We start from the raw sequence: 144179 nt of genomic DNA on the forward strand, positions 1-144179 counted from the left end.
GATTGATGACCCAATTACTCCTTTAAAACTGTAACAATTTTGCCCCAACCTCCACCCTAAAAATACACACCCTACCAGTCCTCTTCATCTGTTATTTGTTATGTATATTATATATATGCATAAGTGGGTGACACAGTGGCACAGTGGTTGGCATTGCTGCCTCACAGGATTGGATCCCTGGGTACAGTTTCTGGGGTGCTACTGTATCTGCTTGGAGTCTGTATGTTCTCCCCATGGTCGCCTGGGTTTCTTCCAGGTGCTCTGGTTTCCTCCCACAGTCCTAAAACATACTGGTAGGTTAAGTGGGTTCTGGGGAAATTTACCAGGGTATATGTATGTGTTTATTTGTGTCTGTGTGCGCCCTGCAATGGACTGGCATACCCTGCCTTGTGCCTGTTGCTTGCTGGGATAGGCTCCAGCGCCCCGTGTCCCTAAACTGGAAGACGCAGTTGGGAAATAGATGGAGGGAAATGTATGTGCCTATAAAACTGAAAATAAAAGGCTATCTGTAGCATTATCTCAGTTTTAAAACATCTGATGGCAGGGGGGGGAATTGTTTTCAGGGTCACTAGGCACACGTTTATAAGACCTTGGAGCAATGGAGTTAAAATAATATAAAGGGAGGTTTTCAGTGCAAGGATTCACTGAATTACATTAACTAGACTAATCTGTCTCTATATTTGTACATCAGTTTGGTTAGATCCAAATAAATGCATCAAGTTCAGAATCGAACCCCAAGATCAAAGAGCAGTGAGGAAGCAGCAGTCGCCTTCTATGCCTGCCGTATGCCTCTATGACACCCCAAAACCTTAAGATTGGGTCTCGTATTCATGGGATTCAGAAGTATGGTCAGATCCTAATAAATGTGATATTGAGATGAAATGTATTAGATGAACTGGACAGAACCTTCTTCACTTTCAGAAGGAATGAGCCAGGGAGCTGCTGCAGGGGTGGATGGGGTAATAGAGAATGTGTGAAGGTAAGCTCAGGAAGTGAAATATATACAGAACAGAAATGCGTGAGATTAGGATCCAAACTTATGTTAGAAACTTCATGCATATTTCACAAATGTTTGTCCTTGTATGGTAAACACTGCCTAGTAACAATGTATCACTAGTGTGGGCGAGGACCTCTCTCCTGCTTCTCCGTACCTGCATCTGAACCATGATGGAATGGTAATCTGGGATGAGCCAATCCGAGCCGTGACCTCTTGCAACCTGGATATTTTCTACTTTCCTTTTGACACACACAGCTGTATCCTTACATTTGGACCCTACCTACACACAGGTAAAAATTAATTTCTGTTTCATGGAGAACTCTCCAAAAATATGAATAGGCTCATGAACAGTACATGAGCTTGAACAAGGTTGAACTACTGTACATACCCTTCCTTTGTCTGAAACCTCCACAGATCACAGTCCTATTGAAAAGTGCTGGAATGTGCCATTTAATCCGATGCATCACTACCCTCATCACAGTCTGGAAGAATGGGATGGAACTGGGCTGAAAATGTAACAAAACCTTATGGAATATGGGCTTGTTCCTGCTAAGTGAAGCCCATGTTATTGGTTGGCTTAGGGAAGCGTCCTAATATTTTGGCCAGTGGAGGCATAGAGACAAAATAAGATTAATAAATTACGTCAGACTTTATAAGACACTATTAAACAAGGGATGATTATTTCATCCATTTCAATAGTCTTATATAAAAAAGATGTAAAAACATTCTACATTTTCAGGCCTGTTATATGAAGACTGGGTTTCAGTACAATGTGATTGTACCTTGGCTGTTTTCATTTGAGCATTTTGACCTTGGTTTCAACTGAAGTCAAGGTCAGGCCATTCCATTGCACAGACATAGCTTTCTAACCTTGTTCTTGCCTTTGGCTGGTACTGCACACATGGATCTGTATTTATAATACAATCTATTAATACTGTATACTATATATAATAAAGGGTGTAAATCACACCTTTTCTGATTCTGGGGTCCACGCAACCTAAACTTAGTTATTTACTTTTAGAAAAATAGGAAATTTATGTATTATCAAATATTGGAATAAATACATATTCAGTTTTTTGAATAAATAATCCTTATTTCTAAGTATACAGCAGTCGATTCTGTCAACATACAGAGGTAATATGATATATAAATATGATTTCTAGAGGGTAAAGGATATCTCACTTCTGATTCATGCAACACAACCAGTGACCTGCCTTGGTCTAATTGCGTAGATATTCTTTCTGAATGCTGCAAAAAAAACTATAAAAAAGCTACGACAAACTAGGTTTCCACTATGTTGCTGTTTTATTACTAAATACTTGAAATAACTTGGATTGCAGTTAAAAAGTGCAGGACTGCTGCAGTCCCTTCCTTATTTTCTCTTCGAGCAGACAGTTTGTAGCCCATGAACTCTTTGTGGACTCCAATCCCATACCGACTCAGACATCTCTTTTTTAATTATCTTGGAGCACGTACGCACGTACGCACAAACAAGGTTTACTGACACAGCATCCAACACCCACAAATCAGGGAGTCAAAGGTTTAAAAAGAACTGCCTAAAGGTGACTTGACTGCCTCCTTATCTCCACCCCAAACGGCGGAGGGCAGATCCATACAGTAGATAATGAACACAATCGCAGGTGAGATGGACTGCCACCATCCATCACTTGCTGTCTACTGGGCTGAAGAACTTGTTTACCAAGTTTATATGTGAAATACTTTTATACTTTAGACATATCAACAGTGACTGAGTGAAATTAGCTTAATGGGAATCATATACTAATGTATATCTTTATGTTTTCTATGTAAACAATGTTCCAGTTTTAGAGGCAGTGCTTTGTAAACCTACTGGTTTATTAGAATTGCACTCTGTTCATTTCATACACCCCATGAACTCTAGATATTTTAAATTCTTTCTCAACTTGCAAAGTACTGTACAACTTGCTCAAGCCCTGCAGTACCCAGAAATAGTGTTCAGGGTTCATGAGACCAGTAGCTATATCCATGCTTGTGCACTACATCAATTCTGTCATGTTAAAATAAAATATGCAGAGCGTTTATGTGGTTACGGCACAAAAAATGTCAGAAAGTGACACAAAGACTCAAAGAACAGAAGCTGTCAGAAAAATGTGAGTATCTCTGTCCCTACCACTGTGGCATTGTGGTTAGCACTGCTGCTTTGTAGTGCGGGGGCCTTGGGTTCAATTCCAAACTTGGAGTGCTCTGTGTGGAGTTTGTATGTTTTCCCCATGTTTGTGTGGGATTCCTCTGGGTGCTGGTTTCCTCCCAAAGTGCAAAGACATACTGGTAGGTTAATTGGCTTCTGGAAAAACTAACCCTGTTGTTAGTGTGTGCATATCTGTGTTTGAGTGCTCTGCGATGGACTGGCATCCTGTCCAGGGTGCTCCTGTCTTGCGTCTGTTGCTTGTCCAGATAGGCTTCTGCTCCCCTTCAGCCCTGAGCTGGAAAAAGAGCTTAGAAGATGAGCATGGAGCCTTTGAGAATTAAAGTGACTTCTTTAACTGCTTCTGCTAAGCCTACCTAAGGGGAACTGGTAGCTAACCTCAGTAAAGACAGAAAGTCAAGATCCCCCAAAAAAGTGATCCACAGTGTGCACATGGATCAGAGATTTTTCTGGTTCAAACTCTGCCTTAATCCAGCTATGCTAAGGATTCCCAAAGCAGAGGAGAACAAATGTCCCTTTGTAACCAAGGTTACATGATCCTCAGGCAGCCAGGCTTGAATCATTTCTTCAGGATACACAGCACTTCCTCGGAGCTTGAAGGAGTGCTTGCGACCTCATAGTGTCATCAGTGGGAGATGCTCTGCTCCTACAGCTGGTGTTAGCAGTCCTGCGTGCCAAAAAAAGTAGGGTTCTGAGAGGTGAGGAGCACACAGGTTCCTCTAATAAGTATCACTTTACTGAGGGAACAGAAGAATCTAGTTTAACCTGCTGCTGGTTTGACATTTAGTTACAAACCTGAAGGAAAGACTTGACATTGACTCCCACAGGCCATGTCAGGAAATTAAATTAGACTTGGCTCACAGTTTTTGCAATTACAGGGCTCACTTATTTTGCTTGAGGGTAGCAGTTTATTGCTCTTTCATCCCAAACTTGTAAGTGTGAGGAAAAAATTAATTGTACTGTATGAGCGTACTGTATTTGCTGTCTGTAAAATGGTGTCTTTACTGAAAAGCTGGGATGAATGTCCTATATGTAATTGTATTGTATGTATTTAATGTTTTTTCTACAGTGTCTGACATTGTGATGGGGCTTCATCTTCCATCAGAAGAAATGTTTAAAGATTCTCTTCAAAGTCTTCAAGACAGGGGAGAGTGGGAACTGTTGGACATCAATGGGACATCATCCTTGTTTTTCTATCAAAATGCTGTCTGGCCTATGTGTTTCTTCACTGTGAGTAATTCTGGCCCAAACCAAGCATTTCATAATTGGAGCTGAAGGTGCTTTTAGTGTTTGGTTCTTTGATGCATTGTGAATTGGAAGAGTTAAGTTACTCCAGCGATGTTCTTAATGTTTAAGTTATATCCTAATAGATGACTAACAAAAGACGTAAACTGAAATTTAAAGGTAAGACAATTCACCATTATATTATGGGTTAATATGCAAGATAAAAGTAACCAAGAGGCTCTATTGCCTTCAGTGTGAACAGCTTATTGGTTTATTATCTTCCCCTCTTTTGTCTCTATTCCTGGGCATTTGTTTTGAGTTTCTGGTACACAGTTAAGAGTACCAGCTCCCGTTCCACCAATATGTTTTCATTTACCCAGTATTGATCAACTCCATCTTTCCTTACATACAGAATTTTGTTGAGATCAGACTACTGTACCATATAATAGCAACATAGAGTCTGTGGAAACCATGTGGACAGACAACACACAGGAACAAACTGTGAATTTTGTGTCACTAAACAATAATAGACATTTATTTCTTATAAAAACTGTAGGTAACAATCAGAAGGAAACCGATACGGTATGTGGTCAACCTCCTTATTCCCAGTGCATTCCTGTTGCTGCTGGATGTCCTTAGTTTCTATCTCCCACTCCACTCTGTCAACAGACCACTGTTTAAAGTGACTCTCCTGTTGGGATACAATGTTTTTCTGCTCATGACGAACAGCATTCTCCCAAACAATTCAGGAGGGACACCCCTTATTGGTAAGTGTTGATTGTATCCTACATACTCAATCACTTATTAAACAGAGCCATGTGAAAACTCCAGAACAGTGCCAATCAGAAGCATTTGACATTACCTGTATCTTTCTCAAGGATGATCAAAACAAATCAAATAGGATGTCATGAAATATTCTTGATGTCATTGTGTGATGGCAAAATGTTGGTTCACCTTGGAAAACTGTGCTTGTTTGTTTTTTTAAATTGGTCAATTCAGTAGCTGCTGGATTTGCGAGCAAAGACTTTAGGGGGAACAGAAAAATATTTCTTCAAAAAGTTTTAAAGGAACACCTCTGGACCCTCAGTGCTCTTACACATCCCTAGCAGCTATAAGCATAGAAACTAGGATTTGTGCAAGATAAATATTTCACTGCTTTTCCATGGGGAGCTGTTCAAAGTGGATTTTCGGACATGCATGCAAATAAAACAGAACATTACATTTACTGTAACTGTTTATTGGAATGTGAGTGTGTTGATTCCAGGCATGGATCAAATAAAAAAATCTGATGTTACTTTGTTTCTGTTTCAATTTGCAGGGGGGTATTTTTTAGTCTGGCAGGCACTCCTGGTTTTCAGCTTGTTAGAAAGCATGTTTGTTGTTTACGTTCTACATGGAAAGTATCAGACCCAAATGAAGGTTCCATCCTGGGTCAGAACACTGGCCATGTGTTATCTGGCCAAACTCATAAATTACAAAGTGGACTGGTCCTGTCAGCATGAGAATGAAGAGAGGATCTTCACCATAAAACTACATAAATCCAGAGATGGTATGATGCATTAAAATTATTCTGTAAGAATTATTTTATGCCCAGGTTTCACCTTGCCATCTGTGTATCAAGGTTTACAAATAAAAATGTAATTCTAACATTAGAAGAGAAAGAACAGGTCTTTTAAAATAGAATTTCTCATCATTGATTTTTGTGTCTCCAGCAATTTTTTTCAGTATTAAGACATTTGATCAAAATAAATTAGACTACCTGGACACCTGATCCCACCTTTAACAGGTGAATTGTTGGCAGAGACTGACCGGAGAGAAAGTTTTCTTCATGTCCTACTCTGCAAACCTCACTTTAATGTTGAGGTAGCCTGAGTCTGCCATCCTGCCTTTTGCTCATCTAATCAACAAAAATCACCTGTTTACTTTCCCCACAAATTCCACAGATGTGGGCAAACATCTACAAATATTGGTTTGTTAAAGAAGGCAGCTTTACGTGGATAAGAAGATGAACAAGTGTCTGAAAACATTAATGCTGTTGTATAGGGAATTTACACTTTTGTACCTTGTAAGCTTGTCACAATTTTGTTGCTTATTGTTCTAGACACCTCCTGTTTAGAACCCGACAGAAAGACGTTAAACTCAGAAGACACCATGAGAGTTCTTTGCAAGATTTGTAATGATGTGGAAGCAATATGCAGCAGCCTGAAAAAGCACCATAAGAAGGAGAAAGGGCGCCAGGACTGGACTGAGGTCACCTGCATTTTAGACAGATTTCTTTTCCATGTTTATATTGTGTTTGTAGCTGTATGTGTACTCTGCCTCTGCGTTCTGTGGAACCAGTGGTATATCAGATAAGGAATGGAAATAGATAAGTCTACTCTGCCTCTACATTCTCTGGAACCACTGGTATATCAGATAAGGAATGGAAACAGACAATAACGGTATGTCCTTCTGGGTCATAGGCAGAAAATAGAGTACAATAGGAAGGTTATACTTTGTAATGCCACGTTCATGTAACTCCTACGCTATATTTAGTAGGTTTTGCTGTCTGGTCAACTTTGAAATTGGTTACGTACATACTGTACATTAAATAAAACCTCACTTCTTCATATCCTGTTACAAGAGGGCATGTTGTTCGTTTAATGGTTTAAAACAGAAAAAAATAAAACTTTGAATGTACAGAATGCTATGCCTGCTTTGTTGCATTATGTAATTTTTAAAAAGTATGATTTCCGGCAAAGGCCTTTCTTTAGCACTGTTAGAAGCAGTCAAAAGGAGATGATGTTTTCCAGAAACATACCTTAGTTAATAGAAAACAATATTTTTTGCCATGCCTTTGAAAGAGAGGCACTGTTTAAACTACAGTATACAGTATAAGCTGAGTCCTTCAAGTGAATAAGCATTCAGAATAGATATAAACATTTCCAACACCACTTTCATCATACAATCACCTAATGTTCAGTATTGGTGTAATACTAGGGCAACATGGGGACACAATGGTTAGCATTGCTGCCCTACTACTACACCAGTACTGAAAAAGAGGTCATCATCTGATGAAAGTGATAAAATATGTTAAAAACCAAAGCAAGAATTCAGTGGTCCATTGTCTAAAGTATGGTAGGGCAGTGTTGCCTTGCAGCGCCGGGACTGTGTTCAATTGCTGGGGTTCTATCTGCATGGAGTTTGTAGGGTCTCCTCCCTGTGCTCTTGTCTCCTCCGGGTGCTCCGGATTCCTCCCACAGTCCAAAAACATACTGGTACAGTAGGTTAATTGGCTTCTGAGACAATTGGCCCTGGTGTGGGTTTTTGTGTCTGTGTGTCTCCCCTGCTATTGACTGGTGTCCTATCCAGGGTGTACCCTGCCTTGAGCCCATTGTTTGCAGGGATACTGTAGCTTCAGGCTAACCCATAACCCTGAATTTGAAGAAGCAGTCCGAAAATGGATGGATCAATTTTCTAAAGTGACCTTTCATAATGGAGGCCTGAGAAGAAACCACTCGTGCTGCAACCTACTGTATAGTGTGTTTCTGTGAGTTTCAGATACAGTTCTTTGATTCATGTGCAAGCAACATTCTTCAATGTCTCTCGCTCATCCAGAATGAGTCCTGCTGTCATGTCATGGACTCCCAACAGGCTAAAGTAGCTACAATAATTATTTTTTTAAATATGATTTTGGGGATCTGGCATTTCATTTGCTTATTCTGACTCTGGCTGTGGGATTCCCATTTCAATTAATTAATCTAAAACTGCACATCTCCCTTCCAAGCAAAATTTTGTGAAAATCCCCATGTCATAAGCAATTTTCTTTTAATTCAAACAAAGACTTTCTTTGTGTTTTCACATGGCCTGCCTTACGCATATCTGCCATGCGACTCCAGGATTGGGTGCAGGAGGTGATATTTCAGAAGCCAGGTTTGTTCTTGGATTAAGAACATGCAGAATCCTGGGTTTCATTGCAGATGTTTACACCAGGAGAACAGTATGTTCTGTGGTGGTCAGTGCAGGATGTTATGCTGGACAGCTCACCCTTTTAAGCCCACTGTGTTTCATATACTACACAGATGGGAAGAGAATTAACAACACCTGCAAATCTGCATGAAGAAACATTTTATCTTACCATCTCAGTAAAAAGTCCAGTGAACTTGTTTTTTTTTATTATCGTCTATTTATCACGAGGAGCCAGTGGGTAAACTGCCACAGCTTAATGGGTCTCAGGGTGGCATGATTTATAATGAGTTGATTTTAAAAAGGATTTATTAACAGTTATTATCAATTTAATAGTGTGGTTGAAAAATGCTGTCATACTTTCACCAGGATACATTTTCTTCTAATGCTCCTCAATGTAAATTTTCAGAATTTGTATAATGATTGCTTTTTGATTCTCTAAAAGGTTGACAACTTTTTGCTCCTGTCATGGGAAAAATCTTTTCCTTGCATTTCCTTTCACTTTAAAAAGAGAAAAAGTGAAAGTTTTCAGTTCCCATTGCCACGGGGGGTGTTATTATTACTGTGCCAGCAATTTAAGAGATGTGATTAAAAAAAACTTAAAACACTTCACCTCTTTTTCCTCCAGAGGGAGAAAGTTCTCTTGGCTCATGTGGCCTGTAGCATATAAGCATTTAATTGCACTTGTGCCTAACACTCTGAGCTCTACATCTCATGCCGACAGTCTAGAGTCTATGTTGATCTGGGGAAGGACATGAGGTGGAAAGCTGTGACTGTGAAAATGGTATTGTGTTACACTTTTAACATACAAAAGAGCCAAAATGAGTGAGGAAGAAAGACTGAAAGTCAAAAGGTCTACACAGAACTGCATAACAAAAATGATTCTCTAAAAACAGTTGCTTTGTATTCAAAGCCATTCATTGCAGTGGCTTAAAGACTACAGAGTGACCCTTGGGCAGCACCTGCACCTGCAGCCGATGAGAAGAAAACATGTGTGAATATTCACATGCCAGTCAATCAAATAATTAAGCAGAGAACGGAAGCTGGCACAGCAGCCACATGTTCTAAGATCATGGTAGCTCCTGATTGCCACACCTGTTTATTGAAAACCCTGGGTGACAGATGACATTTATAATCCTAAACTCCATGACACCATGTAGCAATATGTTCCTGTTAATATGTTAGGTGTGTCAGCAATATGCTAACTGTTAATTAAATCATTAATTGACATAATAGTTTGTATTCATTTTAAGCTGCCAAAATTATATACTTTATATTTAAAAAATATATAAAGCTAAATGATACAATAGTTATATAAAAAAAAAACAATCATCCATTCAAAAAAGGACTCAAGTAGACCCTGGAATTACCAAGATGAGAATTGGGAATCCTGGTGGCACAGTGATTGACTTTCCTGCCTTGCGGCTCTGGGTCTTGATTTCAGTTCTTGGAGTGCTGTCTGCATGGAGTTTGTATGTTCTCCCAGTGTTTGTGTGGGAGTTGCTGTCTGGGAGTTGTTGTGTGTTTTCACCAGGTGTTCTGGTTTCAGGTCACAGTCTAATGAAGTACTGGTATGTTACTGTAATTGGCTTCTGTGAAAACTGGCTCTGGTGTGAGCGTATGCATGTCTATCTCTGTGTGTGCCTGATGTGTATGTCTGATGGACTGGTATCACATCCAGGGTATATCCTGCCTTTCTCCAGTTGCTTGCTGGGTTAAGCTCCAGCCGTGTTCATGACCCAGTATTGAATCAAATGTTTTGAAAATGGAATAATGGATGAAAAGACCAGAAAGCCTAGATATGGAGAATATAGTTAATAAAAAGGCAACAGGAATGAAATTAAAAGTAAAAGAACATAATTTTGTTACTTAAATAGATGTGACAATATGTGGAAAGAAAACCATCTGTTTTGTCGAGCTCTGCCTTTTGTCCTCAGAGAAAAAAACTAATTTTGTTCCCTGTGCCTTTATATTATTCTTTAGTAAGCACTTTCACATTTCCTAAGCGTAAACACATGCATTGCCTCTTCTTGGCACTTGAATTAAAATGGCTTTATGAGTCTCCTCATGGTTAATTATATTATTGAAAAATACAAAATCCAATTAAGGTTTTGCAATGGGAATATTTTTCAGCCACTGATTTGTCTAAAAATGTATGCCTGCCTTAGGGAAGAAAATAAGAATCACTAACACACCAAGGTTCCTCTTGAGAAACTGGACAAAACAAAACTAACCTCATGGGATCTACTGTATTTGGTCAGAGAAAAACAACAGATTAACTCTAAAGAGCCTGGTACTTTTTTGCACTTCATTTGAAACCATTTTTTAAAAATAAAAATGACATAACATTGCCATGTTTTGACATGCTCAATATCTAAGATACACCCAGAATCAACATACAGGCAGTCATATAATAGTAACTAACTCTGTAAACACTTGTATATTCATCATTTACCAAAGGCTGTTAGCCAATTATTTACCTTTATTATGAAATGCAATTCTTTTCTAAACACTAACTACCCTAATAACTCAACAGACACCCATCTCTGTCTTCCTCACCCACCACAGTTTGTTCACACTGTAATTAGATTCCATCCCAAGAGATGTCTTTATGAGCTGTCCTTCAGTATTCCACACTTAAAGGGGGGTATTTTCTCTTGGTTTACACTAATAAAGGTAGACAACAAAGGAAATCTGCTTCAGTTACTGTAGGTCAATAAATCTCCTTGTACTTCACAATGGTAGGGCCAACGTTGATTTTAATATCATGGTGTATGATTTCTAAAGGTAGGATTCATTTTAACATTTTTTCAAATTAAATATTCAATAGTTTTAATGTACACGTATTTCTTAAAATATATACATTTTACGGTAAACGATGTGCTCATTTTAATATTGGAAAACCAGCTGATGAAATGTGATTGAAGTTTGCAGCGTTTTTAAGGAATTAAATTGGGTCAACTAGTAGTAGTTATTTCAAATTTAGCCTTGTTGCAGTGAAAAACATTATAAATATGACGGATAGACTGAGATCTGATTGAAGGACAGATTGAGATTAAAAATCTCAGTAACAGACTGTTAAGACAGGTGCTAGGATCTCTTAAGTCTATGTCTAAGGGTAAGATATAATGAGATAGAGTAATAGATAATCAGCACAAGTGAATAGGTTGAATTGCCTTTTTGTATAATTAATGTTTAAAATAGTTAATATATACATGCATGTATCATTATTATTTGCATTAAAACCATTATAACTTTGAATTTTTGTAACAGAGATGGATACTACTTGGATTCTGGTAGGTTCTCTACATGTGTGTCACGTTATAGTTTGTTTAATGTTTCTGATATTGACCTTCTCTCAGACACAGAAGCCATCTCTTTAGTTTTCAAAGTTTAGTACGTAATCATTCAGATGTCTTAAAATATTAGATTCTTGGGTTTTTCTGTTATCCACAAGGCTCATGGAGAGGCCAAACCAACAAATCACATCAGATAACAACCACCTTTTTCAGAGAAAGTGAATGTTAAGAAAACTTACAGCTGTAAATATTAAACTAATATCGTCTGTTTTTTCTGCCTAAAGTTTTAGAAACGCAGAGTGACCCTGATGTGAACTTCAGCAACTACGAGTATGTTCGCTTTTTTCAGACCTTCAAAGACATAATCAACAACAAGTTTTTGAAACCTGTGAGGAACTGGACGACACCTGTGCAGCTTAACATCACCTTGACCCTGTATGAGATTATAGGTGTGGTATGTTATCAGTTTCACTGTTCTTTATAAAATCCAAATTAATTTTGAATAAATCGCAATTTAAACATTAAGATAAGCTTAAGAAGTGTATTTTAAACTATACATTCAAAATAAAAAAACATGTTTGATGTACAGTAGTTGACTTTATAACAAATCTAAACACTTTGCTGCCTTTGCCTTATCTTTTTTGTTAAGCTTTTGAATACATATTATTTAGCACTATACCATTCTAAACATTAATATCAGAACAGGTACATAGGTGATACTCCAAGCACCCCTATTAATAGAAATCATGTCTGTCTTTGCAAAGTATTCAGCTGAAAAGTTAGTGAGCCGAGTTGCAATGCACTTTGAAGGTGCAATATTATGTTGTTACATTGTGTTTTGTTTCTTTTGACAGGATGAGAAAACGCACATTCTTCAAACCTATGTGTGGCTTAGACAGGTGAATCTTCAAAACACTGCTTCTTAAAGGAGACTTACTACATGATTTTTCAAAAGTTGGCTCGCTGTATATCTTGGCTACTGGAGAGATTTGCAAAGCACTGTTTTGATTAGAAATGTAAAAAAGCAGAAGCTATAAGTCAGTTTCTTCAAAATCAATGTGAGACAAGTGCTGGAAATAAGAACATGCTTCTCTTGTTATAGATTTGGTTTACTTATAAGTTTTTATCTGTAGTGTATTTCTTTTTCGTATGGCTCCGGTAGGTGCAGTATCAATGATTACACATGTATCTGTAGATTTCATAGCACATTGTCTGTGCAGTGATATGGTGAACATCCTTTAGACCCAATGGAAAAATTCAGTTTCAATAGGTCTCTCCAGGTGAGATAGAACCTTTACGATCATCATTATACTGTACAAGCATTTCGCATAGTACAGATTAATATCATAAGCCAAGCATTTTCTTATAACTAACTGGCATTGATCACTTTTTGCTTCACTGCAGGGCTGTGTAGGATATAACCTGAGTTGTTTTAAATACAACCTGACATATTATGTTTCATACAGTATGTGTCTATTTATGCACAAGAGAGATTGTAACAATGAACACAATATTTCATTGTTATTTTCTTCTAATCAAAATGAATAAAAAGATGCCCCATGTTCTACTTCTTGTTTAAGTTTTGGGACAATGAATTCTTGGTTTGGAACCCAGCAGATTTTAATGGACTGTCCAAGGTGTCGATTCCAGTAGACAACATCTGGCGACCTGACCTCTATGTATATGAATTGTAAGTCAGATTCTCTTGTGAGACAACTATCATGTTTGAACTTGCAACATTTTACAAATGATTATCTAAGATGAGAAAATTCTGGTATCTCCAATTATAAAGGCAGTCTTTGAATGTTTCTGTTAAGCATAGTGTGTCGTGGGCTGATACCAAACAAATAAATTGGTCTTCAATACAATTCTGAATGAAAGTTTTTCTTTGTCATCCCTTCTTTCCTTTTATATGATAATGTCTTAACCTTTCAGACATTCCACTACTACTAATGCAATTTTTTTGTTTCTATTCAGCAATGTATAGTTGTATTGTACGACGCTCCCCAGTTATTAATGTTACAGTAATCTTTCCTTTCCAACACATGCTCACTGTGATTCATAATGCACACTGAACACCTGGAGCTTGTAATGTCATTGGTAAGAGCTGCATGAGTTCTCTTTAAAACTTGCTACTACTCACACTGTATGGCCCACATTGTGAAAACAGATGGGCAGTGTGACATTGTAGATTGCAGAGAAAGTTGTGGATACTCCAACAAAAATTATAGCAATAACAAAAACACTGCTTTGTATGAATCTATTTCCAATAAACTGGCTTTTGAGACTAATATCACATTTTCTAGTGCCCTCTTTGCCAAAGGAATTGTCATTTCATTGGTTACTGTGTTCAAAGTATACTTAGATTTCTTAACTTTCTTTTTTCTGCAGTGTTGAGGAAGACTTGTCTCCACAGATTCCATACATGTATGTGAGGAACAACGGGAGAATCACCCATGACAAACCTTTAAGAATTGTAAGCTCCTGCAACCTGGACATCCTGTACTTTCCTTTTGACATTCAACACTGCACACTCTCATTGGGACCTTATTTACACACAGGTACAGTATACAGTTTAACAAGTAGGAGCGAAAGGAGAATGTTTGCTGTCAAAGAAAACCTTAACACCTTACTTATAGCGTCCATTTGATTTATTCATGCCCCTGAAGAAACAGGGACCAAAATAATAATAATAATAATAATAATAATAATAATAATAATCAACTTTATTTTATATAGTGCCGTTAAAGGTGGCTTCTCAAAGTGCTTTACAGGATGACAATAACAATAAATAAGAAGACTACAACAATAAATAAGAAGAGTTCACAAGATAGGACACAATTATAATTACAACAATACAACAATAACAATAGAGGAGACCGTGGAAGGTGGTATTAAGAAGAGCAGAGGGGTGAAGAATGGAACCAGTTAAGTAAAGGCTTTTCTGACGAAGGTTTTGAGTCTGGATTTGAAGGAGTTTAGAGAAGGTGACTCTCTAATATCCTTGGGCAAAGAGTTCCAGAGCTTGGGGGCATAGCAGGAGAAGGCCCTGTCGCCCATACAATGTAGACGGGCTTGGGGGACAGTAAGGAGGGCAGAATTTGAAGAGTGGAGGTTGCGAGGTGGGGAGTAGGGCGATAAAAGTTCAGACAGGTATTGAGGTGCCAAGCCATGTAAAGCCTTGTAGGTGAGCATGAGGATTTTAAAGTCTACGCGGAATTTGACCGGAAGCCAGTGCAAGGACTCCAGGATAGGAGTAATGTGAACACTTGCACTAGACCTGGTCAGGATTCTGGCTGCTGAATTTTGGACATACTGCAGCTTGTTCAGAGTAGATTTAGATACCCCAGGGAGTAGAGCATTGCAGTAGTCAATTCGAGAGAATACAAATATGTTGATCAACTTTTCAGCCACAGTTAATGATAGCATATGGCGTAGTCTTGCGATATTTCTAAGGTGAAAAAAATATGTTTTGACAGTATGCTGTACATGTGGGTCGAATGTTAAGCCAGAATCGAATACAACCCCAAGGTTTTTCAATTTTGATTGAAGCTCAAGTACAGAGCCATCTACAGACAGGGTTACAGGACTGGCTTTACGAAGTTGATGGGGGGTACCAATAAGCATGACTTCAGTCTTGTCACAGTTAAGATGAAGGAAGTTTTGAGTCATCCAAATTTTTATGTCAGAGATGCAATTAGATAGAATAGAGACAGACACATCAGTGTCGGGTTTGGTATGGATGTATATTTGAGTATCGTCAGCGTAAAAATGAAAGCTGAGGCCATGTGATCTTAAAAGCTGAACAAGTGGGAACATGTAAATGCTGAAGAGCAAGGGGCCCAGTATTGAGCCCTGGGGGACACCAGATTTGACAAGACCAATTTCAGACCTGTACCCATTGAGAGAGACAAAGTGACAGCGATCAGTGAGGTAAGACTTAAACCATTTGAGGGCAGTGTCAGAGACTCCAAACACAGTCTCGAGACGAGAAAGTAAGATGTTATGGTCAACATGTCAAAGGCAGCACTGAGATCAAGAAGGATGAGTATGGAAAGAGAACCAGAATCAGAAGCTATTAGGAGATTGTTGGTGACTTTGACCAGGGCCGTTTCTGTGCTGTGAAGTTGACGGAAGCCAGATTGGAGGGGTTCGAAAAGGTTGTTTGTCATGAGGTGGTTATGTAACTGAAGTGTGACAACACGTTCTAGAATTTTAGAGAGAAAGGGTAAGTTGGAGATGGGGCGAAAGTTGTTAAGATTGTCGAGAGCCATGTTAGGCTTCTTTGGCACGGGGGTAATAGCAGCAGTTTTGAGGACCGTTGGTACAATGCCGGTGCTCAAGGATTCATGTATTATATTGAGGACAATGGGACAGAGAGAAGAGAAACAGGACTGGAATAAAGTGGTGGGGATGGGATCTAAAATAGATGTGGTGGGTTTCATGCGCGTAACTAGTTTGTTTAGGGATGCTGAGTCAAGAAGAGAGAAGCTGGAGAGACGGGAACCAGAGAACTTGGATAAGGAGGGAGGAGGTATGGAAATTATATCCGTAGTGGAGAGAATGTGATGCCGGATGTTGTCAATCTTAGAACTAAAGAAATCTAAGAATGTGTTGCAAAGTTGTGATGAGGCAGGTAATGTGGTAGGGCAGTTTGGCTTGAGCAGTCTGTTGATGGTGGAGAAAAGATGTCTGGGATTGTTTTGGTGATTTTCAATGATGTGAGAGAAGTAGTTGGATCTAGCAGACTCAATTGTAACTTTATATCCTCATATAACAGAATGAGTTATGGATGGGATAGTGCTTTTCTTCAGAAAATCTAAATATGAATTCATAATAGCAGTGCCCTACACCTAGGCATTTCAAATCTAACCTTAATGTTTTCTGGGCTGTAGTATTGAACACAAAATTGACTATGCCCTGTGCAATCCTATTAAGATTACAGTACAACATGTAGACATTATTAAGATCTGTGACATGTTCTTTTATACGATTTCAATGAGTTAGGAATAATTCTTCGGGTCATATGTTTGATCCTCAATTTCCTTTTTTTGTGTATTCAGTTGCAAGAAATTGATTTCTTTGATTCCCTGTTTTCAAAGCAAAAGATTTAGTCCTGGGACTCCACCAGACCTCAGAGGAGATTACGAATGAATCAAAGGAGAACATCCAGAACAAAGGGGAGTGGGAACTCCTGAGAATCGATGCATACACAAGTTCTTGGAACAATCAGGGGGAGGAGTGGTCCAAAGTTGTTTTTACGGTACAGTAATGCCACAGTCCAGTCAGAAGAACTCAAGTGAGCAGCATTTATCCAGCACTGAATCTCTAAAATGCATTAATGGTGATTTGAAACAAAGGTTTGGGAGGTTGTCAATTTTCTAATCTCACCCACTTCCATTCTCCTACTCATAAATATCTCACCTCCTGAGCCCCCTTCTTTGCACATTTTCTTGATCCTCTCCCTCACTCTTGCAGTGGCTAATAATAATAATAATAATAATAATAATAATAATAATAATACACCTTAATCCATTTTAAACTTTCAATTATTTTCACTTCTATGTCACCTCTAGAATTAGAATTAGGCCGAACTACTACTGTAAATTGACCTTTAGTTGTATCTTTAATGATACCCTTGGAACGTTAGCTCTCCTGATTAATGGCCCACCCTTGCACTGCCACTCCCCTTGTCTGCCAGAGTCAAGAGAGCAAGCGGAGGCTGTGGAGGAGGGAGTAAATTCTAATACACAGCATGACTGGTCGTGAGATGTAGCTTTAAAATTCCTTTGCTCGTCATTCAATGCATCAACTTTTTAGTTTAGGAATTAACAGGTGGTCTTAGGTGAGAACTTATAATTTATGCAGGGAAAAGGGTGCTTTAGTGTTTTGTGTTGTACTGTATGTTAAGAAAGATAAGCATCTCCTGCCTGAACCATCACTTTGCTTGATTTCCTCAGAAACCTCATGTAACGGATAACCAAAGAGACAATGGCTAAATGGGCCAATGTTTCAGAAAAATATTTTCAGGTTCCTTGTTCAAGTCTTAAATATGATAGTGTGTAAGCTTGAGTAGATTATCTAAACTACTTGTACTCTGCCCTTTGGATCAGGGGTAAATTAAATTCCATGCACTCTGGGACTCTGTAGCTGCAGGCATTATTACATAGTCCAATCCCTTGACTCTATGTACATGTCCACTTTGGATATAATTAGTTTAAATTCCTTTGCCCTCTTCTGCTAATAATATTCTCCTTTATATCTTTTCCCATCAGGTTACCATCAAAAGGAGACCTTTGCTCTATTTGGTCAATCTCGTGATCCCAAGTGCCTTTTTGATGGGCATTGACCTTTTCAGTTTCTACCTGCCAGTGCACCAAGTTGACCGTGGGGCCTTCAAAATGACCCTGCTGTTGGGTTACACGGTCTTTCTTCTTATCATGAATGACCTGCTCCCCAACAATTCTGGTGGGACGCCGATAATAGGTAAGAGATTTACAGAAGCTGGAAAAGTATGTTTTTTAAAAGCAGGTTACCAGGAAAACTGTTATATAGAAAAGTATACAGAGCTCTATACAGGAGAATATTTCTTGTGAATATGAACATTGTTGAATTTGCCATGGATTTTTACACTTTTTATGGTTTAGCCATATTTAGGATATGGTTTTAACATGTTGATGCTACACTATCATATTGCAAGATCCCCAGCTGCTCCAGTCACAGGTGCCTCAAACTGGAAAGCTGAGAGACCCTGACTGACTATTCCCAGCTTCACTCCAGCGACACTCTGCAACCTGTGTGCTGCTGCTGCTGCTGTACAGATCCAAAACACGGCTGGTGGCATGAATCTGACACACAACAGAGAAATCTGTTATCCAGCTCAGCCTGTGCTCGATGCAAGCACTTCTACTTGTTGAGCAAAGTAATGTAGTATACATTGCTTATTTATCACAGTACATCTGTCATTCTTGGATGGAAGAGAAGTCAACAGTGCTGCCTTACAGCTCCAGGGATCTGTCCTTCATTATCAGGAATGTGGGAGTTTGGAAGGTTCTCCCTGTGGGTCTTGTAGAGTTCTACACCTTCCTCCACTGTCTTTCCACTCCTATCCAGCAAAGCCATAATAATAACAACAACAACAACAACACCACCACCACCACCATCAAATTTGATCAATTATACTGTAGATGGGGATTAATAGGAATCCATGACTGGTAAAGGTCAGGGGGAAATTTGGCCAGGATACAGGGGTAAAACTCCTACTCTTTTCAAGACACACTTGGAACTCTTGATAACCAAAGAGAGTCAGGACCTTGGTTTAACGTGTAATCTGAAGGATGGTGCCTTTTTAACAGTAAAAAGATCCCCATCACTATACTGGGGCATTAAGACCCACACAGACCACAGGGTGAGCACTACACTACTGGTCCCACTAACACCTCCTCCAGCAACAACCTTAGTTTTTCCCCACAGGGTTTTTCATCCAGGTAGTGGCCAAGCTGACAACTGCTTAACTTCAGCGTGTTGCTAGTTGTGAGTTGCAGGGTGATTGTTACATGTAACAATATCTAGGGGTGATTGACTTTCCTTTCTCGACGGCTCTACAGGGTACTGGCGTGCCATCCAGGGAAGGGCACTGTGCAGCCTCAGTCCCTCCTTGCTTCCAGGATATGTTCCAGCTTGCCACACCCTCAAAATGACTATGCGACTTTATGATAATGGCTGAATCATGACATTCATAGTGCAGTCCAGTAACGCCCAGTGAAGCCATGTTAAAACCACTCTAAATCTATGATTAATCCATGGAAAAAGTGGTAAAATCTTTTTTAAAATTTCCAGGCTAATACAGAAATAATTTACGCAATACAGAATGAAATGAATGATTTGTGCGAGTACACTGAGACAGCAGGATTACCAAAAGGACAGAGCCTATGTGAACATCACCCTATGTCTGTAACAGATAGAAAAGGCAAGACATTTAAAAACAAAGAGAGTTTTGTTTTATTTTTACTTCAAAATCTATTTATGAAAAGTCACATTTAATCTTTTTAAATCAGTGTAACAGTATTCATGAATGACAGGGCTGATCAGTTCTGGTTCTGTAGGGCAGTTGTGTCTATAGGTCATATCTCTCTAGGTCTCTTTAAACCAATAGTACTTGAAGAGCTGGGAGAAGCTGTCAAACTGGTCTAATTTAGTCAGTAACTAGCTAATTTAGCTCATTAAGAGCAGACTTACATTTAAAACCCACAGATACACCAGCCCTCCTTAGACTAGGACTGATCAGCCTAGGCATATGGGTTTTTTTTAATCACTGTCTGTTTATGTAGGTGTGTATTTTTCAGTATGTCTGGCTCTGATGGTGATAAGCCTTGTTGAGACTATTTTTATCACAAACATTCTGCACCAGACAAGATCAAAAAGCCCGCAAGTGCCGATGCTACTCAGGAGGGTAACATATAATATTATCAGCAGAGTTATCTGTTTTTCTCCTTCACATCGACAAGCTGTGTCATTCAAAAACAAAAGAAATACTGAAAAAAGTATCCAGAATGGTAAGGACCCCGTTTAATGTTCAGTGTTTTTATATGGCTCAGATAAAGTATGAACTGTACATTAAAACTGAATATGTTTCATACCAATATTTCTATAATGACTGGCAAAATGGGCCTTTTAAAGTGATATTTTGCCTTTTCAAGCAGTAAATTATCCATCTGTAGTCACCCCATCCTGTCCAGAGCTGTGGTGAGCTGATACTAACCCACCAGACAGAAGGCAGGAGGCAAGACACACCCCCGATAGGACCACAGGGTTGTCAATTACAGGGCAAACACAGGCAAATATACAATTTAGAGACACAATTTAATCTAGCTGACATGTCTTTAGAAGTTTAGCAGAAATCAGAGAACCTGGACAAAACAGAAGCCACCCAAGCTCATAGCTTTTATAAAGTTTTGGGAATTAATTTTCTAATTTAAATACACCACATTTGTAAAACGAAACTTCATGTAATGGCCTTTGACCATTTTGCATTAATGTGATGCAATAAATATTAATCTTACCACAACAATTCAGTTAAATCGGAAGATATGTATACACACAGAAGAAAAGCCTGTCCACTAAGACTTCTCCAAAAGGATAATTTTCAAAACAGCTTACTAATCTTGCTATCATTAACACTAAACATGACCATCAAAGCAGCTGTAGCCTATATTTGATCTCTCCTTTTTTCTTCTATACTCAGGATATTTTCAAGACAATCTAGAGTAAATCCTAAATGTATTCTTACAAATTAACATTGAACACACTTATTTTGAGAAAGCAAATCACTCTTAGTCTGTAGATTTTGTGGAACTGAGGCACAAGCTAATCTTAGGCTGTAGAAATATTCATTCAAAACCAATATCCCATCTTGTTGCTTTATTTTAACAGAACACAAAGATCCAAGTGTGATCCTGGAAGACCAATCAGGTGCCATGATTCACAACCTCCAAAAACTGTCCCAGGATGTGGAAGTCATCCGGGCTCACCTGGATTCCCAAAGCCAGTACCACAGCACACAGGGGGAATGGATCCAAATTGCCTACATCTGGGACTGCCTGCTCTTCAGACTCTATGTCCTTCTGCTCCTCATTTTCACTGTCATGATAATCGCCTCATGGTGCATGTGGTACAAAGCATAGACACAGTCAGTATTTACCAAAGCAAATTTAGAAGAAGACAAGCATTACAACTAAAGTGTGTATCCTTGTTACTGTTAATATTTTAAACAGGGCTTTTTAAAAACTTTTTTTTTAAAGGCCCTGGCATGTCTGTAGCACTCCTGAAAAGGAAATGACATTCTATATGCAGTATAAATGCTTGCGTTGTAGTACATTGCATTGGTTATACAGTGGGCAGATTCTATATTTGTTTCATTACCATGGGAAGCACACCCACATTTAAGACCATAGATTGCAGTTCCTTTCATGTACCCTCAAAAGATAAATAAAACCACAAAGATGCAATGGCTTTGTCTTTTACACGTGTAGAAAGCAGCAGGTCCAATCTTTCCACAATGGGAATGAAGATCCAGTTTTTCACTATGTTTATAAGGGTGGGATTTCCCTTCACTCTCCCCCAAAATATTACGTTTTCACACGAATTACGATTTTTCACAGGTAAATTAATCTTTGAGTTCCAGAACGTAAAACATTTCAAAGATCTAACTAGTAGATTATCTGTAAAATTTAGGGTTGGCCTAAATGATTGAGATCTTAGCTGATGCAAAAATTAGAGTTACAGAAACTAAAAAGTCCACTAACTCAATATAACATACACTGCTTTGCAATGAATTATAAGTTTGTATAATTACAAAATAATGCATAAACATTTTCTTTTAATTTGATATTTTATTCAAAACCTGAATATACTCAAACAGAAACAAGGTATATTGCAGTAAATAGAAATATGTTGATTTTTATAAGTATTCAGACCTGTGAGCTCTATATTTAGTGGAAACACCACAGACTGCGATAACAGCTGAAGGTTTGTGGGCCAGTCTTTACCAAATTAGAACACTGGTTTGGTGCAATTCTTCTCAACAGTCTCTCTCAAGTGACTTGAGAATTTTTCATGGACATCAGTGTTCAAGTCTTTCCATAGTTTCTCAACAGGCTTCTCGCCTGGCCCATACAAAGACATTTCTTATTCTTAAGCCACTCCACTGCAGCTTTGGTCTTGTGCTTTGGGTTACTGTCCTGATGAAAGGTGAATTGTTATCCTAGTGTTAGCTCTGAAGCATGTTTACCTTTAAGATCTGCCTGTACTTTGCTCCATCTACAGTATAATACGTTCCCACCCATCAGTCTGAAGCAACACCTCAGACCAACAGTGGAGCCAAACTTTTTTTAAAATGAATTAAAACTTTTGTAGACTTTTTCTAGAATTACTTTGAAACAGTAATTAATATTTGTTATTAATATTAAACTACTTACTCCACATATTCAAAGCAAACAACAAAAAGTGGTAAATGGATAATTAACATGAAAGAAAATGTAATTTCACAAATATCCAAATGCTTTGCTATGGCGAACCTAAAGTAATTGAGGTACATAAAATTTAAAATTAGCCACATAATAAGTAGAATTGCCTCTGTCTGTGTACGATAATAGTGGTTCACATGATGTCAGAATAAAAACACCTGTCTCTGTAAGGTCCTTCAGTCAGGTAGTAAATTAAAAGCAAAGATTCATGAAGATTCATTAATTACATGAAGATTGAGGACTTTTCAGAGCAACTCAGGGATAAAGTTGTACAAAAATTGTAAAAAAAAAACAATTTCAAAGACTGTTAATAGATCTGTGGGCCTGGGGAAGTCAGTCATTAAGGAAGCACCAGGACACTGCCAAGATCAGGCTGTCCCTACAAAGTGGGCAGCTGGGAAAGAAGCAGTTGCTCCACGATACTGCATATTGAACATATTGATAACTTTCTTTTGAATTGACATTCAACGGGTTACAGTCTGTGCCCAATCAGCTATTTCCCTAATTAAGTGATTAAGTGTATAACGGTCACTTATGAATGATCAAAAAATAAATTAAAACAATATGAAAAATATTTCTGCTTTGTTTTGTTTCTGAAAAAATACTGCACATGCATAAAGTTTCTAAAAGTAAGCATACACAGTATATTCTCAAAAAGTGCTGTGATGAAAGGGTTAAAAAGACAGCTGAATTTGCGTGTGCCCTCTGGTCAACTGTGGGAAAGCCAGATAAGAAATAAAATATTTGTATAAGTGACAAAATGTATCTGTGACCTTGGGCTATTGCGTAACTACAGACAATAAAACACAATGAGGGGTGGTTTAACAGGAAAGTGGATAAACGTGTTAGATGTAAGGTAAAGAAAAGATTATGGGTTACACTACATTATTTTCTAAAATATGTTAGTTTAATTACCCCTTTTGCCAAAAATTGAATTATTAAAGCCTTTTAAATTTAAAAACCTTCAGAGAAAATCAGTTGAAAGAGAAGGTTAATGTCAAATGGAAGCAATTCATGCTCTATTAAATATGTCTAAAAGGGATGTTCTAAACTGAGGCACTGCTTTTTGAAAGCTTAGAATTTATTTGCTAGAAACACAGGTCCTTCAGCACAAAGCTTAAGTGGCATTCTGTTTACAATACATCCTTAAAACCAGGCATCTTACAAAATCTACACCATAAATTAATCTGTAGACAGACGGCACCTGCCAGCTCTTCTTTTTCTTTCAGGCTATAGCTGACCTTTTATCACGTCATGACCCCATTACAATGGTCCTGATTGTGACCTGAACAAACATGCTTCACCTCCTATTTGCAGCGAAGCACATTCACGCATTCCTCCAGTTATCACCTCTTTGTCTTTCACCAAATTCTTCTCCCCATCCCCACGGGGGGGACTGACATGTGCCTTTTCAAGAAGGAGCAATTCAGTATCAACAGGTGTTTCTTAGACAACACAAGGGTCCTACCTACATACAGAATAAATACCTCCCGTGATAAGAAATGTATGGGTATGAACAGCACTTTCCATTAGTGTCCACTGATAAAACATTATAATTCATCTTCCATTACTAGCAAGCAACAGGCAGGATGCTAACAAGCAATAGACAGCCATCCATGTTCAAGTGTGCTAGAGGGGCATACAGACCCGATAACAGGATTGTCTCTCTCTGAAATTCAGTTCTGAGTTGATTTGAATTGAAGTAGTAATCAGTTTAAAAGAAAACCATTGCAAACACGGGGAGAACATACTGTACTATACAAATTCCACACAGATCGCACCCCAGGTCCAGAATTGAACCCAGGGCCTCAGTGCTGTCAGGTAGTAATACTAACTACAGCCCCACTATGCTGCCCCTATTTATAATATGCTGTATGTAAATGCAAATATATCTGTCAATTATTTATATAAAGATAATGACATTTTTATTTGTAGATCTTATTATACAATAAACTGGGGAAACTGTTCAAGACGTCCAATCATTAAAAGGTGTTTGGAATGCTTAGTACACTGTAATAATCATTTGCAATGCAAATTGTTCAATGTTGCAAAATTAAACAAGGAAATGCAGGCCTCTGCCATTTACTAGTGACGCAACTGCTGATTGTCCAATATCACGCATCACTGGTGCAGGAAACTGTGGTATCCCATCAAGGTCTCCCCACTTCACTGATGCTTAAATATCACCAACTCATCCAGAAAATGAGTTCTAACAACTAAATGGGATGCTGAAATGATTAATACCTCTGTAGCCTTTAACAAGACTCCATACATGAAGGAGATTGTGATCCATTCATTCATTTTTCTTCTGTTTTCTAAAACTACACTAGGATAGGGAAGATAAAATAACCATACCTGGTGTTTAGTTTTGAGCTGTTCTCATGATTGATAGTCTTAGTTGGCAACAGAACTGTCACAGGAATTGTTTCAAAATGTATTATGTATGGATAGCGCACTGTTTGTCTGTAACTCTCTTTTGAGTACTCCAGTTGTTTTCAACCTCTTCTGGTTGGGGTACCATTTTTCAAGCAATACTAAAGGACCCTCAATTTAAATGTAAAAACAAAGTGAAATATTAAATTAATGAAGATAATAATGATCAATTGAATTATTTACCAGAGGTTCTGAATGAGGTCAAATTCAAATGTCAAAATTCTGCTTTCCTATTAGAAATGCTTCATGGCTGCCCACAACATGGTGAACTTTTATAGCCCCTCCCTCCCTTCACCTCAACTTCGTCTTTGCAGCTGACTCCTGGGTTCATTCCTCACAAACAAGAGGGTTTGTGACATTATTGATCAACAACAATTGGGATGCAATGTTTCCTCTTGTTTCTGAGAGCCCTAGGAGTCTCTGAGATTGTAGCTTGTTAAAACAGGAAAAAAAATATTGAGTTACACCTATAATTGCACACATATAGTACATTAATGTATTGTTTCTAGGAAGATGTGATCGATCTCAGATTTCCATTGCAACATCACCTATCCTCCAAGTGTTATTAGAGTTTTGCTATTATAATGGTGCGTGAATTATTTAACATTATACAGTATATTTTACTTGTCTCCTCGAATTTGAACACCTTGTCTTATGGAATCTGGGATATGTTTTCAGCAGAAAAAGCATAAAGGAGCATGGCTTCAAGTATCTGCTGACATATTTTTATTTCTATTATCATCATGACCAACATTGTTCTCCATCTACTATCTTTATTAGTTTTTGAATGGAAAATCTATATCTATATCTATATCTATATTTTAAGTTTATTTTTCAGTCATTTTTCTTCCTTTATCCTTCTTGGAAAGCTTAGTCTCTGGGACAGGAATAAAAAAGTTGTTTATTGAGCACTTGATCTTTGGTTTGGCAAGAATATGATTACAAAGTGCATCTTGCAATTACATGCTTTGTTTGGTAAGGATGAAACCTCCTGAATGTGCTTTTAAAGAGTTGTGAAAAATATTTGACACACGCACCTTTAAGAGAAGAAAATCTAACATTTTAAAATGGTGCTGTGCGCATCATAAACAAAAGCATTAAAACTAAATGAACAAATCAAAACCAAAGAAATGGAAAAAAATACAAACTTGAAAGGGGTTTGAAAGGAGAGGGATGGTAAGCAGACAGGTGTTAATTTAGTACTAAAGTTAGTTGCACAGTAAAAACTCTTACAGAAATTATGACAAGACACACTGCCTGGGGTTTGACAGTACAAATATTCATCTGAATATCCAAGAGACTCTGTAGGATATAAGGAAAAAAAAGATCTGTAAGAGCCTCATTGATGTGAGAATCATATCCAGCAATTTTTGAATCAACCAAAATATCGTTACATAGCATGAAGCAGACATCTACAAGTTTCAGCAAAGAACTCCCACCTGTTTTTACTTCGTCAGCTCAGTTTGGTTCTGTTTATTTGTCATATGCACAAGTGCAATGAAATGCTTATTTTCATATACCCTCCAATACAAAGACATTAAACTCTTTATTTAAATAATTCCTTCCTAGTTTGGTGATTTTCATGCCTGTATCCAGGTTTTTTCTGGAGTTGATGGGATACAGAGCTTGCACTGATCAGTAAGTCACCACAACAATCTTTCTGGTGTAGCAGCAAAGAACAGCAACCTGACTACTTCCTGCTGTTAAAGGAATGTCACAGCCAACAAGCCTAAGATAAATAAAAACTAGCAACAGACAAGATTGTTTAGACTAGATTCAGGTATTCATAAACTCAATGTCTTGTTTAAGACCAATACTTATGTCTTTTTATCTTGTACTCCATTTTTTTAATAAAGTATATTATTAAAAAGACGCGTACTGTAGTGCTCCCTTTGTAACGGGAGCTGGTCCAGGCTCCCATGAAGCGTAGTTCAGGACCCTACGCAGATGGTATAATCCGGAAGTAAGTGGAGACGGACAAAAAAGTGCAGAACAGGTGGCAAGTGTGTATAATCAGCAAAATATGAAAGAGCCGGAGTGCCCTTAAGAGGAGGGATTATGATTGTGACACCCTTGTTTTGCATCTCTTTGAAAGGTGGGAGGAAATCACAAAATTCACAGTCTCAGACATAGACATTTATGTATGTAGAGACATACATGTACATACTGTAGACACAGAATAAGAATAGTCATCTTATACTTATATAACACCAGCATCAATGGTTGTCAGCAGCCAGCCAGGATGCTGGGGTAACATCCCTACTCTTAACTGCAGCACTTTTAACTGTCAGAACACCCCATGAATATTTATACCTCAGTGAAATAATAATTCAAATTCTAATAATAATAATAATAATAATAATAATAATAATTATTCAGTTCAATAAAATAGTTTCATTACAAAACTCTTTGGTTCTTACATTTGTGTTCTTTGCTATTCCACCAGTCTTCTGTACACCAGGACCAGGAAAGAGAAACTAAAAACAAAAACGACATATTAAATTGTCACCTGTAGCAATTATATGTACTAAATCGATTAAACTGAGGGTTACTGTACTAAATAAAGTACAATTTTCTCAAAAGCAACCAAATTACTTTCTCAGATGCTGACTGATTTAAATCATGCATCACATATTTTGAGGAGTAGTGAAGTGGGATTTGTGTATGACACATGATTCATATTTTCATATGCCAGTTTGGAAAATTAGTGACTCAGCTGTTGAAAATTGTCCTAGAAGAAGAAAAAGTCTCGAAAGTAGAGTGTTTAGCAATGAGTAATGTGTGATGCCAGTTATTAGGACTACATGCAATATGTTGCAATATTGCTTGAATGATTTTCTGAATCATGTCTTAGTTATCCTGTTCCAGTCTTGGACAAGAGGAGCTTCTAATTACCTACAATTCTGTGGCAAGTGGTCTTGCCAGTTACATCTGCACCAGAGGAGCTCAATAGAAGCTATTATATTAAATAGAGCTGCAAGTAACTGGCTAGGGAATTTGAAGTCAAACAAATTTTCTGAATTCAATTCAGAATGTTCAGAAGAACATAAAAATGTTATTTTTCACACAATGAACAAGAACACCAACATACTCTAGGGTGAATATAATGTTAGCTGCCCATTCAAACAAATGCATCATGGAAACTGTTGGAGAGTCTGTAACACATTTTGATGGAATGCAGTCCTATGGGTTATGGCATTATACACTAGAGGGTGCTATAAAAGTTGAGTATGACCACCGTTGTGTGTTTGATGGCAGCATGCATGAAAGAACATGGAAGACACATGTAAGAAGTTCAATGTAATGTTGTGGTCAAAGAGGATAATAAAAAAAAATGTTATTTATTCTATAGTTACAGTTATATGGACAGATACAGATAAAAATATACTGTATAAACTGTCTTGTGTTTAAGCTTGTATATTTCAAAATGAATGTCTATCAAATATATTTATCAATTGTGTGCCGCTAAAACCAGAATCTATATATTATCTTTTCGCAATAGTTCTTCAGTCTGTTACCTTCCAGTCCATATTTGCAAATAATCTAAGGCACGTCAATCTCACAAGAAACAATTGCATTTTATATCATAACTGCTATCCTAGACTTGGTTCCCTAAAATTGTAGTCTTTACTAAAGAGTGGAGTGCCATATCACTGCTCTTCTGCTAAGAATGCATGCAAAGCTGTCCAGCCACAGCCTGCCACATCACCCAATTTACCTTCCTACTCTTTAGACAAGGTCCTAACCAGCTTAAGGTTAAATGTGCAGTATAGACAGTCACTATCCATCTGGTCACCTGACATTTGGAGAGCACTGTGACTGGGATCACTGCTCTTAGGAAATACATATCTGGTCAGATGTTTTGAAAGGTTGAGTTCTAAATGAAACACTGGCTGGTCACCAGTCAGACTAAGGAGCCTGGAGTGCTGCTCCTTGCTAAATACATATTTTTGAATAAACTTGATGGCAGCCAGAAGTGCCTATGAGGCACCTGTATGTCTCAGACAGACTGTTCAGTGGCTCTGTAGCTGTTTCAGTAACATTGTTACTTGAGTCATACTAACCAGCACCTTAAATTTTTAAACAGCAGAGCTAGGCCACGATGAACCACAAACGAGAACCTGAGACAGGCTGAGGTGCTAAACTCAAGGCGGGAAGAAAGCAAAGGACCTGGGCTGATGTACTGTTTCTTTTTTGCTCCTGCTGCCCCCCACCCTCTTTTTTTTTTATTTGAGGAAATAAACAAAGAATGGCCCTGGGAGAAATTAAAATCTTGTCCAAATGGGAGAGTACTCGTACTATTCAACCTCCGGGGTATACTTCGATTGGCCTTCAACCCAGATAGATACATCACTTTCCCTTCTTTCAGAGTCTCCACTGACTCCTGGGTCAGCTAAGCCCAGAGGCGATGCAGCAACTTCTGCAAGCCTACAGCACACCTGTCAGCACCTCAGTCTTGGAGTGCTGGAATGTGTAGACTGTAATTCTGCAGCATAACTTGAGGCTCTGTAGACATGGCTAGAGAGGAGTACTATCATTGCATTAAGTGAGACAAATGTGTTTTGTGAACTTAACTGATTGTCTAGACTGTCTATACTATTTGAAATCTAAACACTCACATCTGAAAGAGATACCCATCATATAAGTCACACGTAGGCAATTGGAACCATGTTGAATTCGTGACCTATGGAGACTGGGGCTTTATCAGCTGCAGTTCAAGAAAGAGAAGGAAAAAGAACCAGGCAAGCCAGCTCACAGGAGAGTTAGTTCTGTCATTGCTTTGTGTGATCTTCCAAATTTTTAAACTCAATAAAGTAACAATTATGTTGTCAAGGCAGCTGTGTGGCACAAATTGCTATAGGCTACCATTCCAGCTTCATAGAAGAATGACAGGCTGGGTTTCTGTCACTGTTTGATCAGCTTTGTTTGAAGCACTTAGTTGAAAATAAAACACCCAGCTATTCATTTTAACTGTAAAGCAAAATCCTTATTTCAAACACCTCTTCAGAATAACTTTCTTTATAATTTCAGATCAAATTAATCAGATACTTGACCCTCACCTGAAAACATATGAGCTGCAGATGAGTTGAATCCCATTTTTTTAATTATCTGGTTGTGTTGTGATCCAACACTAATGTTGTTAAAAGGTTTTAATGTATGAGGTTGCACATTTGGATTTGATTGTGCTTTGTAACATTTTATAAACTCAGGTCTGGTCACATTTAGTTGTCACAAGCATAATTACTCTAAACCGTGTTATGTGTAATTCTTTCAGACATAAGCATTTTAGGTTTTAAATATTATGGATTTTGTTGGCCTTTCTGTAGAACATATTCCCAGGCTGTCACTGTTACTTGGCATTGGAACGAGTGAACTATTAAACCATTTTCAAACGAATTGGTTTGAAATGTCGCAAGCCATGTGTTGTGTACTTTTAAGGTATTGACAAAGAGAAGTCATTGAAACATACAAGGCATTTGTCAGCATTGTGAAAAACTACTGACCAAGAAATTAGATGTATGATTGGTGTCATTTTTTTAATCTCTAGAACCGTATACGTCTTCTTTTGGAACTGTGAATGAATGTGAGTCACACGTGTTTTGAAGTTGTGTGGAGAGATGTTTACAATCTTACTGAAACAATCTCAGGCTGAACAAACCTTTTTCTTACCAGGCCAATAACAAATACTGCTGCTATTGAGGCTAAGAGAACTAGCTATCTGGCATGGGTGTTGCCTTTTATGTAGGAAACCCCTCCCCTTGTAACCAACCAGAGTGATTCTTAAAGGGAAACTTCTTTTTCTCTCCACAAATACAATCAACAGTGAACACTACCTATAACCATCCTTCCACCCATTTCCTAAACACTTTACTCATCTGGACAAAACTGTTACTACAGTAGGTTATGTATCCACAAGCTGAAAAGTTTACACAACTGCCCAGCTTCTCAAGAGGTACACTACTGTACTGGAGCAGATTCAAAACAACTGGCAGGGAAAAAAATGAGTAGGTACAGTAATTGGATATAATCTTCTTTCTATCTGATTGCACAATCTAGTCAGGGAGTATGAAAAGCCTACGACTTACACTAGTAATGTACATTTATTGACAATGTATGTGTTATATGCTGATTAGTAATTAATTGTGAACATATATTGCAAAATATATTGTAAAGCAATGTACACAATTTAACCACCAATTGTAAACATCAGTTAAACCATTACTGTACGTGTTGAGACACAACCAGCACAAAAATGCCTACTGATAAAAATAATTATGATGACTAATAAAATCGAACAATTATGTTGTGCAGTTCATAAAAACATCTGAACCCACTGCAATGTTTTCTTAGAAAGTAAAGATGATATGTCTGCATGGACAGATAACATGTTGCTGACAAACATTTCTCAACTTCTGAAAAATTTTGTCTCAGTTTGCAGTTTCCAAACCGTGTCCGAGGCATCCTCATTTCAAGGTAAAGGGGAAAGATCACAACTGTTTTATCTCCATTGTAAAAATGTTCATTCTGCCTATTATTCTAATACAGCCAGTTAGCTAGTGATACCAATGTGCAAGCAGGTGTCTCATTTCAGACTTTATTGGTGACTTTATTGGTGACACTTTATAGTGTCAAAGAAAGGGAGAAAACACAACAATGTGTTGCAGAACTATTATGATATTATAGTGTTCTGCCCCCTAGAGCTGGACTGCTGTTACTGCTTCCCTTAGCCTTGTTTACACTCTGCACACATGCCGACCTTCTTCTCCCTTACTACTCCTTTTCTAGACATTACAATATACAAGTGCTCGTGTGGTGCAAGTATATGCTGTGGTCTGCAACTCTTTCTGTAACTCTAACCAGGAAGGCAAACTATGACAAATACAATATAGTAGCTTGTGTACCCAAGGTGAGCTGCAGTACAGTGCCTTGTCATTCCATAGTGATGTAGAGAGAGGCAACAGGGACATAGAAACATATTCTTAATGATGTCTTATAGTATTTCTCATGTGTTGAAAGGGCATTGGATTATACATTATCATGACTCTTTAACTGTTGTATTAGAAGAACACTTGTTGGCATACTTGTTTGACAATTCATCCATTTTCTAACCACTTCATCCAATTTATGGTCGTAGGTGAGCTGGAACCTGTTCTGGCAAGTGACGGAGGTAAGGTAAGGTATACCCTGGATGAGATACTAGTCCATTTCAGAGGACACACACACAAACACAGATATGGACACACACTCACACCAAACCCAATTTTCCCAGAAGCCAATTAACCTACCAGTATATCTTTGGACTGTGGCAGGAAACTGGAGCACCTAGAGAAAGCCCACACAAACACAGGGAGAATACAAAAACTACAAACAGATACTGTAGCTCCCCAGGCCCAGAATTGAACCCAGAGCTCCAGCACTGAGAGGCAGCGATGTGACCCACTGCGCCATTGTGCCACCCACAATACAATGTTTTGGTTTTTTTTTTACAGCAAAAACTAATTTATCTAAACCTATTGTCATTATAAGGTAATGTTTGAAGCTTCTTGATGTTTGGTTCAGTATAATAATAGCTCTTCTGTAACATGGTCCACTACTACACTGTGATGTTATGCACAGACCCGAGTCTGCAATCTAGATGGGCAAAGCCTGTTCTAGACACAGCTCTGTTTAATGAAGTGTACTGTATTCTATTTCCGTTTTAATCAGATTAATTTTATGTTTACAATAGTGACCTTGCTTCACTATTGAGTCTGAAATGGTGCCCAGGGCTGACCTTCTCTATATTGTTTAGGATTTTAAAAACTTGATTTAAAACTCATATATACTTTATGACAGACTGAAGATAGTTAATTTATAGTCCGATTATGATATTATTTTAGAGGTGTTTTGACCCAACCACAGCACAATATTATAAATATGGTTTTAGTAATGTGTTGTAAAACTTAAGCATAACTTCCTATGATTTAAATTCAAATTTTTCTTATATTTCCTAATGATTCTTCTTCTAATGCTTACCACATTATCCTGAGAAAGACAAAGAATAGAATACATACTGTAGTTTAACTTGTTCCTTTGTAGCCTATGCATGCTGATGCAGCTACCTACTTGTTCTGGTGTCTAGTTATGTTTTTGTGATGCCATGACTCTTCCTGTCTTTATACGTAATAAATGTGTAAAAAAAAATATAACATTTTACACAGCAGGAAAATACACATTGCCACAATACAGAAATTGCTTATTAAAAAGCATGATGTTTCTAGATCCTCTAATGGTTTCATTTCCATGACCATCTCTTCTACGAACAGTCAAATAAATGTACAAATCCTACTATACTGTAACTCTGTTCATTGTCATGGGTCACTGGCGTGATGAAGCTTGAAATTTGTAATAAGTATCTGCAGGGAATATTTGCCTTTATTTCGGTTTATTCTAAGGACATTTGTCTCAGATATTTTCAGTTCCCTAACCAAATTGCTCTCCGATTGTAGTTTCGTTATTAAGCTGACATGAATATGATTGTAAGTCCCGTTTTAGACAGGAGATCCAGACAGCAGCGAAACAGGAGATTTACATCTGTACAAAATGTTCTGCCAAAGATCTGACCTTTATTCCTCTAGGTATAAATCTTTCTTTAGGATCTATTTTATTTTCACATCCCTTCTCTCCTCTTAATTATGAGATGCTAATATTCTTCCACTATCACTTTCAGACCATAAGACAAAGCTGTCTATCCTTGCTTTGCTGGTATTGCACCATAACATAACATTCGTAATTCAATATTACCAATAATACAATTCAGAATTATGCTATAGTTCAATAAGTAAACTATTACAAGTTTAATTTCAAATGATTCCTAATTTCATGGTTTTCTCATTTTGAATTGTGGTTTGGTTGGTAGCCCCTGTTTCTTAATTTGGTAAAATAAATTACATTTGTTTATTCTAATCTTAATAACGATAAAGTTATTGTTTGTATGTTTTAAAAAAAGGAAACAAATTAACAGTGTGTGTTCAGCTGCACATACTGTAGAACAACCTTCTCTCTGAAACTGTTCAGTTGGAACTGAATATTACCAGTTCCTCATCCATTTAGTTAAAAGAAGCCTGCAGAATACGAAAAAAAAGGAGTTCAAGACCTTTCTCTTAGCTCTTCAGTATTGCATAAAGTTGAGGATCCCTCCCTCTGTCTCAGCAAGTGGTCTTTGTCTCTCTAACCACCAGCAAGTGGTCTTATGTTCTTGTGAATTAACCACAAACCACAAACAACCACTCTTCTCAAGTGGGACAACTAGCATTGGGATAGTAAATGGGTGAGGATTTGGGATTGCTTAGAGATGGAATACTTTTTAATTTTATAATTATTTGTTTGTAGTTCACTGCTGTGATACAACAAGTGCTATTGCCATAGTATTTTAACATGAAAAATAATTCGAAAATGCATATGAATTATATAAAATATTGCTGTTAAGTACTTTCTTACGCAAGATCATTGCACCAAGGGCCAGTTTCAAGTGAGCTCCAAAAGCAAAAACTTACAGGGCTGAGCAATTATTGAAGAGTTTTTTTTATCTATTTTTCCCCTCAAGCTACTGCACACATTTAGAGCATAAGGCTACTGAAAATGGTTTATAAGAATGTAGCAAATAGAATATTTAGTAAAACATATCACACTAATATATCAGAAAGTACACAGTTATTGGAACTAAATAGGCAAATATGCATATTTTACCTGATTACTAGTGTGGTGCCCAGTTTCCTAAATGAAGCTTGAGGGTAAAAATAACACCAGTTCTATCTGTAATTATATTTTACTTACATTTCAGTTAATAGAAGTACTGCAGCCAAAGTGAGCACAGAAGCGCTTTCTGGCAGTTACCTACAGTATATGACTTGCTCTAAGTAAAGTTTTTATTCTTTCCAGTGGCTGGTATAAAAACGGTCTTCCTTCCAAAAATGTCAAAAGCAAACAATTACCACCAAAAAGTGGAAAGTTTAGATAATTGTACATCTCACACCCACAGTGGAGAAAGTGATGTGGGACTTAACCATGAGCAGGTGTCGCTTACATCCCTTTTGAAAAAAAAATATCTCCACTGTCAGTCAGAACCATTTCAGATGAAGAGGCCAAAGTCAGCCAGTCTTCATACAACATGAACTTACAAGAAACCATCATTAGCAAACACATCGAACTGCCAGACTTGTGACTTCTTGGACTATAAGTAAATAGTTAAAAATGTACTGTAATTAGAAATGAAAATAGAAATTAATAAAAAAGATGGTGATCTTTCAGTACGAATACTGTGTATCCGATGAACAGCATAGAATGGAGAATTAGGGCCAGTTACATACTGTACACAAACGTTTTAAACACAGGTACAGTAACAATGTGCCAAACTGGATGGTGATTTTAATTCATGGCTTTTTGAAAATGTACTAGCTACTAGATGGCCAAGACAAGCTTAATTGCCTCCTCTTGCTTTTTTTGTAAAAACTCTATATTAGTTTTGGTTAATTCAAAAACTCCCTACTTTTCTCTGACTTTTTTTTTTTAATTGGAAATATGCAATACAAAAAATTGAAGACCGAACATATAACAGTAAATATTGGCATTTCTCATTAAATGAACTCAAAGTACAGTATGTGCTGCAGACCCAGCTGAGATTTACACTCTTAGTATGAGCTGTACATTTGACTTGCCATTTAACAAAAGGTAAAGATTTTCATTCTAAGGAAAAAAACAAAACAGGCTAAATTGTAGTTTTCTAACCACAAGGAGTAATTTTGACTACTTAACTGCATGGTTTTGTACAGTATGTTCTCCTCATGTTCACATGAATTTCCGGTGAGCGCTCTGGTTACCCCCGACAGCACAGTCCAAAAACATGCTGGTAGGTCAACTGGCTTCTGGGGAAACTAGTCCTGGTGCGAAAGTGTGCATTCTTTGCTGGGTTAGATTTCCAGTCCCCCCCCCAACCTTGAACTGGATGAAGTGGTTATAAAATGGATGGACGGATGGCAAATGCAAATGGGCAATAATACCAAAATAAAAGAATTCGCTACTTAGATGGAAAGATAAGCAAGTCTTTCCAAAAGCCCTCTCACTTTGTTGCCACCTTAGTGTAAGTAATGACAAGCAATAGCACTTCCTGCAAGTCCACATTTCATTTTGTAAATTAGTGAGCCATATTACTTTCTCCCCACATCCTTACCAGGATGTTGATCTGTTTGTTTTTTAAAACAAATCTTTTCATTTTCTATAGCCGCCTTATGCGACTGTTCTCCCAAAAATGGGAAATGGATGACTAACCAACATTCCACAAATAAAATAGACCAATCTCAGCCATGGCATTTAAGTCATGACAATTTAATCTCAACATGGATTTAGTAAATGGATTGACCTCACTGTACCTCATTAAAAAAAGTCCCAAAGGTGCAACACCTAATTATACATCTTTAATCAAGTTCTGGATAAAGCAAAACAGCTTGTTGTTTCATACATTCTTACATTTCAACCTTAAAAAAAATGTTTTATAAAATGCAATATTCTGTCAATAGCATGGGTACACTTGAGCAGAATATTGTGTATTGAATTTGCAAAATGGCTGCATCAAACTTTATCATTTATTAGTCCTTTGGAGCACTTCATGGGACAAATCACATTTCTAATAATAATTATATACCAATACATTAGGCTTTTTGTTTAAAGCATGTACTATAATGAGGGACACATTATACATTGTAAAGATGGTCTTTCCAGGCATAAACAGTGAATTATTTCCCCAATACTGTACCTCCTCTGCATTTATAATGCCAGGCACTACATGGAACATGGACAATGAAAGCGTTGTTCTGTGAAGGGAGTGACATTTTTGGTGACCTCGCATGCGGAATGACAAATGGTCATTTTCCTTTCACTCGCTGCCCAACTGGAGAACCTTTCAAACTCATGTGGAAATCAAGGAGACAACACACAAGTACATTTAATGAGACAACTGAGGAGTCTGGATCTGTACCATAGAAATAACCTGACAGCATGATTTTAAGGAAACCTCCTCTTGGTCTTGTGATATATTGCACAAACCGATAGCATGTTTGTTTAAACAATTCCACTGAGTTTTTCACCAAACTTGTCCTACTGTATCATTGCAGTGATTAATCTACTGTAAATCTTCTCATTACGCCCAGACCGGATACTTTTCAACTAGGCTTTTTATGAATCATAATGAATGCATTTAAACGTAAAAAAACACATCACATTGCCTAGGAAACAATCAGGGTAACACTTAAATAAGATGTATAGGACAGGCTACATAGCATGCAAGGCCCCTTCATTGAGGCTACATCAGCTTAGTGTGACCCAGAATACCCAGGGTGTGGTGCATTCACATCCAGGGAGCTTGGGAGAGTCTGCGGTTAGTTTACCTATCACTGTACAGCAGCCATCCAGTGACTCATCAGGTGCTTCTGAGCCTGTTGAACTAGTGTTTGAGCTGTGGCGTTTGCAGTGCAAAACAAAGCAAATGTTTAGGCTGCATCTCTCTACTTTGGACAGTAAAGCACCAAGTATTGCTAAGTGTATACAGTGCTGAGTTCTGAGCTTCTAGTAGGAGTGGCTGTGTCACTGCATAAGGATGCACATTCTATACAGTATATACTACAACACACAGTCTAATGCATTTACCAACTATCATCATACATGAACACATTTGCTTATCATTTTTTAATAAGGGCACAATATGATCTTTTAGGTTTTCAATACAAACAAGGCTATGAGTCTAAAGATTGCAGAAAATTGGATTTATACTGCACGGCTTGCAGTTGTTTTTATGTTTTTTGTGATTAATTACTTTAGCAATCATTTCTGTACATTCTATTGTTCTGACCGTTGTGAATTGCTTTCACTTGTTTATATTGTCAATATTTTAAAGTTGATTTACCGTCTTTGAATTTGTATTGCCTTTGGGGAAAAAAAGGCATCCGCTAAATAAAACTATAGAAAATAGGCTTAATTATATTGTTTCCACCTTTTCTGTTTATTAAAAAAATACGCTTATTATGCCTTGCTTACTACACAACTTATACACAAACGATACGCACTAAACTGCCCATACAATACAGAACAATCACATGTCAATAATAACGAAACATTAAAAATTAAAAAATACTGAATCTTTCATGCTAGCGTTTTCTTCTAAACTTTCATCTTAGCATCTTTTTTTATACTGGTGATGGTAAAACATTTTAAACTGTAATCTGAGATTAAGTAAAAAATGTCGATATATAAATTTATGCAAAAAAGATACGACACTTCATTAACCATCCAAATTAGCAGGTAGCGAGGTACTGTATTTAATCTCCGATTAATTTTGGACTGCAATTCCGAAAGCGTAACAAATATTACCCGTTATCAGAAAAGAGATTGAGGGTACCTGATTGTAGTTAAATACTAGAATGGCAATCCGCACATTTCGCATTGACATACTTTACGCTTTTAATTGCAGCGCAAAGGAATTCGGTAGTTCGCCGGGATTCGCTGCCAGGATGTTTTCTTGCCCGCTGTTGAAGATCGGTGGTGTGCGTGGAAGGTGCCGATATTTAAACTTTCATTTATTGTTCTTTAGCCCGCCTTAATAGCAACGACAAGTGTGACAAATGACATCATCAGCATAAAATGTCTTAAGTAAAGAAATTAGACTCGATTCCTGTGCTAGTAATTATTTTCCGATATTATTAAAGAATTAGATGTGTCATTATTAATGCAGGTGTGTTTTTCCAATGACCAAATTATTTTCTTTATTAATGGGCCCTGTCACAACTAATTGTTGAGGATCAGACAACCAGCTTCTTCCTTTTCTACCCTCTCTGGCTTTATTTTTAAACTAAACTAATAAACGTAGTGGATCAGGAAATGAGCTGCTTACATTATTTAATTACCATCATAGAAGTGCTAAAAGGTCAGGAGCCATTCATTTTTGGAGCAACTCTATCTCTTTGAATCTATTAAAAGCTCCCAGTGTCTAGTGTCTAGTAAGTAGTAAACAGGTGTGAGGCTCTGTCTCTAAGAAACTTGTTCTGGTTCAGGTTTATTTTATTTTGGTTTATTTTCTCCTGTAATAAAAGCAATGTTGTCTAAATGCAAATGTTCTACTTTCCAGAAAACTCTCATTGTGTTTCTTTAACAAACAGTTTGGTGAAGGTGAAGTGGCCCAGCAATCCACTGTTAGCAGCTAGAAAGGCTAAGTCATAATCATCAGTTCTAATAATATAATTGCCCAGGAACAAGATGGACAAAGTGGTTTAAATGCTGTCTGTCAAGATGACAGAGAAAGTGGTGGCAGACAAATATATTTCACTAAGAATACTCCTATGATTAAGTGCAGTACAGTATGTTACAGTATGTGTGGCGCTACAAGATGGTGCAGTGATTAGCATTGTGGCCCTGGGTTCAATTCTGGACCTGGAGTGCTATCTGTGTAGAGTCTGTATGTTCTTCCTGTGTTCACACATGGGATTTCGCCAGGTGCTCCGTTTAATGTGATTCTGGAAACATTGGCCCTGTTGTGAATCTGTGTGTCTGTGTGTGCCCTGTGATGGACTGGTGTCTCAATAGGGTGTAGCCCGCCTTGCATCTGTTAGCCTGCTGGGATAGCATCCATTTCACCTGCGACCCTCTATTGGATTAGAAAATAGACGGTCGGATTCTGTGAGGGATCACTCAAAATCCAGAAGACGTTTGAAAGAGCTGATGAAAGATTTATTAATCAAAGAAATTACTGGACAGGGTGCACACACACAGGGACCATCTGGACCAAGAAAGGAGGACAGCGGATACCAAGAAAAAATCCACTCGAGCCCAAGGATGAGAGGGCAAACTCCGCACAGAAGGTGTACTGGTCTGGCAGCCAGGATCAAAAAGCTGTGAAGCAGCAGCACTGACCACTATGCCACTGTACCACTGTGCCACATCCCTGTAAAAGATTACAGACATTCCTGAAGCACGGTGAAAGAATAAAGCAGCTGTTGTAAGGGCGTCAGGGAAAGCTTTAAACCTCACTTATGTTAAGGCATTGTTCTGAGCTACAAAAACAGAAGACGCAGTGGGAAATTTGGAAATCAACCTTTTTGAAGCCACACTCAGCTATGAGGCTTGTGTAACCAGGAATATACAGTAGGTACATGTAATTGTCACAGGAAAACGTCAAAGGATGCATCCATAGTTCCTCAATACAAGCGATACTCAGTACAGTTTGGCGTACATGACTCATAGATGTTTTTATGTCAATGTATGCTTTGTATGCAATGTCAGATGCTACAAGCAGACTGCTGCCACAAGATAAGAGAGAACGGGTGCTCAAATAGAATAGAAGCAAGAGTTTGAGGGCAGTGAGTGCAGCATGGCGGAAGTACAAAACGATGGATTTATTCCCAGAATATAACATTAGTAGCAGATCAGTGGTAGAATTACACCCAATAATGAAATTAAAAAACCTGGGCCGCCTGCCGGGTGGACCCATGTCAGAACAGAAATGCGCAGGAGGCGGGCCAGCTGAATGTTGTGGTCTGTAGAAGGAGTGAATGGACACCAGTGGATCAATGGCAGTTGCTTTCTGGAAGCAGGGTTAGCGGAGCTGGTTTATGGACAATACACAGGCAAAAACACAGGACAGGAAAAAAAGACACAAGCAGTAGATAAAAGGAAGGATGTGAGTTGGAGGGGAGAATGCCTGGTGCCTGGACTGTTTGCCAGATTCGTTTCGATACAGGTGCCCATGTGGAACTACACAGCCTCACGGACTGATGGCCAAGAGAAGAGGGAGCTGGAGCTTATACAGGGCATGAGGACGCGTTGCAGGGGATGGCACTTTGTCAGCTAAGATGCTGGCAGAAACAGACAGAAAGATACGAACAGAAAACATCTGGCAAAGGCCAGCAATCTTTGAGCTGGCAGGTTTATGGACATCGGTCACAGCCTTGGTAGTGGAATGCTGGGAGGGAAGGATCAAAGCACCTTTTTTTACAAAATATAAAGAAATTAGGACACCACCATGAAGTCTGTGTGGTCTCACTTCTGAGATTTCAAATGAGATATACTGTATATTCAAAGAATCAGTAAATTAATTGATTATAATAGTGTAGATCAGAAGCAAAGGAAACACCGACCTGCATCCAAAGTGACCAAGAATCATTGAAGAAGAAAATGCTAAAATGTTGGATAGGTCTTTACCCAGCAGTGAGTCAATAAAGGCAGAAGAGTTTACTGATGATGAGAAATGTATGTGTACCCTATATGGCATACTGTCTGTATCCATCCATCTAACCCCTTTGAACAGTACAGGGTCGTAGGGGAGCCAGAGCCTATCCCAGCAAGCGATGGGCACAAATCAGGATATACCCTGGAGAGGATGCCAAACCATCACATGGTGCACACAGACACGGACACGCACACACTCACAACAAGCCAACAAGCCTAGAAGCCAATAAACCTATCAGTATGTCTTTAGACTGTGGGAGAAAATCCAAACTGTGACAAATGGAGAACATGCAAACTCCACACAGATAGCACAGCACATCCGGAATTGAACCCAGGGGCCAAGGGCCGTGAGGCAGCAATGCTAACCACCTTCGCCACCTTCTTGGGATATTAAATATATATTTATACAGTAGATCATTCGTATAATTTGTTTGGGCATTTATGTGCTTTACTATAAGACTCTACTCTTCTGAAAATGTACCTCTCAATGAAAAATGTCCAGTCATCAAAATTCCAACATGCTGTGAGGCAACATACTGTAAGATATTTTAGTACAATAAAAAAAAGAAGGCTGACTGCTGGAGTCAAAAGTCAATTGTCAAAAAAAAAAGTATTCGAGAGGTTCCAAACCACTGATTTGGGATTGATGAAAACGATTTAGAGTGGAGTTTGGTTTCAGTTGTTCTGTTCCAAATCCTGTCATCTGTCTGTGTAGCTCTGGAATGCCAGTCCATTTCCCTGGCCATGGTGATGTCATTTTCTTCAGATATCACACACTCATAAGCCCTGTTCTGAGAGTGCTGCTGTGAAGCTGTGTGTGGTAGACAACTCAAAATTAAAACTAGAAGCCCTTCATTTAATCAGATTAGACAAGGCTTTTTTGTAACAGCAACACTCTATTGTTAATATTATTTCACATTTTAAAATTCCTTTAATTTAATAAAAGAAATAAATGATAAGTGAATTGAACACTTAAGGGAAACACTTTTAAACTCTGGATATCAGAACAAAAAAATAATTAAAGCAGGCAAAATAATCATGTTTAAAGTAATGAAGAAAGCAATTTAGATTTCATTCCTTAAAAATGATGAGCCTAAACAGACAGGGAAAACAATATTCAAGAATTTTAGATCACACAGTTATAGTGTTTTCAAAACCTACAGTATTAATAACAATAATCATTTAAAGGAAACAGACATTTAAATCTTTCAAATGCTTTCAAGAGTTCTTATTTGTTTTTGACAAAAGTCGTATTGATGGGTGTTTACAAATTCAAAATAAGTGAAGGCTGTGAAATGTGTAATATAAAACAGAGCATATGTGTCAACTATATATATTGTATTTGTGTATTTAAAAGTCAGTCATATTTTATATATGCATTCATAATCTCAAATAGATAACAACATGTGAATTCTATCACCAAGTGTGGTAATCTCTTGAAAGTTATGCACTGTATACAGTATACTGTATCCAAACACACATACAATACTTCTTGGTCCATGCTCTTGCAGATAAACATTTTCAAAGTCCCTTTCCATACATTACATCTATACATACTGTAGCTCCACAGTGCTACTTTATTCCCAAGAGCACTTTTACTTCTATGGTTTAACAAATAACAAATAATAGGGTGAAAAAAGATTAGTACTTTGTTTCTTATTATTTATCAAAGTACATTTACTTTAATTACTTCATGTATTTTAGTTTTCAAAAACGATTTTACTTTTAATTCTTTATATGATTGTAAAAGATACATAATTATGTATGTCCAATCTAAGACCTGTTTTGGGTAAAGGCTTAGCAAATGAGGCATTGGGTTGTTCTTCCTCAGAATCTTTTTGCTATCCAAATACTCCATGTTAGCAAACTGTACATTTTAACAACTTTTGACCTGAATAGTTCCTTGCGTCATTCCAAGTAGAACATAGAAAATCTAAATCTGGGGCAAAACACAGAGCAAAGTTTTATTAACATAGGAATTGTCGGGTCTCTATGCCTTTAAGGCTGTCAGTCTGTAACATGCTTCATCATTTCTGTGATGTGACCTTTAGTGGATTTTCTAGGACATTAACTTTGCTCTGTTGTTGGTAGCAACATTCAGAGCTGAAAAGTCATCTAATTCAAAAGGTGAAAAACATTTCCCTTTTACCCAGTCCAGCTGGTCTCCTCAAACTCCAGACACTTAATTAGCAGCTAATAACCCTGATCAGTGTAATAAATATTAAAATGTCTGAAGGAGAGAGGTTTAGGGCAAGGAGCAATGGAAAATGTTGAGAAATGATGTCAGAGGAACCGGGACCAGGGATTGGAGTGGAGATACCCGAGGAGAGACTATAAAAACCTCATAGTCAACACCAGGAACAAGCAAAGAGAGGGAAAACTTGAACTTGCAAAATTCCAGGAACTTTTGTGTGGTTCGTTTCAGGCTTCTGAAGAAAGGTAGGAGAGGATAATTGCATGTCAGAAACTGGTGTTTAATGTGATTTGCTGCTGTTGTTTTTTTTTCACAAAAGCTTAGGTCTGCTTTATAGTAGCAGAAGGTATGTATACTGAAACAGCCCCTGTAAATACCAAATATTTCCAAGGTAATGTGAAGAAGAAAATAAATAGTCAGGGGCACTGCCTTGAATTATCTGAATACAACATATGCCAGCAGCAGGAATATTTTTATGCAGCTGGAACCTAAAATGTATTAGTGATCAGCACCCCCTCTTTAAAGCCTATATATACTGTTACATTTAAAACTGTAACTGTTGGGGGTTATTTTTAGGACCTGTACATGCTAAAATGAGTGCATGTTGCTAGACAATGAATTTCACTTCCTACAGCTGAATTAAACCTGGCTATTTAAGTGTCAGATAAAAAAAACAATTTGGTTAAACAGGAATCTGAAGGAGAATACAAATAAGTGAGGAGTACAACATCAAATTTTCTGTAAATCAACAAGTACTTAATGTACGATAATGTTTCATTTGGAAAGTCCCATCTTATCAAGAAATTACATAATTCTTACACTCGCTGCAAATCTTATACTCATCGCAAAATCGTTTTAGAGTTAATTGGAACTGATTGTAGTTATGCAAGAAAACACATGTGAGACTATCATGAAAACAATTAGTGATGAAAACAGAAATGTTCATCTGAGGTGAGACAGGGGAACTACTGAGCAATATTTTTTAAAATTTCCAAGTAGTAAGATTCAGACTTTGAGTTCATTTAAAATATTTAAATCTTTCATAGTCGCATTTTGTTGAGAAAAATGGCATCACCCTTTAACTGAAATACAGATGAGAATTCTAGAAATGGTTTCTTAAGTTTTGGATTTTGCAATCTGGTAAACGTAAAGTGTATATGGCACATATGCTATCAATAACAACTTCAGATACAGTGCCACCATATTACTGGAGCACATGTGATAACGGGTGTTTGTTTTTATAAAGAGGCATAGGGTGAAAAGAAAATGCTGATGTACATGTTCTGACACTAAAGTGCAAAGCACACCACTAAATTTATGAGCCAAGAGGAGTATATCAATTTGCACATTATAAAAATCATAGTTTATATTGGATGGGTATGTGATTTATTGTTACTTCCACAAACACTGCTTTGTTGAAAGCAAATAGAGATATGCATCGTATTCTTCCAGGTTGTCATAAATTTGGTTTCACAGTAATTCTGGCTGAGGACGGAGCAAAAGCAGAGAAACGCAAGAACTGATGGGAGCATTCTATCATTCACTTAATTAAAGAGTCTGTACATTGCACGTTAAATACATTTGTCATTTCCGTGAGTTTGGTTTTATTAAATAAGAAGGGAAAGATATATAAAGATATATAAAGATATTTGTGAGATGATTGATTATATTATATAATAAATTGTACTGCATTTTCTATCTGTCCTGTTTTTTATAACTCATACAAGCTTATCAGAGAGCTGTTTCTTGCTAGACCTTCCACCCTGTTCCAGAGCTTGCCGTTGATACATTCAGCTGTTCAGTGATGTAACTGAGTTAATTAGTACTATTAGTAATTACACAAATAGAACTGGTTATGTAGAGATCCTGCATAGGAACAAACTGAAGGTCTAGTATGTGTCTGTCCCTGGCTTATGAGTATCATAAAAGGACACCACATTGTCAGAATTGGAATCAAGAAAAACCTCCTATGCACAGACTTGCAAGACATTTGCCTTTTCAAAAATAAAAGCTTAGTTTGATGTCACATTTCACTAAGATGAGCTGAAAAGATCCTCTTTAAAATTTCGCTTTTCCAAAATACTCATTTTAAAAGTTACATAGTGAGACTTCTGTATCATTCTGTCATATAAATATCCCTGCCTGATAAAGGTTTTTCAGTAAATCTTTTTTGTGTCATAGCTATTCTAACAATTCTAGTTTCAAATTATATACATCCACTGTGTAATTATTTCTGTTCTGCTTCATACTGTATACTGTACAATCTCATGCTTCAGCAGCACTAAATTTTAGCTTACAATGGACTGCTGAAATATTACGTAAACTCTGCCAAACATATACATTGACAAAAAGTGATTTCAAACAATCATATTAAAAGTGCAGAAACCAAAATGAAGGCTGTATTTTGAACATTTACAGTATAAAGAAATCAACAGTGAAGAGTTAATGTGAGCTGCTTTGCTTTTTAATGTATTGATTTCCAAGTGGTTATGTAGTATGGTGACTAGTGGTCAGCATTGCCTCACAGTGCTGGGATCCTGGGTTTAATTCCAGACTTGGGGTGCCGTCTGTGTGGAGTTTGTGTGTTCTCCTGTGTGTTTGCGTGGGGTTTCCTCCAGGTTCTCCGGTTTCCTCCCACAGTCCAAAAACATACTGGTAGGTTAATTGGCTTTTGAAAAAACTGGCCCTGGTATGAGAGCATCTGTATGTTTGTCTTTGTCTGCCCAGTGAGGGACTGGTGTCCCTTCCAGGTTGTATCCTGCCTCGTATCCATTGCTACCCTGTACTGGATAAACAGGTTAGAAAATGGATGGGTGAATGGACTTCCAAATGGATTTAGCTCTCTGCTTTGTTGCAGATTGTCTTAAGAAGGTCTGCTGCCAGAACCATCCACTTAATGAGTAAATGGTCTCCTCTCTTGTTTAAAAGAATGAATAATAAGGAGTGTTTGCTCTGTTCCAGATGCTGGGCTGCAGGTGCATTTTATTACCCTGCCTCTTCGCAGTGACTCTTCTCCATTGGAGCAAAGGGATTTTACAGCTAGCAGAGGGGGCACCAGAGGTAAGAATTACTTTGGTGCCATTTGGGCATGGAATTTCACACTTCAGATTCACTGCCCATGATTTGAATGAAGGAAAACTAACTCACAATTCATTTGCCAATTAAAATGATTTTCTTAAATAAATAATACCATGTTACTGATATGGTGGAAGTTTATCATTGGTCATTATGGGTCCCCACAAAATGCCAGCATTGTAATTAACTCAGCTGAGTTCAATACAGTTTTCTTTCGCCAAGATCATCTGTATTCGTATTATTATAAAGCAATTTAATTTTTTTCATTATTTAATAATAAATGGAAGTTCAAAAGGAATACTGACAACCAAGCAACTTTTTTTCAGCTGTAATTAATCATAATTATTCCCGAAATCTTTCCTCATTAGCTATATATATAATATGCAAACTCCTCTTATTCAAATTTTGATTAATGTATCCCTCCTTCTCCACACCTGCACCCTTGCAGTTACCACTTGGTATTCTCTGCATGGGTGTCCCAACCTTGTCTTCTTGTGGCCAAGGAGATGTCCCTGACTAGGTGGATTAAGTCGAATCTACCAAAACCAAATTACACAAGATACTGACCACATCTAATTCTTGAATGTTGTTTTGTATCTCATCAGTAAATTTTACTTTATTATTTGACTGTTTCCTTGGAAGTGCAGTAGTGTGAAGTTTGAGTTTCTTAGAGTGGAAAGTATTACATAGAAGGTATGATAATTTATAATAAAATCTGGTGCAATTATGTCTAATTTCTGTGAGAATAACCCAGTTTACTTCCCTCTGACACTCAATGGCAGCAAAAGGGTGGAGAGTGCTAAATTCAAACAGAACACCTCCCACAGGATTTATTATAAGAGAGTTATATTTAGATCTAGCATGACTAATAAAATGGAGTTAACAACAGATATTCTATATATATTTCCATTATGCCAGAAATCATTTTTAGCGCCTGCAAGTTCCACTCAGTATTTGGTATTCCCTAAAAACTGCTCTCAAATCATCATTGCAGTAAAGCAGACATGTTGTGTTGCAGGAAAATATATTTGTGCATAAAGGGATGGCCATTTTATTGATGCTGTGTTATTTAAATATTTATTTCTGCCTTAAAGTCTAGGTCACACGGGAAGCACAAATAGATATTAGAGATATTGCTGAATATGACAGAAAATAGCTTTCTTTTTGTTTCCACTATGAGTTTACTGCTGAGTGCTTTTTAATTGACTTTTGCAATACATATGGCAATTATAGCAATTAAGAACTGTGAGAAATACAGTAGTTTCTTGGGTGGCCCCAGAGCACACTAAAACCTGTGGTCAGATAGTAGGCTTGACTTATTATATTGAGTTCTATTGGCAGCTGTACAAAAAACGATCACAGCTTGACAGTGCTTGCTTTGGAGGATGTCTGTATGCAGTATCTGCTTTCCTTAGTCTGGTACAGGGGGTTCAACAGAGAATTATATCGTCTAATGACTTGCTATTTCAAATTAAGGGGGATAAAAGGGGAAAGAGAACAGGTGCTACCAAGTTTTGTTGTTCTGTTTTTTTTAGCACTTGGAGTCATTGCTAGTCATTCTTATTTGGTGTAGTTTTCATACAGTATAATTCTGACCTTCGTGTGAGTCTGTGGGACTAAAGACCTCCATAATGAAACTGGCTGTAATCCAGTTCAAATTCACCATTATTCGTTCGTTAATATATGTCTTTATTCAGGGGAAGGGGGGGCACTGTTATTCTTGGCTATGTTTCCTCAGACATTTAAACCAGTAGGAAAACTTTGACTTCCATAATGCTATTATTCAGTATAAGCGTGTAATTGCATGCTGTCATCAGCTTATGTGACTGAGTTAAAAATAAACATTGTCACTTTCCTTGTAGGAGGTAAGAAAATGCAGCATTAATTTCTAAAGAAAAATAAATGACCAGAAATAGAACAGTGCCTCCTGCTTAGTAAGACATCTTTCATGTGATTCGAGTTAGCTAATGAAGAGATTAAAAATAAAGCATCAAATTAAATATGTGAAATCTGAAACACAAACAAGAGACCTTTGTATGTCACTGTGGTCTGGATGAAAATTGAGCTCATAAAGAGTAACATCTATTTCTATGACTCAAAATTTGCGAAATTTGCGAAATTTGCGTTTGGCATGGTGGTGCACTGATTAGCATCACTACCTCAGAGCCTTTGGGCCCTGGGTTAAATTCCTGGAGTGCTACAGTATATGCGTGGAGTTTGTATGTTGTCCCCATATTGACGTGGGTTTCCTTAAGGTGCTTTTGCCTGCATTGTGATGGGCTGGCATCCTCTCAAGGGTGTACCCCAGTTGCTTATCAAGACCTACAACCCAGTATTGAATAAAATTGCTAGAACACCAATTGATGTTTGGATTAAGTATTTGTATTGTAATACAGATCGTTACTTCTACCTTGCTACCTAGCCATGTTGTTGAAGCCATCACCCTGTTTTCTTTCAAAAACACCTAGATGAAATCCTAAGATCAAGTCACTACTATCAAAAGGACTAGATGGTCTGAAAGTTCTCTTGTTTGTAACCTTTCTTATGTTCTTATGTTCTAACACGATCTTGTCAGATCTCATTAACTTAGGTCATGGGCTGGGCCTGGTCAGTACTGGGATGAGACACCTTTAAGGAATTGCTGTAGTGAGAGGTCTTGGTGGATCAGAAATTGAAGCTCCAACATTTCTTAATCCCCGTTATAGTGTCCATGGCTGTAGAAGATGCCAATCTTCAAATGAGATGTTTTACCCAAGTCCTGAAAACTTGGTCATTCAAGATTCCAGGGCACTGTTCATAAGAGCAGGGATATCTCTGCTAAATTCTATGTTGGGCTTGTAAAAAAATGGTCACCTCTCCACCTGATCTGCTGTGCAATGGGCTGTTGCTACAGAATGCCTACTGTGTGTCACTGCATTTCACTGGGAGATGAAGTGGGCCCTGTTCTTGATATAAGAGAACTTTGGGATATTTTGAATGAAATATAATAATTATTATAATACCACATACTGTAGATGATAAATGCCCTTAATTGTCTCTAATTACTGTAATTAAGAGGACTTTCATCTCTATTATTCTATTTTAAGCTATTGGACTCAGAACAAGTGGTTCTTTATCAATTGACTGACAATTCTGTCATTATCAAGGGGAATCTTTTAGTTATGGTCTCATTTGTAGCTTCAGTCAAGTCCATTGTTCCACAGTGCGATGGGAATCATACGTATGATTCTGTTATTAACTGGAATAACTTGCATACACAGCAACAGACAAATAAGAGAATAATGAATTATTTCCTAAGAATAATAAAAACAAAAGCAAGAAAGGACTCTATAAAACCCATCATCCTTGTGTCTCCCAGTTTCTGGACTCTTCTTTGGTTGAAGCGGCAGACTCAAGGTCTCTCTCCAGTGATGAGAAGTCTTCCAATGACCTAGCAGCCAAACTCCTGCTTCTGGATGAGCTGGTCAACCTAGAGAACGATGTCATCGAAACCAAGAAGAAGAGGAGCTTCCCCGGGTTTGGATCTCCTCTCGACAGACTGTCTGTGAACAACATGGAACTGAAAGGCAAGCAAAGGTAAGCACCACACCACGCTGGACTGTGTGTTCCTACTGTAGAGAGTTTAATTAACCTCTCTAGCCCCTTCTCTGTCTTGTCTCTTTCTAACTCAGATCTATATTTCTATTTTTTACTTAGAGATTGTAGTTAGTCAGTGCAAAACCTTTACATCAAAATCTAATTTATGGATGCGAAATACAGCTTCCATAACCTGCACTATGAGCAACAGGTATTAAAAGAAGATAAAATATCAAACAATAAAGTAAATAAAACTGAGAAGCAAAGGTTTCAGTCTAACATGATATTTCCTATTGCAGGATATATACAAACATGTGTTGACAGATGAAAACCATTGTAAATTTTGCAACCAATTCTTGTGTACTTATTAATTTTGCTTTGATCTGATTAATGTGTGTAAAAATGTTACAGAGCTGATTCTGTTCAATCACTTGAAAAAAAGCAAAAAAAAATGTTATTAAAAAGAGGAAATTATTAAACTATTGTAATGATAGTACCTATTGTATAGGTACAATTCTCCCTCTGCCATTGAACTCCTCCATCAAACCTCCTTACTAGAGATCTGGCATCTGGCACAAGATTAGAAACTTACTTCAGTTAAATGGGAGCTGTCTTCCAGGAGAACTAAACCCTTACAGCTTACACCTCAAGGCAATCATTCTCCATAACATTAGGGACAATAATGCAAAAATGACAGAATAGCCACAGCAGAACTGTAATAAAACTGTAATAAAAACAGCTGGACTGTATCTGAAGTTTTTTGCTCCTAAACAAATTATATTTCCATATCAATAGTGGGATTGCATTCTAATTAATGATGCTTAAAAATATGATGAAAAACTAAATTCAAGTTTAATTAAATTAAAGTAATACAATATCATTTCATATTTAAATTCATTACACTATAAGAGCATGCCACTTGAATGCTATTTTAAGTGTTAAGCCATACAATATATAATTACAGAGATCCCTTAAATGAAAACAGTTAATTAGATTAAATCATTGGAAACACATTGCCATTGACAGTGAAATGTATTTCTAAGCTGCATAAATAGAAATATTATTTTTAAAACATAATTTTGGTAACTTTGTTGGAGTATAATCCACCATCTCCACTCATTTGTAGCCAAAAGAAGCAAAGGCAGTCATTTTTGTATGTGAAGTAACCTCTGAGAAGTAACATGATATTTCAGTTTTTAGCTTAAAAATACAGAAGCGTGTCTAATCCTCTTAATATTAGGATAGACATATTTGGGCTTCCCAGGTTTAAGTGAAATCTTATCTTTGTTATTATAACCAAGCAGAACATTTTACAGGAGCTAACATAAATGTCAAGAACATCCAATTTGTTTGAAAATACATAGACAAAATCATATAACTTCATCCTCCTAATAGAAATTATCAAGAACAAGAATGAGCCTGTTTATTATTCTATTTCTATATTCTATAGATCCAATTATTCTAAAGATTAGTAAAAAAACAATATATGTTATCTATCTATCTTTAAGATGGGAACACATCACCCACTACATCCATCCATTTTCTAACCTCTTCATCCAGTTCTCATCTGCAAGGGAGTCAGAGCCTATCCCAGCAAGAAACAGCCTAGGGGCAGAATACACCCAGGATGAGACTCTAGTCCATCACAGGGCAGACAGCCACAAACAAAGACACATACATACTCACACCAGGGCCAATTTACCTACCAGTATGTCTTTGGACTGTGGGAGGATACCAGAGCACCTAGAGGAAACTCACATGAGTACAGGGAAACATACAAACTCCACACAGAAATCATCGCAGCTCCAGAGCTGAACCCAAGGCCCCAGCACTGCAAAGTAGCACTGCTAACCACTGTGCCACCTTGCTGCCTTCACCCACTCCCCTGAACTGTAAATCAGAACATACTTTGAAAGACGTCATTATTACTCTTTCTGCTACAATTATGGAAGGGCTAAATATACAGTAACTCATTCTTTCTCAATAGATTTACTCATTATTTTGCTGTTGTGTCCTTCATAAATAGGGTCGTTTCCTGTACATAAAGTGCTTGGGGATCCTTTGGAATGAAAAGTGATGTGTAAGTGCAATTATAGGTTTCTTCCATGCTGAAAAGAGAAGAAAGGAAACACAAATGTGGGTGTTCTTTTGATTACAGGAAAGTGGTTGACCTTCCCAGGAGAAGACTTAATGTGCCAATAGACCGGATTGCGATGAATCGCATTCCCAACAGCAGGGGCTAACCTGGTATGATCTGACATACAAAACAGTGTTTGACACATACTATGGTCCTCCATTTTTCAGGGAATTCTGGTTTTCATTGAAACCAAAAGAAAATTTTAAACGAATTTGAACTAAGAATCTACTTAATTAGACATATTTGGAGCTCTGAAATGGTTGGAGATTTCAAACTACAAAAAAAACCTGAAAGGAACTAGAAATGTGCCGATTTATTCTTCTTGTTCCATTGCTTGACCTGAGGAAGGAGTTATTCCTACTCCTCAGGATTAGCCAGTGCACCTATCCAGCACATTGTTGGGAAATGTGGGGAAACTCAAGTATCTGGAGGAAGCCCTAACATGCGGGCTCCACACAGACTAGCACCAAAGGCTAAGGAAAAATGTCCCCATGTCACCCCCAGGAGATAGAAGCAAAAAGGATTAGCACAGCGATTAAAGCTGTCCAATAAATCTTAACTGAAATGAAAATCAGAAGACACAAGGTCCCGTGAAGGCTAAAGATGGGTAACTCAATTTTCCCTTAGCTGGACACCATTCAACCATCTTGTTACAATTAAGTAATACACAGTTTGCTTGCTGACGTCTTTGTACTGCACACAGAATAAGCACTTAATCACTATAAGGGAATTTTTAGTTGCAGACAAGGTACAGTAGGGTGTATTACTCCAGAGCAGCCAGATACTGAAGTGTGTGAATGGCTAGCAATGAGAAAACAATGTCACTGTATCTCATTGATTCTTCCTTTTTATATTTGCTTACAGGATGATAATACTCAAACATGGTTTGAAGATGCATGGACAACGTTTTTCACCCTGAATCCACTGTAGTTTTCAATGTGACATAGCATTTGCCACTGTCTTATATTATAGTTTACCAGGTGGAGTCTGGACCCGCAGTATATGGTGTATAGACAGCAAAGAATTTAGTAAAAGTAGGGAAACTATTGAGCTAGGTCTGCACATATGTACATATCATTATCACACTGTATTATGTATTTAAGCTAACACCATTTGCATGTACTTGTACGAAATCCCCCTTTTAAAGTATAATATCTGGTTCTGACAAAATTTAAAGACTAGAGGGAGATGCATGTATTTTATTCTAAAATATTATATTTTCAACCCATTTAAGTGATACAGTTGCTGGTAATGACTGGCAAAAGAATCGACCATTTTATTATTGGCTCTGTAACTTAATGTTGCACCAAGCCACTAGAAATGCATCGTGAAACTGGGCAAGGCACAAGTCCACAGATGTAAGCTAGAAAACACAAAAAATAAACTGATTTCATTTAGTTTTTCTAAGAAGAAAACTATCTGGGTGTTTAATATTAACTGATAAGCCTTCCTCAATTGTATCAACAGTTGCTATAATGGGGACGGCATGCTTCATTTTAAACATTTAAATCTAACAAGGTGAAAAGAATGTTAAATATACAAGTACACTTTCTTCTAAATTAAAAAACTTTTAAGATTCTAAAATTTATATTTGGAGCCCCAGATTCAAGGGTTTCAATAAGACATTCTGTAATGTATACATTGACGTTGTACTTCATTTCAAAGCACATATTCTACAGATCACTGTGGCCTGGTGTATTTTAAAATATGTCCTGTATATTAATCATTTGTAAATGGGGAAAAAAAAAAACATGGAAAGCAAGCTCTCTATGAACAAAAAGCTGTGCTCAAAAAGTCCAAAAGACATACCCTAACAGTAGAAAAAGTAAACACTTTTTTCTAAATAAGTAACTTAAAAAAAACAAATTCTCCATAAATAGTATTCTTTTAAACAGAAATAAAAGGCTGAATGAATGGTAGCAGTAGTCCATACTCAAACCTAGAGGTTGGATGGGAATGAGACAGTGAGCCTTCCCCAGACTCAAGCGATCAGGCTGAAGTTCCTTGCTCAAACAGGAGAATGGTAGAGTTCTTGTAAATCACTGCTGCCCTTGCTCTCAAAAACCCTATACTGAACTCCTACAATGCTACTGTATGTATGATCCTTAAATGGCTCATTTTATTGTTACTGGCCACCCAGTTTGTACTGAGAACTGAAATGCTGTTTATATAAAGGGTTATTTTGCAGTAAGTTTATAACACCGAGCAGCATTAGTTTTAATTTCTTTTTGTAGTACACTGTTGCAGGTGATCTGTAGTTGTTAAATGTTTTCCCATTGCCTTTTTAAAGATGAACTGTAAAACAAAGTCTTTCAACTCGTACCACATTGACCATGGCTTTTCTGCAAAGTGAAGGCATTTGTTTTTCTTTGCTAACTGTATTAGATGTACAGAGGGTGATTTAATTTGGGGGATGGAATGAGCAGTGAAATTATCCATTAATATAAATAAAGTGTGTAACTGTTGGCAAGTTTTTTTGTTTTCTTTTCATATGAACAGTTCTAATTCTCTGTACAGCAACACCCTGAGGTGTAAAAATTGTGTGCTTGTCATTTTCCTACTGGAAAACAATATAGGGGAGAAAAGCTTTAAAGATTTGGTTAAGATGATAATCATATTGTATGGACATTTCTTATGAAGACAATTTTAAGATTATTAAAAATATGTATTTGTGGGTGACATGGTGGCACAGTGGTTAGCATTTCTCCCTCGCAACACTGGGGCCCTGGGTTTAATTCCCGACCTGGGGTGCTATCTGCTTGGAGTTTGTATGCTCTCATCATGTTCGTATGTGTTTCCCCCCTCAGACTAAAGACATCCCGGTAGGATCATTGACTTCTGTAAAACTTGCCCTGGTGTGAGTGTCTGTATGTATGTGCCCTGCGGTGGACTGTCATCCTGTCCAGGGTGTATCCTGCCTTGCGCCTAATGCTTCCTGGGATAGGCTCCAGGCCACCGTGACCATGAACTAAATAAGCAGTTGAAAGTGATGTGATGACGTTATGTATTTGTGTTATGAATCCAGAAAGAAGATCCTGGATAGTGCTTTGTACTTATTAGAGAACATTAAATCCATAGTTGAACCTAGTGTCTCTTCAGAGTAGAGTTAATTTTGGTTTCTATAGCAGAAAACAGACTGAGTGTTCATGACAACTCCCTGAATGGGGAACAGGAGGCTTGTTACCTTCAGGAACAATGGTTACCATTTATACTATATTGCTGAGTGGATTGGACCAATCTGGGTAAGGTAATGCAGTGTAAGCAGTGAACACAGAACACTGCAGCTAAAAGCACAGGGACCGAACTACCAAACAAACTGAAGAGTAATTAGAAAGTAGCTGCATAGCTGCAAAAATATCTCCCTCCAAATCAAGAGGGAGTATATACAAAGTTACCATCCTGAGTTAACCGTAGAAATTGTCCTCAAACATTATTTCAACAACACAAGAAGACAATAAAAGTCCCTAATATGAAAGGGTTGACTGGGAGAGCTTATACAGTACATGGCTCAACAAAGTAAACTGAGGCTAACCAGTTTGGATAAGAAATTATGAATTGCTCTGTAAAGTACATTGTAACTTAGTCAGATGGGAGGCACCAAACTTTCACAGGAAAAAAAGGATGCAGAAACTATTGGGTTATTTAGTGAAAAAGCACAATCTCTGAATGAAGGAAATTAGTGTTATACGATGCACTAGTGAGACATCTTTTAGAATTGCAAACTGAGAACGCATGGTGCATTCAGCAAAGATGATGGGTCCTCTCAGTGCTGTGCTCAGCTGAGTTAGTGTGAGTTATTATTTGAGCAGCACAAGTTATAGCCTGCAGTAAATAGTAATAATAATTAATGATAATAATTGCTTACACTTATATAGCGCTTTTCTGGACACTCCACTCAAAGCGCTTTACAGGTAATGGGGACTCCCTTCCACCACCACCAATGTGCAGCATCCACCTGGGAGGAGAGCAGAGTAATGAAGCCAATTTATAGAGGGGGATTGTTAGGAGGCCATGATTGATAAAGGCTGAAATAAGAAGTAAAAAAAAACTGAATCGAAGAGCTTTCTTCTGCAATCTTTTTTTTGTTAAACTCCACACGGCATACCTTATATGTGTTTTAAAAAATAAATAAATACAGTGATTTAAAACATAATTAATCTGTGGAAACGAAGCCCTAGCCATTGTTTGATAGCACAAACACATGATTCCCATGGTTACCACTGTCTTGATATTGGAAATTGTGTGCGGTGTTTCGATTTTCAGTGCCGCTTGTTGTGAAAACAGACTGTGTGATGCCAAGGAAATACACAGATTACTGAGGTATTTCCAAGTGCCCTGGTAAATAAAAGGGGATGCCAATTTCTTTCAGCTTGTCTTGAATGTTTTAATGGTTCTGAAACACACAGCCGAAAAACAACAAAACATCCTGTTTTGATCTGTACATGTTAATATGTTCAGAGTCACGATAGTGTAAGACAGATCTCCTGACTTCGCCTTGGGGAATTAATCAAAGCAATGCTATACATTTTTTACAAAAATTACATATTTATTTATATTCGAATGCTTGAGAAAAGAACAACTCTAGAATTTTATCTGTAGGTCCCAAACTGTGATGCTATATTACACTTTTCTAATTACACTTCATTTTTTTATCATCAGTTTCAATCTTTTATTGAGCAAGAGTACCACAATAGTGCATGCCCATGATTAGAAAAAGAAGCAAAAGTTTGGGCTGGAGGGATGAGTCTCTCAACATATGTGATCTTTCCTATACATAAGTTGCTACTTTACGTGTGGAGATGTAATTAAAGGCAGACAACTCACAGCAGATGGAAGCAATTAATTTCTAATTGAGAACTTTGTGAAGCAAAGGTATGCAGTACAAGCAGGGGTTTACACACCCAAACACATTTTTCTGGGCTCCCAGGGTACGTAAGCCTATGTGATGAACCTCAGCAGTAACCTTTTAAATTTATTTTTTTTATAAACTGTTGCAATGTACTGTACGCATTTAATTTCATCACAGCGGAAAGTTACAGTGGGCCTCAGTGGAATATGTCCCTGCAACAGAGATAAAACCTACAACCTTACAAGGGTGTCCTAAGGTAGTCCCTTCTTTCGTGCAAGCTACCAAAGACATTTCTAGTTCAATTTGTCCCTCTTTTTTTCATTACACCTCATACTGAATTATTTTAGTAACTGGCACCAGAATGCACAATAACACTACTCTTGTCAACAACCTGTATAAAGCCAAAGTATTTATGACTTAAGGCGCAACTTAAAATAGCATGAAGAAGCAGTCATCCGCTCCTTTTGACACCAGAGCCTTCCCTATCTTATTTCTGCACAATTGGTGTTTATTTGCCTAGGTAAATTTCCATATGCAATAAGTTAGTGCACTGACTTGGTTTTTTTTCTGACAAAGGTTTCTTGTTTAGAGACATAAGGAAAAATGTCTCTCAGCTGACTGCTTTAAATTCTTTGCAACATGACGGATTTGTTCTTAAAACAGACAAAGCCAGGGAAATCTTTATTTTGTCAGGAGATACATATGGATTGCTAGACTATTTAATCTTTTTTATAGGAAATGCTCGGTTTTAGCTTCCCTCTATTGACACATTTTATTAAGAAATCTGCCACAGTTGCTAGAGAATAATGTTGCTAGAGAATTGACAAGCTTATTTACATACAGTACCACATATTAAAAATGTGTTTAGAAATAAGTTTAGCCAATCATGAAAATACCGTTTTCACTTTTTAAAAAGTTCTTACCTTAAGTGTCCATAAACTCAAGAGTTTGAAATGCAATATAAAGTTTAGATGAAAGTATATTTGATACAAATATACTTTTATCAGAAATTATAATGGTATATTATGAAAGATATAAGATATCTGAAATTCATGTTTGGAAAACAATGTATGTTTTTTTGTAATTCTATGCTCCATGTATGGAATTTTGTAGTACAATGGCTGTCCTACCAGGGAATGTACACTTTTCAGAGTTACTGTATTTCGCATTTTACAGCGTGAGAGCCTAAAGTATCTACAGCTGGCAAAACTTAGAGGAGTGGTGCAGCTCTTGGTGACAGACCATGCTTCCAGCAAGACACTGGAACTGCTATTGTTATGACTCAAGTCCCCCAGTCCTGGCAGCACTTACTCAATTGCACATAGCTTCATGGGAAATGCTGGTCACAGTAAATGAAAGTGCAAATTCAAACCAGCCACGTTTGAACTATAAGGATCATGCTGTCCTCGAAAGGAGTGACTTTGACCTCTAGTACACAGAATCCAACAATATATTCCAGTCCATCTCACAACACCCATGACCTTAGAACTCAATCGAACCTAAGGAGGCGATAAAAGCCAACACACAAATGAAGAGCAACAAAACAGAAGGAAAACATAGCTTTGACTCTCATTATACAGATCTAGAGTGACGGACTAGGACTATGACATTCTTCAAAACTCAGGACAAATCCAGAGGTGGAAATTAGAGCTGAATCTCTCTGGTGTTCATCATGGACAAAGTAATTACAAACATTGTCCTGAATTGTCTCATGCCTCTTGCTGAAGACCATCTCCCAGAATTCCAAGGTTAAGACCTTCAAGAGGCATGGCTGACATGATTATTACAGTTCATCATATTACAGGAAACATATCTGGTGCCAACGTCTCCACAAAGCTTTCTTTGACTTTGACAGATGTGTTCATCTCTAGAAGTACGCATGTTCTCCAAAATACGTCAATATCCGTTTCCTGCTTCAAGATGATATGCATGCAGTAATTCTCTCTAATGAACCTATTACACATTCCTGTGAAGTCTGGACAGGGGTAAAACAAGAGTGTGTCATCGACAAAACTCTATTTTCAGTATTTCTGAGTGTCATGGTCCAATTTGATAATAAACAAGTTCCCAGCTGGAGTGCAGCTGACTTATAAAATGGACAGCAAATTATCACTTTGATGCAAAGCTAAAACCACTGCAACTTCAGTCCTCAAAATGCAGCAGAATTTCTTGACAGAAATAGAACCAGTAGCAATACATTGCTGATATTTTCGATGAGTAAGGTGTCAGATGGACTAGCTGTGAGAGATGAGTATGGTCTAGTGGGGATAGGGAAGTTTGAAACAGATTTGAGGTAACGAAGGAATGGACAGTTTGGGGTGAGAATCCATGGAGAAGAGTGATCAAAGATGTTGAAAAAGCAAACAGAGGAAGAGATACTGGAATAGAAAATTCGAAAAGGCAGAGAACTGGCTCTGGAAGTGCTGAATTTCTAAAAGGGAGACAGCAAACTGGATTGCCTAATAGGAAAAACAAGCAGCATTTATTAAAAATAATGAGATACAGTACAGGTAGAAAGCCAAGTGAGACATCTGGGAAGGTTCATGATATACTGTACTGAGATTAAAAGCACTCAAATTTATAAAATACACTAAAAAAATATGCCTGGATGAAGGCAGATTTTGGCTCCAAGTGGAACCTCTACGAAAAATGGGATACAGTTCACAAAATGTTTCAAAGGGAACCAAGACATTCTGTGGGGCCAGGGGACTCATGAAAGATATTCCTCTGTAAAGACACTAAGCCTAAATGATGGTGAGACGGTGGTGAGAAGTTGGAGGACTTTAGGAAGCAGAAGGTGACCATTATAGAAAGTGATTTATTGCTCCAGGAGCAGGTGCCACTTCCTGTAGTTCCGCTGTGTGGTTGGTGCCCAGATTAACACAGCAGTACAGACATATTAGAGATGTTGTACATACAGCAGCTTACAGGTAAGTAAATGCGAAAGGATGAGGGCATGCACTGAAGTGCAAGAGCCGAGACACATGGCGAGAACTGTCAAAGAGCATTTTTCCTTAAAATGGGGCTTTACAATTGTTACAGCTTTAGGTGACTTAGAAGTGTCTCTTAGATTTTAGATAAAGTTTGTGACAATTGGAAGAGTGAAAGGAGAGAGGATGTTTGCTGAGGTCTGGGGGGGGCCCTTAAGCAGAAACAATTGTACAGTTTACCTTAGTATACAGTACCTCTGGAAGTTGTGGATTGATGATTGGAAAGTACAGAGCAGTACAGAGTATAGAGCAGTACAGAGACACACAATATTAGAGGAGTTGGGACTTGTAGCTTGCGCAGGCGAGAGCCCCTTCTTCTTGATCATCCAAATCAAACCTGACTGGAACTAAGTATTTGAACCTTGTTAGAGAGGGCATGCTTTTCTATGTTTTTAGGAAACTTGGGTTTCCTGGGTAAAAGATACTTCAGTTAGAAAGTTAGAAGTTTTTCCTGCTTAGGGTGCATTTTTACGGATAGGGATATAGGCTCTTTAATTTGGATTTTAACAAAGAATCCTAAAGAGAAAGAAAAACTCTTTAGTGTTCGGCAGGTTTCTCCATAGGCCATCAGGGCTTGCAGCCATCAGCGCCCCAGCAGCTATTCCAGGCTTCTTTACTGGCTCACCGACAGAGCACTGGTGGTGCCTCTCGCTCAGCTTCCACCCCTACTCAAGAGAACAGCTGTGCTTCTATAGGGAGAATCACAGCTGTCACCGTCGTCATGGCAACAACTGGCAGCAGCTGTGGGTCTCCCAGGTGAGAAATAGCTGCCGCTATGTCACATATCGCTTTTGTGGATAGTTATTTTATTAGAGCAGTGTTTTCCATGAATCAGCGTGGCGGGATATTGTGTTTATCAGAGAGACTACAGGCATCCAACTATACAGAAGGGCTCAAACATAATGGCATCCTTCCACTCAGAGCACCCCGGAGTTCAGAGAACTCTGGTTCAAAAACTGGGTTGTTAGTGGACTACAACTAGAATTGCACTAAAAGCACTGCACATCTGGTAAAGTGTGGGGTGGGTCTCAATTCAGCTAGGATTTCCTTAGTTTGCTATATAACAATGTGGATTGAGATATTAGGGGAGAGAGGTTTAAGATTCCTTCATCCAATCCTAAATTCTGCTGTTCACACTCTGCCACTTTCCATGTGGAGAGAGGGGTCAGAAAGTGTGCACTTGGAGGGACACATACAGTACGGTGTGGAGTTCACACCTGCCGCTTGCTGGCTCTCATGTGATAGCAGTGAGATGAATTTACAGATTGTACTTACAACATTGGGGGATACAATGGATTATTTGTTGAATACCTGAGATATGTGGAATGTGTTGCATTTTAGTATATTTCCAGCAAGTAATTTAGTTTTCTCCTTAATAATTACAGTACTATACATATATTTTAATGTAACAATATTTAATTTAATTCAGATAGCATTATTCTAGTTTTTTTTTTTTACCATAAGGTGCAAGACAAAAGATTTAGAAATATTATATTAATGTTATGGAAACACAGGGATATGCCTCCTTAACATTATTTTTTCCAGGTCCAAGTATTATGTTCCTTTAGCGGTCAAAATAATTAAGATAAAAACGACTGAGGTAACAAAAAATGATTTATTGTTTGTGAGGTACTGAAAAAGCTCAAATGTTCTCTACTCCTGTAATATTTCTAATCCAAGCTAGGCTTTTCAGGACACTGGAGTACACACCATATCGGTCATTTGTACCACACCCATCTCCCCAAGAAACAACTCCTACTAAAAACCAGCGATGATTGTGTGGGTTCAAAGTCACCATTGGGCCGCCCGAGTCTCCTTGACAGGCATCCTTTCCTCCTGAATTAAAAACAAAATACAATACATGACACAATGTTGGGAGATCTTATAGAACTGTGTTATAAGACAATGTTCACCCGCTTATAGATGTTTATTGCATACCATCAATGCCAGCAAGCTGAATTGCATCTTGTGATTATAGTGACTGCCTTTTTTCCTGCCAAACAATGTACATTTTTAGGGATATCCATGAGGTCATGTAGTGAGGCAAGAACTAGGTGCTCTTAAATGACTATTCTATCTATTCACAGACCTACTATTTAAAATGCAAAATGTACTTCAGACGATGAAAGACATTGAATGGAATGAAAGCAAATAAAACTGGTCTCCGTTTTCTGCCCAATTTACGTTCTTGGACAGAAAAGTGGAATGTGTATAAAAAAAGATAATGGGGAGTTTTACCCACAAAAATACAGTTCCCTCCCAAAGTACTCGGGCTGTAAAATCTCTTACTTTTCCTTTAAAGTCAAATAATTTGTATTTGTGATGATGAGATAAAATTAAAGTATACTATATATGTCATTTTTGGATAATTGTATGCATACAAAATAAATAAGCATAATAGAACATATCATACAGTAAGTACACAATCCATTTATGGATCATAAACTTCATTCTAGAAGTTCGAGATGCAGGTTAGATCCTTATCTCACACACTTCCACTCGCCAACTTACATCCAGTCTCACACCCAGATCTTCCCTTTGAGTGCCTCTCTCACACGGCCCCATACTGTACCTCCCCATCTACACCTGCCCATGGCTCCTCATGGGGGGAGATTTCTCCCCATCTGCACCCTTGTACGTTCTCCCTAGCACTCTCCTTGCAATAGTGAGAGGAGTTTGGGCAGTCTATCCTCACAGATGGACTGCCATCCTCTCAGCTCGATGCATCATGCCAAATACATTTCAACCTCTATCGCATTCATTAGGATCAAACTGAACTACTAAAAAATAAACTGTAGGGAATAAAAATCAGTATTCAGTTGCAGATCCTTTTAAGACAATAACAGAATGAAGTGTTCAGTTGAACAGCCATTTGTCTCGAAACTTACAGTCACCTGAAATGGGGGTATTGAACACAATGAAAGACATTGTTTTGAAAGACATTGACACAGGGCTAAACATGTTTGCAAAATAATACCCGGCAACAAACAGCTGAAATGCTACACTTTTGCCTCATATTAATCTTGATCTGAAATACAAATTTTGTTAAGACACAGCAAAAATGACTAAATTCACTTCAACATCCCAATGCTTACGCTTCCCACACTGTCCTGGAAAAGTAACGAGACCCTTTGTAGTTGTGACATTTTGAAGAAGCAATTAACGTGTGTTACACAGCATACACAATCAACTGCACTCATTCAAAGCAAAGAACAAATAGAAAAATGTGAATAAATAATGAACATAGAAGGAAAATTGAAATTATTGCATAAGTATTCAATCCCTTTGCTGTGGAAAATACAAATCAATTTAGGTGCACCTAAGTACCTTAACAAGCAACACAGTTGAGTGGCCTCTGTCTGTGTGCAATCATAGTGATTCACATGATAGATAACTAGAATAAATAATATATTTTAGAATAAATAATTTTAGATGACACCTCTGTAGGTTTCCTTAGTCAGGTAGTGAATTTCAAGGAAAGATTAAACTATGAAGACCAAGGAGCTTTCAGAACAACTAGAGAATAATGAGTTATTTACAGTACATATGCAGATCATAAGAAAGGGAAAAAAACTCTTTATATGTCTTTGAGCATGGGAGATTTGATCATTAAGAAGTGGAAGAAATCTGAACACTGCTATCCGATTAGGCTATTCCTCCAAACAGAGCAGCTGGGCAAGGAGGAAACTTGGGGTTTTCATCAAGGCACCAGAATGACAATGCAAACATGTAGCAAATAGATTTTTTGCCAACCAAGTCAAAATGCAAAGTGGTACATCTAATGCAAACTCAACAGAGCACATCACTCAGCCAACACCATCAATCATGGTGGGAGCATTATGGACTGTGAAGCTTGTCATGACTGATGGGAACATAGATGGAGCAAAATACTGGCAAATTATAGCGAAAAACCTGCTTCAGACCTATAAATGGGATAACAATTTACCTTTTGGCCAGACAATGATCCAAAGCATAAGGTCAAAGCTTCACTGGAGCTCCTTAAGAATAAGGAAAGGAAGGGAATGTCCTTGAGTGGCCCACTCAAAGACATGATTTGAATCCTATTAAGAATCTGTAGCCAGATTTGAATCCTGCTGTCCATACACCATCCTTAATAAACGTGAGAGACTTCAAGCATGGGCAAAAATGGCCCTAAACCAGCGTGCCTGAAGCAGGTGAAGACTTACCTGAAGACATGTCGCTGGAATTTCTGCTAACTGTGCTTCCACCACATACTGTATTGAGTTCATGGGATTGAATACTTATGCAATCAATACATTTCATTTTTTTCTTCAGATTTTACTGACGTGCATTTGAGCTTATTTTACTCTTAAAGTTTTTAAGGTTAGAAGAAAACAAAGTGTAAAATACATGCATGTAATATTTTGTAATGTCTGAACACTTCTGTAAGGCACTGTGTATACTGTATATAAAGTATATATTATATTCACTGACATGCTTCCAGAACTAAAAATATGTTTGTTATCATATTTCATTATCCAAAACTCATTATTTTGACGACCATCAGGTCAAATTTACATGCAATAGGATTCTGTAATCAGTCAACATATGGCTCATATTTATGGAAATATTCAGTAAGGTGACATAACAGCTCCCCTCCTACCTTCTTTTTCTCCAGCACAGATCATTTCATCAGTCACCTTCCGACCCAGGGGTCCATAACCACTTTCACAGATTGTATGGTCAACAATAGGGATCTCAATCTGCAAACAAAAGATAACATAATCAAGCAATTACCAGCATAGTGCTCTTAAAATACAGGTATACGCAGGAAACCGTCACAAACAGGGAAACACATCAGCATCACTATATATTCCATTAAAATCCACCAGGTGGCAGCATGTGGTAAGTAACAAAAAGAAGCAAATCTAATGATTGTAATAGTGGCTAATGGTTTAATGGCTTGTAAATGTCATACATACTTTTAAAGATAAATATTCCAGAGCATACCTAACACACTAACCTCCATAAGTGAATCTGGAAGTCTGCGCAAGAACTGCTTTCCCCATCCACTCACAATCACCATGTCCCCTAGGCAAAACAGAAGCAGAGCTTAGCACTGTACCACCACTTCATCTTTATGGACTTTCACTACATGGCTGGCTTGCTTTGCTGCTCCAGCAGTTCAACACAGCTTCTGATATGTTTCTTTCTGTGCAAGCCCAAGCACGATCAACATCTAAGCTTAAAAACAAACTTGAAATGCTTTACATGTGCAGGTTTAACAGGAACAAAGGTCTCTGTGTTTTCATTCTGCATTTGTGGTGATTGTTTTTGCATTATGCTCATGTACTATGAATGCAAACTAAATGAACTGCAAGAGCTAAAATGCCTTTGAAAGCTGAGTACTGTATGTCCCCTCTATCAGTGAAACAAACAGCACTGAGCTGGACCGTCACAAACAGGAGACAAGAGAAAGCTCAGAGCTACACTGTTGGAAGATCACTCTGTTTTACCTTCTGTCAGGGCAGAGTGCTCACTGGCATCCGGCAGACAAACTGGAATGACATAGTTATTCAGAGCAGCGGGTTTGTTGAGCTCTAATAGAGCAACATCAAATTCAAATGTAGCTGCTTGATAAGCTGGATGCAGAATAATACTCTTGGCCTCAAACAGCTGCTCAGTGTTGTCCTTTCTTCTTGTGCTGTGTTTTCCTAAAAATTAAAGAACAAGCAATTTTTGTAAAAAAAAGCATATCAAATATTACACTGCAGTAGCAGAATAAAACAGTCTGATTTTGTTTTTGTTTGTCAAATAACAAAGTATGATTTTTTTCAAGGTTTCTCAAACAAAATCTCAACAATGATACAGTAAGTACCAGTGATCATTCTGATCACAAAGGCAGTTTTAGAATTAAGTTGATGTTGTCAAACGTGATGTGACAGAGGTCTAAAACCAGCACGAGGAATCAATTTCAATGTGCTCTAAAGCAGTAAACACAAGGTTTCAGTGGATCTACAAAATGTCAAAGTGTAGAAAATAAAAGATAAAGACTAGACGTAGTGCATAATCCAAATCAAATTCAGCAGTAGTGTACATTCTTTCGTTTGGGCTATATTTATAGTAGACGTTTACTTCAATTCAGACAATTTCTGATTAAATAAAGAGTAAAGATTTCAGTAACACTATCAGAATCACTAGACAAATGTAATACAATGTTATGCAGTGAATGTAATCTTGTGAAAAAATATTTTGAGGGTTTTGCTATTAATTGCATAATACTACAATTTTTTACAATTCTCACAGTTACATAAAACTATTTCAGACTACTTATACGCTATCAAAATTAAAACAGAAAAAATGATTACATTATTTGCTCACTTAAGTGACTACATGAATTATTAGTTCAATTTAATTATTTGTGTAACTGATTTAAAATAAACACAACTATATTAGTCATATACAGTACATTATTAAATACTATTAACTATTTATTTGTCTGACACTTCTATCCAAAGCAGCTTAGTTTTGTATCTATTTACACCATTTGAGTGGACTAAGATGAGCTTTTTACTTGACTTTGCCCATGGATATGACCCCACAGACTTAAACTTATAGGACCACAGCCCTAAACAGCCCTCCACACTTCTGCCCTCAAAAGATGATACTTGAAAATTCTTGCATTCATCTCTATCCATCCCTTTTCTAACCGCTTTATTAAGTACAAGGTAACAACCTACCCAGGACCTGTCCTGGTAAGTACCAGACACAAAGTACATCCTACAAAGTAGGATCCATTCAGGATGGGACACTAGTTCCATTGCAAGGCACAGACAGACACAACCACGCCCACTCACACCAGGGCCAATTTTCCTGGAAGCCAATTAACCAAGTTTCCAGAATCAAAATACAAATAGATACAATGTTATAATTTAGCACATTTTGAAAGCTTTCACATTCTCTTCTTCACAAGGCATGTTCCAAGGGATATTTTACAAAAGAAACACCTTTGCATTTGTACTTCACAAAGAAGGAAAGATCAGATGGAAAATGGGATACGCAAACAAAGACATACTGTACTGTATGTAATGGCCTTTTAAGGGGTGCAGGGGTGAGGAACCAGTTAAATGACTTTTCTGGAAATTGTTATTTCAAAATTTTGACACTGCTTCTCAAATGATGGGATAGTTCACTAACCCAGGACAATATGGAAAGAGGTGTGGCCGACAATGTGTGAGCTGCGCAAGACTAGGTCTTCAGAGTCCAGTGGCTCATGAAGACAGTGGGCAGCAGTCACTATCCACCTGTCACCTGCAGAAAGAAATTGATGTCACTCAACACACCGCAGAATTACATACTCGGCACTATTCGTAATCCTAATAAATAACAATTAAATAATTTAATAGACTTATATTACTCAACACATGATCATTCACTTCTCATGAAATACTCCTAAAATGATTTATTTTGATGTCTTGTCAAGCCTCTTTGTCTCATTAAATATCCCAATGTATCTGATACATACAGTAGTAATTCTGGTCTTTTGCTTGCATTTTAATGGTATAATTCACTGCTATGTGCATGTGTCTATATCCTAATATAACACATATATTACAGTTCTGCAATGAAAACATGACGCCAGAAGCATACCTCATAAATATTCTGAATGGTATAGTTACAGAAAACAAAAGCGGAAACAAAGCAAACCTCATATTGCTGTCTGTTGATAAAACAGATTACAGTGAATGAAACTAACAATGTCATGTATTGGCAATAATAAACAATTTTTGAGACCATTTGATATTAGATAGATAGATAAGACTTTATTGATCCGAAGGGAAATTGAGGTGTGACAGCAGCCCAGCCCAAGACAAGCAAAATCAGACATCAGGATAGACTAAAATATGCAAAATATGCTAATAGTCACTGTAAAACAATAAAATATGTGCAAAATGCGCATAGGTATATACAGATTGAAAGTACCACAGTATAAACAGTATATTAATGCAGTGCCCAAAAAGTAAAATAGTGCAACATCCTGTCCTTAGATGAGCAGATGAAGGGATAACAGTCCTAGCCTAGGACAGTGCTATACACCCTGACAGCCACCAGGAGGAAGGATCTGCGTAAGTTCCCTTGAACACTGTAGCTGAAGCAGTCTGTTACTAAAAGTGCTACGCTGCCTACTAACAGCCCAATGTAGCAGATGAGAGGCATTGTTCATGATGGCTGTGAACTTGGTCAGCAAATTTCCCTCCGCTTCTTATGATTCTAATGTCTAACTTGAAAATTAGTATTTCACATGAAATGCATGTTACTTCCAGTACAATCCATGTGGAAATGTTTTAGATGAGTTGTACTCTGGAACTTGTTATACTTGTTGCTACAAGAAGGAGGCAGTGTGTTATTAAATGTAAAAAATGGAATGATAAACCTGTGAGACCAGTTTAAAATAGCAGATAAGTTGACGCCTGTCTTAAGGAGAAAAATCCTAGCAAACGGAACATGGGGTTTCACCGTTTCCTGGCACAGTAAGATGGTGGCCCAATGTAGAGACACAAACTTAAACGATGAACACATTTTTACTTACAACCTTCAAACTAACTGTAACAACTATCTAAATATAATTTACAAGGACAGCGAGTCCATAAACCAAGGCTTGTTGCAGTGCAAAGCTACTCTCACATTTCTCACTTCTCCCCTCAATTATGTACCAACCTCGTTGCTGACTGAAAGAAACATGACACCTTTAAATGCCGTTCACTGAACAGTCTACTTTCTTAAACTGATACACAACAATGAGAACCATTTCTCATACCAGATAATGCATCTCACAGATACGAGTTATGTTTTACTGCTACTAAAAGGCAATAAATCTACAGTACCTTCACATATAGAAAACACAGCCCTTTGCCCTCGATTTATTTCAAGACTCTTCTGTGATCAGAGTTACCTTCTCTCTTGCAGTCTCCCAAGAGTAGGCCAAACTGCGGGTACTTTGGGTCAGTAGTAAGATGACACTCCCTCACAGTGCCTTGATATTTTTCACTCAGGAGGGTTGGTGAGAGTTTAAGAGAGCAAACAGCCTCATTCGACTTCTTATATAATAACATCAATCTGCTACTAAGCCAGACAAAGCCCAGATCTGCCATAGCAAGAGACCTAGTACTGGTGGATAATTGAAGAAGATACCATAAGCCATCTCTAAGTTGACCTCGGATGTTCCTGCTGCATACTGTAGCTCCACAGACATTACAAAGCCTTAACAAGCAAACTGTGTGTATTCCAACCTCTAATTCTAGATAAATATCACTTGTTATATGACTATAAAGTGGCTAGTTCACAATCCATATTGATATAGCCATTATCAACATTCAATGATATTAGAGTACTCAGGAAGACTCTAAGATCATTGTAGTAGCCAATGTAGTGACTTACCAATTAGTGAGCCTCCACAAAAGGGCAACCCATTTCTTGATAGCATAGCAATCCATGGAGAAACACCTCTGGTTGCATAGTTTCCATTTGAGATTCTTTGTAGTTTGGTCCTGCTGAATTGGGGTGTCCCACACACTGCAATGAGAGAAATCAACTTCAGGTATCTGCAGGCAAAACAAATAACAATATTCAATTGCTCGGCGCTGGTGTGCATTGAGCGTGCTCAGCTAATAAATGTTATTGCCATCACAGCATGCCATGCACAGAGGGACAACATGACACAATATGCATTTCTCTAGCACTGATGCCAATACAAACATCACAGACTTTAACCGTTTCTTCTTCTAAGCACTCATTTTGATAATGAGCCTTTTGGTCCTTTAATGGATGAATCTGAGGTTTACTTATATTGAAACAGCTTATACTCATAGGCACAAATGTCTTATGTTTATGATAATATCAGGCAGAATAGAAAATTATATACTCAGAGAAACTGACATGGTTACTATATTACAGTTCATTTTTGTATAATTTGTAGAGCTCAGAATTGCATCTTGTTAAGGTAAAGTACTAAAAGGCAGCTTTGTTGGGCCATGCAAGTATAGGAATAACACAGGAAAATTAAAGGATGAAATTCCAAAGAAAGGCTTGGAAATCAGAGATGTGCAGTGGCTTCAAACAAACATGCAGGACACTGAAAGTCAAAATTTGATTCAGTGTGGGAGACCTCATGGCCTAATTAAAACTGAGTGAGGTTTAACAATAAGGAAGAGCCAGGATTTCTTTACTTTGGTAACAGGCTATTTGGTATGCAGGGAACACAGTACAGCTCGGCAATCCTCAGTAATGTAGCTCAGCAATCCTAAGTAAACAGGACAGAGCTTATTTTGTTAAAGTTAGAGGAGACATTTTGAAAAAGACGGGCAATCCACCAGAAAGGAAACTGTCTGTAATGTTGATTAATAAATGATAACAAAAAAGGGCACACCCACATGACTGCAATTCAAATAAGGTTTTTTAATTATCAATTGCTTAACACATCTTATGGCACATAGTTCCAAACCCTTTTACATGCAACTTTCAGATTCAAAATACAAGATAGAAAACAAAGTGCCCTATTTAGAAAGGTACAAGTTAATTTCACAACAAATTTGAAAATCTCTTGGATTACAAAATGTTGAAAGGATTTTTCACCTCAGCCCACAGATATTCAGTAGGGCTTAAGCTGGGCAACCAGAGCATGATGGTCGCATTTTCTTCTTGCAAGAAAGCCATTGCTACATGGGCAGCAGGAGGATGTGGGTGCTGTCCTGCTGGAATGGTGTTGCGTCAGGATGATCCTGCAGGAAGGACAGCAAACAAGGTCCCAGCTCTTGATGAGTGTAGCACAGTGCAGCCAGGCTGCCATCAATCACTACAAATGGAGTTCTGTAGTGACGAGACACTCCTGCCAATACCATCATGCATGGACCTCCCCGTTTACATTCGGGATAATGTGACTACTGAGCTCCAAGATGCTGGCTTGTTATTGGTGTACTGTGTTTGGCTGAATGTCTTGAAACCGCCGTCCATGAACATCCCAGACAAGTTACAGTGCACGGAATCAGTCCAGCTTCCAACACCATCACACTTGGTCTTCCCCATCAAGTGTTTGTCGTACATGAATATGTCTGTCCTACCTTCACCTTCATTCATCACCATCACACCAAAGGTTTATTGTAGAGAGGTGCGACCCTCACTGACAGCACCACAAGCCAGCAAGAGCCTGGGAGGCCACAGTCACAGTGGCTCACAGAGCCCTGGTCCACTAATCCCATTTTACCCTCCGTAGCACTCTTTTGTCATAGCTGGATAGTGACTTTCTTGAGGCTTGAACATGCAATCATAGAGCTTTCAGATGAGCATCTTTTCCAGTTGTGCTACTCAGGAGACCCACACAAGAGTCATTTTGAAGACATTGAGTTTTAGTCAACCATTCTCTCTAGAATTCTGAACAGCGATTGCAGCGGTCTGTGTCAAGTGCGTCCATGACCAAAAAGGCATTGAATTCTTGTATTTTTCAGAAGTCTCTGTGCATAATCTTGAGCCGCTATAATATGACCTGTTATAGGGCTGAAGTGTTTCTCCATCAGATATTACAGGTGTATAACCGTTTCTCGTGTTGAGACACTGGCATTGTGGTGTAGATCCAGGACCATTAAACCAATCCAGCTCAGTGAAGTTTTAAATTGCATAGTGGTACGGATCATACAGAGTTGATGGTATTGCCAAGAATGTACTGGTCCATGACTGTAATGTAGTAAACATTTCTTGGTGAAAGATTTTCATGTCTGTTGGCACGTCTTCTGCAGCTGCTTCTTGCATATTATTCTCTACTGTCCACTGTCTTCAGATCTAAAAAACTTGTGCATATCGATGGAAATCCAATTTGAAATGCAAAGTTAGTAATTTTATAAATTAAGATTATATTACATACCAAAATAATGCCTAAACTGATGAAACCTAGTATCTGGACTTGAGTACACAGACAGTTATGGAACTGAATATTATGAAATATACAAATGTTATCATATTTAATATAAAAATTAAATGTTTAAATGTGGTTTCTTCTCTTTGAGTGAGCTTTAAGAATGAAGATCTTAATGATGGCTTTGTTTATCTTCAGCAGGTATAGCAAGCTTTTACATAACTCATACTGTAATTTAATAATAGTCATAGTTATTTCATTTAGAAATTTAGTTGAAGACTAGAGATCAGAGAATTTGTTTTGATAGTGCAATACAATATAATTATGCATAGTCCCAATAATCTTTTGTACCCAATAAATTCAAAATGAGTAAAATGATGCACTCAACTTGGCCATAGCAGAATGGGCATTTCGGTGTCCAAATAAGAAAACGTTACTTTTGGCAGCAATAATAATAATAAACAGAGAGAAATATCATCAAAGATTGCCATCTGATCTGCGGCCTACGTGGCAAAACCACAACACAAAACGGGAAGAACTACAAATATGATGAGAAAATCATGATGTGACTCACACAAAGGAGTTCAATATTGGGCCAGATTCTAAGACATTAAAAATACTTTCTTCATATAAAATAAACCCATATAAAATAGCATTAAAAAAACAGCTATTTGGGTACTTCAGACAATGGTTTTTCATGTCATTACGGAAAACAAATTAGTAATACAGTATTTGTTAAGTCCAGACACTATCATAATTATCTGTATCTTCCCTCCAACACAGATAAAAAGTCTTCTTTTTAACTTTGTTTCACATGGAAAGTCATATGAGAAGTAACTAGCATTAATAATCATGATCTGGAACCATTTTCATACAGCAAGGCAACACTTTGAGTGCCATATCATATCTCAACGTATTCTATATTTTTACAGCAGAAATCTAGCCAGACTTTGAATCCATGACCGTCACTTCTGGAGCCCAAACTACTACTCAATTCTGCTGCTTTCTTAAACTGTTCAACAGGCAAGAGTCAAACAAATATTCAGGACTGTATGAAACCAACCAGTTAGCAACCTTAATTGCTCTACTTATGAACTTTGGCAACAGTGCAGTATATAAAGTAACAGCTATTTGATAGACTCTTGCCAATCCATAACACTGATCATTACTACATTTCCCCTGATCAGACAATGGGAATGGCTGATCTGTGTTACTGATCTATTAAAAAGGGCACCACTACATTATACAGAAGACAATATTTGGAACACATAGCTAACTCCAAAAATAACATGACCAACAGAATTTAGAACATATTATAGCAAATGTATTATTTTTCATGAAAACTGGTCTATGCCATACACCACTATGCATTGTAATTAAGTAGAAAAGTTAACCGCAACAATAACCTAACAGTTTAAGCCTTAAATTCTTTACACTTAAAAGCAAATTTAAAAAATACTTGCTATGTATAATACATAAATACTTATGTAAAAATATTGAAAAGCTTCTAGATCTTAAGCCGTTTAATTAAAACTAAAAAAGATATACTGTAGATAGCACATCCACATAGACAAAATACAATTGAGATAAATTGTTAATTTTATTAAGTTATGAAATAGTTAACTCGCAACTACAAGTCACAACTACTTCTGTCAGGGAAGTGCACTATAATTCCATTTATAGTAGAAAACATCAAATACAAAAAGATAAATACAAGCCTTAAGCTTTCTACTATTTTCTATTCTATGAAAAAATATAATAATTATAATTAATAATTGCTTACACTTATGTAACTGGAGATATTACAGAAGTATAACATTAAGTCATTTCTAAACACTTTTTTCCAACAAAAAATTGAAAAAGCAAAGTTAAACACATATAGTGTGTTAACACAATACTGATCCTGATATAAAATACCAAATTTGAAGATGTGCATTTCTAGGCACACAAAACCAAGACAACTGACTTGTAGCTTGGAAGCAAATGTAATAATCTAATAAACTCCTGAACTGCCAATCAAAACACACACAAAAATCCTGAGCAGAATTTCTGTTTCCTCCTGATATTCGTCTATTACAGAATCTGTGCTTTATCATTTATGGAACATTGCGACAAGAAAAAAAAATACTAGATGGTGGAACTAGACAGAAAAACGAGTAACATTTAGAAAAAACAGACTTAGATTCTGTTTCAGCCTAGCTAAGGCTATGGTAGAAGCTACTACAGTACTTCAGCAGCCTGCCTTAAGTTCCCACATCTACATCATCAATTTAGCTTATAAATAACAATTTGCTTTTTAAAAGAAATACACAAAAAAGTTGGAAGATAACTTTACTAAAATGTCTTACGGCCAAAGTAGAACGCATACCGACTGAGATCTCGACGTCCTTTAAGGCAGCAGAAAAGAGCTCTGCAATGAAATTGGAGTGTTTTTCTGTTCATCTGGAGCAATTTTGGGAGAAAATCAGGCACGTGGTATGGTATGAGACCGAATTCCTCCAATAATGTTTTGCCCAGAGCACCGACGCGTAAAGTATGATTGTGCTTAAAGCGAAAAAATGTTGGACTGTCTGTCTTCCTACCATCTCATTCTGGTATCAAGCTGATTTTCGAGCCACTCTCCGTAATTAGACACCTTGGTATAAACTCCATAGACGCGCCGGCTGCCACATTCCTCAGGGCCTCCCCAGGAGACTAACCCTTGGACAACCCATCTCTTGGTGTCGGTGTCCTCCATCACGAAGGCTCCTCCGCTATCTCCCAGGCACGTATCCTTCCCACCCTCGTAGTAGCCTGCGCAGAACATGTTCTTGGTGATGTTATATTTCCCAGACCTGGATGCGTAGCTCGATTTGCACTCCGTTTCCGGGACCACTGGAAGTTTGACATACTGCAGAACGTTGGACACCATCCCCACGTCAGAGCTCACTGTGTTGTCCATGGACACATTGGGCTTGGAGATGCCCCATCCTGCCACTAGGCCCAGGGTGTTGGGATGGGGGCTCGAGGAATCCTGATTCGCAGGCGGGAGACAGATTGGCATCACTAAAGGATTCATGGTCACCTTCTCTTTGAGTTTGACCAGGGCGATGTCGTTGTTGTAGTTCTGGGGGTCGAAGTCCTCATGGAGGACGATTTTCTCCACACTGCGGTTCACGGCGTCCATCTTGTTGCGGATGTCATGGAGGCCAAGATAGACGACCACGTGGTCCTCGGACACGGGGGTCACGGTGCTGTCCCGACGCTGGGATCGCAGGACGTGCGCGGCCGTCAGGACCCAGTACTCTGAGAGGAGAGCGCCGCTGCCAAACCACTTGTCCTCGGGCACCCGTGACATGTCTTCCACCATGATGAGAGCTTGCCAGGGGAAGAAGCCAGGATCCGCACTTCGCCCGCCAACAATCCTCTTCATCAAGCTGGGTAACGGCTGCAATGGCTCTCCGCACACTGAAAAAAATACGTTGAAAAAATTTCAGGTAAAAAGAGAGCCCTAAAAAACAGGCGAATGTTTGTCTTCTGACATTATATTGGTAGATTATGCCATGTGAGGATTTCTACATTGTATGGAGGTAAATGATTCCCCTGGCAATTAAAGGTTCTGGTTTGTTTTGGCATCAAACCGTTAGAAACGGTCTTCTATTGTATGTATATTTCAAATTGAAATGATTTATGATGTGAGTTTCACAGAAAAGCAGTGCACTTTTTAGACAAATCACCAACATATTCCCAGATTTTAAAGGATTTAAAGGATTTAAGATCACACAATCTTCCCCTATTACCCGTTACAATGTGGCTTAATCTACCAGCAATGATGAGATGAGTGCTTAGGAATATCCCTCATTTCATCATTGCAATAAAAAATAGAAATACCTTCTAAGAAGTTCAAAAATGTTCCTCTTTCTTCTTTTAACATTTAGTCTATTACCCCTTTTGTGCAATCTTGAGAGGTATTTTAGCCTTTAGGTTTCATGCCTTCACTGTCTTCCAATTGCTGTTGAAAGGAACTTAAGAGCTTGTTAAGAAAGGGGGCACTGTAGAATCATTAAATAGGAAAGTTTGCCTTATGCTCTTTACAACACTGGAATAACTTTATGCTTTATGCTGCTGTGACTTTAAATGGGACAAAAGAAATTAATTGCATTAGTACTGTATATAAGTGCTGCTGAATGAATGTAGCTTTACTGTTTAGAATCAAGGTTTCAGCTGCAGCAATTTTACAACAAACTAAATGAAATGATCAAGTGAAGATAAAGATGTACCATAAATACATGTGAGACTATAATCAGGAATGTACTGGAACCAGGACACAGCCCTGAGGAAGCAGAGAGGAATATGAGGGAATTCTGCACCTCATAGCTGCGAGTCTCCATTTCAGTTGCAATTTTGATTTTTTCAAAAATCACACTTGCATTTGAGAATTAACTATTTAAATTTCTTTTGACATACCACACAAAAATAAAAATTCCATTAAATAAGCAGTTTAGCAAATAATAGCAGGTATGTTGCTTGTTTCTGAAATGCTAAGTGACATTAGTTAAACCACAATCTTACCTGGCATGCAGGAAGGCAGTTTAGTGTCTACTTCCTTATTTATCCATGCTCCTTTCTCCCCACATGTATATGTACCTGAAAGTAAAAAAAGTGTATTAGATGTATAAAACATATTCAATGGAAGGAATATCTGATTCTGAATTGACTGATTATACTGTCCTTTGCTACAGTATGTGTACAATAGTAAATGTACTGGGATCTTTCATGATCATCAGAGATTTGCCCTTTTTTTACTCACTTTCCATTGGTTTCCACCTCTAACAAACACGCTCCTGCGCATAACAGGGATCTTGGCCGCTCAGGCTGAGGCAGGTCTTCTTTAGCTCAGCCAGCAAAACCCCTGTTGAGCTACGCCACAGACCTGGGTTCGCGCTCATGCGGTGGAGGAACAAACTGGGGCGGGGGGCGGCGAGGGCACAAGCCTGAGAACCTGAATCCGTTACGTTGGTGTCAGAGTGGGATGGGATTGCCCTTCGCCGAGGACGGTGAATTTAACGGGGGAGAGTGTAACGAAGGAAGGTCAGCTTTAGCTTAGCCAGCCAGACCCCTGTTGACCATTTTCTAGCTGCTTAATGCGGGAAGCAAAAGCCAATCCCAGCTAGCAATGGGCACAAGGTGGGACACACCCTGGAGGCCAGTCCATTGTAGGCCAGACTGATGCAAACACAGACACACACACACTCACTACAGGGCCACTTTTCCCCAAAAGCCAATTAACCTACCAGTGTGTTTTGGGACTCTGGGAGGAAACCGGAGCACCCGGAGGAAACCCACACAGAAACCACTACAGGTCTGAAAGTGATCCTGGGGCCACAGCACTGTGAGCCAGCAACGCTAACCACTGTGCCACAGTCCATATCCTACATTATGTGTCTTTTTCAGTTTACAGCGCTTTAACTGCCAAACTATACCATAAGAACACCATAGTAAAGTTGGGATTTAACCAATATTCTATAATTGGAGAAAAGGTGAGATAGTATTTGTCTGTACTTGACTCACCATTTTCTCTTTTCTCTTCTAATTGTGACCTTAGAAATAATAACACAAATACTTTTCAGTGTATTAAAACAAGTCATCAATCCATTTTCAACCCAGAGCCTATCCTGGCAAGCAACTGAAGGATACACCTTCGACGGACCACTGGTCCATCACAGAGCACACAGACACAAACACAAACACACACTCACATCAGGGCTAATTTTCCCAGAAGCTAATTAACCTCCCCGCATGTCTTTGGACCGAGGGTGGAAACTAGAGCACCATGAGGAAATACATGAGAATACAGGGAGAACATCTAAAGTCTGCACAGATACAGTAGCACCCCAGGACCAGATTTGAACCCAGGGCCCCAGCACTGTAAAGCAGCAATGTTAACTACTGTGCCACCGTGTCACCCTAACACAAATCATAGTTTATACAATTCAGGAAATTTTACTTTTTACTCTTATTCACAGAAAGAATCTTACCATTGATTTTGGGGTACATCTGATAGCGTGGCTCTTTACAGGAATACTGAATGGTGGAGCCATAGGTGGTAAGGTTTTTGCTGCTGTCATAGATCACATATCCATATTCAATTTCTACTGGAGCCTTGCAATCCACAACTGAAATGTGATAAGAAACAATATCAGAGAAAGAGTCCGTTTCAAAATATATGTCCTCTCCCACATTCCCATACGTGGGCACAAATCTTATGTACTTCATTAAAGGTTAAGTGACTGGCTGAAGAATGAAACTCAGAAATCAAATAAGCTACAAATGAACAGTCAGAATGAAAAGGTTATGCAGGGTTAACATTACTATTGTTAAAAACCAGATTTAATTAAATGCAAAAATATGATGAGATTGCTTGAAAAAAACATTAAAGAATGGCACCAAGAGGAATCTAATCATACAACAATCACAGCCAGACTCCTGAATTTTGCATTTTGCAAAGATTTTCGTAGAGCAGCTATTTATGATCTCAGAACATGCTGCTCAGAACACGGGTGATTTGATTTAGGAACAATACATTTTTCTGATTGCTTCCAAAGTGCTCTTTGTACCTTGGAGTCACCTTGGACACTGTAGGATTAATGCAAGTGTTGTTCTGGGGTGTGTAATCCGTGCTGGTCTATCTCTTCAATAATAATGTCTTGATCCCTATAAATCCAAAATTGGCTTTCAGAGCCTGAACAACAACCTCTAGAATCAGAATTGGCTTTCCCCTGGTGAATCAGGTATCACTGAACATATTTAGTACATCATTGCAAAACAAGGCTTTATGCTTTTCAAAGGCTAGCCAAAACCAAGACTGAATGCAAGCCGACCGTTCCCTAAATACTAACTTGTCTTCTGTAAGGGGTGGGCATTATTTACAGAGTACAGGTAATGGGACTCTATTGTCTTATCCAGGCAAGGGTTACGTTGCTTTTTTTTGCCGAGTAGATACAGTATATAAATCATACAGTCAAACCCACTAAATATCATTTTAAAAGAACTGTGCAAGTATTGGCAACATTAAAAAAATTGACTTTATTGCAGTAACATTGCGGAATTCAATTTTCCTGTATGTGACAGATATGAACGAACGCAAGACAACAACTGATGTGACATCAGGAGTTTAATTGATGTTTTTATTCTGTCTGAGACATTTCAGTTTGATATTTGATTACAAAAAGCTGAGGTTTACATTAACGGGAGTGATCTAAAGAGGGATACTAGGTATCTCTATATCAACATCCTGAAAAATTATTTTTGAATAATTTAAGCCTCGAACACATCAAACACAGCCTTCTCTTCTTTTTTCTTTCACAATATACTGTACATATTCAGTCTTAAGTTGTGTTTTTTTAAGAGCAGGAAGCTGTTATGGATTATGGGAACGTGATGATGAATTATCTTTAATTTTTAGGTACACAATGAGCAGAATTAGAAGTCTATTTTTTATGTCTCTGCATTCCATGTTTAAAAGAATGATATTTGATTAATATCCACATTCCCACAATATACTTCTCTATATTAAATATATTCATTAATCATATATATATATATGATATATGATATATGATATATGATAATATCCTTGGACAGTGACTGAATATTTCTAATGCCATATGTTGTTTATGAAAATAGAAGTTAAGTGAAAGAAGATAAATCAACAACAGACAATGCCAGCGGGGTGAAGTGACAGTGAGTGACTCAATCAGAACAGGGTTATGCATACCTGTCCCTCCCAGTGTACACACCACGCTGGGTAAGACAGAAGATTTACACTTCACCTTCCTCTCCGTGGCATGCATGCTACTGACGAATCACTAAAAACTTCAAGTGCTGCAGCTACGCAACATCTGTCAGCTTATTAACAGCATCACTGATTTGATGAAATCATTAATGTGGACTTCTAGAGGGCATTTCAAAATTCTGGCATTTCAGGAGTTAGATTTGACACACCCCTTTAATGATCAAATAGTAATCTTAAGATTTAGAAGGGAAAAATAAAATCCAAGATTACAGTATAGAAGAAAAGCACGAGGTGGAGAAAAGCAAATACTAATTCCAGTTCACATCCTGCAGAAAACACAGACCAAACCTGAGAAAGGTCTGCAGGTGAGAGGGGGCAATTTAGCCTGTTGTACTCATTTAATACATTTCACTCGGTTTAGTAGTTGTGTGAATCTATAATTTTGTCCAGCTGATTTTTAAAGCAGCCCAGAGTTTGGTCCTCAAAATCCTGGCTGAGAAGGCAGTTCCAGACACCCAGTAGTTTTTGAGTGAAGACCAATACTGCAGTTACAAACATATGCATGTCTGACACACAGTTATACTGCATGGGGATCTAGTTATTTTATTTGTTTTCAAGTCTGAATCTGAATTCATTGAATTCACAATAGATTTTCATATTACTTAGGGCAGGTCATTACTTAACATGGGGTGTGACATGCCCTTTCTGGGGGTGTGAGACATGCCAGGTTTGTTTAGAAGGTATATCATTGAAAATATAAATTAACCACAGGCACATACTGTAAGTACAGCTTCTTTGTTTCACCTAATTTTAAGGTAAACGTAAAAAGAGTGTATTTTTTTCATGTATTTTTAAATTTACTGTGAAATTCAAATAAATGATATAATGATATACTGTATCTCAGATTTAAAGAACTGGCCTACTTCAACTAGTGTTGAAAAGAACATGTTATGAGAACCAAAGGGGTGCAGGCTGCAATAAAGGTTAAGACCCACTGACTGAGGGGGAACACTATAGGCCAGAGCTCAGAATAAATAAACTAAGCTAGAAACAAACAACTACATTCTGTCATCTAAAAAAATAATTTAGAACCCATCAAATGAAAGCAGTCAAGAAGACTTCATAAGATTTAATTGGATTCCTCTTTTATGTAGTCAAGATTAAGAGCTCCCATACTTGCTTAGCTGATTAGTTCTCAAAGCAAACCTATAAATTCTATTACTTCATTCTCATTCCTTTCCCCTGTCTAGACCAGTAATTGTTTTGTTAAGATGCATTGAGTAGTGATCTTCGACTCTTCTTTAATTCCTTTTCTGGAAGGCAGCAAAGAGAGGGGGAGAGGGGAGAAAGACAACATAAACTGAAAGATTATAATCTGCAACTGCAACAAAGTGGAGATTAATCATACAGTAAATCCAAAGGGAATGTGCATCAGAGTCAATTGCATTCATTTTATAAATACATCCACTGTAAGTGATACAGTACATAAAATATGTTAAATACAGTACATTAATACTGTGGACTGAAAGTTTTTTTTTAATTTGAATAATGCAGAATTTGCTTTGGTATTTCTTTGCTGTTTTTTCAGTGTGCGTCTGGATGAATTCGATATTTACTTCAATTGTTGTATACTGTCAGAAGCACTATTACTTAAAAATGTGACACTTTGTTTTCTGCCTTGAAAACATGTAACATTCCAAAAAAGGGGAAAAAAACATATATCTCTGAGAAAACATCCATTAACATCTTACTTTTGCAAGAGGGAACACTGCTACTCCAGGAACCATCTTTTAGACACTCCATTTGATAGTGCTCAATTTCTATATCATCCTGAAAAAAAAGATGTAGTACTTCAAAACCACACTTAAACAGGTTTTTGAGTTGCTCTTGTACATAGTTAAGAGAGAATGCTATAATTTGTTCTGCGGAATGTCTTAGCTACTTTTACTGAATTTCTTACCTTTAGCACATTATATCCAGTATCACATGTAACCAGGATCTGATCTTTAAAGGAATACTGGACAAGAACTGGTTCAATCTTCCCATTAGCTGGGGGCTGTGGGTTAGGACACGAATTCCCTTTTGAAAGAAACAGAAGACGCATGTAAATAATCAATTTTCTTGTAACATGCAGTTTGCATTTTCCTTGTTTAAGAGAAAATAATTGGTAATCAGGTTTTTTGTTGAAGTGACTTGCAGGACTGTGACACTAAAGTATTGAGGACAACAACCTTATATTCAGCCTATCAGAAATGGCATGTGCTAATGAAGGTTTTCCTTTATTTAAATGCATAAAGGCTGTTAAGGGATTATCTTTTGTGAAATATTTTCTATTTATATTTATGCTTATCACCTAATATTTATAGCATGCATTTGGGTTTATTATTTCCTTTTATGAACTACAGTACATCTAAACCAACACCACACTCCTTTCTGGATTGTGCAGGCATCCTCAGGGTGCTGTGTACTTGCACATGCAAGTTGGGTGCATGCACAGCAACTGCTTTCTGGACAGACATCAAACTCTTACCGACAGCAGCGTAAGACAGCCTCCAGCCAATATTCTCTCCTGAGTTGTCACTGTGGAAGAGAATCTGAACGCTGTTGCTTCCTGTCTCAATCCGTCCAGGAGAGCGATCACCACACAGTGGCCCAAATTCTCGTTTTCCAGCCTTGATCTGCAAAACATGCAATTCCATCTTTTACTTTAAAAAAACAACAACTAAAGACTGACTTTTTCCCTTCCGGGACCTAGACATGCCTTTTTTTATTGTGCTAATAGCAGCCTTCCATTCTCAAAATGCAACACACATGCCAATACCATTTGAAAGGTATGCACATGTACAGTATATCTAGCTAAGCCAGTAAATTGAGTACACAGCTGCTACCTGTAATTCACTCTACAGTGCTGAATGTAAGCCCCTTCTTCATCTAAAGTTCCAGGTTCACTGAATGTTAGACATCCAATTCTAAAGCCTCACAAAAGCTCCAGAAGCAAGGATACCTTTTCATCTCGGTGTCATATAGCAGAGTTACTGCTGATTGGGGGAGAAGATTGTCTGTGATATCAGTGCAATCTTGCAGGTGCCCTGCAAGTCACAGGAGTTGCTGTGTTGATGAAAACTGCTAAGACCCTGGTAATCCACTATCTGACTGTCAGCCTTAATTGACAATTGTCTGACGTTGCCTTAGGACATCATCCACTTAGTGACGTGACCCAGGCTTGAAATGTTGACAGCCAGTCCTATGAGCCCAACATGCTCTCAGCAAGAGCTATTGCTGGTCGAGACATTCAGAAACCCTCAGAAAATGGCATTTTTAATGTTGCCCATTATACTGAGTGGGACACAAGTTTGCACTCAGAAAGAAAACACTCAAGTGTTCACTAATTCAATATGGATTATTGAGCTTTTTCCAAATTTCCTCATTGATTGATGGCACAAATCACAATTTTGTGATTGTCTTTTGTGAGATTTAACACAGAATCAACACTAAAACAAGGGATTATGAATGTTCCCAACTGCTCCAACGGTGAATACGTTTGCTAGCTATTTTATTTGACTTTAATCAGAGTGAAAAAATAATTATTTGTTTTAATCTCTAGTGTAAAAGGAAAAATGGCTATTTATAATAAGGAGAGTACTTTGGTGTTTCTATTGATGTGACACATGAGAGACTTTATTTTTGTTTCCTTTGAACTGATCCAAGTTCCACAGTTTTTAGAATACCATGTTTTCTAGATGAAATCTCTTGTATAACGTTAATTACACTAGTTTAGGTTTTTTTCCCCAAACAGTTCCTAAGGTTCTTCTCACACCACATCAAACAGTTTTAAATACAGGCATAGAAAGGGCAATTCTAAAAACAATCCAAGCAGCAGAGTCATGAAATTGTGAACATGTCACCTGTATTTTCCTTTTGATCTTTTGATCTTCCTTAGGGAAAGTTCTCTTTTAACATTTCTGAATATACACTGACTCTAGAGGCATTCATTTTCATACATGAATTAAGGCATTGCTGAAGAGAAACATACAGTATAAGCGCAAGTACAAACACATATTACTTCTTAAGAAGTCAGTCTTTCTTTTTTCAGTTTAGAATTGTTCCTTTCAGTCTCAGCTGACTAAATGTACAACTTCAGCTCAATTTTCACAGCTGAAATGCCTGAATTTTTCACAGTCAATCCACACGTAAGTCATCCCAGAAAAGCAGAATTTGCATTATTAATTGATTTATAATTAGGCTATTGCATATGGAGGTTTCAGTACTGTAAACTGCTCCCTTACAAACAAATGGTTACTATACAGTACACATCACAAATTTAATCAATAGCTTTAGTCAAGTGATTCACAATGCTAGTGCAGTGCCCTTAATCACCAATGCCATCTCACGCCAGTAGACTGATCAGTCTTTTTTCTGCACTCAGTCCTTCATTAAAAAAATTCCCTGGTTAATGTGCATTACTTCCAACAACTTCAGCAAACAGAACTAAGTGAAGACATTATTTTTTAAACCAAGGTCTCAGTAAAAAAAACAAAGCCTAAACAAGCAAGTAGATCAATTACTGGAGGCAATGAGCATTTGGGATTAAGGGCTCACTTGATTAAAACACCAGCAGACACAAGAGTAGTCCAGGACCAGGACTGAGAGCCATTTCCTTAGCCAAAATCCTTTTTTCCTCCATAGAATAGGCATACAGGTTTAAACTTATTCTTTCTTAAATACATGTACTGTCCAAAAGGCTTGTGAAAGTGGTGGTTCAAGATCTCAGTACCATACAACCACATTTCTGATCTGTATTATAACATAAGCATTTCTTTTCTGTCTTACCTTTAAGTAGTCATATGGACACGTGACCTCGGGGTGGTCTTCAATATCAAAGTTGTCATCAAATTCCAGGTTTATAAAAAATCCCTCCTCCAGCTCAATCCGGTACAAGCAGTCAGAGCTTTTAGGGTATGGGTTAGGGAAATCAGAGCTGGTAACAATCCCTGTCCTCTCATTGAACACATTGTCACTGCATTCCACTAGAGAAATAAAAACTTTCAGTGAGACAGCATAGCCTTGTCTTGCAAAACAGAGGATAACATACAGTAATACACTGTGTATGTTAGTATGGTTACAACACTTATAAAAGTTTGCTGAGGTATAGCGAAGAAGTCATGATACAAAGATTATGTAAACTATGAAATTGCAAATCTGCATTGCTGATTTAGATTCGGGGTATAAAAAAAGAAAAAAGAAAAATGAAACGAAATGACTGCTTTTTGACTCACTATGCACACAAAAAAGCAATATGAAAATTTAAGGTCAGCTGGACATGCAGTCAGTACCAAAATAAATTTTATTTAACAATATTTTAGATTTTGATATCAACAATCATTTGGTTTAGTTTTGTTTCAGTCACATAAACATAAATCAAAGGTTTTAGAATCCCACACATTCTGGTTTTCGTTCCATCTGATCTTAATTACTTAATTGAAGCCTTAATTGGATTATGAAGTTGCAAGATTGGAACATTTGCAAGTTATTGTTGACTTCAAAATGTTGGAATATTGCATGTACTGTATGTTATATGGTATTTTATATGTATTTTATGCTACTCATATGGAATAGTTTATAGTAACAATAATTAAAGTGCACCTTCCAACATTTTTAAAAGATGAAAAAAAACAGCAGGTCTGAGTGTCTCCAGGGTCAGGACAGCCCTGACATAACCAATACTGGTTAAACAGGGAACAAATACCGACAGTAAATGGTCGGTTTTAACAACCAGTCATTGGGAGAAGGGAGAAAACGTGGGTACTCTGTGAAACCCCACACAAACATGAAGGGAGCATGCAAACTCCACAAAGACATGCACTCAAAGCTAGAATTGAACCCAGGACTTTGCAGTTTTGATTTCTTGCCAATGTGCCAGTGCAACCAAGACACAGAAGTCAAATCCTACTGTGGGAGGGAGTTTGCTTACAATGTAATCAGACCCCACTGATTTAATGAAATGCCCAGAGGTGTCCAGAATAACCAATGCCTCGGATGACAAGGGAAGATGTGAAGATGGGCTGATTAGCACTGGAGTTTCTGGATTGAGGATTGGAGATCCTAGATTAACTAACACTAGCAATTCTGGATGGAGGATTGGAGATTCTGGATAGAGACTTGGCGATTCTGGATTGGCTAGCACTAGAGAGTGTGGATTGAGGATTTCACAATTTGGGGTTGACAAAGACTGGAGAGTCTGGATTGACCAGCACTGGAGAGTCTGGATTGAGAGCTCTAAACTGACTAGTGCTGGAGATCACATTGTTTTACATTTTGTATTTCTGCAATTCCTGCTCTTGTTAACACGTGATTCTGTTTAGTTCCTTGTTTTATTTTTGTTGTTGGAGTACCACCCAGTATTTGGTCAAGAGAACACATGCAAACCCTTGAGCTGGCAGAAAACCCTGCAGATGCTGCACAATCTGCTAAAGAAAACAAGCTTGTGTGGTTGTGTGCATATTCAAATTTAAGTCATGGTAACAAAAATCTTTATGAGTTCTTCTTTTCATTATCAGTAAAACCAACTAGTTACTAGTTGGGTTCTTTGTTCAGTAATGCAGAACAGACAGTGTCACTGGTGTTTTTTTCCTATATCTTATGAAGCAAACTCCAATGTCTTTTGCTATACCGGAATTAATTAACCTAAATTGCATTAAAAGACGGCAATTAAAAGTTATGAAAGGACGAATGATGAACTAAAAAAAATCAAAACCAGGTGATAGCTGGGATTTGTTATATTTTTACTTGACATTTTGAATAAAATGACATAAAGAGGGACAGAGTGGCAATGAAAGGACAGAGAAGGATGATGAAATAATTAAAAAACCACACTAACAAAGACCAGACCATTTTTTTTTATAAAACTTTGTTCATCACCAAATAACCTGGCCTTCAGCACCAGATTCGCATAAAGAATTTAGGGAAATAGTAATTCCAATTATGAACAAAGATCAAACACAACTGTCCTTTATATCATTGGAAAAAAAGAAAATGTACTTCTGTGCTTTGTCGCAGCAAATTCTGTTTTGAGTTTATGATCAGTGAGACCAGATGGTGTCTGGGCAGTGTCAGTCCCAACTAGTTATAACAGCTGTCTCCAACCCTGGTCCTGGAAAGTCCCAACTCACTTAGTCTGTTTTTACTTACAACACCTGTAAACTATTAATGAATCAAGTAAGAAATATCTTCAGTTAACAGAACCCTAGTTCTTGAGGGCTGAAGACAACCCTACATCAGGGTTGTCGGATTTCCTTTTTGGAGGGTCTTGTGTCTTTTGGATTTTGGTCCAAACTGAGTAGTCAATTAAACAATTAAAATAATGAATTAATTAAACTGACATATAAATGCCTTTTCGTGCTCAGTATTGAAAGATAACCCATGTCAGAAAAGGTACAGTTACCTATAAAACAACTACAAGCTTGATAAGAAGTATTAACAATTAAGGTTAATTAATGAAACCAGCTGTGCAACTGAGAGTTTGGGTGGCACAAATACCAGAAGATATCATTGCCCTCCAGGATTTAAGGATGACATCCATGACTTTGATTTTAGTCATAAATGATTTCTCAATGACTTAATTTAACAAAGACAGCTTAGCTGATTTGGAATTATTGTGACGTAGTGGTAACCTATAAAACCTGCTGGATTGGGTTATGCATGTCTCATCAAAACCTGCTCATTCAGAAGAGCGGAAGAGAAGGAGCAGGCAGCAGTATCCCATCTATAGGGCAGCTGTGATATTAACACAACAGTAAGTTTGTTTTTTTCTTACGAGCATCAATATGTTTATCATGAACCGCCAATTCTGAATTAATTTTGAAAAACACATCCAGTACCCTTTTAAGAGAGACTGAGACAAATGGGCATGTTCCTGCAATGTACCCACCTCCAGAGACCCTGTTTGAAAGACTGCATGATCGCCAGAACCTCACAGGAGAGGCAGCACTGACTGGAAGTGTCGTGCTTCTTTTAGGCATTACTGCAAACCTTCAGGAACCCAGCAAGTCTCCAGAGGTGCTTTAGCAGGGAAGACAAATGACTAATCCAATTTTTGCTCCTGGAGCAGTCAGCCAACTAAACTAAATTTTCATGAAGGGTCTCCAGTAAGTTACTGGATCATTTTTTTGTAGTTTGTAGCGACCAAATGAGAATATAGATGCCTAACATTTTTTGCTTTATTTTCTAAGGAATGAAAACAAATTTGAAGTATTTTAAAAATGTAAAATAATAATAATAATAAACTTTATTTTATATAGCACCTTTAAAGTTGGTTTCTCAAAGCCCTTTACAGAATGACAACAACAATAAATAAAAAGAATACACAAGATAAAACAGAATTACAATATATAGAGGAGACCGTGGATGGTGGTACTAAGAAAAGCAGAGGGGTGAAGAATGGAACCAGTTAAGTAAAGGCTTTTCTAAAGAAGAAGGTTTTGGGTCTGGATTTTAAGGAAGAATAATAATTATTATCACAATCAGATGTTATTGGAAGTTACTTTGGAAGAAAACATCATCCAAATGAATAAATTGTTTAATGTAGATGTCTTATTCTTCTCAGATCAAATATTAGTAGCAAATATCAAATTTATTTTGAGTAAAATACAGTAAAGATAGTTAGGTTTTTTGTTTGTTTGAGCAGAATAAACTGCTCTGCCATTTATTTTTCAGTCTTGCCTCCTGAACTCAGGAAAAAAGTCATTTTTAATTTTTATTCATCCATCTGCTACTTAACTGCTTTTGATTTCAACATATTGTCTACAGTAAGTGGGGTAAATAGGGGGTTCCCACTTATGTCATATGGTGAGGTTTTGTGCTTGTGAAAACACCACCCTGTTTATTTTATACTGTTTGTATATCAGATACTGTAACTATTTTTAATCTGCTGCACATGTGGGACCACATCATAAGTACACATGTACTGTATCTAAGAAGTTAAATCAAAGAAGGTTCTTTGACCCATCATCACTATTTGCTTACTAGTAGCTCATTGATCCTAGGATCCCATCCAGCCATTCATTACTTGAAGGGATTCAGGGGGAATCAATTTCAACAGGATTGATAGCTCAGAATACTCTATATCCACCTTTGATTTGTGGTATCAACCTACTTTACACAGAAGGTTACAAGTATCTGGAATCAGGTTTCCCAGTCAGGTGTAATGAGTCCTAAACTCTGGGCTGGAAACAATTTCAGATTTGCTTAGCTACTAAACTACCAAAAAAGCAAGACGTTCCAAATCTCTTCCTCTCTTTTACTAAATTATATTATACATAATATAGGTTGCAGTGTTAGTGTGCATGTTCTTCATTCTCAAAGTATTGAATTATTGCCAACTGTAGGATCTACAGTATGTGACACTGTTTTGCAGTTTCTGAGTGGACTGTCATTCCTCGAGTTCTGGTCAGACCCTGGGATAATTCCCTCCACAGCAAGGCTTGGAAAAGTTTTAAATTTCAAGGAGACTGATTCAAAACTATACTTTCAGTTGGTTTCCAAGTTCCCTCCAAGATGGTAAATTCCACATTTTCCAGGCTTCCTGTTGAGGGAATTATTCCATTTCTCTGTGGGTGTTGAATCATAAGCTGCCTTCAGTACAGCCCAAAGTCAAAAGCAATTTTTCTTTAGAAAGTGCCTCTGAATAGACTACATGTCTTTATTTAATCAACACTGGCACAATGGAGCTCATACTGGAAATTACTTGGGGTCTAAAATGCCTCACATTATGAAAAACATACAAAAAACAAGTTGCTGGCAAGTGGCCCTATAGAAATTTTGAATGGAACTGTTGGCATTACTGGAAACTAGAAAATAACACAGAACTTCATACCTAAAAATCGTAATGTGATTGTAAATGGTTTGTAGTTTGACCATACATAATCACCACTTTTCAAAGCTTTCCTTCTTAGAGGATTTTCCTACACATGGCCTATGCAATAAATAGATGTTTAAATGCATGCAATGATTAGGAAAGAAGGCTGGCAAATACAACTGCTAGGGAGAAAGCTGGACATATAATTAGGTAATTTGTGCTTGGACTTTTACCTCTGAAACTGTGAATCATGCTGTTGTTCAGGGATAAGAGAATTACTGTAACACACTGGTTTAGGGCACCATGGAATATTATATCACACAAAATGTAGATGTCTCCTGAATTAGAGTTGAAGGGATTTGAGAAATGGTCATCAAACTGGAAATATTTAATAATTTTTTTGCATTACCTCTACAGGTCCTGTTGTCTGAATGCAGAATGTAACCAAACCTACAAGAGCAATAGTATCCACCAATGAAGTTATGGCAGTAGTGGTCACAAACCAGTTCTTCATCATTTCTGTCTTTACATTCATCCACATCTACAAGAAAGAAATCAAAGGTGTGAAAGGAGGACAGCTCAGTGTTCACATACTATGAAACTCAAAAGATTATTCACACTGGCAATGTACAAAGGTGTATCAAGCTTTTACCGAGCTTATCAGCTTTTACTTAGCGTGATGCCTCTTCATAGTGAGCCCCATTTGAAATTAAAGTGTCATACTGTAAGACACTTTCAAAAGAGGAAACGTAGAACAAAAAAATATCTTCAGAAAAAAATAGACTCTAATTTAGTAAAAGTTCTCAATGCAAACTATACAGATGTACAAGAAATGTACTCTTAGGTCTGCTTGTTTTAATCAAACTTTTTAAACATAGATATATATATATATTTTTAAATCAAACATTTATAATACATTTTCAGTAACAGGATGCACATTTCAAAATGAAAACACTGAAAAGTCAGTGCTGGGTATACACTTCCTGAGCACTAAGACAATTTTGGCAGTATTGACATTGCCTACTCGGCTGTGGGATGTTCTGCCACTCTTCCGGTACAGCTGCAGGCAGCTGGAGAAGGCTGACTGGTCACAGCTGTCTCCTGTTGATGGGACTGATGACTTGGTCCTGCAGATGTTTGGTTGAGACTCAGATCAGGACCAAACCTGGCCATGCCAAGACCTCAGCAATGTTTTCCCCATCTTGTAATGCCTGCACTGGTCTTGTGTTGACCTCATGGAAAACATACTTCCAGATGGGAAGACAGGAATGGAAAAACTTTGAGGTTGCCCTCAAACTGCACCAAAGATGTTTTAGTGTTGAAGAAGGTTCCACCCTATCCTGTTGGCTCGAACAGGATACTATTACATTGTGTACTATGATGTCTTCACACATATTGTGTCTTCTATCAGCTCTGTCAAGGTCAAAACTGCATTAAATACTAAATAAAACATTCACCTTTCTCTCAGACATTCTTGCCCAGTCCACAGAGGAAAGCAATACTTTCTCTCATCAGTCAGTGTTAATCCTGAATGGCCCCAAATGATCATGTTCCTGCCGACTGGAACCTACAGTGATTCTGCTGATGCTCAGGTTATTTCCCCCTGTGCTGTAGCCACAGCGTTGCAGTGGATTATGATTTATGAGATGGATAAGACATATGAGACAGTCCTGGGCTACAGTGGAAACCCTTTGAAAATCCTTTGATTGTCAGAGACAAGCCTTCACTCACGCAACCAGGGCCTGGCATATCCTTTCCGTTTCTTGAGTTAGTTCAAAACCTGTTTTAAATGGATTTTCACACAGACTCTTATTCCACTTTTACTTGTCAATTTTAATTCAAGTCAAATACCAAGCGATGAGGAATTTATTAAATGACTTGAACTCAGTATTTTGCTATCTCCACAGAACAATTGTACGGCTTGCTATTTAAAATTAAATAACCGTACTACACATTCTCAAACAATTGGTTATTAAAAGCAAATGAGCAATTTGGACCGAATGACCTCCTGTCATTTGTACCAACCCTTCTTCTTCTTGTGTTTTTAATTCAGGAAATTCAGAAGTAGAAAATGAAAACATGTAGAAATTGATGCTGTGTTTTTGAGGGGCTAATATGAATTTGCAGTGCTTGTTTCAGTTGTAGTAGCGGTGCAAAGATCTTACCAACTGCAGTGTAATGGGCCTCGAATCCAGTGAACCGCTCTTCGTTGGAGAAGTCAGACCTGAAGGTGACACTAAGTTTGTTTCTGTGAGACATGATAATCTGCTCCCTGGGCGTCTGTTCTGTATCTGTGTCCTCCCGGCCGCAGAATGTAGCCTGTAACCCCTGGTCTGCCTCAATCTGAAAGAGATGGAAGACAAGAAAGGTCAGATGGCCAATTATCACACATGATAATTAAAATTATTACTTACATTCTATTTTTGTTAAACATGTATTTTCATTTCTGTCTTGCATGTTTCTAATTGGAATTGACCATTTTTATCTTATTACAGAACTGGAGTACATGGAGATAAGGGTATCACACAGTGATTCTACATGCACGCAGGAGAGAATGAGGCACACAAACATGCTCCTCTGACATGCCCACTTGCACTTATGGGTATTTGACGCCCTGCAGGCTCCAGAATGCATTACAGGAGACTAACCCATCTCTTACTGATCTCTCACTGCTGAGTGCTAAGAGGACTTTGGCTAACTACTCAAACCCCTGCCCTGGTAATGGCTGGTTTGTGTGCTGATGCATGGGTGTTCCTGGACAAGCTGACCCAGGCTCTATCTAGAGACATTTGTTATTGACAAGAACATAACAAAAAAAAGGTTTAAAACAAACATGTCTTGCTTTTGTATTACTTAAGTAAATACACAAATCTAATCTTTTAAACACCAGATCTTGAAAAAGCTCAGAGTTTGGGTTTCAACCACCTGACTGGGAAGTCTGTTCCAGAGATGTTCTACCCCTTGGAGACAGAACTGTTTCCTTTGTCCTAAATTAATTCCCCTTAAGTCACCAATAGTGGCTTCATGTCCTTGTTTCACTGCTGAGATTTCTCTTATACTCCTGAGATTTTCTATACTTAACTAAAATTTAAGTTTAATTTTTTTTAAGTGCCTGACAAGCCACAGAGGTTGCTGTTGCACAGCAAAATGAGGATACACTATCTAACCCAAGCCCACCCAAACCTGGTAGTTCTCAGCTGTGAACTGAATTAGTCAATCAGAGATATCCAGTTAATGGTGTAGCCAAGTTTGAATCAGTGTTGTTTGCCTGCTCCCCACAGTAATATCTGTACCTGTTAAGCTCTTGGGTGAGCTTAGAGTATAATTGTTAATGATTTACACATGTGGTAATATGGTGTGCTTGCTCCCACTATGATATTGGAAAGTGTTGCAAAAGACAGGGACATTTGCTTATTTCTAAATCATTCCACTCTGACGGAAGGCATTTTCAAAGGTCTGTGGTCTAGAGCAGACTTTGCTCCTGATTTGCTTGAAGATAATATAAAGTTATGGAAATTACAACAAAGCAATAGGTGGGGAATGTAGAATACACATTTATATTTCAGATAAACACATTTTCATTTTGATGCATTTTATTCTGAGACGTAAAAAGTGAAAAAAATTTTGCACATTGAAAAAATGTTTTTAAAGTTGCCGTTCTAGTCCCAGATTGTCAAAAAGCAAATGAGAGCAAAGAAACTGCAGACAGATGAGGAAATTAAATATAGGAAATTATATTTACATTACTTCTGACGTCAAGGCGATCCACAGAAGTGACACACTCATACTTCAATCTCATCTAATCCTACATACAATGCAATTCAAATAGCAAATATTGCTGGCCCATTTTGTTCAATTACAATTTATGTACAGTATACACATTTAAGTGAATATTTTTTATTAAAACCTGAATCATCAAAATGAACACTTTTCTGGGCGAAATAAGCAAAACTGCCAAGACAAATATGTTGAATGTATAAATACTCAACTCTGTAATTCAGTAAATGGTGGAAGCACTTTTGACAACGATTACAGTCTAGATACTTTTTGGATAAGTCTCTACCAACTTTGCCCCCTATAATGATGCAAATTATGCCCATTCATCATCGCAAACCTGATCCAGCAAAGTTAAATAGGTTGGAGATCACTGATAGTAATTTTCAAGTCCTGAAACAGATAGGTTTCAAGTCAAGACTTCAACTTGACCACATAAGAATATCAGGTTTCTTTTAGTACATTAGTACAGCATTCTAGTGTAGCTTCATCAGTTTTAGATCTTTAGCAGTCTGAAGCATGCTTTCTTCTAAGATTTGCATCTACTTTGCTTTGCTATTTTTGCCTTCATATTGATAATCTAGTCTCTGCTGATGAGAAGCAGAACTATAATGCAATGCTGCCACCACTGTGCCCGACAGCAGGGATGGTACTGACACAGTGAGGAGGTGTGTTGTTGGGTTTATGACAGATGAACACTTGGCATTTAGTTTACAAGGATAGAATTTTGTCTTGTCTGACCGCAGAACTTTTTGCCACATTTTTGCAGTTTCACTTAAATGTTTTCTTGCAAACTCCAACTCCATAAACTTGAGATGGGTGTTCCAGTCTCCCATATAGACCAGTTTTGACTCGTGGACACTCCTTCAAACATTGAAATCTGTGGCTCCTTCAATCCTACTTTTTATCTCATGGTGGCCAGTTTTCTTCTCGTCTGGCTGTACAGTTAGGAGGAACAGCCTGATCTATGCAATGTCTGTTCCTCTTCTTTATAGTTGACGTCACCAGGGTCAAAGGACTATCCTATCCAACTATCCAATGTCTTTTAGAATTTTATGTAACCTTCTCCATGTAAGTGCTTTCTACAACCATATCCCTGAGGTGTTTGGTGAGCACCTTGGTTTTCAGAAAATAATGTAACCTTACAGAGACAGATGTATTTATTCTTAAACCATGTGAACCAGCATTCTTGCAAACAGAGGGCCAATCAACTACTAGTATGACTTGTCAAAGACGTTTTGTGCACTGGACAGAATTTAGATTTGTTACTGTTTATCAAAGGGGTGAATACCCCCTTATGCAACTAGAATATTTTAGTTTTAGAATCTTCCTTGTAATTGTAGCTGACGTTTAATGCTTTTCACCCATAAAAACATTCAGTCTGAGCTAGTTGATTAAAAATATTAACTTTAATGTCATTTTAAATTCAGCAAAAGGGGATATCATTGGAAGCAAGTGAATACCTTTGAAAACCTTTGAGCTTCTCATGCTAAGGTCACTTTTTTATCATATCCAGTAGAACTGAAGGCCTTCAGCATACAAACAAATCCTTGAAGTGATAAGTACAGACATTCCTGAAACGAGAGCCATTCTCATCTGCTGCAGGACTCCAAATACCCTGAGGGATGGCATCTTTTATACGGCTTCTCAATTTCGAATTAGCTACAGAAAAGTTTAAACAACAACAAAAAGTCAGTTTGACTAGCCTGCTGGCAGGCTGATGGCTTTAAAATGTACGCTCCCATTCATTTTTTAATCATGCGCCTGGGTGGGCTTAACAGTTAAGCAATTCTCCTGCTCCACCACTGACAAACTGCAGAAAAAAAATTACAGGGAAACCACTGTTTCATTGGTAACTTACAAAACATTCTGAGACTGATCTGTGGCCATTAAATGTGCTGTGTTTCAAGCAATATGCTTTGGCTTTCCCCAGCAGTAAGGCTCTCAAAGAGGATTAATTCACTTTTAATACAGCTGAACTCTAAAAAAACTGACTGAAGTGCTGTTTGATTTCACACATGCACTGCAGATGACTATTTTATCTTGTTCCCAAGCTGCGTGTTTACACAGTAGATGTCACTAACCCCCTGGGCATGTTTAGCACAGTCTGATGGCGATATGCAATTGCTAAGAAGCTCTGATGCAATGTATTTTTTAATGTTTTTGAAACAACAAACATTCCACATAACACAAAAAACTCATTCCAAGTAAACACAAAGCAAAAAGATAAAAAGAGAAGTGCCAGAGCTTCCGACGAAGAGTAGCACATGCTTTTAATTGTATTATTATATTTAATTATTTACATAACCCAGTAAGGATATGTGAAAGCATTCTAAATCAATTCTTCATGGCCAAGGAATTCATAAAATGAAAAGACTGAGATTTAAATGTCAGTAATGTGAACCAGGTCTAGTGCATACGGTATGTGTGCAGGATAAGTTAAACAGCTCAATCACTGCTAAACATGGTTTAAAAGGATGATTAGAAACTGACTCCATCCTTCCACTTACAATATTATACTGTATATTACAACATAAGAATATATATTAATCCACCTATACTATGCATGAGCCTGTGACTAAATGTGAATCTCCTGCTTATAGTTTTCACACCTTGAAATGTCATCTCATAGTGTTTGCCCATGAGAACAACAGTAATAGAACAAACTGCTTTTTTAATCTAAGAGGAAATTTAGACAATTACTATAAAATAAATGAAAAGATTATGGGCATTGAGTAGGATTTAATTGTAAGTTAAAAAGAAAAATAAACATTGTTAATGGTGTTATAAAACTGATTTGAACAAAAACAAATGCACGGCAACATGTGAAAGTGATCTAGCATACATTCCTATATAATCTTATTGAATAACATCTGGTGGTTCTGTGAAATTACATGAAAAGCAATGCAAAAAGTTTTTGTTTAATTCAGGTTCATTGAGGTGCTTGCAAGAGCTACTTAGAACAATGGTTATCTGTCTCAGACAGTGTTGTCTGTTGTGAAAAGAGCAGACTATTGTGTGCTGTATCTGAATACTCTGCCTGCCATTTGGTGCCTGAATGTCAGATGGTTAAATTCAATTCCTCAGCCTGGGTGTCAAGGAGATCGAACAGGCTCCAGCTTTGTTAATTACTTACTGATTCTGCATATCATTTTCTTACGTCACTGCTTAAACGGACTAACTTAATGTTTTAAAAAAAAAAATAAAAAAACATATACAGTAGGTATTCATTTTTAGATGACATCTCCATATAAATCTATGAAATTATTAGATGTGTCATAATGAAGGGCAGGCAAAGTACTTCACAAAAGCCAGAATGATCTCTTTGTACCTGACACTTTAAAATATTATCCAAAGATGCATGTACATGCTTATTATCGACCATCATACATACTAATGCAATTGTATTAGGACTCTTACAAAATTAAAGACCTAAATCACAACCTTCATCACTTAATTATTATGTCACTGTGTATTATTTCATTGTTGCTCACGGGAATGAGCTATTCTGTCTTGTAAAATGAGCAAGGATGGTAGTAACTAGTCTACAACACATAACAGAGCTGAACGTTTACTGTTAGGTGTACTTTAAAATGATCTTTGTGTAAAAAACTTTTGCTTTATGGACCAGTTGATACAGTAATGACTCAACAGTACTGCAATTCTCAATTCTTTTAATGTGCTGCAAGTTCAACATAAAGTTGCAAATTCTCAAAATATAACACAAGAAAGAGGGCTGAATTTGTCTGTAATTTCTCTATTAATAGCAGCATACACTTTGGGCAGGTGAAGGTGCTAAACTGGCACATTTTGAAATAAACTAATCTCCTTTTGCATCCTGGGTCTGGACACTTTCTATGTCTCCCTCAAACCAGCTTTACATTGGCAGCCTGCCTGAGTCTGTGCTCTTTTGTCTTTCACAGCTGCAGTTTTAGATTAGTGCACACCACTCCTCTAGAAGGGCATTAGAATATGAATATGCTCCACATAAGATGGAATGCTTTGTATTAATATGCCACTGCTCCAGTTCGTCATGTGGAATGAATGCTATTAACTTTACCGTAGGAGCACTTGTATAGACCCCATGCCTCTGAGAGCAACAAGACATTAGTTAGTTGATGAAAGAAGAAAGCTTGCCCTACTTTTGTACAAGTAAAAGGATGCCTCCTCAGAAATCACTTTTCTCCTTTTTATATTTACACGAAAAAGTATGCATGAATCAAAAGGAAACCTGTCAGAATTTAGATATTACATTACCTATGACATTGCAAATCTCCTACAATACGTAGAATTAGCAATTTGTTCAAGCATTTAAAAAAACATATCCTACATTTCTCAGTTGAAAAAAGAAAAACTACAGGGCAGTGTACCACTAACACTAGAGTTGAGCTGCAGCCACAAAAATCAGAAACTATAAAAAATATATACAAATAGTACATTATAGTAAAATAACTTTACCGCTGACAATACAGTAAAAGAGCATACAGTATGTTTCAGTTAGCCACTTTAAATTAAAGGTTGCAGCTTTTTCTTCAAATATAAACTTTAGTTTTTTTTAAGCAAGCTAGAACTTTGTTCTCTATATATCTCTTTGCTTGTCAGTGTTACACTACAGTTTAAAAGAGGGCTATTGGAGCTCACATTTAAAGGAATTAACAGAAAAACACTACACTTTGGACAAGTGCAATCAAATTATTCTTTCACCAGCATTACTAACGATGCATGAGACTGTGGAATCCTGTCACAAACCACCTTTTCATGCCAAACCTAATTTAAAATTCAGTTTTACACTGTTGTGAAATAACACTCCTGACCAACAGATATCTTCGGACTAAACCAGAACAGATTTATTTTGAGAAAACAAAAATGAATATTTCAGCTCTACAAAATTAATACCCCTCTACATAATCTCTAAAAGAGTTTCTTGCAATTCTCTTTTAATCTTATCTAGAATAGTTTCAAGTGAAGTCCCTGTGACAAAGTCCATGTGCAGAATAGCCAAGAATCTAGGTCTTCAAATCATTGTTATTGTGATTGTGTAATTAGTCCCATTTAATACGTTATGTCTTAAAAGTTTGTATTGACTATACACATTCAAAATGTTGGCTAAATGTAACCCATGTAAATGTAACAGCATTTTCCAAAATCTGGAATTAACAAGAAACTGCTGAACTGTGAACTGCCTCATTTAAGTTTTTTATGGCTAAATACCTCTTTTACAGGCCTTATTCGGGTAGATGTATAGTAGGCATCACCAAGGCCTCTGTTAGAATGAGACCATGTGAATAAAAGATGTGCCTGTTTCAATTGGTCACTTTAAAGCATCAGCTGTTGGTTAAACTTGTCTTTACTTTGTCAAATTCATGTAATAATTAGCTCCGTTTGGCAGCTACCTGCTCAAGTGAAATAAAAGTATTACAAGCCTGTACATCCTCAAAATGATTCAACTACAATTTATACATTTTAAAGATAACATTGATATTGTAGATAAAAAGGGGGTGTAGGGTGGCCTGGCTGTTAGCTTTGTGGCACCAGGGCCCCAGGTTTGATTCTGCACCATGGGGCCCCTGTGTGCAGCTGGCAAGTTCTGGTTGCTCCTCACTGGATGGATTTCAGAGCAGCAAAATATTTTTTATGATGTGGCAACCCAAACATGTACAATATTCTAAATGAGGCCTTATTGGTGTATTATACAATTTTAACATAACCACCACCTTTGCTTTTAATTCTAAGGCTTTTAAATATACACTCAGTGGCCACTTTATTAGGTACATCTATCTAGTAATAATTATAATAATAATAATAATAATAATAATTGCTTACACTTATATAGTGCTTTTTTGGACACTCCACACAAAGCACTGTTACAGGTAATGGGGACTCCCCTCCACCACCACCAATGTGCAGCATCCACCTGGATGATGTACCGGGTAAGACCCCCTTTTACCTCCAAAACAGCCATGTTTGTGTGTCGGTTTCCTCTCACCTTACAAAGGCACACTGACTGTGTGCACTGGCATCTCTAAATTGTCCTCTTCAGTGTCTGTGTCCTATGATGGACTGGCCTCCTGTTTAGAGTTTCCTCCTTTTGACCTTTGTTTCTGCAATTGGCTCTGGGTGGCTACAACCCTCACCAGACAAACTGCAAGCAGCTTTCTAATAATGGATATATATATATACAGTATTGTATTTGCATGTACAGTATACTTTCTGTGCTTGCATTTCATAGGTATATTGTATACTTTCTTCTATATTTGTAGTCTATGTACAGCGTTTGTTTTCACAAGAATTATGCTTTTGATTGACTGGCTTTAGTTTCATAAAACAAAATCTTTGTGGCCTAGGACTACTGCATGAGGGTGTTTGCAGCCACTTCTCAGACAAATTTCCTATATTTCTCAAGCTCAAGGGTAACATGAATAACTTGGACCAAGGCCTTGGCTGTATCTGCCTTCTTAAAGTAGTAGGTATATTTTTAAATCTCTAGTCTTCCCTTCCAGCTCTGACACCATAGCCTACAAACAGTTACTCAAAGATATGCATTTCATGCTGGGATTGGATCTGGATTGAATTATGCTAGAGACTTCAAGGCATTCTAATTTATTTCTAATCAAAGTGTCGTGAGGGATAATTATTACACACAATGGCATCCCCGTCAGCACATTTGTAAAATGAGACCAGTCAAGAAAATTTAACAGAAATAGCATTTAGTTGTGTCAATAACCCCCAGAGTCAAATGAGAAAAAAGAAGTTCATGAGAGTATAAGAAATATAAGAAAGATTGCAAACGAGAGGAGTTTATCCAAGGAATCAGATTCTACAATGTAGCTGTTCCAGATGCCAACCCTACTTTGTAAAAGTGCTTCCTGTCCTTAGCTCTAAATTTGACTTAGTTTCAATTTGTGTCTTTATGTTTTAGTGTTGATCATGGTGTTCTCTGGTGGAGTAATCTAATATTGTATTTCAAGGCTTTATCTCCTCTGCTTGAGAAAGAGATTAAGTTCTTTCAATGCATCTACAGTATGTGGCTTATGATGTATGCATCCTAAAATAACTGTTAATTGTATTCCTGGCCTGATGGATGTATTTATTCCACGGTTGTCTTTTTTCTTTTAAAAAAAGGGATTCTCCTCTCGCAAGGATACCAACAATTAAGATCTCTTGCCTAACAGTATGAGATCTCTGTCTAGCCAAAGGTGTGAAGGCATGTGTTTGCTGATAGTCACAAGTGAATGACTAAATACATTACTTTGGAGTAGAGAGAGTCTGCACCCAATATATTCTGTTATTTTGTTTTTCACTAGACAGCACATGTGTAATCTTTGGGAGCACATTTTTTTCCTTGTTTTTGTTACGTGTCTGTGTATGCCATTCCTTTGCAGATGCTAGGACATGATCAGAGTTAATTATGATTGCAGTCCAATATAGACCTTGGTTTAAATGCATTTAAATTCACAGCCACGGATTTGCAAAATAAACACAATCATAGGTGCTCTTGAGTGGTCCATCTGGTAGAAGCCTTTGTTTGACGCGTAGGATGGACTGTGTGGTTTGGGCTAAGTCCAGGCTGTCCCAGAAGCCAATCATGGTCAAATGTTCCCAGGAGGTGGCAAAAAATTGCCTTTGGTTGTATTCCAGACTAGTAGCAGGAAAACCCGGAGCAGAATGTCTTGACTTCTTGAACTGATTTCTACAAGCCTGTTTGTTAGCATGCATTATCAACAGCTTTGAAAGATGTACAGTACAGATGGCGAGTGGCAGAGTGGGATGATGGCACAGACAAAGGCTGAAGGAAGCTAGAGTTCCTCTGCAAAGTCACGGAGGAATGATTACATCATGGAGAAAATCTGCCTTCCTTTTGGAACGTAAGCAAAATCAATTTGGTTGGATTTTTTTAATGAGTCTCACCCACACTAAAAATTAAGTTGAAGACAAAAAAAGTATCCATGACTCCAAAATCTGAAACGCAAACACCAGATGAGAAGCGAACTATGTATTTGTTTAAGCCTTCTGGATGTTTCGTGTCACTTGAAGTAGCAAATTAGCAGAGGGCAGTCAGTCTCAAACAATTAGAAACAAAACATTCATAAGGTCAAGCAGCTTATGGGCACTGTATGCAAATGCAAACATAAGAAATATGTAAATCCTTGTAGGTTTAATTACTTTTTCAAAATGAATTCTTATACAAGGCTCCTAGTAGTAAATCTGTAATTGTTTTATATTGATTTAATGCATTTAGACTTTATTCTGCTTTCACTACAGCATCACAATTATAAAGGAAGAGCTCAAAATAGATTGAAGACTTCAGATTATTACCCTCTGTACCCACCTCATTTTACAATCAAAACTGAAACATAGAGAAGAAATCAAGAAGCCATGGCCTTTTCCTATTCTTCTGTAACATAATTCCCCAGTAACCACCCCTCTTGACATTGTGTTGTTGATTCTGCACAACTCATGGTTAGTATTTATAGTATTATAGTATAGTATAGTATTTATTTCCCCTATCCTTGTAAACAGAAGGCAACTGCCAGAATAGGATAATATTTTTAAACCTCTTCAAGAGTGCAGCACAATCTCCACTTCTGTGAGCCAAAACTCTGAATTTATAGTACTTTTCCTTGACCGGCCATCTTGAGGTGGTCACAGTCTTCATATCATTATTTGGAAGGTCCAGGATTTACAAAAGCCTTTGCCTTGAAACAACCATTAAACGACTCTGATAAGGGTTGGTGTGGGTGATACTTCTGCAGCCTGTTGAAAAACAGTTGTTCACCAATCAACACAGCTTTCACCCTGTGCTGTATTTGCTTGTGAGAAGATTGACCACATTGACCTTGGGAGGGTGTGGGAAGGGAGCACAGCAGGAGGGGATACATCAAAACAAATTTCATTATCTATTTAAGGTCCCTGCTCTTCCCTCAGTAAATGATCCACAGAAAGTACACAAACTGAGGCTCCCTGTTAACCCCATTTAGGGATTTTGACCTCAGTGTTTATATATCTGGAAACTGTAGGAATGCAGAGTGCTCTAGCTACCAGCTGAAGGCTTGCTTGACAAGTAACAGATGAGGAATCATTGGTGATCTTTAAATCATTACAATCATAAATTCATAACACTTAACTGCACTAAAGGCCTGTTGTTAATTTTAAGCCATTAAAGACAAACTTCCAGCAATTCCAACAAGCAGTTTTCATCATCTGGCTGATGGACTTTATTTTTCCTGTATTATGTAAGGTAGGAGACTTCAACCAAAAATGGATGACTAGACAGATATCGCATTTTACAACACTTTGGATTTCACCGACTTTAATTGAGAACACTACTGAACATTGTTTCCTTTCCTTACTGACAGGAGGTAAATGAAAGATGAAATAATAATTCACTTGAGGTATGCAACATGTTTTTAAGAAGATAAGTTAAATTCAGAATGAAAAATAATAACACTAATAGTTTTTCAATTGCCACATAGTTGGCATTTACCTATCACAGCTTGGATTCATTATGTTTTCTGTACAATATATTTTTATACAGTATGTGCTTGTTTAACTAATATAAACGTGTCTCTCTCACAATTTAATTTTGCAAAAAAAGAAAATGTATTATAAAATAAATTGCGGTGAAAACAGAGATGTATACACCCAGAGATAGATTGTTTTCTTACCTTAACATAGTCATATTCACAGAGGTAGGATGGTTCCAGGTCAAAGTGCATAAAATAAAGTTTTATTTTAAATCCGTCTGGGACAGATATATTCCATACAACCTCAGAATCTTTGGGATAGGACTCCGGGAAATTGGGAGACTGGATGATACCATACATCCCAGTTAATTCAATACCTCTGCACCCATGCACAAGAAGACACAGGATGAAAAATCCTATCAGGATTCTGTGAAGATGTGCAAGAAAGAAAGAACATTTTAATCAGAACAGCAGTTGTAGCTACAGTACAAATTCACACCTGTTACTGCAGCAAGAACACTTTTGTAGGCCCCTGTGAATAATGGCGTATAAAATTTTCTATGAATATATTCTGGTTAAGCATGATACTACATTTGATTAACTATAAGTAGTTCCTATTAGTCTATTAAAAGAATTTGAAATGTATTATTTGAAGTCGAGGCAAAATCAAAGGAATAAGATCACAAATTAAGTCCTGCAATGCATTAAAACGGCATGATAATTTTAAAAATATATCACTAACAACAAAATACTCAATTTTATCCTTTCTTTCATCAAATTCCATCTGCCTCAAAAATTCTAAAAACGGGACTGTAAGATTCGAGGTATAACGGAGTAGGGGGATGGCAAATTGCACACGTTAAAAAAAGAAATCAATGCTTAATTGATTAATTGGCAAGTAAACATTATACAGGTTTTAAGATATTAAATATATGATTTTCACGAATGTTTCAATTTATAAAGACGTATACTACTGCTATCAATAATAACCTTCAAACATAAATGCATTACATAAACCAAGGCAGTTGCCTTTTGTCAGTAACAATAACGGCACGCACTGCACGCCTCGTAATCAAAATTCCAAAACTTTTTTCCCCCTCGAAACCTGTTGCTTTCTTTATGCAAACACGTCGCTGCCTTTTTTTTACTGCTGAAAATACTAACCTCATTATTGCTGCAGTTGTTGCTCCAGCGACTCTTGTCTCCTACTGTAAAACGGCGTGTGAGAGTGTTTGTGCTCCAGGACCCCAGCGTGGTCTAGCATTCCTAATTCACGTCATACTAGCCGTGTTTACCCTTCGGCAATTTACCGCAGGAGACGAACAAAGAACAAAACAAAACACTTTCTGCTGCGTGGAAAAAGATCGCACTTCCTAGTCAGTATTCGTCTTTGAACGACATCGTCAGTAGTTAGCGACTGCCGCTGATTAAAATACGCTATAAATCAAATTATTTAATTTGCAATTTCCCGCTGATTTAGCGTGATTTTTCGTTTGCAATCGAGGTTGCTATGGATAGCATATTTTTAAAAAAACTTCACACCGTACATTAACCTATCGGTTTTTCATAGGCAGTAGGTTTGTAATGTAATGCAGTTCATGTACAGTAATCCCATTTTATGTATAACTTAATCTTCTAAAACATGTAGGGGACATGGTTTTTAATTGTTACTATATTGATGGTACATTCAACAACACTGGTGTGGTACCCTCTGCGGTCACCCTGTGGCAATCTCAGCATCCTCGGGCTCCCGCCGTCACGCTTCTCAGAACGATGTCACGCTTTGTAGAGGTCTGCTGCTTTATTTCAAATTGTTCTTACAATAGATTTAGAGGTTCTCTATTCACTTGCTAATCTATTTTACAGTGCTTTCTCCATAATAATCATAATCATCATCAAAATCTGTTTTATTACCCTTTATTTAGCAGACATTTATGTCACAGTAAAACAGTCACAGTCTGTACAATATATTAACACAATTTCATAGTCAACCATACAGTATATGAGGTAATAGTTCAACAAGTGGTACAGAGACTTTCTGTACACTGATATTGCAACCTAGTGAAATGAAACATGAGGTACAATACAACAATATTTTATTCTGATTTGGATTCAATTTAATCAGTCAAATAAAGTACACTGTACGAAGATTTTCAAAAAGCAAGTTCCAAAACAGATCATAGTAAGCATACTTTTCCTATGTTGTACTGTACCGGCCGTTCTTTATACTGTATGTGAAAATACGTATATGCGTTTTTTAAATAGTCAGAAACCCTAGCTCTGATTCATAGTGTTTGCCGTGAAGAAATCTGTTCGTTAAAGCTTTGTGCTGTTAGAACGAGCAGGTGAGGACCGGGGTTCTACGATCACTGATTTGAGATATCAATGACTCTAACACGTACAGATGCATTAACACGGAAACAATAACATATACTGTACATAACATAGTTTGCTTTCTATAAAAGCAAACGGAACCGCTACTCTAATTACAGCTTTCAAGAAACTACAGTATGTGGTAGAAAACAAACGGAAATGTATCGACCTCTAGTGACCGTGCTGGGTAAATGTTACTTTTAAACCGAGAGTTGAAGTTTATGTACAGTATGGGTGAAAGCATTGCATGATTATGCAAAATTAATTAATGCCAACATTATGCCAAACCAGTACATCAAATAACAAACACTGGGAGACTGTCAACGTCCAGATTAATTTCAAAATATCACATATCACATGGCTTGACAAATGCCAAAAATAATGCCCAAGTTAAATTTTGGACTCAAGATATGATTACAAAGCAAAATACCAAGGATGATGAGACTTAATTAATGCAACATACAAACCTGTAATTGTGTTTCCAAGGGAAATGGTAAATTCACATATCGATCTATGGTGATTCCTCTATACTGGGAATTTCCTTAGAAATACAAAATGTACGTCTGGGAAATCAGTGCTTTGAAAATGGACATGGGCAGCAAGATAGACCACAAAGATATACTCCTTCCTCAAACTATCCACATTTAGTTACAGCTAAGCTGTACAAACTGGCAGGTATTTAAAGATGTGTGCATTTCTACAGCATTTCTTCATTGAGACCAACAGCAATTCTTGAACTTTAATTTGAAAGTCAAACAGAATTCTTACAAGAATGTAATATCTTAACTTAATAATTGAAGGTACATGAAATTTAATTCATGTATGCAAATGATTTCAATAAGGTGACACCGGAATAATTACAATATATTTTTTAAAGAGTGAGATTAATAAAAAAAAACTGCCTGGGTTTTAGTGCAATATACTCACAATATACACTGATATGATACGTATCTGCTTAGAAAAAAGAATACTGTAAAAGAGTAAATGTGATAAATAGCAGGACTCCTAAATTAAACAAATATCACTCTTAATTTGGTTTTAGTTTGTAAATATCAATTAAGACCTTAAATAAATATCACTTTTAAAATAAAACTAGGGAAGTTTAGATTTCCATTAGATGTAAATATGGAGTGAATGTTTTGTGTGACTGACAAGAAGAGATTTAAATGTTAAAAAAGGTATTTAAGAAACATTCACATTATTTTATGAGTCATGATGTAAGTGGACACTAGTAGAAGTATACAAATACTGACCAAAATGTATTAATTCTTATTAATTATTAATTCTTATACTTTAATTAAATTAAGACAGGCAGTACAGAGAGGTGTTTGTGTTAAGACTAAAAAAATAACCTTTTCATGGATTATATACTGAGGATCTAATAAAACTTGTAACTACTGTACTGTATGTTTATGAATACAGGGTTCTAGAAAACAGCACAGTAGGACAGTACATGTCCTCATGTAAAAACATGTCTTCATACCAGAAGAGAGAGTGACAGGTACAGTATGTTGATGGTGTGAATGCCCTGATTACTAGAGTTGGATCCCATTCAACATCTCTCTGGAATGAGCTGGGAAAATAGGTGGTATCAGTAGTGATTGCACCACCTGGATTTTGGTATATTTTTTACTTTGACTTGTTAACTGACTATACCAGAATACACTATGTATTATGGATATAAATTATGAACAGCACTGGTCCTTCAGATGTGCTGTTCTAAGCAGGTGGGCTATTTGGTCAATTCAATTTGGCAAATTCAAGGTTGGGATCTGATACGCAATACGGATGTGCTTTTCCCTTTTGTAAGCACACTGAAATACAAGAGGCAGAAGGCTTTTCCCAGGATAAAAATGCCTTCCAATTAATTTACTGAAGAAAATGAGTCATAATGGAAAGTATTTCTATGTTTTAAACATCTACATATGACTTTAGTGAATTTACTTTCTTGAAAAACAGGGGATATGTTTATAGTTTTAAATGACTATTCAGCTCTCAGATAACCCCGCAAGCATCTGCCTGTGGACCATATTTTTTTCAAAATGTTTTTTTGATTATTGACTTAATACAAGTTCAACACATTTTTTGATGCGTGTTTACATTTTAATAAAAATAGCAAATTGCTGAAATATTTAAAATCAATGGACATTACATACTGTACTATACAGTATAACCACATTTTATCATGCTGAAAAAAAGGTTTATCTTTAATACACATACTGTATAGTGTAGAGCAGTTCTTGTACTTATTTTTTTTCCTTTAAGAGATCCTTCTCTTCCACATTTTTACTATGAATTACAAACTTGTTCAGTTTTTTGCAGGGATGTATTCAAAATGTGTTTATTTCCAGCTGATGAATATGGCATTGCTTCCTGCATGGAATTCCAGTTCATTCATTGGGCACACACCAGTAACACACTGGTCTTTATTAAACCGGTCTTTGGGAGTAAATGGGGGTGTCTGAAGAAAATTGTTGCCTCTCGCACACATCAGGAGAGCAGACTCCTCCGAGATAGCACTCCAGGATTAGAATCAATTCCAGGACCTAAGAGGCAGCAGCTGGCTGTGTATATTTTAGCATCTCAGTGAAATTGTCTGAATTGATGTTGGTAAAACATTATAATTATGATTTTATTTGGCTGATGCTTTTATCCAAAGCAACTTTATTTGTTCCAGTTTATTCATCTGGGCATTTCACTGTAGCAGTGCAAGTACTTTGGATAAAAGCATCAATTTTCATCAGTTAAATGAAATAATTTAGAAACATCACTTTTGGAAAATGTTTGGATATTTTAGAGCAATTTACACATTTGAACACTAGATGTCAGTAAATATCACTGAACGTTTTAAAGCACAGAAAAAGTCCCTCCATTGAGGTAAATGAAATGGGATCATAACCACATGGAAAAGGGACAGAGGGAGGAGCAGAACTGAGAAAAGTGTTTTATAGAGTCTATTAAGAAAAGCATAACTTTGGAACAATGCTTCTGCACAGAAGATAAAGAAGAGAATTATCGGCTTGCTATTCTACAAGACTTTTAATAAATTTTGGTACTTGCATCCAGACTTACTTAAGAAGAAACTTAATTTCTATTTGAGTCTGAAGAATAAGAAAAAAATGGTGGTTCTAGGTTCACAAGACCACTGTCTTCCTTCCTTTACATACTGTGTATATACATGTATACAGCATAGAAAATGTAATGACTATACTCATATGAATTTAGCACAATGATAAAATACTAAATGAATGAAGTCTAAGCGATTATTTTCTTCCTGTTGGATATATGTAAAATGGAGAATTGCTTATACATTAGTTGAATTCTCATTCATCTATCTTTGTAATCAAAAGAACCCTTTGCATTGGTGAGTAACCCAGCCTACTGTAGTGGCACAGTGGTAAAGCAGTTAGTTTTCCAGTCCCAGATGAGATTCCAGACATAAGCTTTTTCATGTGGTACTTTCCATGTGGGTTTTCTCAGAACACAGGCAGTATGGGTTGGTTGGCTGCCACAAATTGTCCATTTCTCTTGCAGCCAGAGATGCTGGACCTACAGTACCTGGTATACACTTGGAAAATGTAGTTGCGTTAATGATATATGCCTTAGTTACAGCAGTAGCCAAGACTATTGACATGAGAAATAGAAGTAGACCAGTTGTCTTTCTCATTAGCAATCTACTAACACTTTGAATGGATACAATTTACATCAGCTAAGGTAAAAGACATCAAGGGGCTCTGAAGATAACATATTGCCTAACAGTTGTTCTTGGGCTGAAACTCAGGTTTTTCATTTAAAAAAACACACACAGACATTTTTTTTTCAATATGGTATCTATCAAGCTTAATTATCTATTTCCTATTTTTTTCTTTTTATATCATTGCTCTTGTTCTAGCGTGTGCAGCACAGACCTCATACAATTACGAGAAAAAATCTTCCTCCGAGATGTGTGTTTTGAAAGAGGGGAAGCAATTAACATTCAGCCATCTTCCAAAGCCACACTTTCTCTTTCTTTGGTGAAAGTTTGTTGCCATCATGGAATGTGGTTAATTAGCTTGTTAAAAGTATGACTTTACAAATGCACCTTTGTGAGTTGCAAAGCCTCCACTATGGAATCCACAGAAAAATTCAAGAAGAGGAGAAAAAGGAAGAGCACATGGAGGGAGAGGGAATTGCTGGGATCACATTGTGAAGAATTTAAGCCACCGCTATTTGAGTGTGAACACATTTACAAGTGTGCAGCTCGACGAACTGCTTCCACAGGCCCTGGTAATGAGGACTGAACACATAATACCCATGATGGCTGGCAAATACAGTGTGAGACTTTATTCACCAAAAATATGTTCCCACACCAACATGAATCTGTTCTAAACAACCCAACACCAACTATCACCATGCATCCCTCTATGAACAGTACCAAACAGTTTAAAATAACCCCACTGAAAAATACTTAGTCCTTAGTAAATTAGTAAATATTAGTAAATTCTTACTCCACGGACAATAAACTGATTATACAAACAATGTATGTCACATGAGCTTCTAGCAGAAAGCGTCTGGAGGCAGGTCAGAAACTACATGCTTTTTACAGCTAGCCTGATACAAAGACCAGACTGAAAAGTTTCACTTGTTAACTGAAAAACTGCATCCTTTGACAATCATTTTTATGTGCATTAAAAACACCTAATGAAAATAAAAAAAGTGTATACCAGATACTGTAGGTCCAGCATCTCTGGCTGCAATTTCTGTGAAATTCAGTTCATGAAATATTATGTATTGTTATTTTTATCTCTGAAAGCTTGTCACAAAGCTTCTGAAAAAACTAACTTACTAACAGTTGTGGCAGTATATGGCCACTGAGACAGTGAGGTCACTCTCATTGTGGCTAATGCTATTGTTCATGCCTCACCCAGAATGTGAGGTCACCCATTCTTCAGCAGAAGTTGAGCCACATGTGGATCCTGCAGCAAGGATTATATATATATATGTTTGTTTAACAGTCTTGACTCTTACAAATAATTCGCAATGTGACAGTATAGAAAATATAGGGCAAGTCAATCCTTCACATCTCTGGTCCTTGGAGTCTGTAGGCAAGAACATTTTCTGAACGTGACATGTCTCGGTCATAGATCTGTTTAAAACTAAAACTCTATACAAGATTTTAGGTTCTAAAGTTGGTCAACTCTGGGATAAGAGGAGTGAAGGAGTGGATCCTGAATGAGGTGAGTGACAGGTCCTGAAATCCAAAAGAGAACTCTGCTGTCTTCTTATTTGATTTTATCATGTGGCTTAATTAGGAGATCTCAGTATCCTTTTCATATCTCTTAATCTCTTTTATAGTTCAAACTTTCAAGAACATGAGCTGGATATGATACCATCGATAAGGTTAGGCATAAAATTATTTTATGAGAGGACACTTTTACATAAAAGGAACAAGTAATAGGTTTATTGCATGGATTAAATCTATTACTTGTTCCTTTGCAACCTACAAATGCTGACGCAGCTACCCACCTACATTTTTACATAAAGTACCAATAGGCTGTTTCCTAGTACAGCAGAGACAAAAATCAGAGAATTTAATCTATGTTTAAATTCTAATACTTCAGGAGTGCTTAGAACATGCACTGTACCAAGTGTGTTATACTAAGAAACCTTCTTAGTAGTTTAGTTTCATTATAAAATACTGACACAATTAAGACATCGACTGTTAAACAAGCCCACTAGCCAGGGTGATACAGAGGTCAACAGATAGTTATTAAATTACGAAAAGAAAACATACAATCTATTGCAAATCATCTGCCTGACCTAGGCATTCCATTGTTCATCAGAGCCATGTCAAGACAGAGTTAAAGTTCTTTCTAACTGTGCCACTAGATGGAGGCCCTCAGCATTATTTTTGCATTCTTCAAATAAAGACAAGGGCATTGATTGAATCCCCTATTTGTTGATCAGACTATTGTTTCTAATTAGCACTGTGTTGCTGGATATTGTGGATTTCAAAGTACTAGAGAGCTTCAGGAATTCACCACAGTGGTGTGTTTTTCCATTCCTTTTTTTGGATATGATGATAAAACAAAGTATACATGTATTTTGCAAATAGCCAGATCTCCCACTTTGACAGCACCTAAAAACACATTTTAATAATAAATCAACAGAGATCAGGACAATATGTAACTAACAGTAAATCTGTGTGGAAACAGAAAACTATGCTTTTGCAGAGCAACATTTGCAAATACATAATGATACAACCTCTGCTTTAAGATATGTTGTATATACAGTATTTTATGCAGTGTAATTCCATTTACCAGAAACAAAATGGTCCTCCTATACTAGTTCTCTAGATGTTGGACTAAAATAATAAAACAATGTCTGCATTTTGTTATCAGTTCTTAGTTCTGTTAAAAGGCATGACAATCAGCAGGCCAGTAAGGAAATCTTCCAGTTTTTAATAATAGTTTGTTTTGACCACATTTTGCTTACTTAAAAGGCATTATTCTTCTCCAGCTAAATAGCAAGGTGCACAGCTCTGATTATTTTCAATAGCAACCCTGCCATCCTGCAAGACAAAGAATGCAAAGCCCTTATTGTTTATGGGGTAGCAATCCTTTAGGAAAGGCACTTTTTTCAGTGTGTGTATAAAGATAGTGGAGGCAACAATGAGCTGAAGGAAAACTATTAATTGCCTGTGTTAAGGAACAGCAGGATAGGTCTGCAAGTGGTATGAGCACCTCCAGATGCTCAGTTAATGAGTCCCTGCTAGCCCAGGTCAAATAAATCAACCTGATCAAGAGAGGAGAGCATAGTTCATTCTTTATGTCCATCAGCTCCATGTTTCATGTGTTCTAAACTCCTGACATTGTTGGTTCTTTCATGAATATTGAAGAAGCTTGATGACTTCTGCTGTTGAATTCTGTCCAGTGCAAATACTTTATATATATTATATATACTGTTTATATATTAAATTATTTAAATATACTGTATTTATTTTAAAGACAGACTTTGTCCAAAACATCCTAAAACATTGGGCCTTTTAATGAATTACACCATGTGTGCAACATAACTTTCTTTTAAATTTTCAATTGTTTTTCAATTGTTGTACTTCCTATTGAAAAACCATAGCTATGCATTTCAAAACTATTTGTAAAAATGGATATATAAACTAAGCATATTAGACACCAGATCTATGCACAGTTGGTTTAGCATGAATATCCAGGTATACAGTACATTCAATACTTTTTTCATTCAAATGAACAAACTACTGTAAAGACTTGAATGACTTCCAGCCACTCTTGTGAGGTCTTTTCTTTAACTCATGTCATACAGTACATGTTCAATTTGGGACTGTGATGATGTATCAGTAACAATTATTTTTTGTTTTGTTCATTGAGTATGATGACTTAAATATGGTATATACTGTATGCAGTATATACAATTGTCCTGTTATGAAGACCTTTTGCAACCGAGCTCGAAGTACACAACAGACAGCATCATGTTATGGCGAAAATACTTTCTCAATCCATCTGCTTTTTGGTTTTGCGCAGGATGCTAGAATATAAACCATCCCTAAAGCAAAACACATTCATTTCTGTTCTTCATAGAAAGGATTTCATTTTTTTCAAAACAAGCGGCACCTTTCTGTGATAATCACACCCCTGGTGGAACTTAAAAAAAACTCAGTCTGTATCCTGATGAAGCCAGAGATTTCTGAAGATTCGCAATTATTACCTCTGGGTGCTAGTTAACCTGCCAAATCACTTTCCTGACTGCATATTTAGATAAAATATTCTTACCTCTTCTCCCTGGCAGGGTAGTAATCATCCTGTTACTCTTGAAATTCCTGGAAACTACAGTAAAAACTGTTTTGTCATTGCTGTCACTAGAGTTGTTGAGGTTGGTGATCTTTTACCTTTTACAGCAGCCATAGTGCGCCAGAACGCTCACCACACATCAGCTAGCAGTGGGGAGGGGAGAACAGAGTAATGAAGCCAATTTGTAGATGGGGATTATTAGGAGGCCATGATTGGTAAGGGCCAATGGGAAATTTGGCCAGGACACCGCCAGGTTACACACCTACTCTTTTTGAGAAACGCCCTGGGATTTTTAATGACCGCAGAGAGTCAGGACCTCAGTTTTACATCTCATCCGAAGGACGGCGCCTGTTTACACTATAGTGTCCCTGTCACTATACTGGGGCATTAGGACCCACATGGACCGCAGGGTGAGCACCCCTGCTGGCCCCACTAACACCTCTTCCAGCAGCAACCTTAGTTTTTCCCAGGAGGTCTTCCATCCAGGTACTGACCAGGCTCACACCTGCTTAGCTTCAGTGGGTTAATTTACTGTCCTTATATACTGTATTAGGACAGTTCTCTGACAGTATACTAATGTGGTGCTTTCTTTACTTCTGTGTACGTTCTCCTTTAATGTCCTGTGCAAGGAATATTGCATTCTGAAACATCTAGAAATTTTCTGATACTTTGTGAAACTATCAGATGACAAAACATCAAGTAGTTAAAATATACAGCATTCATCAACAAATATTGATATTGTTATATTTGAACATTGTGTATTTAGAAATGTATGTCATTATTTTTTCCATCACATTTTATATTTTCACAATTAAAAAATGTTTAAATCTCTTGATATACGCTTGTGTTTTTGCTGTGTATAAAACTGGAATAGATATTAACTAGCTCAGAAGGTTTCACAATGTTAAGGGAAGTAATGTCAACATGTACAGCATGTACTATTCTTGTGTTGCGGTACATTAATATAATTATATCGTTATTAATTTCTTTAGATACGCGATTCCATATTATATTCCCTTTTAAGCAAATTCTAAAAGTATGCTTGTTGACTCCGGTATCACATTAGTTAAAGACTTCAATGCTTAAAATGTTTAGGGAGAAATGGAATACTGGTGTGTATGTTTTCTTTAAAGTACCGAGACCAGCCATACTGTATACTGTATGTTTAAGTTCCAAAATCAATATCGTTTATGGCCTTCACACGCCTTACAGTATGCTCCTATACTTTTTATGCTCAGGTACTAAGATTTCCCTTCAGTGGTAAAATTCCATATAAATATTCAATACTTAAACGGGCACACTAAAGACATTAAATATATATACATACTGTATACAGTACAGTTTGCATACAGTAATATGTTTATGTTCCTAAATCAGTCTCTTTTATGAGCATGTGAAAGGCATGGTGAAAAGGAGATTCTCAAAAATTACTGTACTTTGCATGATTGGAAACAAATGCGTGATTGCGAAATGCTGTGGTGTTACTTTTACAAAGACGGTCAATGAAAAAAAGAATGTGGACCAGGGCAATACTTTGAGTTTACAGCTTGTCCAAGGTCATTCATTATTAATGCTATTAGTAATATCTTTGTTAAAGACTTTGATGGCGACGGCTAAAACATGAGAGGTTGAGCTTTATTAGCTCCACCCTGTGGAAATTTTGGATACTATTATTTTACTTGCAGTACTATAGGAGAATTTACTCTAACTCGCGGAAGACTGCGTAAAGCGCACCGCAAAATAATGTATGAAGTCAAAGTTGTCACCCACAGACAGTGTTGTCACCCTTCTTAGAGTTCATTCACTTGACACATAGTAACTCAAACACACCACAATCCTGAAACATGGTCCTTGTAAACATGTGTTTATACAGTACGTTGCAAAATTTATATAATCCTGTGCAAGATGTTGATGTCATAATCAAGAAGTCCACAAGTATGGAGTGTAAAGATGTTTTTTTCTTTCCTTTCATAGCAGTGATGCATAATAAACATACATGATTCTTACTGTTAGTCTTATTCTAAATAGCTCCAATCCTAGAAAGAAAATATATACTGTATATTGCACCTTTCCTGTATCCCTGTACACAATATAAATATTCTCCTTCTTGCATAGTAATAATGCATTTCAAGAGATGTATAGTACAAAAAATAATGCAAACAAACATATAACAAGGGAAAGAACATGTATTTGAAAGGAAAACACATCCATGAACTCATGCATGCATTTATTATGATTATTAACAGAAATTAAAAGTTTAAATCCAAGAATGTGACATTTATTTGATTGCAGTTCAAATTAGACAAAGCAGGTTACTGCCTTGTAATCGTCTTTGGTCTTGTGTAAGCATACAGTTCGTCTTTGTAGAAGTTGTTCTTAGTACATTAAAATTTAGAGAGAGAGATTGAAATTAATTATATGTTTTTTAAAGTCACTTTCTCAACAACTTTAATGAAGATATTAATTTCTTGATTTTTTTAAGATGTCAACTGAAGCCCAGAAATGTTTTTAAAGGCCTGCGGCTTTATCTTAATTGGAGCATTTCAAGCAGTTCAAAATCAGTTTATCTTAAACAACAGCAACAACTTGGTTATAGGTCTATGGGAAGAACTTGGTATTGTGCATTAATCACAAGTAAAACTCTTAGGACCAAACATCATTCCAGTTTCCACAGCATTAATGAAAATGAGAAGCAGCCCATTGTGTAGGTAGGTTAAGCACCAGCAATGCTGGCACTCATTTCTTCAGCTGGTACAAATGAAGTAATTAAGGTAAAGTACCTTGCTTGTATCTGCATTGGAAACTAAATTTATAGATAATTACTTAATTACACATTAGACATAATTAATAATAAGCACCTGCTAAGGTTACATAACCTGAATAACACAAGAACGAATCTGGAGTTAACTATATTGAAATGGTCCTTCATGTTTTGATTGCTGTGAAAGCCATGGCGCTTAAATTATAAAAAGTTACTTACTTGTAAATTACCATTTGATTTCTTTTCAGTGCTATTCATTAGTTTTCTATTCTTTTGCTATTCAGTAGTTGCTGGCTACTGAAGGTTTCAAGTATGGCAGTACACATTAAAGGTTTGACGAAAAAAAAATGGTCAGAGCATGAATAAGGATGTGTAATGATTTTGTAAAAGAAATTGTAATTAATACTTCTCACATCCCAAAACATGTTGGGATGGCTTACAATTTTTGTAGAGGATTCCAATGATTTGTGACATTTCGTGAATGCTAACCAATTCACTATAAACTTAACATGGTGTTCATGGCGAAATCTGATAAATGACCTTTCAATGAAATGCCTGCTAGAAGTTCCGTACTGAACACTGCTTTGGGGACCCTGCAGTCTGTGTATTTCTGTTACACTAAACACATTCAGAAATGATTAGCACATTAGAACCACACCACACAACAGCATTGACTACTGGTAGTTGTCTTCAATGACATTCCGTTTTAAAATTCTGTCTTTAGAACATTTGTAAAGTAATAAATGAGAGGAAGCTTTTCAGCCCATGTTGCTTGTGAGGTTGTTAGTACAGTACATTAAAAACCAAAGAACTCCATTTATAAGGCATTATGAAAGATCCTCTGGAGTCTATTTGTGAAAAACAAAACCTTAAAAGTGGTTTCTTCCTCCTACAGTTATATCTGCAAGGATGTCTTCTACTATGTCTCCTAAATTTTATGTACTGTAGATTGTACCAGAATTTTGCACAATTTCATCATGTCTTCTCTTACCTACTGTACCTTCTATTGCTTTGCTTACCCAATCGTCTAGATGAAAATGATGTATCAACATAAACATTTTGTTCAAACTCAGTGTACTCTGTATTAAGTTTATAATTTGTATTTTTGGTACCTCTATGTAAAACTCAGTCTACATTAAATTTTGCATGTTGTGAATCTTTTTAAATTTTTACAGAGTTTGCTACCACACCTGTTTTGGTATCAAGTATACAGTACATTTGGCAAGTTTAGTTATTATACAAGAATCTAAATAATGAATATACTGTAGAGATGTCCAGATATTAATTATCCAATTTCACAATCTGAAACCACTTATCTGTTCCCTGTAAGAGTTCATTTTCAAAAGCTATATTCTAAATAAACTATTACTGCAGTTCCTTGTTTAAAGATATATAACAAGTTGATTTAGAAAGACCTGCATTTTCGTAACTACTGTAAATCCAAGTTTATTATCCTTTAATTGCATGTACAGTTATAGCCTCATTGGCCTGGGATTTCTTGGCTCAGTTTTTTCATCCTTTATGTGAATGGGTGCTACTGTGATTATCCAGTCAGTGAGTAGGACAAAACTGATTGACCATTTAAAAGAGATCTGCTAACGTTCCATAAATTATATTCCTCATTGACCTGTTGATTGCCTATCAGTATTTAAAAGTCCTAGATGAATTTCTTAACATGTCTGTTCAATGCAAAAAAAAAATCCTTCATCTGCTTCATCTGGCATTCCCTTCAGACGAATATCAGAGAATCAGTATTTTACCTGTTTACCTTGTTAAGGCAATTTTGTGCACCTAAATACATTTTTGCCCTGCCAAAGAGTTTGTATACTTGTGCAATCACAACCTTTTCATTATTTTAAGATTAATTATCTGTTTGGTTTTGCTTGATTTTTCCTTTGAATGAGTGGAATAGGATTTTTATATAACGAATATTAATTACTACTTGAAAGTGTAATAAAAAACTTCATAACTGTGCAAAGGTCTGAATGTTGTTGCAAGGCACTGTATTTTGCTGCTTCTCATTTCAAAAAGATATTTTTGGTATATTTCCGGTCTTCATCAAGCAAAGGCAATCACTGCTTGTTTGGAAAAGGACACAATTAACAAGATGGTCTGGCTTGAGCAAACCTCCTGAACACATCCCCAAATGGAATTTCTGTTTTTTTTTGTAGAAAATAGTCGAGTGGTTTGATTTCATGAGGTTTTGCCACCAGACTCACCACTTAAGCTCACACTGAGATTTAAAAGTAGCTCATTTTTGAACCTAAGTAGTATGTACTGTAACTAACAGAAACCAGCAAAAGGACTGATTCAGCCAAAGTACTCACACCTTTCTTTCAACCTGGATAACTAAGTACATATATTTTTTAAAAGTGCAATGCATTATTTTCCCCCCATAAACTGTTATTCCTGAATCTTGTTATTTTAATACTAACTAGGGGTATACAACATTCATATGATGAAAGGATTTTACTAGTTTGCTGCAATAATGTGCATATACCATTAGAGACTTTCATTGTCATGCACTGTTTTTAAACGTCGGTGGCTTTTCTGCAGAAATTAGATATGGCAGATCTTGACAGGGCTGAGATGACTACATAAACAGAGTACTCCATATTACCATACTTCCAGCATTCCATAAGCCTGCATTTGATTGACAGGAGAACAAAAGCAAGGGTGAGCTTTAAAGTCTTCACTGTAGTGCAAATTTGTGATTTAATTTCCACAGCCGGTTGAGATGGAAGTGGGTCGGCAGTAATCATTGCAGCAGTTCTGTTCTCGGTGTCCCTGGGTGTACAACAGGAAACGTGTTCGCTAGTCCTTTGATGCAGGACTGTTTGCAACAGGTCGCCTCAAGAAGGCAGAGGCTGACAGAAACACATAAAAGCCAGAGAAGATATCAAAAGTTCACACATTCATTATATGTATTATATGGTTCTAAAATGAAAGCTCCACAGAAAATTGTTATTATTTTTGAAGTGCATGCCATTGCCATCTTCTATCTGATGAGGCTTTGCAAATTATGTGTTTTATTCTATTTATAATAAGCATTCCAGGAGCTTACAGGGATTTTGACATAATTGAGCACAACTGTGAAACTCCTCCAGATACTAGCTTTTTAACCATAAGGATGCTTAGAAAGGAACGCATTATGTAAAGGTCCAAATGATGTTAAAGATTTGGGACACTTTACTGTGAATCAAGATTTAGATTTGCATGCTATTGTGATTATTAAACTCCTACAACGACTTATTTGTAAATTTATCAGCTGCGCTTGTACATGATACCCCATTTGTTGTGAACATTACTTTTTGGGGGTTTCTTCTTATTCCCAATAGTCTGTACTGTAGTAATAATACCCAAAGATATTACAGTAGTAATAAACACCACTTGAGGCTTTGAGAGATGCTTGCCTGTATCATAATGTCTGAATATGTTTAAGATTTCTAAGATGTTGCATAATAATGTTATACTGTAGTACTGTACAACATTTTCTTGGCTAAATCACTAGAATAGTTAACATAATAATTCAGTTGATTCTTGTTATTTATGGTTCAGCTGACTTTTTCCAGGTTGCAATATACCAAACAAAACATATACTGTATAAAACCCTAACAGGGGGATTTTCACAGCTTTGTGCCCCAGAGTAGATTGCTCTTATTTTAACATTCTCAGCTTTCAGTTACCTGTCAAGCAGGGGGCTGTATAGATGTGGAAAATAAAAACACACTTAATATGATTTTCACTTAAACATAATTTAGAGGGTTTAATATTGTCTGTGTTGTGCAGGAAAAAAAATCAAGTAAGTTTTGCTGCAGATCAAAATGCATTTAAAGTGTTTCAGTAAACGTTCTGTTAAGACTGTTAATTTCAAGGCTGAGTGGTAACGGAGGAACTGCATGTAATGTACAAAACATACTGCCTCATCCAAAAGATCTTCATATCAAGGCATTCTTTTCAAACAGTATATTTCTTATTTTAAACTGGGTCTTGATTTACAGCATTCTTTTTTATTCCCTCAAACCTTGGAACTGTCAGTTGTTAAGCACCCCCTCTCAGCCTGTCACGCCCTCTGCAGCCAGAGGGCGCTCCTACTCTGTCCTGTCTCTTGTTTCCGGTGCTTTGCTGTCCTTCCGGTGTTTCTCTCTCTCTGGGGCTATATATTTCTGGGTCTTTCATTTGCCTTCGCTCAGCATTGACGTTCAGATGTCCTGAAACCCGCCTAGCACCAGGTCGCCCCACGTCCGCTACCTGAGGGCATAGGTTTCTATACGGCATTTCCTGAACAGCTGAGCCCGGGCTAACCCCGTCTCGCTGCTACGCATAGGGTCTTTTCACTCTCCTGCCATTCTGCGGTTTGTCCCTTTCGACATCCATGACACAGCCTTGCATTTCATCCACCGGGGGAGAAATGTTGGCTACCTGTTCACATCCTTAGAGATGGGATATGTCATCGCACATTTCCTCTCACACTGCAAGCTTTCCTGCAACATCTAAGTGTTCACAACCTATTGTCAGTGTGAGCAGCGAGGAGGACTGATGCAGATCTCAGTGGTAACAGGACACCAATGTCTCTTTTGTGCAGTGGGTTGAGAAAGCTTGCTTAAGTTCTGAGATCCGACAAGATCGGAGTACAAGGTGGAAATGCTGTCAAAAAATGTATTACTAAAATACTCTAATACTTTGATGCAAATTGAATTACATTCATACAGGAGGGTATTTTACCATTGCAATATTGGTGACACATCCTGCTAAAGTGTACCGTACCTTCCAGTTATGAGTCCCAAACCCTAACCACTATGCCACACTGCTGCTGTGCAGTACAGTACCTTGTCACCCTAAGGTGATTCATCTCATGGGAGTTAACACTGTCAGGAATTGAAGTAGACCATGGTTTTCAAAAAGTTTGAAGCAATCTTGTATGCATTATTAAACACGGTAAGGAAAATAGCACAATAACAGCTTTCCAAGTTTCCAAAAAGCTTTTGGTTTCTTGACATGTCTCATTCTCTTGGACATGAGAGCCTTGACAGATATGGTTAAAGTGATTATTTAAAACTTTAAAATGACATCCCGGGATCCCTATCTTAACATATTATTTTAATGGAAAATATTTAAAACTTGATGGGAGTTCAGCATGTTTTACATTTGTTCCTTACATTACTGCGATACAGTGTTAGAATTTAATCCCAGGCAACCTCAAAATGATGTGTGTGTGATTAACCATACCTTAATACTTCATGTATCTAATTTTAAGCAGATACTCCTGTTTTGAAATGGCTGTGCTGTCTGCTGGAGAGGAGTATGCTTCAGGGAGTTCCCAATTCTATTTTTGTAGTGTTATAATGAATGCAGCTTTTTTTGCACAGCTTACACTTTCATTGTAACAGATATGGTTCTTCCAAGAAAACTTTACCAACATTTGCATGTTTTGAGGTCCGTCTGGATCTCCCATTAACTCATTCAGCTTTGTTTCCCTTTACAGTTTACAAATTATTTTCAACTTTTGTGGGAAGTTAGAATTGATCAAACTGAGCTCATGTCCAATACTGTACAATACGCATCCCCCAAAACACACATTCATAAGCTACCTGTTTCAATGTACATCACAATGCAATAGGCAATATCATTCACAGGACTTCTGTGACAGAAATAAGGATGATCATCAACTGGTAATATCAATGACTGAGCAACTGGATCTGGTGCTATGTGAACCAACACTACCATAACCAAACTTTTACAGGTTGTTATCTCACCTCATAAACCTTGCAGGGGTGTTTACTGATGCCCCCACAGTGTGTGAAAGGAATTCATATTGCACATTAATTGGAATATTAAAAGTTTGCTAAATTCAATTAAATACTACCAGGCAATGCTGAAGTACAAAACCCTTTCATTCAAAACAGAAAAAATGGAATGTATCTTGAATGCTTTTATGTTCATTCTTGTTTTTTTCTCTGTTATGAATATTTTAAGTGTGAGGTTTGTCTTCTTTATTATCCCACCTGAAACAGAGCAGTTATTTCTCTAAGATGTTACTTGTTTTAAATTGAGGAAGGTGAATAAAGGATAAATTAGAGAGAAAGGGAGTGCAGGCATTTGCTTGCATGTCACAGCAGGGCCCAATGCAGCTGGTTCCAATTAGGTTTTTACTCTCTTCATTGGTAAAGTGCACAGAAGAGAGTGTCTAGGTTATAAGGATAGTTTAAAGGGCTAGCTCTCCAGTGAGGTCAGTTCCTGCCTGTCGACTCAGGGCTTGCCAACTACAAGATAAGAGCCCTGTCTCCCAGTTGTTAAGGAACAGGTTATTGTGAGATGTGTGTAGGAAAAAGCACAGTTTGCTCTCCCAAAGAACAGGTTTAGCTACTACCAGTGAGCTCAGTACTTGAAGAGGCACTTTGCTCCACTGGGAGCAGAGGTGGGAGTCGTTGGGTGGATGGAGCAGTATCACCCGCTGGTTCAAGCTGAAGGAACCCAGTTACGTTGTGACACAGGGGGGAAACGGGTTGGAAAAGAAGGTTACAGTAGTTCAGGTGGGTAGCTGGGTCAACATGCGTAGGCTGCAAATGAACAAGTAATAGGTTTATTCCATGCTGAAAAGAGAAGAAAGAAAACATAATGTTTCAGACGTTGATCCTTCTTCAGGTGTACACACCGTTGTGTTTTCTTTCTTCTCTTTTCAGCATGGAATAAACCTATTACTTGTTCCAAAGAAGGTTATAGACCATATTAAGGTGGGGTGGTGTTCAATTATACCAGATTTATTTCATAATCAGCTTCGGGGCTCTGATTCCCCATTTTATCATGCTCTGTTCAGTGACATATGTAGTAACATCTCAATTGATAGGGAGCTCATATGAGAAGGTCCTCATACACCATGCTAATGGCATTGCAGGTCCTATAGATTGATATTGTTTCCATTTCAGTTGTTCCATCGAATTCTAATAATGATGAAACCAGTTATTGAATTTAAAGAGACACTTTACTACTTTACTACTTCTTGGGAGAATGTAGCTTTAGTGATATTGTTATTATCTGGTAAGGCTCTAGACTGGGCTACAGCACTTGTTGAATGCCGAGCTACTGAAGAAAATTATTTTAACTCTTATCAGAAGAAGACTGTTGATCAATCTGACCCCGGACAATTTGCAGCAACTCATTTGTCTTCACTCCACCAGGGAAGACGGTCAGCTCAGGAGTATTCTGTTGAATTCTGCACCCTGACCGCAGAAATGTCTTGGAATCAGGAGGCGCTAATATTCCAATTTTTACAAGGACTATTGGAGGAACTTAAAGATCACCTGGCATTATACCCCATGGATGGGAATACACCGGATGAAGTAGAGCAGGTAGTGAAATTAGATAGCCGAATCCATGAACAGCGTGTTGAAAGATTCCATAGTCGCAAACCCCCCCCACCATGGTTACTCCTACTCTGCCAGTGATGTAGAACCCATGGAAATAGCTCGCTCCCACCTTACTCCTGAAGAGAGAGAGAAACGCCAGAGAGAATGTCGCTTTATTTGGCAACCCCGAGTTCACTCTCCAGCTGGGGTAAGTCAATTCCTAATCTGCTCTAAGAATATTAATGGCCTATATCTTACGGCTATATCATCTTGGATTGGTAATCACTTACCCCTATCTGCTTTTGTAGGTTCTGGAGCGGCCGGGAACTTCTTAGATATCACTCTCTCCAAAGCTTGGAAGATCTCCCTGCTGCCAGTCACCCTTCCTCTCGGGTGCAAACTCTAGATGGCTCCTCCTCGGACCTATTTCTTGGCAAACCTGTAAACGTTCTCTCCTGATCGGGTCTACACACTGTGAACAGCTTCAGCTCTACCTAGTGGAATCTCCCTCCCACCCGCTAGTCTTAGGGTATCCCTAGCTTCGTGAACACGACCCCCATGTTTCTTGGTCTACTAATGAACTTCTGGCTTGGGGACCCTGTTGTCTAACTAACTGCTGTCATCTTCCAGTAAAGGTAGCCTATGCAGACGTTACTCCACTTGAAATCTCCAAGATACCACTTCAGTACCGAGACTTGATGGAGGTTTTCAGTGAGCAGAAGACTCTCACCCTTCCTCCTCACCTCTCTTGTGATTGTGCTATTGACCTTCTCCCTGGCACATTGCCCCCTAGAGGTAGGATTTACGCTCTGTCCTACACTGTATCAGAGGCACTAGAGAAGTTTATACAGGAATCACTCAAGGCCGGAATCATACGCCCGTCAACCTCACCAGCTTGCTCCAGTTTTTTCTTTCATGAGAAGAAAGATGGGGGATTCAGACTATGTATTGACTGTTGGGGACTTAATGACATTGCCATTAAAAATCGCTATCCACTGCCCTTGATGACATCAGCTCTTAAGTCTATTCAGAGCGCCACTGTGTTCTCCAAATTGGATCTACGTGGGGCTTATAACTTGATTCATATCAGAGAGGGGTACAAATGGAACACTCATGGACATTACGAATATCTAGTCATGCCTTTTGGCCTAGTCAATGCTCCTGCGGTCTTTCAATCATACATGAATGATATATTTTGAGAAGTCCTACTGTACATTGTTTTGTTTTGATCCATCTTGATGACATCCTGATTTTTTCCAACAACATTCAGGATCACATCCTTCATGTACGTGAGGTTCTTACTCATCTCCTTAAGAACAATTTATTTGTTAAACTGGAAAAGTGTGTATACCATGCCTCTACAATTCAATTTCTGGGTTATGTTCTCTCACATGAGGGGATTACTATGGACCCTCGTAAGATAACAGTAATTAAGGATTAGACATCTCCGAGGAATCTTAAAGGAGTACAGTGTTTCCTTGGTTTTGCTAACTTATCGTTGATTCATCAGAAATTTCAGCCCAGTTGTGGCACCCATTACTACCCTTACCTGTAGTGGACACAACCAAGGAAAATGGAATTTCGAGTACATCTGGGCATGCCAGGTTTGCACAAGAATTAAGTCTCCACACCAAAGGATGGCCAGCCCTTTAAAACCTTTGCCTGTACCTGAGGGCCCATGGCTTTTTTTTTTAAAAACTGTCCTTTCACAGAGCATCGAGCTAAAGACTGTAAATCTACTGTAGTAGGCCAATTACATGCATTTAATTCCATTCATATCATAGTCATGACATTTAATCTGGGAGAATGCTCCCTACTTGAACTGTATTCTAACAATGCTGCCAACACAGTGCATTGCAGACGGTGGACAATTAAAACTGTAAACACTAAAAGTGCTAGCAGTACTAAAACTGCAAAACAGATTTGTTCAGGTTTCGTGATTGCTTCCTATGCTTAAATGAATTAGCTCCAACACATTAAAGCTGAAATTGCATTTAAATGACTTTGGAAGTGTTCTTAACAAGAGATTCAAGACAACAGGTCTTGCCTGAAGCGTTGGAGGGGCATTAAAGAGTAAGACGTGTGCAATAACGCAACTGGAGATCTTCTCTATTGTTTACACAAAGATAAACTTGGGTTTTAATCACTAGTTGGCTGATGTTCCAGTTATACAAAGCCAACATTATTAATTCTTTAACAAATGATTCTAATTTTTCACAAAGCAGCAAAACTGTGTTTGGAAGAGATTATGATAGATGGATTAGTTCCCCAAGAAAAAAAAATCAGGGTTGAATGCTTTTAATTTCTGAAATGTAATTAAACACATGAAAGGTCAATGAGGGCTTCTCTAGTCAATAATATATTTTATAATGACAAGGAGAACATGAATAACAGATGAAGTTGATTATGTTGAAAAATAAGAGTGGGTGGATGGGTGGTGAGCCAGTGAGCTACAGTAAGTGTCATTTAAAATATTGTTTTAGAGATGCAGTTTCTACAAAATATTCTAAGTAGAACCAGAATATATAGTAGAAGGACAGACTAAATATACAAAACTGTATGTTTATTGCTAATTTAAGATAGAACAGAATGTGTTGTTTTTTTGGAAAATATTGTTTCGTGTTCTTATTGCTTTAATTTCCAGGTTGACACTATTTATTTTCTGAAACCTACATGTATGTAAAGGGAACTGAAACTATTAAAGTCAGTCTCTCTTTCAGCCTTCTTTCTACAAAAGGGAATCTGCAGATGTACTCTTCTTCTAGTACTAAAAAGAAAATAGCTCAGGTCTGGCAATCTCTGCCATGTCATTTTGGATACCCTCTCTACAAGGTTAGGGAATGATTGTTAATCAAACCAAAATATTTTTCAACCTAATTCCCAGGGAAACCACAGAAATGTTTGTACATAAATAGCTCAACAACTTCATATGCTTTGTTAATCATCTGCAATTTTATATGTTAATTTTTGTAGTTATATTCTTGGTGTTTTACTATGTACTCTATGTTTTTCATTTACACAATACCATTAAGTATGTGTAAACACAGATGCCTGATACAATAGCCAATGATCACAGAATCTAACTGATTCAGTGGTTAACCGTATCACGTGAAAGACATAAGATGCTATATGCAGTCTATTTATAGGTGAAACTCAAACTATTGAAGCTCACATCATTACTATTAAGTAAACGGTTATACACGACACAACACATTATACAAATACAATATTTGTCCTAGACAATGTTATTATAAAATAATTTAAATTAATCATTAAATCGATCCTATTTTTGAGGTCATTCTGAACATTTGACAAAATAGTGGACAACAGAAGAGTAGGTTAGAAAAACATCAGTCACGAAGTAAAGCTTCAAAACTAAGCAAAATAAAATACAAGATCATGCAGACTTTCAGAATTTCTCCCAGTGAACATTTATGTTTACATCAACATTTTATTTGTATTTTATTGACTACTACCTAAGTATTTGCATGCATCTTTATTAGTATTATATTCTTTTTCATGCAAATAATGTGCCCGGACAGTTATCAAAGCTGGCAATATTTAAATGACTGCAAAATGTAAATAAAATTAATTTAGTTTAGGAGTCTAACATTTCATGGAGAGAGATTTCATTTCCTTCTCTAAAGAGGGAACTGTCTGATTCCTCTCTGATTATGGTGTATGTAATAATTCCACCAAAAAAATGAACTGGGGTTTTAATAGAACAAGCTGATAATGTGATATCGCAGGGTTGGATTTTCATTGAGTGTTGTGTACTTTTTCAGTGAAGCATTCCAGTTTTTGAAGCAATTGCATTTGTTAATTGAAAAGAAAAAGTAGGAAAAATAGTTCTTGCTTGAAATTGAAATTGCTGGTTGTTGCCTGTCTACCTGCTCTTGAAGCTGTGGATTCAACAATGCAGTATTATCATCATCAGTTTTTTTTTTATATCTCAAGGGAACAGATCTAATAAGAATGACCTGGAGAAGCTGAAATGTTTGCAGGTAAGATGAGGTTTTAGCCACCTGAAGAGTACTCCAGCTTCTATTATTTTCTAAGGGGGACCATTTGCATACTGTGTTTATCTTAAGAACATAAGAGTTACAAAAAGAGAAGGTAATTCATTGGTGTTACAGTTTTGGATTGAAGTGAAAAATCTCCATTCAATAATATTACAGTTTATCACTTAGTATTGACAAAGCTGTTGAAGAAGACTCAACGCCCAAAATGCTATTTCTTCTTTCTACTTTTCAGCATGGGATTAACCTTTACCTTTTCATCAATAAAGCTCTTGGTGTTTATTTTAATTATAGATTCCTTTGGTCTAATAGGAGCTTAATGTGGCACAGTGCAAATATATATTTGTAATGAAATATGGTGTATAGCACACAAATATCTCTTCAAATATGTGAGTCCACAGAGTAGCTCATTAAGTTCAAGTCAAGTTGCACATAAAACACAGACATATTCAAGTTTTTCAAGGGTGCCTGGCAGTTATACTGCAATCTACAGTACATTGTGCACCTTGAGACAAACTTGATCACAGCTGTGATCTAGCTGAGAGGTGGCACTAGATATGCCTGGAAAAAAATATTTCATTTAATTAAAAGAAATTAGTACTGGAATTACTGGAACTGGAACAAAAGGTGTTCTCGGTCGAGATCTTATTTTACAAAATAGATATGGCATCATACCTATACCAGGTATTCACTGCCAAAAAGCAGAGTAAAAAGTATTTTTTTATTTTACTTACAGCAACTGTACAATAGGCCTGTTACTGGGTCAAAGAAACACTATAAACTATATACTGTAGCCACAGCATTCGGATGCTGAATTTCTACAGTATGTGTAGAGCCTTTTCAGGAATACATGATACTTTATATTGTAAGGGTTCCCTGCTGGAGATGTAGAAACCTTACAATATAAGGGTTCTACTGAGGCACTGAAGTTACTGCAGTTGTTAAGAGCCTGGAGATTATTCTCTTCTTGTTTTTTGGTGTATTTTGATGCCACACTTTAAAAGACTGTACATGTTTTATTTTGTGTGGTTTCTGTTTCTAACCCTGTCTTAACTGTTTTGCCTTTTTACTAGTCCCTCATCTGTATATATGGTTCCTGTGTGCAAATGTCTAGGATGCAGGACTGCTGTCAGATGAAACCAAGGTTTTCTTCCCATTCTGTTATTAAGACTGTCCTGTGTGCGTGTTTTGCTGCCCTGTGTGTGGCAGTTATCTGTTGGCTGAGTGCAGTAATATGTTTGTGTGGATGTGCTTAATATTGAAAATACAATTGATTAGCCAGTCAGCTCATTGCTAGAACACTTTTGGTTCAATAAGGAATGTACTAGTCAACAATGGGAAAATGTCTCACTTAACCATAACGAAACGTATACCAAATTATTTCTAGGAATCCCTGTCAATTCATCCTGGTGAGCTGTTCCTTGCTACTGAAATCAGGATGGCAGGAAATGCCCTGTACCTTTTTAGCCTCAGTGCCGAGAAGATTCTGTATCCTATTATGTGTTTTCTCTTGCAATCTTGTCAAATGCCAACCGATAGCTTGTTTTTCCTCCCTCTGTCTGATCAGAATCTATACCCTTTTGTCCTTCTGTCTTCCGTTTGTCTTTTAATCCATTTTTAAATAAATAATAATTGACAGCTCTCCAATTCAGAGTGCTGCTGGCTCCCAGGAGCTGACTTTACCTTTCCCTCTTCTGACATTGCTCTCTTATATTTATGACATATATTTTGCTTTGTGGTGTGACTTTGAGCCTGAGGAATTCTTATTCATTCTTGCAGGGGAAAAACTTTTAGTCACACTCTTAAATGGTCCACAAATGAGTAACCCTGTATAAATTGTCTGCAGTAATCCTAAAACAAATTGTCCATGAAAAAAAGTTTTCCTATAAAGATTTGCAGTAATTACAAATTAACAGCAAGCCACTTTAACTGTTAAGTCATCTTGCAAACACTCCTTCTCCTTGGAAGGAATCTGGGATTTTGGAGTTTAAGGAAGAAAGGCAGTGGCCCCTGCTCTTATGGTTTGAAGCTTTAAATGAATTAATGCATTATTGAAAACAGGGGCCCTTGATTACTAAGGTGAACATGTCAAGCATGGCAATGGAGTAGAGGCCTATGCTGAAACAATAATTATCAGTAAAAACTACACCCTGCACAATTGAAAGGCAGCAAAATGTATTTGTACTAAAGCAATCACTGCAGAGTAGGAAGGTGAAATTTGCTGGCCAATTACGTCACTTACCTACACTTTTAGCTGCCATTCATCTAGTGGAAAACCACCATCAGTTGTTAGTTTCAGATTTATCAAGAGGTGGACACAAGCTGGTTTTCATTATATGATGCTTATACCTATGTACATACATTGATACTTTTATGATAACATACACTTTTATAACTATTATACATACCACCGCACAATTAAAATGCAGCTGTTAAGGTTTTCCATCAATAGCCTATGGGACGCAAAATTGATATTTTTAAATTTTTACATTTACACACTGACCAAAAAGCATTATTTCCAAAACAAAAGTCATGTGATATCACGGAAATACCAGGTGCTTAGCATTTGGTATTTCAGTTAGAAGAAAATGAATTGGTTAAGAATCACTTTAAAAAGCCATTAAAAAGAGATTATTTTAATTAACAGAACGGTGCTTGAAGATTGTCTGGTTACTATTGGTGAGATTAAAAGTGGTTTGTAAGTGAATGTAGTCGTCTGGAGAATAAGATCTGCTTCAACGACTGCTTGAGTATTTAAGATTGCAGGGTTGGTAGGTGGGCTGTCTGTGTTAGACATCTGCCTGGAGCATGAGTCAACCTTGACACCTGGATTACATTCCAAGCAGGTTTTTGCTCAAATTTATCCTTGAGTAATCAGCAGCACCTGGGCTAATTAAGCAATTAAGGATCAATTCGGTACTTAACGGGTTGGACATTTTACAGCCTTGTAAAGGGACAAAATCCCTCTGCATTTTCTTAAACTAACTTCTCATAAAAATGTGCCGTACTTGTTTCTTATACTGTAGCTCTTCATTTTTACCACTGTGTTTAGATTTGGTTTACAAGCCTGGCAAACATAAATGAGTTAGACGAATTTCATTCAACAGTTTTTCATCACACTACACACCCAGAAACCTGAGGTGAAATTAAAGATCAAATGTTAATAAAACTGCCTTAAACATACTTGGATAAATAATTAAAACTCATGGCTGATGTATTATTTTTTGTTTAGATCATCCATTTAGCACCCTTTTAAGATCATGTATGGATTGATTTCGAACTGTTTTGTGATATTTTTGTCACATTTAAGATGAATAGCTGTATTCTTGATTGTTCCAGAATGGTCTGACACATTTCCATTACCTCCATTGCCAAATGAACTAGTATATGATAGTGTAGTCAATACCCATATAAAGTATTGAGTCCGTTTCTGCTCACAACATAAATAGAATTAATAGAACCATTTGTCACAGCCATTTCTGTAGTCATCCACCATGATGTAGGAAACTCTTTTAGTTGTCATTATCGTTATTAGTACTTCTGGTGTTATTATTATTTAAAAAGATAGACAGTGCTTCACCATTTTCTTGGGGAAATCTATTAGACATTATAAATAGTTTTCTTTTTGGTGCCAGATAAAACGATACAATGATTGTTAATTATACAATGTGGTTATCTAAATGTGGCGCATGCAGTATTTGCCGTGCTGGGATTAAAATCTTAATTTAGTATCCATTTAGTTATATAACACAATGGTGAGCTAATGCTTTTAACTGGGAGTACAGAACACTGTTTTCGATGAATCAATGTGGATAAATAAACAATAATGACCAGAGAACATATTTTAAAAGCTTTCAAACTCCAAACCTGAAGCACAAAAAGCAATCTGTTAATGAGAATCGCCTGCTGATTACTTAGCTTCAGTTTTAGTCTGTTTAAATTGTATGATGCTTATTGATGGAAAATCAAAATCCTCCAAAAACGTCACATAAGCATGAACTGCATCCACAAAAAGTTATTGTGTTCTGTTAATATGTGTGCAAAAGTAAGCACTACATTTTAATTAAAGGAACTTCAACAGTGTTTGGGTCATCAAGATAAAATAAAAGATTTGGAATGAGCCATTGAAACACAATGACGCTATTAAAAATCTAAAAACCTTTGGTTTTAGCTTTGGTTTTCTACTTCATCTTCCACAAAAAGGAATAACCCAACAGATGCTGAAATGTTGTGTGATACCCATTTACGTCACTTGTTCTTATTAATTTGAATTTCACTCCTGGAAGACGCATCTAGGCATTTCTGCATGCCATCCTACAACAAATGCCATGCATTATCTGATTAATGCATTGTAGTCACTGAAAGGAGCTGTATTTGTAACTCATTTCCCCTTATTTCAATGACTCTTGACACCAGCGCGGGAGTCAGTCTCGTTATCTTCACTGCACACTCATTAGTGATTGGCATTGACCAGTGAGGGTGTCCATTTCCTGGCTCTCCTTTGTGAGAATGCCTTTTTTTCTGTGCCCGGTTTATATTGCTTCCCCCTTATCTCTTTGACAAGAAGCAACTCCCAGGTCAATGAACGTGACCTTTAAGAAGACTGTTGTCAATTGTTCAGATTTTTAAAAAAAACACTGATTGATTAGGGTAATGTCCGAAAGCCTCTTCTTGACACTATTTTTGTAGTGCGGTTATACCCTTTGGTTTCAAACTTTAACTGTGCTTCAAAGCCTTTGTTCATCTCTTGTGATGAATCAAAATCGACTTGGAAGATATATTCTTAAAATAAATCAGGAAGATATCATCAAGTGTAAACATTTTATTGGATTATACTGTAACAGGTAAGTGAAAATAATTTGTAGCTTCTGAACTACTGTATAAGAAAGTGGATGACTTTAAAGATTTCAAGAGAGAAACATAATAGTCTCACGAAAAATCTACTAAAATAGAACACTCTAAAGTGCAAATCATTACAGTTGTCACGACCACCAGCCAAAGGAGATCATCTCACAAAAGAGCTAACCAGTAGCAGCAGCGGGTTAATAATAATAACAAATAATATTTAAACCATTCTATTCCACTTCCCACTGCTCGGTATTGAGTTAACTCCCTGAGAGCTCTACCTGGCGATTCCTAAACCTTGTGTCACTCTGGATTTTGGACTACCCCTTTTGCCTTTTGACTTCGTACCTCACCTCTTGATTTTGATTGTTTGCCTCCGGTGTCTGTCTTGGATTTCGGCCTTCCTTACTCTCATTGACCACAATCTCGCCTCTCGATTCGGGTTGTTTGTTGCCGTGACTACTGGCTACTCCTGCGGCTGCACACGATCCATACCTCCTCATTAGTGTATCCTTACAACTGTATACTCACTCAATCTATAATTTGAGGTTGATGTTTCCAAAATATACAGAACCTGTTCAAGTTGATTTTATTCATATAAAGTATTTACACACTGAGGAGTTTGTATATCAGCGCCGTGTTCATGTGGGTTTCCTCCGGGTGTTCTGGTTTCCTTTCACAGTCCAAAGACCTACTGTACTGTTAGGTTAATTACCTTCTAGAAAATTGGCTACATGGTCCGTCTCGAGTGTTACGTTACACCCTACGCAAAACATTAAGGCCTGAAGGAAACAGGAGGCGTAGTTCGGGAAAATCACACAGGGGTTTAATAGTGCAACAAAGTAACTGTGACAGTTCATGAAACAGTGAACAGGGAAACAAAGACTAACGTCCAAATCCGAGGGGATCTGAAGGAGCGTCAGGGCACAGTCCGTGAATCCAATACCGTCAGATCCATCTTGAGACGACAACAGGTTAAAATCCCCGGGAAGGGGAAAACACGAATACAAGGAGATCTTGGGACCCTCCAGGACATTAAAAATGTCCTGTGCATGTGGAAGCATTGATTTTGTTAATGTCCTTTTCTTCTTGATATTGAGTAGGTTTTAGTTTACTACACAGTACAAATGCTGTTAGTTAAAAGATTTTTCAGAATTTGCACTTTCTCTTGGTGTGAAAATCAGAATGAAGAATGAATTGTACATTGTAACCTTCTGATCCCAATACACTCGCCTTTGTCTTTCTCTTTTTGTGGGGACTTTAAATTAACTGTATTTTATTTGTATGTGATCTTTAATTTGATCATAGCCTTTTGTGTTTACATTTCAATAGAGCTGGAATTATTATCTTTGTTGGGACATTTTCACACATAGTGTCACCACACACAGTGAGAGAGCAAGACCAAGATTTGTTCAAATTAAAAAGTCAGATTATTACCCATGTGGATGCCATTTCAGGTTTTCCTTTGTAACCATTCTTGTTGATATCTAGTAGTTATGATATCACATCTCCATTCTTTGCAGTTTCATTTACAAGAGATGTCAAAACCACACATGTGTGTCCTGGAGTTAAGGCAAAGACATTATTTATTAAGGAAAACATAGGAAAAATTGTTTTTTCTTAAATTGGAAAAAGGATCCTATAGCTTTGTACCTTGATTAAACACACTTCTCCCACGATCAGGAAAAGAAAGAAAAGTACACATTTTCTGTTACTAGAATTTGTCATTGTACTGTTCTTGGACTCTATTATTACAAAAAACATTTTTATTTGTATTTTGTCTTTAATTGTCTCATTTTGTGTATCTGTACATTTACACATATAATATACAGAGATTGATATTCGGACGAATAAGCAAGAGGTTTTAAAAGCACTCAAAATAATTATTAGTACCCAATCACATAAACAAAAATATGATAAAAAACACTGGCATAACCTAAGTAACTAAAACTGCAGTGGAATAAATGTTCCATATAATGAATACACAGAAATTCCATGTCTGCAATGGCCAAGTTTTAGTTTGTATGAATGTAACCAACATAATTGTTAAATTCTTTCATTCATATGTTTATGCTATTGCAGATTTTATGTATGCAGGGGTACTTAAAAAACAAAGTATTTATAAATGATGCTGCAGCATATTTTGAAAAACATTTAGGCTTGGCATTTAGGAGTAATGCTTTCTTTGTTTGACAGTGCAGGAGCTTGATAGCATACTATAATTTCCCAGCCTCAATAATTTGTTTTCCATTTCATATTAAAAGCTTTGCTGGCTGTGAAAACTGTTATATTTATCTGTGGCCAGCCTGCTGGGAGAGGACAGAAGGATCTGTGATCAGGTGCTGACCTCTACTGTAACTGGAAATGACAGGCACAGAATTGGATTCCAGGGAACAATTTCAGCTTCTTATCTGCTTTAACCATTATTCTTCCCATTATGCAATAAATTAAGAGACTTTGTCTTTTTTAATGGCCTTGTTCAAAAAGCAGAAAGAACAATAGAAAAGACATTTTGTACCTTTGCCTGTCAATCCTCTTGATTTCTAATTTTTAGTGTCCTACCTAAGCAATGGGTAGGACTGCAAAAGTCCTTATACCTCTGCTAGCATTTATTCCAATTCAACTGAAACTTGCAAACAATTCTCAATGACATCACTAATTCAACTACTACTAAGTAATTTACAGAAAAAAATCTTTTATTTGCCTATTTTAAAATATTTTTTATAGAAAGGAAGGAAAAGTGCACATACTTCAGGCATACATCCAACAGATTACATTTATTTCCTGCTTGTAAAACACAAATGATGTATACTGTCGTTTGTATTCACCATCCTTATTATCCTTATCCTTTCATTCTGCTCATCTTAAAACACAACTGGGATTGACTGTAGATTCAGTTGTATAGATGGACAACAATAATTGATTTTAACATAGAGAACTCCTGTCCATTGCTTAACAGAGTCACTTACTGTATCCTGGTGAAGGTTAGAGTCCATCCCAGAAAAAACAGGTAGTGCCCAGGAACCTGGAGCTGTGAGATGGCAACACAACTAGCTACACCACTGCACCACCTCTCCTTAAGAACTTGATCAGGGTAGCTGTTCCACTACAATAAATTAAGAGTCAAAATCAGGCTTCAATTTACAGTATCAAGCTAATAGAAATTTCTCATATGTAGTCAGAGAATGTCATAACCACCTGCTAGAAGATTAATGACAAAATCAGGAAATTTAAATTAAATGAGAGAGGCTTTGAGGGAACAAGAGATAAAAAGAAATGGCATCGCATGAGAACACAAGTTATCAAGGAATGGGGTCATTGGGCCTATCATGCTCACTTTCTAGTACCTACAGTATATGTTTCCAGATTACCACAATCTTCTGTGTAAAGGGGTGTCTCATTCTTGTTTTCTTTCCTAAATATGTTTTACACTTACACTATGTCACCAGATCCTGGTGTAACTGCTGATCTGGAAGAAGTCACCATGGTCAGGACTTACTCAGTGCCTTTTCAAGTTTTTGATGACCAAATTCATGCCATCTTTTCTGCTCTATCCACCCATCCATTTCCAAACTGCTTCTTCCAATTCAGGGTTGAGGGGGTGGGGGAGCCTATTCTGGAAAGCAATGGGCACAAGGCAGGGTCTATCCTGGATGGGACACCAGTCCATCGCAGGGCACAAACAAACACAGACACACACACACACTCACACCAGAGACATTTTTCCCAGAGGCTAATTTACCTACCAGAATATATTTGGACTGCATGAGAAAACCAAAGCTACCAGAGGAAACCCACACAATCATGGGGAGAATTCCACAGCAGCAGAGGTCTGGAATTGAACCCAGGAACCCATTGCTGCAAGGCAGCCATGCTAACCACTGCACCAACATACTATTGTGTTCGGCACTTCAAATATTCTATTCCCTTAGTCTGTCCAAGGCTTTCTTTTCAGGCCAGGAACTGCCCCTAGAGCAACACTACTATCAAACAATATTCTGTGGTCTCCTTCTCCACTAATTCAACACATTTTCTTCAGGTTCAGTGATTCTGTAGACATATGGTGGAAAATGATAAAAGTATAATACAATGTTTTAGTTTTAAGATTTTTTTTCTGCACACATAACCTGCTTATTTATTTTGGTCTTTATTTAGAACTTAACAAGAAATGCAAATTAAAGCATATTGTTTTCAGAGTTACTAGTGAATTTGTGCATGGATTGTGGATTTAAACTGAGTTGAGATTATATTTCCTTAACCGCAGAAGTTAAAATAGCAGGAAGTGGAAAGCAGGCCACTTTATTGGCGAATCTTTAAATAAAGGACGAAGGATACAAAACAGATTTCTATCACATCTATCTGATTTCTGTTGACTTTTCTTACCAGTAATTGAACAATTACATATCTAATCTTGCTGTCAATCTCTGGTTATCATAAAAGGACTCTGAAGGATAAACTAAAAAAGGATCCTGTTGATCTAAGGGTCACCTACTTTCCCAATCAATAGGATTTAAAATAAATGGAAGTGGGGCCTACGGGGACGGTATTGTCTTGATCTAGAAATTGCTGCTATCATGGATTTCATGAATCCATCGACTCTGACATATTAGGAAGTCTTCAATAATTGTTTTGCATTAGTCTGTTTTTCTTATGATAAAATGTATTTGAGCTAATTTGTTTTGATCAATTTTGAAAGTGGTCTCTGGGTAAATAGAAATAAAGCTGTTCAATTGTATTTAATTGACACTGATCTAGCACTAAAATGAGGAATGAAAAAATAAGGTCTGAATTGCATGTGAGAGTCTATTTTGTAATATTAAAGTACCAAAATGTTTTATTGCCGTTAATGGGAAATTGGCCTGGTTATGTGGACTACAGGTACAGCCACTAATGACTTTAGTAGGAACAAGATTATACAGTAATTCCAGCTATGCATTTAGTCAAATTATTGTACTATTGTACTGTACGTCTACAGACATGTTGGCCTGTTTAATCCATTTGTCCTTTGCAGGGCTACCCATTAATTACAGTGGGTCTTCATTTGGTGCTGGTACAAAAAAGCTACAGTTCCATTACATAAATATCTACAGTACATCAAAACCTACTGATGGATGTCAGAACTAACAAACACCATTCCTGAGCTAGAAGAACCTAATGTGTTCAGTCTCAAGTGGAATAAATTATGAGGGCATTTGATACACGTATTTCTAGTCCCAAAATGTATTGGGGGAAATAAGCAAACAACAAAACAAGACCCAAAACCACAGCTGAAAATTAGAAAGTGCTGCATTTAGGTCTGACAATAGAACATAAGAACAGATATAAATACAGCAGAAGGAGGCTTTTTATCGAATCCATTCCATTTGGGTGGTTGAAAAGATCTTACCTAGCGTGACCTAAGTCTTAACTAGTTTCTTGAAAGAAATCAGGGTGAGGCACTAGGAAGTTCCTTCTTACACAAAGACTGGAGGATGGGGGTAACAAGCTGCCTAATCAAATTGCTGGAGATGACGCCATAGGATTTGTCCTGAAATGTAGAATTTAGACCCTTGGATCTTATAATAAGCAAGTCAGGTCTCCTCTTTCTTGTAACCTTGCTTATGCTTTTCATATTCTTATAATCTTGGCGAATCTGGCCGTGCTAAATAAATCTATGCCATGACTGGACTGGATACATTGAGGGGAACACAGTACTGTACTGTACATCAGATCAAAGTGATGATCTATTTTCATTCACTTTTATTGTATTCCAGTTTTGTTCTCTTCTTTGTCTTTGTTGGCGTTCAGGTGTTTAACTTACAAAATAATGTTTTTGTCATTGCATAGATATTTATTTAATATTTAAACTTTTCAGATAATGAGTTATTGATTTTCTTGTACTCTATAAAGTGGTGAACGGAAACAAACACCTTCAGTCCATTTAGAAAGATAAGAACTTGAATTACACAGTAATCTTCATGTGTGTTTACATCTTTATCTGTATTTTCAAATTCACCCTTTCCTCTCCCTCCCTCTTGGGACTCATGGAAGAACATCTGGATATATAAACAGGGTCTCTAGCAACCCCCACCCCTTCCCAGCGTTAAGGTGAACTGAAAGGTTGCTGCAGTGACGGAGGCATTGATTTCAAGGGGTGAAATAGTCATTATTAATTATAAGCACTTGACAACGGGTGACTGGGAGAAAAAGGGAAGATTCTATCTTATTATTAAAGATGGTTCTCCTTTATTTTACATGTTAATCCTCTAAAACAATTTGGCAAAACCATTCCTAGACATAATGTATGTTCAATAAGCTTCGAAAACCAAACAATGATGTAAGAATAAGAAGATATTTTGTTCCATTCATAACATAGAAAACCTTGCTCTGATTATTGTAAATTAATTGCTGTTAAACACTAATAAATTCCAAAAAGAATTGTGCACTTACCATAGAAAGAAAACAATATTCATCCTCATGCATAAAATGTAATTTTGTGAAATATATTGGATTAAAATGTATTGCATCTTTAATGCCATTTTCTTGTATTATTCTTGAAGTCTGAAGTAATGCAATTTTGACCTTTATTACACTATGTTTCCATGTTTTGTATTGTGCATACTGTACTGTAGTTTATGTAGGAGAGTGAACACTCTCATCTCTGGCTGTGTGGATAATTAGAGATCATGAGGGATAGAGAATGACAAACTAAAAAGAAATGTTTTGTACAGAATAAAATATCCTTTTGAGCAGTTAACTTTCCCTGTAAAATATCATTCTGCAGGGGATTAGATTATTTGAATGTCAGTATGTTTTTCAACTGAGTTTAAGATGGGGTGCCGTTGTTCAAAATCTGTAGCAGGTGTGCCTAGGAAAATTAATAAATGAGATCCATATAAAGGAATATTAAGTCTTAAATAAGAGCAAACAAAATGAAAGATTCATTAGTGAAGTGTAGGCTGATGGGTCGGTATACAGAACAAGAGACTGGAAACCTTGCTATTTTTATCATTATAACTTAAACAAATAACGTTGTGAAGAGAATTTGTCATGTGTGACAGAGACAGGTACCCTAATGTTTTTTAATACAGATTGTTAATGGATTTTACAAACCACAGCTAATGGATATCACCTATCTCACCGGATTAAACAACTCCAAAGGGCATAGGACCATCACCAAAAAAAACCTTTAGGGGTAACAGTTACTGTCGTACAAAGCCTAGAGATCTGTAGCACCTTTTTGCAAGAATTTTTCCCTAACAGGAAGAATATATTAATAAAATCTATAACTCGTCAATAAATGTTAATAAATACAAAATACAAAAGGGGTAACTGGAAGCCCAAGCTAAAAGTACCCAGTCACCATAGCAAAAGGACACATTCGCATTGCTTCTCATGCCTCCAGGTCCCAAGTGCTGACAGGAGTGTTAGTGTGGCATGGATAGGAGAATGATGTGTCTTTCACAGACGACACCGAAGGTTACAGGTGCCCAGCGAGTCAAATGTGTGGCTGTTGCATATCTTGGCTGTATACCCTAACCACCTCAAGACCACCTGACCAAAAAGACCTGGGCTGGTTGCTCATTGTCACATGGAGAATTGCAGTCACAGTCACTAATTCAGCCCAAGCTTGAACTATTTACAGTAGCTCTTTAGTGATCAGGTACTCGTTTTACCCATTTTTGGGAGTGATATCAAATCATTGAAGACTCAAAGTGACAGAAGCAAATCATTGACCGCATTCATAAGCACTTAGATCAGGAGTCATCACCATTCCAAAAACTAGCACACTTTTTTTTAAGTAAGAGTTTTGCCAAGGACAATGTATCCCAGGATGGGAGGTGGGTGGAGTTCTTATCACTTCCCTTCGGATGAAAAACACAGCACATAAAACAGCTTCTTTCAGCATTTGTTTCTGTTTTCTACTGGCAACCTACAGTCACACCGGAAATTCATTTTACTTCTGTGTGAGTATCTTCACCATGGAAGCTGAGCTCTATAGCATTTGACAAGAAAGTAAGAACTAGAATCATTGAACGTTGATGTAATTAGTTTCAGAGACTTCCAGCTGATTGTCTGAAGATACATAATCCATTAGACATGAATGTACTTTCCAATGTGTCATTAAAACAGCTAGTACAAGTGTTCTTAGCTGTTTTACCGATTAAGAGAACCATCATTACTCAACACTAATATCCGTTTACTGTAATGGAGAACACTATGAGGGCGTAATTTGCTGAGTACGTCTTGCTGCTCACTTAATGACCTTCATATTTAAAGTTTGTAAGTCATCACTTTCACTTTCTCATTGTCTTCATGTTTCTGCAAATGAAATGATAAAAATTATCTTAATAAATTCCAGCATGAATATTTTAGCAATCACACTTTCTTTTCATATATGAAAGGATGATTCTTTTTGTACATGTACTTTATTATCCAATATATAAGTGGTTTATCAGACCATTTTTCAAAAACCATGCAAATTGTGGATTGCCTTACAGAAATCCTAATGAGTAACAAAGGTGTTAGTTTGGTACAGAAAAAGTAACCAAAAACAAATAAACATTTATAATATTAGCAATTTGTTGATCTACTTTTTGAACAATAGTCCTCCATCCTCTTGAAACATACTAATATACACAGTATTATATTCTGCATACCACAAAATGTAGATGTTAATGTTTGACACTTTAAAAACGAATATTTGTTTCACTTTGAAACAATCATCTCTATGATTATATGATCTGGTACTTAAAGGAACTTATTTATTCATGGTTTTAATATCATGAATCCACCCTCGACATATAATTAGGTAGTTTTGTTAAACCAAATATAATAGAATATGAAAATATGTTAATCATGCTCATTACCCACATGACATACGGTAAATAGGTCACTGTTCTCTTTATACCCATTACTGTCTATTTACTTCTCTATTAACTCTATATTGTTGTACAGTATATGACTTGGGCAGTGAGTTAATTTCAAAGGGATATACTGTAACTCATACTGTACTGTATATCCTTACTACAACATGATAAACAAGAAAATGTAAACAATTCACAGCATGAACATTAATACCTAATTAATGCCATTGTGCAGGTACAGTTTAATTCTAAAATGTTACAGATATGTATGTAGTTTGCTTTCAGTTAATGAGCTGGTTAATCCCACAACTGTTCAGTAAGATGTACTGTATATCTGCAGTTTGGGTGTAGCAAAGCAGGGGTTGGAAACACAGGTGAATTCCTCAGGGGCATGGTCATCTCATTTAGGAGAGCCACATTCTTCGGGTTCTCACGGGGAAATCACTGAATACTGATTCAGGCTCTCGTCGACTCTGGGAGTGCGGTCACTTTATTTTCTGCCCCCATGGTTAATAGACAGCAAATGCAGTCTGTCCCAAAGCTAGGGGTGTGTACATGGAGATACAAAGTGTTACTCATTTGCCACAGCTCCCCTGCAATAAATCACCGACGTTACCTGGTGTGGGCTGCGGTGGTACTGAAACTGCCACCCTCCCTTATCATTGGGAGAGATTTTCCAGGTTTGGCTGATCTATTACAGGGGCAGGAAACAGAAGTGACTGACTCTCCAACGAAAGAGGATGGATAGTTATTCCCCTTTGACGATGAAATTTTTGAACTTCTAATAAAAAGACCCGTAGACAGCGCAGAGCCAATAAACAGAGAGGGCAACCTCCTGTGTCTTGTGTAATAGAACCCCGGAAACTAAGAGCAAAACTGATCATGAATCTGATCCACACCTGAGTACAACCCCAAAGCCCATAGTAATAGGTCTGACAGAGAATCTCTGGAGATAAAATCCTCTCCCAACAGGCATAAGGAATGTGAGCTTGGGAGTTTAACGGAGGGTTTCTGACAGGAAAACAACTACAGATCCATCTTTACAATATGTAAGAGAATCCATAGTCGAAATTAATGGGATTAAAGTCGAGGGGCAGGTCAAGAGACGCGATTCTTTATTTTTTGCAACGATCTGTTATATGGTAAAAGAAAATGAGCAAGAATTGAACAGTTCTCACCTCTTAGGAGGACAACTGGGGATGGAGAAAACCCAAGCTAGGCCACTATTACTGGCCTGGCATTTATCGAGAAATTGAAAAATTCTATCAGTCTTGCCCAAAATGACAGAAAACCGTCCCAAATCCTTACAATCCGGTACCCCTTATTCCCCTTCTAGTAATAGATGTGCCTTTTGAATGCATTGCAGTGGACTTGGTGGGTCCACTGGAAAGGACCGCTTGTGGACACAAACATATATTAGTAGTTGTGGCATTTTTTAGGTACGAGCCATGCCAACTCTTACGGTCTCTCAAGGGCAATTTGCCTCACAGAGGCTGACACTCAATCACTTGGATTGAACTGGGGGGGTTATGTAGCAAAGCAGTGGTTGGAAATGTGGATGAATTCCCCAGGGGCGGGGTCATCTCATTTAGGAGAACCACATTCTCTGGATTCTCATGGGGGAATCACTCAATTGGCTGCACCTGGAGACTCTAGCTCCCTAAAAAAACAGTTCCTAGGACAGTCAGAGGTTGTCTTTCATGGACCCTCACGGTTTAGTAAGACAGTGAGTATTCAAAAAGACAATTCAAAGATAAAGGTTTTTGTCAAACACTACAAGTCGGAGAGGACTTATTGCGGGATAAAACAGGTAGCAGCCTTTGGCGTTTTCCAGGTTGGGACGGCAGTAAATAAGATGACTGGTAATGAGCACACTTGGCCAACCAGAATCGACCGAGAGTGGTTATTGCCACTGCTATTTGGGGAAGATACAATTTAGGTTTCTTGTGGAGACCCCTTGCCACACTATCAAAAAGGAAGAAATGATTGTAGCAGGACAGGACAGTTTTAAACTGTAACTCAGTATTCCAGAGAGGTTCACTGTTTAAAAAAATCTTGCGACAGCTCATTTAATCTACTTTGTTTCCAGAAAAACAAAGTTTTCAACTTGAGCTTTAAAATAGTTTCTGCAGTAGATACAGTAGATAAAACGGGCTATGATTCAAATACATGACTAAATGTACTTTTTGTTTTAATCTCTGCCATAAGATTGTAGCTGAAGCCTTGCTCCTGTCCTCACTATCACACTCATTATTGTCGAAAACCATAGAATCTGAGTCGTTGTCACTCAGAGGGTAATGATAATTTTTTTTTCATCTATTTGCTCTTCTACAAACATAATCTTTTTCTCAGTGAATGTTCTCGGTGCTGATTATGTGCTGACGGCATCTGGCCCTTTTCACAGCAGGGAAATTGGCAAATCATTCTTCACACAGGTGCCAAACATATTCAGGTTTAAATTATTTATTATAGTTTTAAAACCGGCTTGTGCAAGTTCAATAGGTTTTAAGTCGTCTTTGCTCAGAGGCTGACGAAGAATGTTACAGCCTGAACCTTTCAAAAACAAGTACGTTTTATAAGTTATGAGCTTCAGAACATGAGGAAGATAACAAATTAGAGGAGACGATTTGGCAGTAAGTAGTATTGATCCAAGGATCCAGCCATCCTGAAAGAAGCCAGAGTGTATGCTTTAACAACATGATAGTTTGTTCCCCACTCCTACAACCATCTGAGTAAAGAAGTGCCTCCTGCTCTTTTAAAATTATTTCCACATAGTTTCCACTTGTTCCCTCTGGTTTGTGTTTCACTGTTTATTCTTAAGAAATAAATTGTGTTGACTTTGTCAATGCCTTTGAGGATTTTAGAATACTTGTATAGTAGTTTTGTACCAACGGCTCTTTTAATCGATATCCAGCTGGAAATACTTCTACTGTATGTACTGTAGCAGGAGCACCCAAGCTGAAAATAAGTCCAGATGCCCCTCACCTATGACTGACACTCTCTGAAAGAGCAAAGTATATCTGAAAAAACACATGGTCATAAAAAGACAACAGTCCTTACAGTACAAAACCTCTGACAAACAAGATCTAATTGTGAAGCTACTCTACAACACGTGTGTCCCATTCTCTAAAACCCATAATTCCCAAGTGGAAAAATTAATATTTCATATTTCTGAATTCAGAAGGGTTTATCAATTTTTTAAAGATGTTTCAGCCCTCATCCTTCCACTTTTCTCAAGCACAGAAAGAAAACCACCCATAACAACCAAAGGGACACT

General features: G+C 37.3%; 3 protein-coding genes across 5 annotated transcripts; 2 read left to right on the forward strand and 1 right to left on the reverse strand.

Moving 5' to 3' along the window:
- The first annotated feature begins 16093 nt into the window (after positions 1–16093).
- Positions 16094–21649, forward strand: LOC102695609 (5-hydroxytryptamine receptor 3E-like). The gene is made up of 5 exons (XM_069197737.1): positions 16094–16184; positions 16753–16913; positions 17926–18136; positions 19981–20205; positions 21083–21649. Exons 1-5 carry the CDS (start codon positions 16094–16096, stop codon positions 21331–21333), a joined length of 939 nt encoding a protein of 312 aa, XP_069053838.1. The 3' UTR covers positions 21334–21649.
- Positions 21650–43492: 21843 nt separating this feature from the next.
- On the forward strand, positions 43493–54810 carry ostn (osteocrin). Its single transcript, XM_006637873.3, has 5 exons — positions 43493–43797; positions 46514–46612; positions 49986–50203; positions 52362–52450; positions 53205–54810. Exons 2-4 carry the CDS (start codon positions 46514–46516, stop codon positions 52444–52446), a joined length of 402 nt encoding a protein of 133 aa, XP_006637936.1. The 5' UTR covers positions 43493–43797; the 3' UTR covers positions 52447–52450; positions 53205–54810.
- A 6965-nt stretch (positions 54811–61775) lies between these two features.
- Positions 61776–104204, reverse strand: masp1 (MBL associated serine protease 1). Of its 3 annotated transcripts, XM_015361545.2 has the most exons (16): positions 104075–104184; positions 103112–103337; positions 91838–92015; positions 90082–90213; positions 84650–84846; positions 82350–82497; positions 81780–81898; positions 81571–81649; positions 78063–78200; positions 76597–76671; positions 69579–69713; positions 67338–67451; positions 65657–65854; positions 65164–65231; positions 64804–64903; positions 61776–62015 (listed from the first exon to the last, which is right to left on the reverse strand). In XM_015361545.2, the coding sequence occupies exons 1-16, from the start codon at positions 104077–104079 to the stop codon at positions 61822–61824; spliced, it is 2106 nt and encodes a 701-aa protein (XP_015217031.2). In that variant the 5' UTR covers positions 104080–104184; the 3' UTR covers positions 61776–61821. The 3 variants fall into 3 exon arrangements, with proteins under 3 accessions (XP_015217031.2, XP_015217030.2, XP_015217032.2); XM_015361544.2 differs by lacking the exons at positions 61776–62015; positions 64804–64903; positions 65164–65231; ... (1 more) ...; positions 67338–67451; positions 69579–69713 and adding an exon at positions 73627–75492 and having other exon boundaries at positions 104075–104204; XM_015361546.2 differs by lacking the exons at positions 61776–62015; positions 64804–64903; positions 65164–65231; ... (3 more) ...; positions 76597–76671; positions 78063–78200 and adding an exon at positions 79641–81132.
- Positions 104205–144179: the final 39975 nt, after the last annotated feature.

The sequence above is a fragment of the Lepisosteus oculatus genome, chromosome 13 (genome assembly GCF_040954835.1).
Source record: "Lepisosteus oculatus isolate fLepOcu1 chromosome 13, fLepOcu1.hap2, whole genome shotgun sequence".
Taxonomy (NCBI): domain Eukaryota; kingdom Metazoa; phylum Chordata; class Actinopteri; order Semionotiformes; family Lepisosteidae; genus Lepisosteus; species Lepisosteus oculatus.

Coding starts and splice junctions, on each gene's coding strand:
- LOC102695609 (XM_069197737.1), top strand. CDS start 16,094: ATGCGCGTAACTAGTTTGTTTAGGGATGCTGAGTCAAGAAGAGAGAAG. Junction 16,185..16,752: donor CTTGGATAAGGAGGGAGGAG/GTATGGAAATTA, acceptor CTGTTTTCAAAG/CAAAAGATTTAGTCCTGGGA. Junction 20,206..21,082: donor TGAAAAAAGTATCCAGAATG/GTAAGGACCCCG, acceptor TTATTTTAACAG/AACACAAAGATCCAAGTGTG.
- masp1 (XM_015361544.2), bottom strand. Junction 84,847..90,081: donor AGACAACAGGACCTGTAGAG/GTAATGCAAAAA, acceptor TTATTTCTCTAG/TGGAATGCAGTGACAATGTG. Junction 81,899..82,349: donor GCTGTCTTACGCTGCTGTCG/GTAAGAGTTTGA, acceptor TTCTTTCAAAAG/GGAATTCGTGTCCTAACCCA.
- ostn (XM_006637873.3), top strand. CDS start 46,514: ATGCTGGGCTGCAGGTGCATTTTATTACCCTGCCTCTTCGCAGTGACT. Junction 46,613..49,985: donor TAGCAGAGGGGGCACCAGAG/GTAAGAATTACT, acceptor TGTGTCTCCCAG/TTTCTGGACTCTTCTTTGGT. Junction 50,204..52,361: donor GAACTGAAAGGCAAGCAAAG/GTAAGCACCACA, acceptor TTTTGATTACAG/GAAAGTGGTTGACCTTCCCA.